General features: G+C 40.6%; 6 protein-coding genes and 1 non-coding gene across 14 annotated transcripts; 4 read left to right on the top strand and 3 right to left on the bottom strand.

The window, feature by feature from the left end:
• Positions 1-20304: 20304 nt before the first annotated feature.
• LOC134627177 (keratin, type II cytoskeletal 8-like) lies at positions 20305-24293 on the bottom strand. The gene is made up of 9 exons (XM_063473119.1): positions 23934-24293; positions 22416-22624; positions 22257-22317; positions 22060-22155; positions 21787-21951; positions 21553-21678; positions 21243-21463; positions 21101-21153; positions 20305-20993 (listed from the first exon to the last, which is right to left on the bottom strand). The coding sequence occupies exons 1-9, from the start codon at positions 24255-24257 to the stop codon at positions 20902-20904; spliced, it is 1347 nt and encodes a 448-aa protein (XP_063329189.1). The 5' UTR covers positions 24258-24293; the 3' UTR covers positions 20305-20901.
• A 15687-nt stretch (positions 24294-39980) lies between these two features.
• On the bottom strand, positions 39981-45373 carry LOC134627952 (keratin, type II cytoskeletal 8-like). The gene is made up of 9 exons (XM_063474458.1): positions 44863-45373; positions 43395-43603; positions 42764-42824; positions 42525-42620; positions 42257-42421; positions 41689-41814; positions 41329-41549; positions 41188-41228; positions 39981-40958 (listed from the first exon to the last, which is right to left on the bottom strand). The coding sequence occupies exons 1-9, from the start codon at positions 45313-45315 to the stop codon at positions 40648-40650; spliced, it is 1683 nt and encodes a 560-aa protein (XP_063330528.1). The 5' UTR covers positions 45316-45373; the 3' UTR covers positions 39981-40647.
• An 8307-nt stretch (positions 45374-53680) lies between these two features.
• On the top strand, positions 53681-57313 carry LOC134627953 (keratin, type I cytoskeletal 18-like). Of its 2 annotated transcripts, none has more exons than XR_010093936.1 (7): positions 53681-54210; positions 55457-55539; positions 55630-55786; positions 55879-56043; positions 56130-56255; positions 56466-56755; positions 57039-57313. XR_010093936.1 is itself a non-coding variant. In XM_063474459.1 (7 exons), exons 1-7 carry the CDS (start codon positions 53770-53772, stop codon positions 57076-57078), a joined length of 1233 nt encoding a protein of 410 aa, XP_063330529.1. In that variant the 5' UTR covers positions 53682-53769; the 3' UTR covers positions 57079-57313. The 2 variants fall into 2 exon arrangements, 1 of the variants encoding a protein (XP_063330529.1); XM_063474459.1 differs by having other exon boundaries at positions 53682-54210; positions 56466-56686.
• A 937-nt stretch (positions 57314-58250) lies between these two features.
• Positions 58251-68581, top strand: eif4ba (eukaryotic translation initiation factor 4Ba). Of its 2 annotated transcripts, XM_063474456.1 has the most exons (15): positions 58251-58296; positions 60048-60188; positions 61318-61523; positions 61989-62105; positions 62223-62277; positions 62405-62551; positions 62965-63087; positions 63244-63501; positions 63624-63885; positions 65679-65767; positions 65861-66122; positions 66271-66308; positions 67392-67521; positions 67922-67994; positions 68083-68581. In XM_063474456.1, the coding sequence occupies exons 1-15, from the start codon at positions 58284-58286 to the stop codon at positions 68158-68160; spliced, it is 1992 nt and encodes a 663-aa protein (XP_063330526.1). In that variant the 5' UTR covers positions 58251-58283; the 3' UTR covers positions 68161-68581. The 2 variants fall into 2 exon arrangements, with proteins under 2 accessions (XP_063330526.1, XP_063330527.1); XM_063474457.1 differs by lacking the exon at positions 67392-67521.
• Positions 68582-73227: 4646 nt separating this feature from the next.
• On the top strand, positions 73228-102257 carry LOC134627949 (tensin-2-like). Of its 6 annotated transcripts, none has more exons than XM_063474451.1 (27): positions 73228-73705; positions 81731-81836; positions 81931-81968; positions 90325-90357; positions 90466-90515; positions 90679-90862; positions 90982-91032; positions 91208-91330; positions 91430-91494; positions 91743-91826; positions 91946-92058; positions 92224-92284; positions 92634-92709; positions 93157-93286; positions 95099-95164; positions 95447-95563; positions 96245-97633; positions 97747-97897; positions 98010-98845; positions 98982-99113; positions 100140-100232; positions 100427-100504; positions 100618-100695; positions 100787-100955; positions 101126-101194; positions 101469-101498; positions 101687-102257. In XM_063474451.1, exons 1-27 carry the CDS (start codon positions 73583-73585, stop codon positions 101829-101831), a joined length of 4590 nt encoding a protein of 1529 aa, XP_063330521.1. In that variant the 5' UTR covers positions 73228-73582; the 3' UTR covers positions 101832-102257. The 6 variants fall into 6 exon arrangements, with proteins under 6 accessions (XP_063330521.1, XP_063330520.1, XP_063330522.1 ...); XM_063474450.1 differs by having other exon boundaries at positions 73229-73705; positions 97995-98845; XM_063474452.1 differs by lacking the exon at positions 101469-101498 and having other exon boundaries at positions 73229-73705; positions 97995-98845.
• A 944-nt stretch (positions 102258-103201) lies between these two features.
• trnaq-uug (transfer RNA glutamine (anticodon UUG)) lies at positions 103202-103273 on the bottom strand. Its single transcript has one exon. It is a non-coding gene; the product is annotated as a tRNA-Gln (tRNA).
• Positions 103274-108844: 5571 nt separating this feature from the next.
• On the top strand, positions 108845-140906 carry LOC134627948 (vitamin D3 receptor B). Its single transcript, XM_063474449.1, has 10 exons — positions 108845-109338; positions 109627-109700; positions 124579-124726; positions 127005-127135; positions 128605-128801; positions 129026-129125; positions 129807-129987; positions 133008-133159; positions 133749-133865; positions 134181-140906. The coding sequence occupies exons 3-10, from the start codon at positions 124581-124583 to the stop codon at positions 134432-134434; spliced, it is 1278 nt and encodes a 425-aa protein (XP_063330519.1). The 5' UTR covers positions 108845-109338; positions 109627-109700; positions 124579-124580; the 3' UTR covers positions 134435-140906.
• The last annotated feature ends 2048 nt before the right edge of the window (positions 140907-142954 follow it).

Here is a 142954-nt window from a genome sequence, read left to right as displayed (position 1 = left end):
TAAGGTGCTCTATTGGATTAAGATCTGCTGACTGTGGGGGACATTTGAGTGCAAAGAACACAAGGTCATGTTCAAGAAACCAGTTTAAGATGATTTGAACTTTGTAACATGACATGCATACCAAGCACGATGGATTCACATTGAAAAGAATTGCAACTGGGTGGTTGTTTGCAAATGTGGACTTCATATATCAAACATGACTAATTTATATTTCTCATCTAAACATAATTTAGTTTTGCACTTTTCACGTATTCTTCAAGGATGTTCAGTCTATTAGAATTCAGTCATTTCAACGTTAGTTATGATGAAGTAAAAGAAAGTGGTCATGTTTTCTTCTGAAGCTCCGCCCCCTGGAAAGATATTTTGGAGGGAAAATCAGTTCATCGTCCTCGATTTTGTCTCTCAATTAAGACATTTCAGTTAATATAGTACAGTATAGTATATAGTAATATATTGTGAGATTTTTGGAATATGTGTCATTATAACTATTTAATGTAAAATTAACATGAGATAATTATAAAACTGCTTGAATGAAAAACAACAACATAGGAAATTAACTACTTTTGACTGTTCCCTTGTAACAGGATATCACCAGCAGATTTTTACATATGATGTCCTTTTGTTCCTTTTTTTACCTGATCTAACATGATTTCTAAACATGAAAACATAAAAATCCTTTGTGACCTTTTCATCTTGAATCAATGGCTTTGCATTAAAAATAGTAACTTGTAATGTTAATCATACTCTTATTGCATATGAATCCTGTAGATGTTGTTTGTTTTAAAAAAAAAATGTCTATAGTTAGTCTACTGTTTTGTGATGACTAGCAACTTTAACACAATACACAGTGTAGAAGGCAAAGCTCAGCTCTGCCCTGGACATATGAACAATGGGGCTTATATGGAGCAACTCTCTAGAGATGGCAGCTAAGACTGAGCATTTCCAGCCTTCAGCCACTGTGATTTTTAAAAAGTTTGAAAGTGTCTCCTTGTGCACTAGGATTTCTGCCTGCACATTTTTACTGCTTTTAAATAAAAAAACATTTAAAAAGCAGTGATGGTGGGGTCTCTGTGAGCAGGCTGTAAATTTAGAATGGATAACTTTCTGCATCTGCCTCACCCAGCGAGTGAATCATTTTGAGACAAAATCAACTGCATATAATTAATGTATGAGTTAACTTATTTTCTAGTATCGTCATTGGCCCAGTGTCATTTGTAATATTTTGTAGTTGAGCTAAGTGACTTTGCGAGAAACTCATAGTCTTGTAGTACTCTGAAAATGCACAGTTGTTGCCTCTTTGTCATAAAACCAACAGCGAAATGTGTTAACCTAATCAAAGAGAGTGTGAAACCTGAATTTGCACAGCAGCTGCAGCAAATGAAGGAAAAAACAACATTCCTACATGGAAACTAACATGATTTATACTATCACCATCAATCAAATCTCCAAATGATTTCATTACCTATTTTTAGATAGAAAAGAAGGATAATTGACAGTCTTGTGATATGATTGCAGAATAATAGGCCAAAACTACTGGCATCTCGCAATTTGAATTTAATTAAACTTAAAGTAGACATTTTTGCCATGCTTGCTAATGCACCATTTTTATGTGAGACTGGGTTTAAAAAATGGACTTGCAAAGTGGTGTTTTATGTGGAGAGAATGGTGGGGAAGCAGTTACTTTGGATAACTGCAAAATTTGCACAGTTTCACATTTCTCTTCCCACATTGTGGAGATTAACCTTGTTGCTACTTAAAGAGATCCTGAAAAGCTTGCCAACAGACATCCACAGGAACCAGCTATTTTATAGTGGTTACGTTTTTTATCCTTGAGAGATTTTTCATATTAAATGCAACTTTTTTTTAACTTTCAGTTTTGGTGCAAAATGGTGGGTTGACACAGATTAAATGAGCCCAGAATCACATTAAGCAGAGGTAGTACCACTAAAAGTATGTTTATCAATCCCAGTATGTGGAACATTTGCTTAAGTGACCTATTGCCTAAAGGCAAACAGTCACATCTGTGGTATAAGTGTCAAAGTATGGGTAAAATACCAGACTTTCTCAAGTATAAGTAGTGTGAGAGTGTGATTAAAATGGAGAGCGTGCCTCACCGTGACACAGAATACAATTCTGAGATGTTTCAAAAACCCTAATCACTCGGTTGCAATGGGAAGCACATTCCTGCACAGTTGTGGCCATGAACAACACGGATTAGAGGCTGAGGATCAGAGTGTGACGCCTCAATTGGAATACAGTCTGTCTGTCTGCATACCAAACAGCTAATTTTGTGGCCTGTGCTCCAGTGAATTCTCTCGCATAAAGACTTCAGTCACAGACTGACCCATAGACATTGTAATCGCTGCTAATGTCAGAGTTCGGCTCTTAACGGGAGAAACCAGCTGGGAATGGTTTCACGGACTAAACCGTAATCAGTACCCCACTGTCTCAGCAACGAGAGAGAGACAAAATGTCATAAGGAGCACTGTCATATCGTGCAATAAGTTTCATCAAAGTATTTACTTTACTGTCTTGTCATAGTCCATCCACTTTTGCTGCAGTGTTTCATCAATAATAACCGGTGTCATGGTCATGGTTTTAAAAAGTATTGTATTATAAAATTACAAATTTCTTGTTACTTTTCTTAAAAGTAATGCAGTATGTAACATAATTACTCACCATAGAAAGTAATTTTTTACTCTTTACATTACTTTCATGTTTTTCCATAAAATGACCTAAAATGTACCGTCTTATAATTACCTATAGCCATAAGCATTTACATATAACCACAGTACCAACAATGCAAAGATGAAAACCAGCCTAAAGACAGCCTTTGTTGCCTGTTAGGCTGAGGTTAACATGCACTCAGCATTAACATCATTCTGAATGCTTGGCTAGCTTTGGATTAGTATGCATCTGTGCAGATACTTGCAAAGGGCTGAAGTTCTGTTAACAGTATAATGCCATTACTTCTATTCAGGTTGCAGATTGCAGTTGGGTTCTTGTCCTTTTGTGGCACAAAAATAAAGTAAATCCTCCTACACCAACCAATATAAGCTGAATGTAGTGTGAGTAAACAGGAAGAAAATAACTTTTTTTTTCTAAACGCCCAGTGTGCAGATAATTGTAGAATCCTTGCAATGCAAATACTGACATTATTGTAACTGTAATGTAATTATGAAAATAGTACAAAAACCTGTATTGTGATTAATGTTTATGTCTCTAATTGTTTCAGTAGATTTATTTTAATGGAGAAAAACAGAATATCAACTAACAGCGCGGTGAAGTCGTCTGTACCCTTAGCAGAAAACCCCCAAAACATAATGTTTCCACCTCTGTGTTTGACTGTGGGGATGGTGTTCTTTGGGTCATGCTCAGGATTTCTCTTCCTCCAAACATGGTAGGCTGGGTTGATGGCAAAGAGCTTGTTTTAAGTTTTATGTAACCATAGCACAAGGTCTTGCATGGAGCTCCAGACAAAGGGTGATTGATAGTCATTTTATATTTCTTTCATTTATGAATAATCACACCAACAGTTGTCACTTTTTCATTGAGTGTCTTGCTGATGGTCTTGTTGCTCATTCCAGCCTTGCGCAGGTCTGCAGTCTTGTCTTTGACGTCCTTTGACAGCTCTTTGATGTTGCACGTGGTGGTGGAGAAACTGGAATGGAAGAAACCAGAATTCTGGCTCTGTTGTAGGGGATCAAACACTTATTTCACTTAGTGACATGCAAATCAATTTCTAACTTTTATGTCTTGTGTTTTTCTGAATTTCTCTCTCTCTATTGAAATGAAACAACCATAAAAATTAGAAACTGTTCATTTCTTTTTAAGTGAGGAAATTCAGCTGGGATCAAATAATTAATTCTGCACACTGCAGGTATAAATACAGAATGTAGTGTGGCTGATTATTTAATTTCTGAAACTGTAAATAACATGATTAATTAAATGTTTATTTTATTAAACTGTTAATGCTACTTTTACATTTTCCAACCCAATTAGTGCTTCTGAGATATTAGGCTCAGACTATATTTATTTAGCTTCATAACCTATACATAAAAGCAAGACTTGTTTACATGCAAGTGCAAATTCCAAACATAACTTACCAGGCATAAACTCAGCAGAGCTGAAAATCTCTAACAGGCAGTCAGCAATCCATCAGCAGTCCTCCGATCTGCTCATTTGAGATAAAAGAAGTCAGGCCAGCTCCTCGGGGATATAGGGAGCGCCAACACCTTCTACCTCTCAATTCCACAGCATGTAATTCCCGTTAGTGCACCTCAGAAAACCTCAGCAGGGAAGAACCTAATGTATGAAAGCAAACTAAAATCAGCATAACTTGTCTGACTCTTTTTTTAAAAATATATCAAGCTTGAATGTGAAGAGAGAAACCATAAACAAGCAGCGCCTTTACCTGATATACATAATCTATTGAGCAGTCATATGATGTAGGTTTAATGCAACATTTACAACTAAAGACAAATCTGACTTTTGTCATTGTTATATTTGACTTAACCTGACTAACCTCTTTCATACATAATAGTGATTGACATTCCTATTTACATACAAATCATATGTATTGCATTAACACAGTATATACAATAAAGCACAAATAACACACAATAACGGTTTTAGTGTGAATCAAATTTAACCTGCGTATTGATTGATTTTGGACAATAAAAATATTATTTCTGTAGTACTTTAGCTTCTAACATACAGGTGTCAGCCTAAAGTATATCCTCTTTGATTACAGTGCTTAATTACATTTTAATGGTAGATGAGTTGTTTTTGACATAGACTAATGCTGACTTCTACATCATGCTGCCCAAAGCTGGCATTTACAGTTACGACAACTAACTTCGCAGCAGTCAAATTAGCTGCAGAATTTAGAAAGTCTGTTTAGGATGTAACAGTCTGTGTCCTCTATCTGCACCATCTTATTCGAACCTGGCAAGATGGTGACAGGGCTTTCTTTCATTTGCAAGTGGAGCCAACAAGATCCGCCAGAGAGGCGTATCCCTTTCATCCCTTTAATCAAGCATTTTTAATGTTTATGAGTCCAGGCTCACAGTACTTGTTGTCTTTCGATTTCTAGTGCACTTAACCTTGAATGGAAACAATGAAGGAAAAAAAGGGGGAGGAAGTAAAGAAAAGAAAAATGGTAACCTTACAAGAAAAATATATATAGGGGAAAAAGTTAACGGGGTTGTTACATGTAAAAGAAATGTGAAAAATTATTTTGTTTTTGTTTTCAAGAAACCATACTGCCTCAGTTTGCAAAGATGGATCATCACACCATAGATGCCACTGTAATAAGAAACTACTTGTAATATTACTCTTGAATTATTATATATGATGAATATCTGGAAATCTTGCATTGAATTGGGCCTGTACAAGAGAAAAAACATGTTTCAGGTGACTGATGATGACCGATTTTTGTGCAGGTGGCATTTTCTGTTTAGAAACCGTCTCTGACATTATAAGGATCCAACCTCTCAAAGTGAAGCCTTGTGATTCCTTTTAGATTTATATAAAGTAGACAGAAATAAAGTGATTTACTCCATTGGTTTTTTTTTCTGTTTACAAGTAATGAGGACAGTCCACAGTTTTAGTGAAAATGAGATAAAAAAAACAAAAAAACAACTCTCCACTCATCTCTCGACTTTTAATACATGAAAAGTGCGTAGATGCACTGGCACGATGTAAATTTGGGTAGATGAAGTGAGTCAACTGTGATTTTTTTTTCCCTACAAAGCATCAAAAGAACTCTCTCGCTCTCCCCAGAATTCAAAATTATCTACTTTGCATTTTCAGATGAACTCGTGGCCGCTTACAGCTGAAGAGCGAACAAATTAGAAGAGCATCATTCAAATTACATCTAATTGGCAGCCCAGTCAACTCCTCGATGAAAATCCAATACCAGATCTCATTCGGCTGCATTCTCTCCATTTCAGACAGCAAATGAAGTAGCCTCAACAAGATGTGATAAAACTCATACATTTTAACAAGTCCTCTCAGGCTCCCTCTCCCCTCGACTGGTCTCTTCTCAGATCCATCGCCTGTCCAGCCCCATCAAGCGGTGAACGGCCAGAAACTGTGGGGTTAATCAGTGTCACTAATGGAGGCTGAGCTGCCTGGAGACATGGCCATTACAAGTGGAAGAAGAGATCATGGCATATAGGATTGTACAGTCAGGAGGAATTTAAATCAGGAATTCTTCACAGTTGTCGGAGCGGGGAAAGCAAATTTAATTGTGCGCTGGACAACTTCCTCTACAGAGGACAAAATGAGAAAGATGTGTACAAACTGGCTGAAAATAATTTGAAATCCTCTACATGTGCCTTTAAGTGCCATATTAGGAGGTTTTTACTGAATGTATTCACAGAAGTGAAAAATTCTTAAAATTTTATTAATCTTACAATCGGAATCAGGCTAATTACCCTGGGAATTTGCTTTGGGGTGGTGGGGAATAACAATCACAGCACAATGCAGACCGATCCTACCAGCCATCTGTGGCGCCCTCTTGGAGTATATCCATTTGTTTCAGTCGCTTGTCCAACACTGGGCGAGAGGCCAGCTTGAACTCTTTGCTTATAGCGGACAAGCCTGCTATACACTGACAGGCATACCTAGCGTCACCTTTAACCCTCACTAATTAACAGGTTTGACTTGATTGGATTAATTTGTAAACAAAGAGAGAAACAGGAGAATTTGTGTGTCTGGAGGGGAGCAGGGTTGTTCCTGTAGACTAAGCTAAGAGAACTGAGTGAACAGTAGGACAATGGAGAGATGCTATATCTCCCAGTATCCAGCTATAAGTATACTAAAAAGAACATTTTGTTAAAAGCATGCAACTTTAAATACATTTTAAATTATTCCTTTAATTCAACGTAAACCAGAAAGCCTGAAAAAGTGCAGCACATGCCTTTACATTTGTATTCAAGGACAGAGCTATTAGCAGGGGCAATTATAATGATGTCTTTTTCAGTTAAAGGGCTGTTTATAAGAAAAACTACAGCATATGCTTTGTATTCTCTAGTTGGATCCCATTAATAAGACAACGAAACACCTATCGCAGAGCCATTTGTGGGATCCTGAGCGAGCTCTCTGGTTTCAGATTAAAAAGTGGCAGGGCTTGGAAGCAGTAAAGCGTTGGTTGACTGTGTGCAGCTGTGGTGTAACATTAATCTAAATCAGTCAGGGCCACATTACCTTTACCCTGGCTGACTGGGATAATTAGTTTAGACAGAAAAAAGTGATTCAGAACACAAACCTCACCTTCAGCGGGGTTTTCGGCTGAATTCAAAACACTTGGGCCGTTAATATCACGACCGCCTAATCGATAATATTTGTCATATATTATTTTCACTCAGTTCAAGCTTGATCAGAGGCTCTTGTGTTCGACCCCAGGGAGTGCGAGTAAGTGAGTGGGTGAGCGTGGTTTAATTAGGATTCCTCTAAGCTGTCAGATGCAGCGAATGCTCGCCTGTGATATTGGCATGAGGACTAATTAAAATGACTTGACCCATGAAAAAGATATGTGCCTCATCAATAAGGCGGAAGAAAGACTGTGTAGGGAGTGAGGTGAGCAGATTGGTCTCCTGACAAGATGGATCAAATTATTTGTCAGGACATTTCAGCATAATGTAGGAGCCTGGGAACATATAAGACCACATATGTGCATTATCCTATGTGCTCTAAGAGCTTGAAAAAGCCATACAGCAGCCACGTGGATGGTCGTGAGTGGTTTTTTTCTATTGTTTTTATTCTCTGTTGACTAAACATGAGTGCTGTGAGGCAGTAAGCTGCAGAGGTCTGTGCTTATTGTAAGAAAAATCCGTAATGCAGTGATGGCTGATTATATGATTCTTTTATTTTATTTAATAGCATCTTATTTTAATAGCAGAACAGCAAAGTGATTGTTGGCTTAGAGAGTCTTGCTGTGAAGCCATTTATCTAAAGCGTTTTCCCCAGAAAGCAAATTTTACCAAAACGGATTCAAGAGTGCTCACTGCCCACTTTTGTTCCGCCTGATCCTAATCCAACCCAAACTACCGACATCCTGAAGTGGTGAGACATTATTCATGAGTAAATTTCCTCCAGTCTTAATAACCAGTTTGAGATTGTCTTTTCCCACTTATCTGTTAGCACATTCTTCATGGATAATCACCAAGCTTAATATAACTCTTTATTTTTTTCGGCTTGGGTCGCTTGATCAGTTGTGACAAATCCTGTTCTGTAGTAAGGTGCAAAGGTATGTTGTTTCTCTTCAGTTGTCACTTCTGAACTGCTGAGTCTAAAGGAGAGTATTACATTTTTCTTTTTTTTTTCTGTTGGCATTAGAAGCACACTGTATATGTGATGAGACAAACGAGGGAAGGATTAGACTGGGAAACTGAAGAACACTGCGTACTCAAACAGTAATGAATTGTCAGTTTCAAGGTGGATTCTACTTAAAGCATTCTCTGCTTTTTACTTTTAATAGATAACATGTTGTAATCAATAAGACCTGAAATTAGGAAAAGCATTTGCTAAGACTGTAGGTCAAAGGAACTGGCAACTGGAATCGTTGCCCTCTGCTGGACATTGAGAGAAAAGAACAACTCCATGTTACTTTTACTTTCTGGTCTAAAATCTACATTTTTAACTTACACTCTGTGCTATTAAATCAGGCATCTCCTCATCAAAGTTTGGGTCAGTGGTACAGATGAGAGCAAAGAGAGCGGCTGGTGTTTTTCAGGGGGAATTCGCCAATGAGTTTGACAAACAGATGCTTGCATACAAATGTACAATAGCTCATTTCACTAGCTGGGCCCACGTCCTCATTTTAGGTTTGACAGCGTTTTAGTAGGTAAAAATGAATGCTTTGACATGAATTGAGCTTGGTCTGGGGAAGGCGTCAGAGGGGACTGGAGATGGCTCCCGGGCCTGGCAGATCCTTATGCACTAAATAGAAATGAAGAAGTTAAAGAATTGAGAACAAGGAGGCAGGGAGGGTGGGGCACGTAAACGAGAATGAACAGCTTGCAGAACTGGGGGAACCTATGTAGATGACAACCAGAAGGAGCGTGTTTGGAGGTGTGGTCCTGCTCCTGAAATTCCGATACATAATCTCCAATATATTAGCTGCTTACCTGGTAAACCAGGTATAGGGACATTACTTGAACCATCTTTAGCAGCAATAACTTAACTGAACTATTCACTTTCTCTATGACTTTATCACTCTCTCACATCATCGTGGAGGAATTTTTGGCCTACTCTCCATTAAAACATCACTTGAGTTCATTCAGGTTTTCAGGAATTCATTAATACGAGGTCTAGCCTACTGCAACAACTTGATTCCTTTTTTTGTTTCAGAGATTCTGTTGTAGATTTGCTGGAGGGCTTGGGGTCATTGTCCTGTTGGTGAACCAGATCCTTTTGCAGCAAAACAAGACCAAACCATCAGCCCTTTAACACCGTGCTTGACAACTGGTGTGAGGTGTTTGTGCTGATATGCTGTGCTTGCTTTTCACAAAATATGGTGCACTGCATTATGGCCAAACATCTCCACTTTGGTCTTCCTGTCGATAGGATGTTATTCCTGACATCTTATAAACTTTGCAAACCTAAGCTCTGCTGTCATTTCCCTTGTTTTTCAGTCTTTTTTTTCTGCTGTCATCATCTTTAAACATTTAAAATGCTAACAGAAGCCTGTGAAGTCTGAGATGTAGCTACTGGGTTTTTTGCTGTTTTCCTGAGCATTGCACGGTTTGACCTTGGGGTGAATTTGCTTTGCTGTTTGCTGTTGGGAAGAAACCACCAACTGCCAATACTTGTGCTTTTCTAGAGGTGCTCATATTTGCTGTTGATCAGTTCATTCCAACGTGATGTCCTGTAAAACCTTTATTTTTCACATGACTTTATTAAACACTGTTCAACTGTTTTTCAGAATATCTTCATTTTAAAACAAGTGCTTCTATTAAAACATCTGCTCACTTATGTAAACTACACATGGAAATATATGTAATTAAATTCTCTTTTTAAATGTGTTTAAAAAAAAATGCTTTGAATGTGATAGCTTCAGTATAGCTTCACTACTGGAAATATATGTTAACAAAAAGAAAAGACTAAAACAGACTATGAAGTGCCTTGCCAGTGGATTGCACTGTGTGGGCTTCATTTTACACAGCTGCTATCTTTCAGCTGAGTTTAATTTTGTTGCTGAACATCTATTTCTGTTTTTGATTTTCTAAACAACTCGACTGAACTCAAGTGCACTCTCTCACACACATACACTCACAGAAGAACTGAGGAGAAAGGGCAATTATTTTTATACCTTTCATGGACCACAGACCTCCAAGAAAGTTGGCCAAAGGCTGGTGAACTCCTGGTGGACTGGGACTGTCTGTATGACTGATGTTCTGTGGCTGGAGGAGAACAAATGGATTTTCTATATTTGTAGCTGATCACAAAGCGGCATTCAGTTCTCTCAGTCACAGCAGATTGCTGCAGCTTGCTGCATCTCATCCGACTGTAAAGAAGAGCGAGCTGATGGGGAAGCTCAGCCATGTGTTTTTTGGGGGAGTTTTTTTTGCATATGCTTTGTTTAAACATAAGCCGCTAGCACCAAGTCTTTAATAACAGTGTTTGCAGTTTCTTATGATAACCATTGGAGGTTAGTTTCACAGATACAGCTTGAGCTATGTTTGGTTTGCTTCTTTTGGACAAAGGTGAAAGATCAGAGTTGTAAATAAAAGGAAATGCATATTCAGAAGTAACTTTTAGAACCTGCAGCTGTGCACAGACTTTGATGGTGAAATATGTGTCTATAATCCATGACTAGCACAAAAGTGGCACAAAATGTATGTAGTTTTATGGTTTCTAAGAGTGGTAGTCCAACACCTGTCCAGTAGATGTCATCAGTGACTTCTTGATCTCTGTAGATCACCTGACTGACCTCGTGATGTCACCTGAGTTGAGGTGATATTTCTCCTTGCTGTAGATTTTGTTTGTGTCTGTTATTTCTTGTCTTTATGGCCCGTGACCTATAACTATCATTTTGGGCTTCGAGGGTATCACAGCAATACTTGGTGAAAGTTACTATACTTGATTTTAGTCTTTGAAACTTCTCAAAAAGACAGTTTGAATTGTCAAGTTTTAAACTGTGCGTGGATGACATTGCACGTCCGATCCTCCCATCCCCCTCCTCTGTTTTCTCCAAACGGAGGCAATCATTTCCCCCGATAGGTACCAACGCGTCGACCTGTCACTGCCTCTTTACGGTCCCCTCCACTGCTGGCACCTCCCTGCCAGTGACACACTATCATTTTCCCCTCCAGCAGTTTTCAATTTAGATTGTTAAAACCAGCATGTTCTTTATAGACGGCGAGGAAGTAAATCTTAAAAGCTGCTGTGAAAGCACAGTGACAGTGTTTTCTGTAAAGCTTTTCAGTTTGACCCAGGGTCATGAGCCAGGCTGATCTGATAGGGGCTGACATCCCATTAGTCTTGCATAACCTCAATAACACCACACAATTTAATCTGGTTTTCTCGTTTTCTCTTGCTCGATTTGTCTTCAGCAATAACCTACGCTTTTTCAAAGAAAACACGCAAAGTTGATCAGCGCGACGTCTCTGTAGTCCCCCCCCCCCCCCCCCGTGCAGTTAAAAAGGGCGTAGATGTAAGCGCCATAAGTTTTATTAAATAGATTACATACTTTAAAATCTACAAAGACACTTCTATATAACTCACTTTTTGGATAGATGAAATTCTTGAAATATCCTCCCCTGTGTTTGTCAGTGTTGTAGGTGTGTATGAAGTGATGACCAGAGGAGCTTTTTTTTTCCTTTTACTGCCATAAAAAACTCTCAGGGAAGGGAAAATGAAAACACAGAACAATTACCTAACTTCCACTATAGGATATCTATTACCCGATAAGGCCGCCGCTCATTTATCTCCCTTAAACACCCCATGAGGCGTTGGCAGGTGGGCGAGCAGGGAGGTTGTAGTGTGAAGATCAGACACGGGGATGAAGTGGACAGAGCGCGATCGCCAGGATGGCTAAATGATCATTGGGACTGTTTTTATCTGCACATACCAGGAGAAATCCTCCATCACCACGACAGACAGGACTCACCTGGGGCATAGCTGTGAAATGGTTTCCTCCATTTCAGCAAGCGTGTACACTGAGCAGAACTCATTTCGTTGTTCATTGTGAGTTAAATATAACTCAGAAGTTTGGTTCTCTTGACCTAATTCCAATAATGAAATTAGGTCAAGAGAAACCTTTTTTGACAGATCTGTTAAGCACCTTAGAAAAACAATACAACTGCAGAATGTGCTTAAGCAACCTCTTTGAGAAGCATCTAAAGTGCACAGGTGTATTTGTCCTGTTCCCTTTATTGTTCACACTGCATGTGGCTCCAGATAAATTTGATCTTACTTAAGTCAGATATGGGGTTAAAAAATTATACTAAAACTAGAAAGTTTGAAATAATTTCCTCCATGCAGGAAAACATACTGTATCCTTTCCCTGCTTTCGCAAATCGGCCAGATTGTTCTGTAATGCCTCTGTAATGCACTATGTCCTTAAGCCTAGATAGAGATTTCCTTGCTATAGATTGCAAAGTTAAAGACACCAATCAACATTAGCAAGCCCATTGATTTGTCTGATAATGAGTCTTATATCCTGTCTCCACAGAGCCCAAAGGACTATCAGATCAATACTGCATTTAAAAACTTTTCCGTTGTCAGTGCTCATGAAAACATACATACAACTTTAAGGCTGAAACGTTATCACATTCTCAGTTAATGCTTACAGTTTGCTGCTGTAGATATGCGATTTATGCACACAAAACGTGGGACAGATTAATAGATGTCAGGCTTTGAACTTGTTCTGGTTTCATTAATTGGTTACACATGAAAGCTTTGCTGATACTTCATAGATGACATGTTGTGATTTCATTAACGTGGTCCTGATCGAAAATGTATATAAAATGGTAAAAAAAAAAAAAAAAGTAATAAGAGTGTGATCATTCAAGAAAGAGCGAGTAAGACAGAAAGAAACAAATAAAAAAAATTTGCTAAAGTTAATCATTTTGCAGCTGAAAAAAAGTTCTGATCAGTCACTGAAGTGTGTGCGAACTGGCCACATACAATCCTCCCAGTCACTATAAAGCCGTTTGCCTGGTAGTCCTCCTTGGGTCCTCATACTCGGGGGCCTCTGGATGTCTGGGGCCTGGATCTCCTCCATACCTGCTTCATGCCCTGGGGGACAGGGCTATGGCTCCCCACACTCCCTAGCAGATCATTACATGGAGAAACCTTTTGAATACAAGCGTGCTGATCCACACAGGTGTGCACACGGGTGTGCATACGAGTGTTCACAGACACATACTACACCTTTCTTGGCTGCTACCTCAAAGCACATTGTGCGCTGTCAATCTTGCGTACTGCACAATAACATGTAATATTTAGTATCTACTGTTATCTACTGTTAGCTAGTTTATTGTGATGGTGTTGTATTTATTATGTTGCTCTTTTTTGTTTGCTTTCTCTTCTGTTTTTTTTATCTCCATACAGGTGATCCAGGTATTTTGTTTGTTTTTCTTTTTTTTTCTTCCCCCCTTTCTCACCATCTCTTCTCCCCTCTATTTTTCTTTCTCTCCCTCGCTTTCTTTCATTCTTTCTCCCTGTCCTATCCCCCAGTCATGTCTGTCCCGTCTGTAACAACTGAAAATAAAATAAAATAAATACATAATTATAATAAAGGTCAATCAAATGGACCAATATGGCAAGGCCAATTGGTAAAGTTATTCCGCTTGGCATCTTTCTTGGCATTCAGACAACAATTCTGATGGCTAAAGATCCAAACGGGACAGGCAAAAAAAAAAAAAAAGCCGTTTGCCAATATCCGTTGTAGTGGAAGCAGCAGAGAAGCTCTTATCTGAACATCTTTGCTTGTGAGAGGTAAAACAAATAAATTTGTCTTGATCACTAAGCACATAGGAGTTCTGCTGCATAGAGTGCTGAGGAGTGTTGAGGTATTATGTGTGTAGTTTTAGGATGTTTACTATTTTATTTTATATTAGCCTCAAGTGGAAAGCTTCCCCACATGCAGTCTTGTTCAATTAGACTATCAACTAACTTTTCCCTTCTTCCCCAAGAAAAGAGCATCTAGTAAATCATAAAATAAAATGAAGACTCGCACTAACTTATCAGCAAAGTATAAACTCTCTTTTATGAAACTACCTACATGCTGAAACCTGGATGGACGCATGAAACAGCACACAAGGTAACCTTATGGTAACCTTGTGGTTATGAGTTCTATTCAAATTATATTGCTTTTCACGTTTACTACTGTAATCCAGGAAATAAAGCCACAGGACATAATTTATGGAAAGACCATAAAGGGATTTTTATTCTCTGACTAGTTAATAAATAAGAGAGGAGCATTAAAGTTGCTTGAGATATAACAGAGCACCTGCTTCCAATAATCTCACCAAAGCTATGAGCACTTCAAACAAATTTTCTTCCCTTTTTGGTCTAACAAGAACAAATCAAATTCAGTGGAACTCAACAATTCACTCTACTTAAAGCAGAAAATTTGTGCTTTTTCAGTTTATAAAGAATCATTTCTCAGCAAGCCAGAAAAACGAGATTAACTCTCAGCTCACTTTAATCAAAGATAGAAATCTATAAATAAATAAGTGGATAGAAAGCAGTAGTAATGGTAGTGCTCTCGATTTAACAGCAGTTTAACAAAGAACAGTATTTTTAGTAAATGCTTATCTTTTTGGGATTAAAACAATTAAGTACTTTCCCCCCTCCCCATTCACATTACATATAAGTATGTTACGCCTCACAACTTCAGTTTTCAGCCAGGCTAGGCTCAGAGGTCCTTTGAGCAAATGGTACCATGTTCACAATCTTATTTTATGAAGTGCTAAACGGTACACTGTGATTGGGTTTCCTATAATACAATAAACAAAAATACTGGAGAAAATAAGAATTTGGAAATAATGTTGGCACTAAATAGATTGTATATTTTCGAAGACTTATGACAACCCATACCAACACAAACAAAGACACGCACATCATGAGGAAATATCCTGGGAGTTCGTCCATTCATTTTCTTCTGCTTGCCCAGTACACCTGAGCAAGTGTCTCACAGGGCAGAGAGACAACCATTTACACCTACGGCCAACTGCTGGATTCAAAGCCAGGACCTTCTTGCTATGAGGTGACAGTGCTACTGCAACTACTCCACCAGTGTCCCGTCATTTTTGGAGGTCTAAGCTATTTTATTGGGTAAGTGAAAACAAGATTCTAGTGGTGCTATAAGATTGACCAGGAACCAGGATATAATGCGCATTTCATGGCAGTCCATTTCACATTAGTAGTTAGCAACCTCATTATGGACTATGGACTCATCCTCTGGGGATCGGGGGATGTTTTAAAGTTTTTATTCAATAGTTTTTAAGGTTTTCTGGATTTCTTCAATTGTTGCATGAATTTGGGAGGCCAACAAAAAAGATTTCTTTGTCTTTAAGTTTTTTGTAATCAGTATTTTAAGCTGTGCTGTTTTAACCTCTTAAGCCCCAAGCCTAACTGATCTCCTGCCTTTTGCCCCCGTATCAGGGGGCGTTGGGGCTTAAGAGGTTAATGTAGTATTGTTTTACTGCTGCTGCCCAAAGCCAGCATCACAAGCACGTGCCCCCAATGACTCTCCACTCAGTTCAATCAGTCGTTTATGCCCTATCATTATTTATTTTATTTTTTTCCGGCGTGACAGCTGAAAGGGCACCGAAAGAGTGGAGGCTCAGGTGAGTGCAGGTCTTATCTATACCCTCCAGCTGTGTCCCAGTTCCCCATCACTGCCTCTGGTAACAGGAATTTAGTTCAGAGTTTAAAATTAGTCCAGGCATCTATCATTTCCCACAGGCTGAATAGGTTGGTGTAGGTGCCCTGGCACAGGTAATCTGTCTCCACACATCAGTCTGTCCCGCCTCACAGCACCATCACTCAAACACGGTGCCTTGTCACTGACGACAGAGCCAGTGCCTGCAGAGAAGTGAAATATTGCTGTAGGATACATAAGCAAACATTCAGGCAATTGCTTCAATGCATGTTCTGTGGCGAGCGTCAAAAGAAAAGAGGAAGCATCACTTTGTATCCAATGAAACGGAACTGAAAAGACGCTATGAATTAGTTATCACTGTTTAAGATATCCCCATGACCCTGATCTGGATAAGCGGTCAGGAAAATGGACAGATGATCGTTTAATAACTACAATTAAGAACTAATCAAAAATATCTGATTGTGTTACATATTTTACAGCTTAACACCCAAAATGTACATGCAAATTTTACAAAAGAATCACGAAAAAGGAAAAAAAAATCCTTAAGAGTGTCTTCTTACTGAGGCCAAAGCTGCAAGAACAGAGCTGACATCACTATAAATCTAACCCTATTTAAGAGCTGGAGTGTCTGAACACTGGAAAGAAGCTACAACAGATCAGCTGGAGGGCACAAAGCAGCTGCGCTAACACAAGACAGCCTATCTCTCACCTGCTGTGGACTGTCTGGGTTAATATAGTGTGACATTACACACGCACCTCATTTTGTTGTACCAGTACAGACTGGAATAACACAGCTGAGGTCCAACATTTGTAAACATTGCTCAAAAGCATTTTTTTTCTCTTTCTTCTCCTTTAAAGATTTTTTTTTAACTTTGAACTTCATTCAATCTGCATGTTTACAATTACTCCATGCTTCTTACTGTGGCTGTGAAACCTTGACTTTCACTTGCTTACCTGTTACAGCAGATTATAGCTGTAAATATTTCCCCTTTTGTCAGATATATTCTGTTTTTGAGGGGTTTTTGTCTGTTAACGCTGATGGGACAGGAAACGGAGTCATCTTTAGAAAATGTTGCAGGAGGTGTGACGCCAAAACAGTCGGGATTCTCCGATTAGATGATTCGAAACAGAATCAAATGCAGTGGCTGAAGAAGGTCAATCTAGCAAATGTGGATTTGCATCCACATCCTTACTTCAGTCCTGCATTCAGGATTGAGTCAAATTCAGTCCTGAGTGCAGGACCAAATTTGGAAGAAACACACATTCCCACACTCCCACACTTACACATTGTCCCCCCATTACCACCTGACAGAGACACTAAGTGATCTGACCCGTGCTCACTCCACATGCAGCGCACAGCTTATTGGTGTTTCCAGTCGCGGCTGCTGATATTCACCAGCACTGGCAGAGGTGTTAGGGTTTGTGGAAGGTGTAATGTTTATCGATCGTGGTGCAGGACTTGGGTTAAGGGTCCAGTCAGTCTTGGCTATCACTCCGGAGGATTTCTTTCAATGCTGTCTAAGAGCTTGCACACCCCACCCACCCACTTTTAATCAATAGCTCATTAGTGTGTTTCTTCACACAGCAGTAAGGGCAAAGAAAACAAAGGTCATCTTCTATGATAGATCTGACTCCTAATGAAATTTGCTTCATTTTGAATGAGATCTTGTGCTCTCAGGTCTGTTGTGTGCTGTCTGAATATAAAAGCTCATACATGCCTTGTAAGATTTCTAAATAATTAGTCTTCACACCCAGTTAGCATAAATAAGTAAAAAGTTCAAACTTGTAATGTTCATAAGCATGCATTCACACACAAAGGTTTATTAATAATCACTTACATCAAGCAGTTGGGATCTTTTGTCCTCAGGCAAAATCATTTTTCTAACTTCATAATTAGATGTAATTACAGAAATGATGTGTAACTCCCCCCCCCTTTTTTTATTACTCTAATAAAATATATGACTGCCTTATACCAGGGAATTTGCTAATGCTGTAAACAGTAGCTGATCTTTATACTCTGATCACTGGTTGACCTTTGTGTCAAATAATTTTATATAGGTGCGTGAATGTTTTTTTTAAGTGGCTTAATAGTGTAGTTGTTCACAAATTCACCTAACAAGAAAAACGTCCCGGCTGAATCCTGGGAGAAGTCACAAATCCTTCAGGGTTGCATCAGGAAGAGTAAAGGGAGAAGCTAAAAGTAGCATCGTCTATGTATTTCAAAAGTATTACTTATAAATACAATTGATGCCATGTTACAAATCAGCTTTAACTGCTATAATCCAAAGGCAGCAGGTTCAGCGGGTTCTTGTAAACAAACATATTTATTCTCAGTTTCCTTGAATTAATGAAGACTCAACTTCTAAACTGAAGATTTATCAAACCCAGAGTGTAACAAAAATGAAAAAAGTAGGAACTTATTATAATACTGAACAAATCCTGTTTAAAATCAATATAATAATATTTAACAATGTGAGCTTTTAAATATGAATTTGTTCACCTAGCACTAAATATGTTTTAAAATGGCGTTTATTATCAGATAATTGTGTTTTACTACAAATATGTCATAGTAAGTACTGCATAGACAATTCTTTTTTCCCCAGTGTCTTTTGATTTATTCTCTAAACCACACTGCAGGTTTACTGCAGCCACACTTGTCTGAGGCCGCAGGTGTTAGCGCCACGTGTACTTGTAGACACCATAGTGCTAATTCAAGCATTCGTCATCATTTTAATTCTTCTGCTTTTGTTCAAGATCACTATTATTGTCCTGATTATCTATATATGTATAAAAAAGAATAGCCTAGTTAATTAGAGGGGCTGGTGCATTTTTTTGTTTCGTTTGTGCTCCTGCAAGGTTGTCTCTCCTTTAAACGGGGGCACAGTACCTGTTTTCTGTCCCATCCCTGCTGACACAGAGAAATTGTTACGTGTGAAACAATAAGACCACTGATCCTTTTCAAGGACAAGCTGCTCATAGACTCTACAGTCTCTCCAGGGAGGTTAATGACCGGTGCCTTTCCATCCTTGCCCCTCTTGTGTTTTCATGCTCAACATTACAGGAGTAGTTGTTCTCATTTGCCAATGAATGTTCATTACTGAGGCTGTCTTAATTGCCCAAATAGACATATACTGGATAATAACAGTGCTGCACAGCAGGAAACACCGTGCCACTGACAAGCAGGTATGCAAGCTGTGCAAGTATTAACGTGTTTGAGCCAAAACTGTTGGTTTGTCCTCGGGATAAATGTAGCATTTATAATTGTAGGAAGTGTAATTTCCTTCTGTCCACCTCAGGGTGAAAAGACAACTCCCTCACAACTGTTTCAGCTGTGATGTAACTGGTTTAACGTGAAAACACGAGTGAATACAGCAATTGGCGTGTGTCTAGCATAATTATGTTGAGTCGATCTGACGCTAATTCCTCTGGGATTAAAGTCAATAAATTGTACGATCACTGCCAGAAGTTTTGTGCTCCAGGTGAAGCTAATAAAAGGGATTTTTCTTGTTAACCTGCCAATGTAGACTTTAATTGCGGGAGGCACATTTAAAAATACACCTTTGTGTGTGCAGAGAATAGCGCACTTAAAAATAACTCGGCATGTTTTGTTGTTGGTTTTTGAGCTCACACAATATGAAGGTCAAGGCGTAAAATCCTGCAAGCAGTTGTTCTGCAACATGTGTTGAATATAAATACTGTATGTTGACACAGTGTTCGGATTTCATGGTGAATGGAGGGTAGACTGTAGTACTTGTGTTTCTTCTTTCCTACTCTTTTGTCCACCTCTTTGTGGTGAGTGTTATTGCTCTAATCTGAAGCAGGGAGGCGTGTTGGTTTTCACAAGAAAGAGCCTGTGGTCTATGGTTAAGTCATTCACAATATGAAAAACAGAGACATAGATTTGCGGCATTACTTATTTATTGCCATCATAGAAATGCCATTGTATGCCTAACCCTTAGCTACGGAGCCTTCCACTTCCTATTTTCTATGTTTGTGTCATATGATTGCAGATGCAGTAATTTCCCAACCGAAACCTCCCACGCTACGTCTCTGTTATCTCTACTGCTCATGTTACACAGATATTCTCTTTTGCTGACACAGTGGTCTGCCAAAGTGATTGTTGGATTAAAAAGGTCAGATTTTTTGACCTTTTTACAGCTGTTGTGTGATCACTCTCAGTGATAACGTAATAAACCTCTGAAACATGAATTATGACTTTGATATTTGGAGACCACACATAGTGAATGCTTCCTGGTTGACTTCAAAGTCTAAAACTGTGGCAGCACTGCCCCCATGTGAAATCTCAGCAAAGAAATCTTCCTGTTTAAAAAACCAAAAAAAAACTTCCTCAGCTTGAAGTAGTCAGGAATAATTTCATTTACAACAACAATAACAAGAGTAAGAGGCAACCTTTTTTTTTAATCTCAGATTTATTTAATTTGGATTTATTCGATGTTGTTTGCAGCAACACTCAGTCGTGTCGCTTTACAAAATAAATCTGGTTTCAAAGTAGTTTTAGTCTGAAGGCAAAACTAAGCAGAGAAAAAAATGAACAGAACAGTAAAAAACCAACAAAAAAACCAACAAAAAAAAGAGCGAGACGATAACCAATCAGTTCAAAGTTTAACTGTAAACATGTAAAGACACAAATTTCAAACTCCTGTATTTTTTCCAGTGATCAGATCTGGTCAGTGACTTGCTCTTCTTCCTGACACGATTTTAAAGGTCTTTCCTTGCCTAGTTTTTAGCACTCCATTTTTTATTTATTTATTTTTCTCAGGAAGTCAGTGCAGAAAGAAAAGAAATGATCCCTCGCTAACTGACCTGGCCCTTGTGTGTTAAAGGCTAAGATTCCCTTCAGAAACTCCTGCTACAATGTTGTTGAACAGAACAAAGTCAAGAGTTTCCGTGTTAGGAATCACAGATTTTTGGGGCATATTCAGCACTCTGGTTGAACATGTTTAACAGCATTGAATAGCACCATGAAAAAGCTAGAGATTTAGAGTAAGTTCAAGAGTTTCTGAAGGGAAAGGGGGACGGCTCTCCTTTTTCGCAAGACTTCAGTAGAATCTTCTGCTGCTGCTGACAGATGACACTGTAGACTTGGTGATGGTACCACCGCTACCATAACCACCGTAGGAATTGGACAGTCCTGGAGAAGAAAGCAAAGCATGAATGTAAAGTGATGATCCATCCTGTCTATGTCATCTATTAGCTTACGTTTTATACATGATTTTTTTTTTTTTATGAAAAACTTACCACCACTGCTCTGCTGCACATGGATGGTTGCACTGGCGCCTCCGCTGGCCAGTCTAATGGTTTAATAATAGAGAGTTAGTGTTTAATTTAGATATGAGTCTAATGCATGGGCCACGAAACTAAACAATTCAGTTTATCTCACCTGGATTCCTCTCCTTCCAGCAGTTTCCTGTAGGTGGCAATTTCAATATCCAGGGCGAGCTTGACGTTCATGAGCTCCTGGTATTCGCGCACCTGGCGGGCCATGTCCTGCTTGGCTTTCTGCAGAGCATCCTCCAGGTCCTTGATGCGGAGCTTTGCGTCTTTCACTGCCAGCTCACCGCGCTCCTCGGCTTCTGCAATCTGAGCCTCGAGGTTGGCCCTCTGTGGAGAATCATGTCACGCATTATTTAATAGTTGCCAATCTTTTTACACTATAAGGTGTACTCAGAGAAAAAGGCCTTGAAATATACCTGTCCCTTGACAGCCTCGATCTCATTCTGAAGACGGGCAATCATACGGTTCAGCTCAGCGATCTCAGCCTTGGTTGTGCGCAGGTCATCACCATACTGTCCAGCAGAGGTCTGCATTTCCTCATACTATTATGAAAAAATACAAGGTGCATTAGAAACATAATCCAGAGAGTAGACCTTTGGTAGTGTGTATTAAAAGCAGAGAGGGGATGATCATCAGCTTTGCTCCCTCACCTTCTGTTTGTACCAGCTCTCAGCTTCAGCCCTGCTGCGGTTAGCAATGTCCTCATACTGAGCACGCACTTCAGCCACAATAGCATCCATGTCAAGGTTACGACTGTTGTCCATCTCCACAATGACAGAGGTGTCCTTGATCTGGCTCTGCAGCTCACGAAGCTCCTACAGAACAAATTGTTTTTGGAAAACAGTTAAGTTAAAAACAATTATTATGGTGCAAAAAGAGAAATCACAATAAGTTGGTTAAATGAGACATTAGAAACTACATACAGCCTCATAGATAGCCCTGAGGAAGTTGATTTCATCCTGAAGAGCATCAACCTTTGCCTCCAGCTCCACCTTGTTCATGTAGGCAGCATCAACATCCTGGAAATGAGATCACATACAAAAAAAAATGGTCTCTTTTACCACATCAAAAGTCACACATTTTTTAAAAAACTTAAAGGGTCATCTTGACATTTTCCCACCTTCTTCAGGAGCACAAACTCATTCTCTGCTGCTGCACGCTTGTTGATTTCATCTTCGTACCTGTTGGAACACAATGCAATACATCAGCACCTCTCCGTTTTTTATGTCTGCTCTTTAGAGGAGGTGCTGGTCAGTATATGTGTCATGTAAACACTTACTTATTCTTGAAGTCTTCAACCAAGCCCTGCATGTTCCTCAGCTCTGACTCCAGCTTGACCTTCTCATTACCCAGCCCATCGAGCTGCCTGCGGAGGTTGGCAATGTAAGCCTCAAACATGCCGTCGATGTTGGAGCGGGTGGTGGTCTGTTGCTGCAGGAGGCTCCATTTGGTCTCCAGCATCTTGTTCTGCTGCTCCAGAAAACGCACCTGGAAAACAGCACAAAATTTAAGACAAAAGATCAGATGCTCATCATTTTCATGTGTTTTTAACGTTGAATCATATATGAATGTGGCTTGAGGTCTGTTTGGTGGTTTGGTTCTTTTAATTTTTAAAGAAGGGTATAATGTGCAGCACTTTTGTTATCAGATATAAAGATTGCACAACTTTACTGAGTGAGCAGCTAGACATCTATTTGACTTGCCACGCCCCAGTCACAACAGCTGTGACTCGTGAAGGCAGTTCTTCAAATGTACACTAAAAGTGTTAAAGTAAACTTTTAGGCCTTTTTATTTTGGAACACGTATCTTTTTATCTTTTCTTTTTTCTTTAAATAATGCAGAATATTCCATCCAGATGTTTCACCAACGTATACGTGGCCTTGAGGATTTCTCTTATTGGGTCTGCTATTTGGCTATGAGTCATCCTACGTGCATTGTTGAGCTATGAAAGCCACACTGGCTATCCAGCCATAAAAACTGGGTGTGGCAGTTAAACCACAGAAGACAAAGAATTGCAGCACTTGTTGTTTTGTGCGTCCGAGTGTCAAGGTATACCATTTACAGTTTCACACAAAGAAACCCATGACCCATAGTTCCCATCAGTGCAGACAGTATGACTGTAACATCTATATGAAGTAAAGGCTGATTTGCAGCTCTGTCCTCGTGTTGCCTATAACAACCAGGTGATAAGTGCAATGTGCAAATTGCAGACTTTGGACTATGCAGACAGAGTGCAGATAATTCCCTGTTCCCTGTGCTCGTCTGCCAAGTGAGGAATAGGCGAGTCGCTGCATTGTAATCGCCACCCATGTTTAGACAGTGGGTAGATAGGCTTGGACGGGGCTATAAGCCAGCTGTTATTCAGGGCAGATTTTAATTGGAGCTGCTAGTTTAAAATCAATTCTGTCATGACCTCTGACAGAATTGAGGTTTTCAAATGCTTCTCTAATCGCAAAGGCTGTAAGACACAGGTGAATACACCACCCAGATAAGAGTCACAACTGCCTTTCTATGTTAGTTCTGCTAATGTCAAGAGCATATTTGCATTTTGAGTGTGGTACTCGTCTGAAAACAGATTGCCATTAGTGTGCTAGACAATTCACTTACTTTAAACTTTCTAGTCCTTTTTGCTTTCATTCACATATCCAAGATGAAAACTTTTAGCTATTCACTTGTAGCAGAAGCAAGAGATAAATCTGGCCCAAGAGGCATGCAAGTTCTCTGTACCACAATAATGAGGCCTGCAGTAAATTGCACATAGAACAGGCAGTCAGACAGCGAGATCAGAGGAACAAACCTTGTCAATGAAGGAGGCGAAGCGGTTGTTGAGTGTCTTGATCTGCTCCTTCTCCTGGGTGCGGACAGCCTGGATGGTGGGGTCAATCTCCAGGTTCAGAGGAGCCAGCAGGCTCTGGTTGACTTGGACAGCAGTGATTGGTGGTCCAAGTAGTGGTTGGCTAGAAAGGCCATAACTGCTTGATGCACTTATGCTAGGAGTAAAACCAGAACCAACACCACCATATGTGGTTCTCTTGATGGAGTAGGAGCTTGAGGTGGGAACCGACCTCCTGCTGCTGCTGCTGTAGCTCACTACTGATGCTGCCTTCCTGGGTTGATACATTTTCAACTTGTTGAGCAGAAGCAAACTGACGCTGAGAAGTCTTCAAAAGGAGAGCCAAGTCCCTCTGAGTGTCTGACAGCACACTCTCGCTGCTTTTATGGCTGTACAAGCTGGTGGGAGGATCTTCACCTGTCCTCTGAGTTTGGCTTTCAAGCCTTCCCTCCACCTCAGCTTACACGCTTCTTGCTCTCAATGACAGGAGTGGCCAGTCCTGTAAAACAGGTAGGGAGGGATTGTCAGGGAGATAAGCCTGGACACACCCTGCAACAGGACAAGGGAGAAGCAGCAAAGAAGTAACGCAGAGCCAAGTGAAGTGGAATAAAAAAAAACAAAACAAAGAAAACCTTTTATGTATTCTCCATGTTTATTATTGCATCCACTGAAGCAAAAGATAAAAATTAGAATCACAGTCAAAATATATCACAAAATACATAAACTTATACACTACCAACACACAAGTAGTCTTGATATGTACATTCTTTCATATAAACTAGCTTCATCCTCTCTTATCAAAGCATGCACATATATTCCAACCACTGACAAACAAATCACCAAAGTAATACTAAGCTTAACTCAAATTATGACTCTTTGCCTCATTAGTGCACTCATTATGTACTGTCTACTGTCTGTTTAGCAGATACAATCAGGTTAATATATTTAAGTGTGACATGTGTCATGCTGCACATACCATACTTTTCCTTTGCTAAATTTATATGGCAATATCTTACATACCATAACAGTTACTGATTAGTTCTTAGTAACACCTTAACATAAAGCACTGGATCAGACCATACAATGGTCCAAAAGTAGTAAAAAAAACAAAACAAAACAAAAAAAACAACCCATCATTATATATTAATTAGATGAAGCTGGCTCCACCCTAACTGCTGTTTAAGTTGTGTAAGCTTTTCACTTCTGACATTATAACAAAATGCATCAATAAATAACCAAAATTTGGATGGTGCTTGTAGGGTCGTAGGTGCTATTTTATCACTAGTATTCACTTCGTGTGTATTGTCCTCTCTGATCAAAACTACGATTAAATCATTCGAAGTCAAGATCAGTTTTAGGAAGCACAAGAAAGTGACTAAAATTCTCATGAAGACTGAAATCTTTTCAGCAGTAATGACATTCATGAAACACTCATTAGAGAATATAGGCCAGAATATGTAGCTGAGATGTGCACCAGCGGTTTGACTACTGTCCCTGGCATCAAGGTAGCATCGGAAGCATTGCCAAACAAATCATTTCCCAACCAATCATCCTAACAGCATTATAAGAACCTGGTATTTGGCAAGTTTGTATTTCCATATTCACCTAATTATAACAGGCTAAATTCATGAGCAGTTGAATGTACCAGTGCCCATTCTAGTATAACAGATCTACCACCGCAGCCATACATGGTCTGGTACGTGGACTCGAATAATATTACCATCTATGATTGCCATTTGTAAAGACACAAATGGCCTAGCTTAATGTTGCTAGTTTTCTAGAGAGAAATGTTTGCATCTAAAAGAATAGCGTGCTGTTAGCATTGCTGTTAGCATTGTGGTAGCATGCTGCGGTAGATAGCAGTCTGCAGAGTACAGTATAGTTATAGCTATAGCAAAATAAGTGTCCTTAAAACAAGTTTTAAAAATATACTGCATATACTTCACTTCATGCAAATGCAAATGAGACATCTGCATCACAACAGAAACAATAAGAATCCAACATGAAATTGCACTCACTTCAAGCAATCTTTTCCTGTAGTTACAATTAAAAGTGCATGTATCACATTGTGCATCTAGTTAAATACACGTTTGCATTGGACTTGTTTGCTTTTACACTGTTTTGCATTTTGAATACTGATTCTAGACATCTTAACTCATCTGTGTTATCAGTATTTACGCGAACCTGAGAGATTCAAGCATGGATTACTGCAAAGAAAGGAATAAACTTCAAGAATAAAGTATTATTAAGTCAAATGCCCTAGGCAGAGTTAAACATAAGTGCTGCCAGAACATTGTTGTATAAAATAATGCTTTACGCTTATAGTTTGTTCTCCCTTGTTCGACTGAAAATAATCTGCTCCATGAATCAGTGATGTGCATTCAAGATTGAGTGGTTGTTTTTTGTGCTTACTTGACCGCACCCACCGCTCCCATACTTAAACACTGACACACTAGTTTCTCACCTCTGTACCTTTGTGGGAGAGGTCTGCATTCTTTTTCATTCTTCCCCAACTTTTCACATGCTCATGCCTTTAATTTCTACCGTGGTGTGGAATTTACTCTAAAAGCTCAACTAGCTGCTGCCCAGCTGTGATTCTGAGAAAATGTATGTTCCACTCTTGTATCTCGCTGAATTCAAACAGTTGCATTACAGTCAGTTAGAGACTCGGGATTATGTTACCTGCATAAACAGATCAGTTTCAGCGCTGTCTCTAATGCTGTGCGGTATTTTCACAGCAGTTCTCAGCGTGCAAACTTGAGTGCCAATAAGTCAACCCACGCAGTAGGAATCACCAAACAGGGTGGGGCCCTGGTACCTGGTCCAAACAATTGTTTCATTGAGATATTTGATAAACAGGAATTAGGAGTGGTGCAGTTCCAGTTGAAAAACAAAGACAAAAATAAAAAATTCAAATAAAATCTTGGTAAATGTAAAAAGCAGCAAAGTGATCACGACAGATCACTATCGCTATACGTTTTGTCTGTCCTTGTTTGAACTGTCATCAGCCATGACTATGTCACAATTAAAAAGGTCAAAACCCAAAACACTGAAGTCAGGCTTCCTGTAAAGATGTATAAAGCCTTTAAATGAGTTAAAATGTGGCAGTGTTATTTCTTTGGAGCTGTCTAGCATATTAAAAAGAAATTCAAATAAATACTGGTCACTGCATCATCATTTTATCTTCTGTAAGACAAAACAAACAGTGGGTGGGTCACAAACATCTCTAAAAGCACAGAAGAACTTAATGTATCAGTGCATCAGACTACAGAAAGTTGTTATATAGTGAAGAAAGTCGCATGATTATACTGTATGTCTGATCGTGAACCTCTCACAAAAAGCCAATCTTCAAGAACTGTGACCAACTCTTTATATGTGTCCAGGCTCCACAGTGTTTACTCTAAAAACCTATCTCCACCCACTCTGAATGGCTTTCTCGTGCCTGTCTTACATACTTGTGAAGGAAGAAACTGTATCAGAGCATAGCTCAGTAATTATGGGAGTTCAGTAACAGCGCCATTCCAGCTGCACACCTGACTGGCAGAGCATGGGATAGGCTGCAAGTTTTGGTTGAATAAAGGTCTCAAAACATTTAAAAAGTGCCATTGTGAAGTGATATAATTTTATATCTCAAAAACAAAAAAGCTACTGCACATAGTGTAACCTAGTTTCTGGAATTCCCTTTTGTACCACTGTAGTATGTGTGACCAGGGTGTGGACAGTTTTACACTGTGAAGGTGTGGTTTGGTAGGCTATGCCTCTTCATACTGACTTTTTCAATAAGGAAACGAATGGAGTGAATGAAAGCTATGTCCAATCTGTGAATGCAGTGCACGTTTGAGATGAGTATCTAACTAGTACTGTAAGTTGCATTGCTGTATCTCATTTAAGGCAACACATTTTACTCTTTCTCTCAACATACTAACAAAACTGAACATTTATGTTCAGGCTGGGGGAGTTGATTTCAGATGTTGTTCCCACCTCACCACATTGAAACATTTTATTAGGATCACCTGGTGGCACATGTTAACTAATAGATACCCTGCTGCATGGTTAGGACAACAACTAAATCCATAAAGCAGCATTTTGGCAGATGAGCGGGCATAAAAATCTGATACTGAGTATTGCTACTTCCTAGTCTTACTGGATACAACAACATGTTCATTTTCTACATTATGATCCCTTTTTTAAGTCAAATATATTAAAAAATGGAAAAATAGCATATGTTTCAGGTTGTAATTGAAAATCTGCTAAGCATGCAACCTTCTGTGTTTGTTAGTCACGTCCAGTTTAAAGAAAAGTGTGGTAGTAAAAGTGAAGCACAAAACAAGGAACTCCACTTCTGAAGAGCCGAAACGTTACCTGCATTTTTTTTTCTTGTCAATGTGATCTAAACTTTCCATTGTTGTTTTGAAGCTTAGCCTCTGGCCTTGCCTCTAGCTGCAGAAAACCTGCTGAGCAGCTATGCCTTCCATCTTTTGAGGTACGCTTGCATCTTGTTAGTTTGAACTCAGTTGCTTTCTTAACGTACTTAACAAAGTGCATTCTCTTTCGTTAAGCTGGAATGGACGCTCATAATTATTTCGGCGCTCCTGTTAATAATTAAAACAATTACTGCTCCTTTTACTTACAGTTATCTAACCATGTTTATCAGATCACTATATCTGTCCACTGTGGGTGAGTTAGTCATCTTCGTGTCTGATGTGACTTTGGGTGGAGCACATTCCTGTCAAAATAAGCAGGTTGTGAAAGTCTGATTAATCAGTCTAATCTTTGCGAATTCTTGAGTCTGTGACCAAGGGAACAGTTGAGCAACAGTTTCACCAGTTATAAAACTATTTTGAGTTTTTCAGAGAGGTGATACCAAATTCTTCGTATGGTGGTTTTTAATAGTAAAAACCACCATGCATGACATCCGTCCACAAAAAAACTAATTATAATTATGCATGCCCTTGTGTCTTATTTACATTCTTTACACAGATATCAACCTTTACATTACGTTTAATGTGCCTGCATACCTACATATTTTACATACAGATGTGCATTTAAACCACTGGGTACAGAAATATCAGCAAGCTGCATCGACCTTTGATGTTAAGTAGACTTACAACAAATATAGAATTAACTGTGTGTTAGTGTTAGAGCCCAGGGTTCGGGGGGTCCAGAGAAACTTGGCCGATACACCTGAAGTCAAACAAAGTCACCACCCATGCTGGGAGAGCATCATCATGAAAGATTTGTTGTGCATAAGCAAACCAGGAAGTTACACAGAGCTGTCTAAGAAGCATTTAGTAGCCTGGTAAATACTTGCATTTCTAGCATTGTGTTAAAATGTGATACAAATGCATACCTAGCAAAGCATTAATGTGGATATTCATTTCATAGTAAATATTGGTACTCATGAATAATTCAACCTCTTGATTACTGTGAAATGCAAAGAAATTCATTAAGACACTGCCACAAGTTGATCTGTTGAACTAATATTTGCACCACTCTGTATATTAGCATACTGTTAAAGTATGCTCATATAAACAGCTAATTTGTGATGTTCTCTCCTCTATCTGCAACTGAATTAATAAAGGTCTGTCTCTCTCACTTCTATACCAACAGATATACACACTTGTCTGATCACTTTAATCCAGATCTGAAACAGGGTCACGTTTCTTCATTTGTGACTTCAGTGTCTTTGTACAGCACCACAATTACTCTATGTTAAGCACATTTCTTTCCGTGTTATAGAATTGCACACATTTTCTGTCCTGTCCTCTGCAATGTTCATTTGTATTCTCGCTAGAACATTATCAAAGCCTTCTGTATTAAGTGGACTTTACAATCACATGTAAACTATTGACTAAACATGAAAGTAATAGTGGACATAAAAGAGAGAAGCCAAAACCTTTGGACACATCAATGGCCCCCTTTGTGCTTGCTTTGGCTTAAATTTGTGGGTGTGTTCTTTAGGAGGGAGTGATGTCGCCCTGGATTTTACTCTTAGGCCTCAGAATTTCACCACCTGCAAATTAAAAAAAAAAAAAATCAAGGTGCACACCCTTACAACACAGCACAAGCCACAAGTCATGCATTGAAATATCTTGTAGATGCCAAACCAGGAGAATGTGGTTAAACTGGGACACATTTATAAAGGTTAACGCAACAAAGCGATGCTAACATGCTAAGCTGCATTGCAGAGCTGCTGCTGTTCACAAAGTTCTCACAGTCACAATGTTGACAGTTTGTTGGCATGCTAACACACACTCAGACATACCCACGCAGTTCAGTAAGACATCACCAAGAGATATTGCTTTACAGTTTTGGACTTTAACATTTTAACTTGTAGTGTACACACATGCACGCACACAGAAACACACAGAGACGTGCTCAAAAACCGCCTTACTACTGTTGTAGGCATGCATGGGAACTCTGGCACAAACGGCAGCCTAATTCGATGACTCACCCTTTGTCACACCGGGAAGAAAGTTGTCTAGCCAAATGAAAGCCTAGCAACCAGCTCATTTGCTTGTGGGCATTTGAAAACACCTGCTTTTGCATGATGTCACAGACAGTACCTGCGCTGTCTGTTTTCTCATTTCTGTTCTATTTTCTTTATGTTGTTTCAACAGTTGTGCCACAACTGAACAGCATCAGTTCTGTCTGAGGTGATGAACAAATATAAACTGTACGCGCGTCTATGTGTGTCTTTCTGTCTCTCTGTGGGTGTGTGGGTTTGTGTGTGACAGATCAAATTTCAAAGCAAGCCGCTACAAAATCCAACTGACTTTTGTGATCGCCCACACTTTTAAACTCTTTCAAGCTTTCAGTTTGCCTACTAGGCCTACCAACTATTGGTATTCCCAGCAGCCTTAGCAGTTGTTTTGCTGCTGTTTTGCAAATCTTAATATGCTAAGAGGTTTAACAAATATAACGAATTTGTCATATATTTAACCGTTATATTAACCCTCAGCATGTTTGGATTTTCATAGTGCATGCCAGTACTATTTATCTCACAGCAGTGCTGCATGTAACTACAGCCTGACAGGCCTGCACACCTGGCTGGCCTGACCCTTCTGCTTGCTTAGACTGAGCATTCGAACAATGCCTCTCCCATTTATCAGAGTTAAGACAGTCACAGTGGGGTTGCAGCCAGCTCTGGTTGAATGTCCGGAAATCAGAAAAGGTTGAGCCTGACTCAGCCTTTGGCATTGCATGCAACAGTGCCACTGTGTGATTTTGTTTTCCATTATTTTGCTTTGCACATGGGTCATTCCATCTCAAATCATTCCGTTTTTGGAACACGTTCTGCTCGACCAGCAATAATTTGCCTAAAAATATGCTGCAGTCCAAAGTTTGGACATATAAAATGATTGATGTGAAATGATATCAAATACTTTTTCAAGGTATATATCTGAGATAATGTTTGAATATGAATATCTCAAAAACTATTGAAGGTAAAAGCCTCATATTTTTTGCTACAATTTTTTTTACCATCAAAACAAATCAGTGTCTCACTCAATTCCCAAATATCAGGCCTAGCTCCTTGCAAGATCCATTGTTAAATCAGGGTTATATTAGGTTTCAATTCTCCGTCATATTTTAATCTTTAGATAACTATTAGCCACTCTAGTATGCAACTCAGCTGAACCAGCTGTGTGAGGGTTTAGTAGCACCTAGCACTGGTGGATAACATTTCCTAAAACCAGGCCTTTCCAAGCATGCAGGAAGAAATCACTTAACCATAGGAAAACATTTTTCACCAGTGTTTTGTTTATATGCGCCATGTGGGTGCTTCATATTGGACTATTGTAGAAAGGAAAAGGCCCCCATGTAGCTATTAAGTGCTGGGCGGCCACACAGAAAACTTGCAGAAGCAGGTTTGTCTATTTTGCCTGCAGCAAGCACATTCTGAGGACACCACCCACCCGATCGGAGGTGGTTCAGCACCGTTAGTGTCCTCTCAGTGACTCAATTCAGCACGTTATACAAGGCAAGCACCGACCTCAGCCTCCTTATCAATCATTACCTTGAATAGAGAGCAACAGAATTTGCTCTTCATATACACTGAAACCTACAGGTTAACTCAAGTGTGTGGCTGTGCAGGAAATCCACAGTCAAACACACGCAGTCAAAGGGTGACACCTCACTCTCCTCTCACAGAGTAAACTGTGCTAGCCTTCCCTATTCATAGAGAATTAGAACCATCATGACATCATGATTTGTGGCTGAATATGTTGGACTAATAATGACTTTATTTGCAAGAATTTACTGTTTATTATTTTCATACCGTGTGTGTACAACATTGAGCATGTTGGGGGTTAAGCAGGTGAAATGAACAGGAATATCCTTTAATAGCCATATATAGTAAAACTAACTCATGAGTGTATTTCCTGTCATCACACAAACAACATTCTTTCACCATAACTCATGCTGTGTGATGTGTTGCCGTCTACTGTTATTATTACTGTATTGCCTAGCAACCACTTTCTCATCATTGCTTACACGTCGCCTCTATAATGTCTGTTGCGTAGCTTGTGGTGTGTGTTTGTATGTGTGTGCCTGCACTCACACACATACACACTTGGGCGTATGTGTGAGGGCCTGGAATAAGAAAATTGTAGCATTCAAACAGAAGCCTGCTTGGCATATACCCGCAGAGTTGCCTGTTTGAACAAGTAAAAGAGAAGCGAGGAGATACCATCAAACCTCCCAGCACTTTTAGCCTCATACCCTGTGAACGCCAGCTTTGATAGTTGTAAATTATTAACTTGTGCTCATAAAAGATACTCTGCCAACAGGATGCCTGTAGTTTGCTGATTATCAGCACTTAAATGAGACTAACGCTAAACCTATGGCCTTACTTCACATAATAACAAGCAAATGTGAAAACCCATGCTGAAATATAGTTCAATAAATCTGCCAAAACAAATATAATGCAGTCTTTTGGGTAGCGATGATGAAAGACAAGACATTTTAATGGGGTTTTTCATAAGAAACTATATTACTTACTCCAAACTTGCAAATAAAGAAAGATGAAAGGCCATGAGGTTACCCCATCTACAGGAAGATCATTTCAGGGAATTATAATCATATATGGTTTCAAAACATGAATTTTTCAAACAAGCATTTTGGGCTCAGTAGAGGGAGATTGAATTTAAGAAACCGTGTGTCTGTGTGGGTCATCTCTGAGTACTCCGGCTACCGCCCACAGACCAAAGACCTGCACGGGATTAGGTTTACCGGTGATCCTTAATTGGCCTTAGGAGTGGCCTTGTGAGTGTGAATGGTTGTCTGTCTCTCCGTAATAGCCCTGTGACAGACTGGTGACCTTTGTATGGTGTACCCCGCCTCTCAGCATATGATAACTGGGATTGGGCATCCAATGTGAAATTCTTGTAAATCAAATGTGCGCCACTACCCGCTGTGGCGACGGAGCAGCTGAAATTAGCATTCTTTCTTTTATGCAACACCAGGAAACTTTCATTTGACACACCCGTGCATACTTTGGAGTGAAAGTTATGTGTGAGACCCAGACACAGATTAACCCAAAGAGAAATACTTCTGCTTCTCTATCAGAGGACATCAGTGATTAAGGGTGGAGGGGAGGCCCACACCTTAATTATCTCACCATGAGTGATTTACAGACAGATCAGAATGTGAACATGCAGGACAGCTCTTTATGCATGAGCTACCTTGAATAAGTCAGTAGGCGTAATTACCTTGATTTTAATATGACTGACCTGCATCTAAGGGACAACCTTTTAACATTATCGCCTGTCATTCCTATGCACCATTTCTGTCAACACAAAATAAAACTTTGCTAACTAAACACATGCTCCTACAAAGAGAGGTTTAGAAAAACAACCAGTGACAACCAAAACCATACAATTTAATCTGCATGCAAATAAGCAAAGAATATTTGGCCTTTTGTTGTTGTTTTGTGGAGTCATTACTAGCACAGAACAAACAGAAAACCAGTCTGTGCTGTTATCACCAGTAGTAAAAGTTTAACTGTGGAAAAATCTTCCTGAGATTCCTCCATCTCATAGCTCCACACCCAATCCTAACTGGTGGTTGCCTTCAGGGAGAGATGCTCAGTTCTGTCAATACATGGTTCGGACCAAACTGGTTCCATCTGACAAGTTGGTCCTCCTGTCAGTTGCCCCAGAGTTATGCAGCAGTTTAACCAAAGTGTCCTTTCCCTCCTGCCTTCAACAGATGCCCCGCAGGGAGTGAACAACTTTTCGATCAGTGGAAAATGACAGCTGACAGCCTTGTTAAACCAGGTAACTTTTCTGACATGTCAGTAAACCAAACATAAGAGTGCTTTGGATGGCTGAGAGGGGTGCAACAGTGAAGGTGTGAATGACATATTGTGCTTGCTAAAATTACTTTTACTAGGCACTGGCCCAATTAAGCTGATTATACACCTGTCATTTCAGAACGGAGAAAGTTTCTTTTGGTTAATTAATAAGGATAAAATCTCTGCGACAGGCTGGCGCGTTGTCCAGTGTGTACCCCGCCTCTAGACCTGCGGTAGTTGGAATAGGATCCTGAATTGGACAAGCAGAAGAGGATGGATGTAAAAGTGTTGTAACAAATGCAAATTTACAATTAAGGTGATTTTCCATTCATCCATCCATTGTCTTCAACTTACCCAGTTTAGGTTCGCAAGAATGGGCTTGATCCTATCTCAGCTTACACTGAGAGAAGGGTTGGGTACACCGCGGACAGGTCATCATCCTGTGTCACTTAGGGGTGACACAGAGAGACAGACAAGCTTTCACACTCACAATCACACCTATGTTCAATTTAGAACTGGAAAGAAGCCATTCAAGCTCCAAAAAAGGTGAGGGCCTGAGCCAGGATCAAATCAGTGCAATGAAATTTCTTGTGGTACCTGCAAGAAATTGTCAAAATGCAATGTGATTGTCCTGCATCATGACCTGAAGAAATAATATCTTCAGAAAGCAGTACCTGCTGCAGGTGCGTGCCTCAGTTTAACAAAAGAAAAGAGGCACACCTCTAGCAGGCATCCAGAACATTCACCCTTGCTGTGGATCCTCTATCTGTCAGTCACCTCCGCCCCAAGACTGCAGAGGCATTAAGACCTGTTGCTCAAGCTGAATAGCAGGTCTTTTTTATAGTAAAGAAACACATCTGAAACGTTTTGTATCAGAACTTGTACAGACAAATTCTGGATGAGACTAATTGATGTAGCGATTACCCAAATTGCCGCTAGTGTGGTTTTAGAGCACCAAGACTACTAAATCTGCCTATTCACGCCACTAAATCATAAAAACACTGGAAAGACATGATGCAAGTCATCGTGTTTCATTGCGGGCAGTTGTTATAACTTGATCCGTCACCACTTCAGGCTAGATTTTCAATTTGTAATGATGTCATCACGCACAATAAGTCGATTATCTTCTGAAAGCAATGCCAAAGTTTATGTCAGACATTTGAACAAGTCTGGGAAGAAAAAAAAAACGTTTTCTTGCATGAGCTAATGATGTGACTCATTGCTACTTTAGTAATCTATTTTTTTAGTAGGCTTATGCATGCCCTGTGTTTTTGTGTTGGGTTGGCTACGTGATACAAAAGTTACTTGAGGTGCATTACAAGCTGGGCATGTTGAATGAAAATTCACTGCAGTGTCATGCTAATTAGATTAAAGCAAGTATTAGATTGCTGTTTATACTGTTTAAAGATCTCTTAATGTAATGATACAGGTTTAAGAGCACAGTGTTACAGGGTTTGCATGCATGCAGGTGGGTGACACGGAGAAAGCATTTATTATTTCATGTCATTCAGGCGTGAACACGTTTACTCTCAAAGGAATTCAGCTGTTGGACAAGGGTGCATTCTATAGATTACATAACATAAACATAGAATTAGCAACTGTGAGTATAAGACATGCTCTAACCCCCTAAGCTATCAGTGACTCACACAGCCAAACACAGCAACTGCCAAGCTTCTTTCATATTTCTTGTCACTATAGCCTCTCCCCACCCCTCACAGCACGGGTGTAGGTTTCGCTTAAGCATTGGGAGGGAATACAAGCGGGTGGAGTCTGCCTCATTTTGTGATGGAAATTGTCACGGTCCTGGGTCGGTTCGACCCAGCATTTTGTGTTTCTTATGTTTTGGTTTCGTTTTGCATTAGTTCTTCTCTGGGGATGCTGTTTTGATATTAATTACGTTCTGTTTCGTTAGCTGTCTGATGATGATGATGATGGTGATTATCATTGTTTGAGTTCTGTGTTATATATATTCTGCCTTAGTCTGTGTCTTTGCCTGTATATGATGTCACCCCGTCTGTTTATGAATCTGTTTAGTTCAGCGTCCTGTCTGGTTCCCCGTGTCTGAGTTTCCTGTTTTATTGTGAAGGTCGGTGTCTTATGTGAGTGTGCTCAGTTTACGTTTCCCCTGTCCCGTCTGCTCTGAGTTCTCCCAGCTGTGTTGCCCTCCTGTTTCTCATCCCCTGATTACCGGTGTGTGTATTTAAGCCCTGTGTGTTCTCCTGCCTGTTGCCGGTTCGTCTGTGTTACTCCGTGTCAGTCTGCGTTACTGTGTTCCTCGGTGTCCTGTTTCTCGTCTGCGTCTCTCTGCCTCTCACCCCGTTCGTATGTTCTCAGGTTTGTCATTTAGCTTTCCCAGTTTAGGTCTTTAGTTTTGTCTTCTCTCTTGCCTGTTTTGCCACCTCACCTCTGTGTAAATAAAACTTCACTAGCATTTCATCTCCTGCTTGCATCTTGGGTCCTCTTTCCTCCAACACCACACGGCTCGCCTCGGCAGCCGTGACAGAAATGTCTCTATGCAAAGAAAAGCACCTAGGTGACTTCAGAATGCATATTTGAATATGTTTAATTGAGTCTCTCAATCATCCTAAATTGTTACCATATTAGGCTGATAATATATAATATAAGTCTTCTTAATTTCAGGTAATTATTCTCAACAAACACACACACACACACAGGCATGACTTAATATTCTATTTTTGCTTTGCTCTATGACACGCTAACAGTCTGTCTGATGACAGGCAACTTTTGTGCCATTTTCTCACAAAGCAACTTCCTTGAATGCCAGTGTGTCACTGGTTCATAAATGAATTATTCAGTTATTTTCTAAATGACTGCAACATGTCATTATAATTTAAAGTTCTCTCTCCCAGACTCTCTGTTTTGTCCTGTCTGCCCAGGCCTTCTTCTTCTTTTCTCTTTCCATCAACCCAACCGGGCGTGATGGATGACTGCCTCTCCCTGATCCTGCTTCTGTTTGAGGTTTCTTCCTCTTAAAAGGGAGTTTTTCCTTCTCAGTGTCACAAAGTGCATGCTCATAGGCAGTCATGTGATCTTTGGATCTTTCTCACAGATACTGCAGAGTCTTTACCTTACAGTATGAAGTGCTATGTGAATTGGCACTACAATCACTTAGCAAATACCGAGTCTCAAAACTTAGATGAGTTTCAGCAAGAATAAAGTGTCCTCAGATACATTCACTGACTACTTTTTTAGGTACACTTTGCTCATACTGGACCATTCACTCTTGAAATCCTTATGTGTAAATAGTTGTGTGGGAAAATCCCAGTAGATCTACAGTTTCTGAAAAGCCATTTTTCTACATATGCCCTTGATTTGTTTTATGGTTTTATAGAGCTGAGGTGTTAAATGCATGAGTCTTAAATATTGCGGGGGCATGTTCAGTGCATCCATCCTGAATTCTACACCTCACACCTGTACCTTACGGTATTTCTAGTAAATGAGTGCTTTTTGTTACGGTAAGTATTTGTTTAGACATGAAAAATTCTGTGCTTGTCACTCTGACAAAGTCTTTCTTCACAGGCCTGAAAAGGGTGCTGGGGCAGATATGACACAATGGGGCAGTGTCAGTGCTTTTCAACACAGCGACCTGCGGCTTAGTCAGCTTTTCCTGTTTCAACAAGAATGATGCACACCAGTCCAGCAGTACTGCTGCAAGGAGTCTGTTATTCACAGCGTACTTGCAATGTAGTACAATGAATCCTCAGGGCAGATGACACAGCCGATTGAATGAATGTTGCAACATCACATTGAATTAATGAATTAAATTGCATCAAGGACCTGAGGTTATGGATACAGTAGCTGGTCTACCGCTTCTAGGACAGATGGGCCAACAAACGATGCAGCGCCATGCTGTTCTCGGTGTCACAGCAGAGTATTGCTATAGCAAAAAACATTCAGAGCAGATGATTGCACAAGGCAATAAAATCATCACCCACTGGTTTAAGTTTCAGTAAGTACTTATAAAAAGACCAAGTATAAAATAATAAAGAACAGGCTGCTGGGTTAATAAGCATGAATAGATCATAAAAGAAACTGGATACTACAGCGCATATACACCAGACAATGTACTTGTGACCTATTCCTGGTTGGGTCTGAATTACTGAGGCCATTGGGGATACAGGACTGTCGGGGTCTGATCTACAATGGCGGACAGGTTAAGTTACTTTGCTTAGATTTTTCTTTCTTTTTAGCATTTTGCTATGTCAAGTTTAATGTTTAATGTTTTAAGGCTGTATTTCACAAAGACATTGAAAGCAGCTACAGCACTAAATATTCTGTACCAGCACCCGCTGACACCCTTGAGAAAGAAACTGCTCCCACCAGAGGTAAAGTCCACAAAATGGTGTGTTTTCATTTTCCAACTATGTTTTTTTTGCACATAACAACCAGCACTGTGTTTAATTTAACTGAGCTTGGATTTTGTTGCATTTTGACTGAGCTAGCTGCTTCCCATTGTTTCCAGGCTTAGTGCTAAGCTACACTAACTGCAGGTTGTAGTTAATGTGCAGGAAGGCATGGATGGTATCATGTGTTCTTATCTAACTCTCTACTAGGAAAGCAAATGAAAGTGCCCAGCTATCTTTGTAGTTTCAACTGAGTGAAAAGGTAAAAGTACATTTCTCATACTCATCCTTTCAAAGTGAAACCTGATGCAGTTGTGTTGACTAAATTCAGTTTGAGCAAAGCTGGGCATGTTAATTTCAGGGAGGATATTTAAAGCATGATAAGCCTGAGTTTATAGCTACTACTTTCATTTCAGCTCTGCTGTTACTATGCTGTTATAAACACTGACTGTTTTTCCCAATCAGGCTTTCAAAACCTGAACATGCTCTAGTCTGTCCCTGTGTCTGGCTGCAGTACATTAAGTGTCGTGAACAGTGGGTGGGATTGTGGTATTTGCAAAGTTTTCTGTCTATAGCCTCATGAGAGGCTCTATGGCCTTGGGTGGGGCACCACCACCCATAATTCATGTTCAAACCTGTTCCTAGATGGGCTCAAAAGGCCTCTTAGGGAACAATGGACTGTAAGAGAAACCCTTCCTGTCCTCAGATATGTTACATGTGTTCCTTCCAAGCACTTGCAGATTCTCAACACTGTCAGCTTTAGTATGAAATGTATGTTTTAGGGATTTGGTTTTTTTTTAGTTTGCTTGTTTGATGTTTGTTTTTTGTTTGTTTTTTTTATTTTTTAGGATATGTGTTGGATTTCTTTGTTTTGGTCACACTTTATGTGAGCTTTTAGTTGGTGTTAAGAGACAATATGACAGTTGCAGATATTTTTGAGGAAGGCCTAACGTTCAGTTCATTTTGTGAAAGAGAAACTCTTGAAATAGGGTGAACAAGGCAGGCTGGGACTTGCCAGGTATTCCAGGGAAAGGTTTGTGTGGATTATCATCCTTTCTCATGTTAGATGTCGAAAGTGTGCTTTATCAAAAGCGGTACTTGTTTGTGTTGGAGAAAGCAACTGTTAGCAGCCGGAAAAAGCAAGATAGCAATTCCCTTGAGGTGATTTCCAGTGCTTTGTAACGACTGTTCTGTGCATCTTTAAGGCGTTTCTATTCGTTTTCTGAAGGCGTGGCATTCACTTTCTTATCAGGCTAACAAACTACAGAAAAATTAACAGTGTCAGTGAATTTCAGCACAAACACAACACAAGCACATCATGTAGATTTCTGTTTGAACATTTATTATTGTGCAAACAGGACTCAGAAAGTAGAAGTCACAAGAACTCGTGTGGCTGCTCTTCATCACATTTAAGAGTTTAACTACAACAGGTTTGTCACTCCCTGCTCAGCATATAATGGCCTTCTTTTAAAAGTTGTGAATTACAGGTTGGTGTGATGGCAGTGCCTCCTGTTGGTTGAAGACACCGGGTGAAAACACAAGTAATACTGCCACCTTCTGGCTTAAAAGGTGTGGTGCAGTCATTGTTTTAACTATTTAGCCCTCAAAAGTCTACTAGGAGTAGGCCTTGAAGCTATTTTCTTAACTGGGAGCTTTCCCTTTATTTCAGGGTTGCTTATAGAACAAACTCAAACTATTCAAACGGTCGTCAAACCACAGCTTTACCTTTAATATATATTGTGATGTCAACACTTGTCATAGGATATGGGGGGGTCATCAAATATCATCTTTAAGGGGAAAAGAGTTAAAGTCTGGCACTGCTTCAGGTGACAGTAGAGAATTTTAGAGAGTTTTTGGATATTTAAGCTCAATAAGCACCGCCGTGTTAAAGATATCTGAAGGAAAGATGTGTTTACACTTCTTCACACATTTTTTGGGTGAAAGTTGGATAATGAAAAAGAATGTGCTTTTTCTTAATCTTCAACAACAAATCATGAATTTCTCAAAACATGATGGAAAATCACTCTTTGGGTGCAGCTTCGGCCTCCACGTGCTCCGGCTCCTTCTTCTCCACAGCCTCTGGTTCCTCGGCTGCTGCTGCTGGCTTCTCCTCCTCCACCTGCTCCTTCTCCTCCTCCTTCTTCTCTTCCTTCTCTTTTTTCTCCTCGGTCTTCATCACCACTGTCTCCGTCTTGGTGACTGTGGTGCTCTTCACTGCCGTTCCCTCGACTGCTGACGTAGACCCACTGCTTGCTTTGACTTTATCAAAGGAACTGCTGACGTAGGATGGGATGTAGGAACTCTCCAGACCATAGGCATTGTAGTTCACACCTACAAATTCAGAGGAAGAAGTGAGTGATTAACATTGACACATACTAATGTATCAGAGAGTTGATATTATGAGATTCTAACAATATAAACTGTATCCTCAGATATGATATCTAGATAGCATGGCTTCAGTCATGGCAAGGTTATGGGCTTGTCTGACCAGTAAAATGCTCTATATAGCAACAATTAACAAAGCAGAACTAGCAATAGTTGCACACAAGTATGAACTCACAAGTCTGCTTGGACACAGTGGTCTGAATTCCAGCTGCCAACCTTTGGGAAGAAAGAAATAATAAATAAAAGACAAGAACAAGTAAAAGCATGAGTATATTGCTATGTAAAATGTAGGAGAGCATAGGTGCTCTTAGATTACCTGTTCTCCTCTCCTTCCAACAGTTTCCTGTATGTAGCAATCTCAATGTCCAGAGCCAGCTTAACATTCATAAGTTCCTGGTATTGGCGGACTTGCAGTGCCATATCCTGTTTGGCTCTCTGAAGAGCTTCTTCCAACTCTCTGATGCGGAGTTTGGCATCTTTCACCGCCAGTTCGCCGCGTTCCTCAGCCTCTGCGATCTGAGCTTCCAAACTGCTTCGCTAAAAGTGGGAGAAGCCAAGCAGAGCGAGGCATTGAATTCAATGGTCTTCATAAGGCCGGCAATGCAGTTTGAATTATTACCTTAATGTCAAAACATCAAATCATTCAAATGAACAAAAGAAAATCTCTGTCCCTCACCTGAGCTTTAACCATGTCGATTTCAGACTGGAGCCTCACTATCCTGCGGTTCATGTCAGCAATCTCAGCCCTGGTTGACTTGAGGTCTTCTCCATATCTACCCGCTGACTGCTCCATCTCTGCGTACTGTCATGAAAAGAGACAGATCATAGTGATACTTTAAAACACAAAGTGATACTGCTGGCAGGTTTTTTGCACAATTAATTTGACATGGGGATCAGGAAATCATGTTGCAGCACTCCAACATACAGTTTGCAATCTCCAGATCTATATTGGCTTTCTGCTCTTTGACTTATTGTATATGAAACTTTTCAGTATGTTGCAATAAACGTAAAGGAGAATAGCATAAGATAGAATACCAGGAGACAATAGAGGTCAGAAAAGTCAGAAAAGAGAAGGCATCCCACACCATCTGCCACAAGTAAAACTCTTGTACCATGCAGAGATTTCGAGTTCATGCTCTTCAGTTTTAAATGTTCATGAACATTAATTAAGTTTAATGGACTGTCCTCACAGATGATGATCTATTAATTGTGGGCTTTGGTTTCCCATAGCTTTGTGGTCCCACCTTGGTCTGATACCATGACTCAGCCTCCTCTCTGCTCCTTTTGGCAATGTCTTCATATTGGGCACGCACTTCAGCGATAATTGCGTCCATGTCAAGATTACGGCTGTTGTCCATCTCCACCACAACAGACGTGTCCTTTATCTGGCTCTGCAACTCATTAATTTCCTATGCAGGACAAAAAAGAGGGGAAAAAATACAACTTTGCTGATACCTCCTGTAGAAACATTTTTTATTAGGCTGGAAGTGAAAAATGAAATGAGGTAATTACTGCATCGTAGAGCTGCTTCAAGAATTCAATCTCATCTGAAAGTCCATCCAGTTTGGCCTCGAGTTCCACTTTCATCATGTATGCCGCATCTGTATCCTTTATTGGAAAAAAGACAGCACTGAGAACATACATTGTTCATTACAGTCAAAGTTTAAAATGAGGGCATTATTTTTCCTCACTGAGCATGAAGGCTAATTGTAGTTTCAAGATCAAGCATTTACTAGAAAGTCTGCACAGACCTTCTTTAATAAGACGAAGTTGTTCTCACACTCGTTGCGCTTGTTGATCTCGTCCTCATACCTGCAGAAAAGGAGAATTATTTTAGTCTGTATATAAAGAAAAACAGGCAGTGTGCCATCATCATGGTGGGAAAGATGCTTTATCAGAAGTGATAGCTCCATAAGTTAATATGGAAATGGTTCCATAAGTTACCATCTTTGTCTAATATGTGAAAAATCCCAGAGTCTGCCAGGGCAAACATGCAGATCTGTGTGCTGTGGCAACCCCTTCTGAATAAAGGAGCAGCTGTTTAAATCATAAGCTATTCTAGTAAGAAAACCTCCGTGAATACATGTGGTGCTGACAGTGAATATTAACTGTGAATATTCAGGGTTATTGTTATTTTAGCTCCACCACACTGCAAATGATTATTTTTATCTTCTTATCCGCTCTATCTTGTTGAAACTTTGGGTTCCTGACAGGAAGTTAAAAATAGCTGTGCGGGTGTCGTAAGAGCCAAACTGCACAACTCTAGGAAAACTGGAAATAGAGTATCGTTGGCAGTTTAAGACTTTCCCAAATCTCGGACAAATAAAGCATGCCTTATGCTAGAGTGCAAGATTAAGATTGAAAAATCTCAACTCCACCCACTTGGTTTTAAAGTCCTCCACCAGGCCCGTTACGTTATGCAGGTCAGACTCCAGTTTGACTTTTTCGTGACCCAAGTTGTCCAGCTGCTTGCGCAGGTTGGCAATGTAGGCCTCGAACATAGCATCCATGTTTGAGTGAGATATGGTCTGCTCATGCAGAAGTTTCCATTTGGTCTCAAGCATTTTGTTTTGCTGTTCAAGGAAGCGTACCTGAAGATTGAAAGGTGGATGAATGCTTAATAAAAAAAGGAAGGAAACATGTAATGGGCAGAAACAAGTGGGTGTATGTGATGACTGAAGCTATGACTTGGTGGACAAAAAACAATGGGGAAGTTACACAAATATCAAAACCTTTCCATAGAAAACAATAAATAATGGAATTGTTGGTCATTTGGATATGTGGTGGATAGGGTGGGTGTGACTGAAGAGTTTTGTTTGAATCCAAAACATAGAGAGATTAACTGAAAGGAAAAAATGAGTAACCAGACTTCTCTGGCCTCCAGCGGCTTCTATCTGTCACAGCAAATACTCCAATCTCAAGTTTAACCCACTGTGTCGCGTTTCAACACGAAGTGGCACTGTTTCTCACTTGTCACACAGCTTGACCCTTTTACAGCTCTTTCATTAAGCGTCATGACCTTGGGTGGGGTCCCTGCTACCACTCAGCAAACACAGGAGAGGCAGACTGCTGTTTGTGGGTGTGCCATATCACACCAGCGCGCAGAGGAGTGGACGAGTGAGCTTTGTTTTACAAGCAGGAGAATTAGCCTCAGCGTGATTGATTTTTATATCAACTTTTGTCCCACCCTGATCTCCTGAAAGCTTTGTGAACCTCGAGGGTCTGTTTATGGGTTTCAGCGACAGATAACGAAAGAATCTGGTAGGTCTCTGGTGGTGAAAATTCATGTCATGAAAATAATTCGGTAAATGAGATTTTCCAAACGGGATTCTGTTCGGTAGACACCTGACACTTCGCTCTCTACTTTCACAACCACTTGTTTTGCAGAATATTGCTCGTATCGGGAATGCACTCCTTCGAGCAAAATTCCTCTGCTCTTCATCCCACTCCTGTACTCTGTATCCAGGTTGATCCTTTTATCTGAGCTCTATGATCTCGCCTGAGAGTGAAAACACTGGAAGCAGGAAAGCCATTAAGCAAACCAGGCAATATTCCCAGCAGACTGTATAGATGGCACATTGTTATGAAGTTTTGACAGGGAATGTCTTAAGGATGATCTCTTCTGTGAAATCAAACTTCTTTCATCTTTCACTTATTTTGGCTTGTAGCGTATCTCTGCAGTTTGTCTGTGCTGTTCTGCTACTGTCGTCACATTCAGTTTCACCCCAGCACTCCTGTCACTTATAGAAGTATGGATTGTTTGCTGTTGGTGTTTTGCAGTTTGTATGTGCTTTTCTGCAGCATGACTTTCAAACACAAGATTTCACATTTCATTACAACCTCGACTGACCTTGTCGATGAAGGAAGCAAAGCGGTTGTTCAGGGTCTTGATCTGCTCCTTCTCTTCAGTACGGATTGCCTGGATGGTGGGGTCGATCTCCAGGTTCAAGGGTGCCAACAGGCTCTTGTTCACTGTCACTGCTGTGATGGGGGCCACAAATTCATTGGCCATGCCACCTGCTACACCTCCACCAAAGCCTGAATATCCAAACTCTACGCCACCTAATCTTTGTCCGGATCCCCCAGCGGCAAACCCACCGACCGTCTTAAAGCCCCCAACACCCACAGCTGCACCACTGCTGCCCACTCCTGCATATGAGCTACGGACAGCATAGCTCTGCCTGGCACTCCCCACACCATGACCTCCATAGCCAGAGAAGGAGCGGCTGCTGAAGCCCTGCGTTGGGCTTCTGGGTGAGGACACGGTGGAGTAGGCGGTGGTCTTCACAGCTCTGACAGACATGGTGTAGGAGGAAGTCTGTAGCACTGAGGTTTTGTGAGAGGAGAGACTGCTGAGAGGAGAGTCAGGCAGACAGACCCACCCTGGTCCTGTGTACTATTTATCAGAGTAGGGGAGGAACCCTGCTGAGGTGCGATTGGCTGGTGTCCTCAGTAGGGGAGTGAAGGATAAGGGGGGAGAAAGAGCAAGAGGGGGAGAGATGAGGGAATGTCAGGGGAGAAAATTGCATCACGTTACAGTTTTACAGCACATTAAAAGCACAAGAATTACGTAATATCAGAATGCCTTTTTTATATATAAAAAAAAGTTTCCAGAGCTTCTGAAAGTAGAAGCTCTGGAAACCTGGAAAACAACCTTTGTGAAGTTGCATTTTCCATGCTTCATAGTTACAGTTGCATTAAAATTATTTTGCAACCAAGTTTACTTCACATGCTTTAGTCACACCTTGGACACATACGATCTACATCCTCATTGTATTTTACACATACTTATACACACACAGCAAACACTGGGTATAAGGAACATGTACACCACTTTATGAGCTTCCCTTCTACTTTATAACACCTCTGACAGGCTGTGATATATGGCAAAGTAAACTGTGCTTGGACAGTATGATACCGTCTCCTAGCTGGTGGGCAGTGACTGTGTAAACCCAGCAAAACAACTGCAGATTTAAAACATTGAATATGTTCCACCACTTTTTTGTCTTTGTATTTTTTGAGATATGTCTTTTAACATTTTTTACCAAATGTTTTGTTACCTGTTGGACCAGATTTGTGCAAATGTGCAGCTTGCACAAAGAAACTATGTAATGGGCGGGGTGTTTCATTATCAGCAATAATTGCCACCGATCTATGCTATGTACACACACACATTGATAAACATTCCTTCTATATCAGCAGGTGAAGCTCAAACACAGTTTGAGCTTCACCTGCTGATATACACACATCCATCAACTCCATCAAGTCACGTTGTGGAAATCTTCATTGATTTATCACTTGGCAGATTTATGACTCACGATCTTTTCAGGGCAATTCAATGGCTGTTGCCTAATTTAACCAGAATAACCCAACGTCTTCCCTTTACCAACATTTTTAGCAAACGTCTGTTCTTTGTTTTTCAGGTTTTATCTGTCAGGGAGGGAAAAAAGACCACCTATTTATGAGCTCACGGAAGGAGAGAAATCCCATGGTACACTGCCATGTGCGAAATAAATGTGAACAGGCACAAGGGGGTACATCTTATGGAAAGTACAACCTGAAAAAAAGACTTGTAGGCTGATCAAAAAATGTGTGTTTCACTTGGCTAATCTCAAATGGTGACGCGGTACTTCACAATGGAGCACTTGTGCTAAAGTTGGAGACAACCATATATGTACAAGTCAATGCCTTTTTGCTGTTTCACTAACTCAGCCTCTCTGACGAGCACTAGCTCATGAACAGAGCTGCACTTTGTGCTAATTTTATTTTTTAACACATGATTAGAGCTAGTTGTCTCATCTCTCCTGATAATTCCTTTTTTTCTGTGTGAGAAAAGTGAAAAGGTTAATTTCAGAAGTTAATCCCCCAACGCTCCTCTGAGGCTGGTGATGTTATGGTTTGTGTGAAGCTGCTAGATGACACATCAGGACAGGAATGTGCTGAGAAAGATCCACATACATGCTACAAGCCAGTGAGGAGGGGTGCTGAGAAGACAAGCTGGTGGGGTATATGAGAAGGCAATTAGCAGCAATAAGAAACAAAGCTATTTCACAACCACTGACTCTCACTGAGAAGTTCATTTTGGACAGGGTGGGATGCACAGCTAGTTAACTTACAGTTATATGAGCAGTTATCAATGACTCATTCTTTTTACAGAACAATATGCTCATTATTATTATAAAACCCAACAATATACATACACTTGGGGTATTAATTGTTTGATTGCCTGCTGAATTTGTAAGTTTGCTCACATACAAAGAAATAAATGGTCTCTAATTTTTATGGTAGTTTCATTTTTTTAATGGAGAGAAATGGAATATCAACTAAAATTACAGAGAAAAACAAATTACCTAGAAGTTATAAATAGATTTGCATGTCATGTAGCAAAATAAGTATTTAAACCCCAAGTAATACATGACTTAGTACTTGGTGGAGAAACCCTTGTTGGCGAGCACAGTGGTAAGACATTTTTTGTAAATGCACACATCTCAGAGGGATTTTGGTCCAGTCCTCTCTACAGAAACTCTCAACATCTTTTAGGTTTCTTGGCTGCTGCTTGGCAACTCAATGCTTCAGTTCCCGCCACAGATTTTCTATTGGACTAAAGTCTTGAGACTGGCTAGGCCACTCCATGACCTTAATGTGCTTCTTCTTTTTAGCACTGACAGTATGTTTTAGGTCCCTGTCTTGCTGGAAGACCCCTCCATGGCCCATCTTCAGAACTCCTGAAGGAAGGTTCTTATCCAAGATTTTATGGTAGATGGACCCGTCAATCGGCCCCACAGTGCAGTGATCTCATCCTGTACCCTTAGCAGAAAAACAGCCCCAAACCATAATGTTTCCACCTTCATGACTTAACTGTAAGATCGATGTTCTTTGGATCATACCCAGCATTTCTCTTCCTCCAAACACGACGGGTCAAGTTGACTCCAAAGAGATTTGGTTTCATCTCACAGAACTTTCTCCCAAGCCTTCTCTGAATCACTTAAATGTTCATTAACAAACGTTGTCATAACTTATTGAGACCTTTGCAGACAATCAACCAGTAAGTTTCAAATCTGTAAATAAATTGCCACAGACTTGTAGATCCCTAACTGCTCCACCCGGGTCGGGTTTTGGCTTTCTACAGGAATCTCTCCAGAAGTTGGCCCAGAAGGCGCAGAGACAGAACTCATTTATCAAGAACTTAGACGGTCAGCAAGAAAAAACAAAAGGACTGCCTTCACAGAGATATAAAGACTCAGATTTATAGACTTGGGTCTATAGTTGTGTTGCTGGGGCCGGAGTGATTACTGGCCTTCTCCTTACAGGGTGGTGGGTCTTGAAGGACAACCTCTGATCCCTGTTAAAGTGGTCGACATGTAAAGTGTAACTGAGTTGTGGCATAGCTGGCTCTGGCCTTGGACTGTGTGTTTTATCCTTTTGCAAGTGGGACACTGGACTTGACTATTCCTTCATTTTTTGCTCATTGTACTAATACATATTGTCTTTTAGAATTTTATTGGTTGTCATCTTTTTCCCACGGCTGAGATGGTTGGTCAGACCTTGAAACTGATTGTGTGTGTTACAGGGGAATCTACAAGATTTTAATCTGTAACGGTGTAGTGTGTTACCAATAGTGTTCTTGGTGACTGTAGTCCCAACTGCCTTCAGATCACTAACAAGCTCATCTCTTGTAGTTTTGGGCCGATCTGCCACCTTTCTCATGAGGCATCTAACTATAGCGACTGATGGTCATTGTATATTTCTTCCATTTATGAATAATCACAATTGCTGATGGTTTTAGTGCCCATGCAGCCTTATACAGCTCTAAAATCTTCTCCCTGACATCCTTTAAGGGCTCTTTGGTCTTTCCTGTGGTGGTACCGTTTGGAATAGAAAAAACTACTTCTGAGGACAACTTTACACACATAATGAATTCAGCTCAGGAGTATCTGTGATTGATTAATTGCAATTTGAGTGCCATATGGGAACATAGCCAATATAAGGGAGCCAGAATTCTGGCTGAATTGTAGGGGATCAAATACTTATTTCAGTCAATAACATGCAAATCAATTTATAACTGTTATATAATGTGTTTTGTTTTGTTTTTAATTGTTCATATTCTGTCTCTCCCCATTAAAATTAAACTACAATAAAAATGACAGACGGATCATTTCTTTACAAGTGAGAAAAGTTACAAATTCAGCAAGTGGTCCAATTATTTCCCCCGTTGTGTAGCTATCATTTGACAGGTATATGATAAAAGATTAAAATGCAGATACTTATAAATGGCATAAAAAGCAGACATGCAAAAATATTCATTACAGTAAGAATTGGCCTTGCTGTTATTTTTTTTCTTCTTTGGTCTTAAAAGTTGGACTTTGCTGTGTTTAGAGGAGCTTGCCAAGCCTTGAAAGCAATCAAAAGTATGTGCTATAAAACTCTTTTCCTGCTTCACCCTTGAATGCCTGTTCAAACAAAAAACACCCACATACAGTGATGAAATACACATTTACGCGCTTGGTAAGAGGTATATAAACTCAATGGACATAAACTCACTAAAGGCAGAGGACCACCCCTTCTTCCGCTGCAGTAGGTTTGTTTGCTTTGAGACTTGTGCCCCCTTGTGGTTGGACCACAGAGGTAGATTCAGTAAAGTGAATCCATTTCCATGTATAAAGCGAGTCATTTATTTGTTGGTATTGTGAAAACGTCTACATTGTGAATCTTAATTTACAGGAGGTGCATAGTAAAAGATATTAAACTGAAAAATTATAGTGTGAGTTACTTTAAAACTGAGAAATAGGGCATGGACTTTGGTAGAGAATAAACTCGCACATTTCCTCAAATACGTTTTGAAACACAATGAATAAAATCGTGAAATTAACACTGAAACAGATATTTTTTTAAATCAGTTATATTGCTGAACTCTGCAATGAACCTAAGCTAATTTGTCTCCTTGTGCACAGAGGCATGTAGGTGACTCTCCAGTGCATCAGCTCGAACTCGTAGCTCAGGCTCATTTTAGGTCTTCCTGTGAAATGTCTTTGTGCCAGAAATGAAAATGACATCTCACAGAGAAAATGTCTCTTAGGCGACACAATTCAATAACCTCTGCTGTGTGAGCTTTCTTGTCTACCAATGGTCCATAGGACCCATTAACCCAGAAGATAAATGTGTTTGTACAATTCTACTGACAATATCCAGTGTGACCGCCTCTATTCTTTAACGCAGGCTGAACTCTCTCAGGCAGCTTTCTTATCATTTCTTTAAGTAGTTTTCTTTGGATGCTTGCTTGCTTTTGTTCCGTTCTCTCTCGACATGATCCCACACTGCTTCAGTAATGTCGAGGTCCGAGCTCTGTGGAGAGGACATGACTTTCAGGCACCGATTATCTGCTGTAGATAGTTTTTACGTCACAGGCAACACTAAGGACACACTGCACACAGTGTTAAGATATGCCACGTTTTCAGCTAATAGCTCTTTGGGAATTACCTCATTGATCCAGAGATACCATTTTATGCCTTTCAAAATGTGTTATCTTTGACATTTTTCATAGAATCACGTAAATAAATGAGAACATATTTTGTGACAGGCTGCTAGAGTTGGATGTCTCGAGACCGGTCTTGGTCTTCACTTGGTCTTGTCTTGGTCTCGCTTTCTCGGTCTTGCTGTCTCAGATCGACATAGTGGTCGGGATATTAGGAGTCAACAGTATCCATGACACAACGTATAATAATACGATAATGTGTCATGCGCAAAAGCATCAGCTCTAAGAGCCGTGCTTAGAGAGTGCTTTGTAGTGAATCAGAAGAGTCGACTCCCATTGAGCGAGAGCCGGCTCCTCACTTAATTTCCTTTCGCTGCTCAGCTCTCACACAGTGGCTCAGCTATGCTCCAATCCCTCCATATTGTGGCCAATCACATGCGAGGATATAGGATAATATCATTATGTGAAAAACAGAGAGGGTGAGAGACATGACAGTCAAGTGGAGCGTGCGTCTGTCCTCTCAGTAAGTGAGTGAGACAGTAGACAGCGGTGAGGAGGGCTGTGCGAAAGCAAAAACACATAAATATGCCTGACACTTGGTCAGGCATAATGATCTTGGTCTTTGCTCGTCTAGACTTTGTCTTGGTCTTGACTCGGTCTGTCTTGGTCTTGGTCTTGTCTTGGTCTTGTCTTGGTCTTGGTTTAGCTGGTCTTGACTACAAGTCTACAGGCTGCTAGAGACAAAGTGCCTAAAGACTTAAAATGGACTCTCTGCTAAGTTCATATCTTCAGTTAGGTACCTTTTTTATACTTGAATGATTCATAGGTCAGTGTTGAGTGGCTTAATATACAAAAATGCTCTAAAAATAGTCAGCTGCAAGGAATGGACTAAAAGTATAACAGCTGCTAATCTCCAAAGAAAAACTGAAAGACCTTAAGAAAAAAAAAGTCTGGCTCCTGGGAAGCAAAACATAAAGAAGTCAGGGTTGGCTCACAACTTTTACACAGTACTGTATGTACAAATTTAAACAAGGTCCCTTCTTTGGTATCTTTGAGCATCTTGGATGAGTCAGTGAAAGAATGACAAAAAAGAGGAAGGGAGGATGCAGAAATGTGAGTCACTTAGAGTGTATCACACTCACATGCATGTCAGCACTGTTTCGTGTATGTGTGACGCGACCACAGATACAATATGCATGATAATAAATATGCAAATGCATCTATGCAAATGTAGATTTTGGATTTTGTATACATCTAGGAGCATACAGTTTACGCTGGAAAGAAAGGAAACTGAAGAGAAAGAAGGAGGGAAGTAAAATTAATTCAAGGCTGCAGCAGGCTGAGCATGGCAGTATTCTGACAGTTAGCCAAGATTTGTAAAAGAACAGAAACTTCTGCAGTGGTTTCCAGACTCCTGCTGTGTGTTACTATGACTCACAGTCTCCATTCTCTCCAGTATCCCCTTATTTTCCTTTTATTATCTTTGGTTTAAAAAGAAATCTTAGTGGTGTGAGCCGGGATTTAAAGATAAGAGTCTTGATTGAATCTAGGATGTTTTCTGCAATTTAGAGATTAAGCTGTCTTATATAAACCTGTAGCTCAAGTTTATTTCTCTGTTTGTCACTGCAAGGTTTGGGACTTACTGGCCTGGGGAAAAGGTTGCCAACACACATTCAAACAAACGAGACGGCGGCCACAAAGTCATGAGGTATGAGTCATGCTGATTTAATTCATCGTTCCTCTAATCTGCCTCTGCTGCAGTGCATTCTTTGCTTTTTCTTTGCAATTTTGCCACTCTGCAGTACAAGCTCTTCTCTTCTTACTGAGTGTTACTAAATGAAATTAGTAAAGACATACACAGTAATAGGGTGGGAATGAGACACGGTGAAAGCTGATCAAGCTTGGAGGCGAAGGGAGGAACAGAAAAGAAAGAATGAGGTTGTAAGGGGGCGCAGGAGGTTGTTTGAGTCTTTGGAATTTCCCCCTATGGGTGCTTCATTATCCAGGTCTCTAAGGGCTCAGAGAGGAAAACCCTCTCTGGCCACAACTTTAGGTTCACTTAAGCCCTTCCAAGGTCATGCTGGAGCACTAAATACTGCAACTGGATTTAAGAAAATTAAAGGTTTTTGTGTTTGAGAGTCTATCACAGGGTTTTACTCCAGTGTATATATCAGTCCTCTATATGTGTATGTTCTACTTCATTTATTCACCTTTATCGTGTTGCAAACACGTTTTTAGGACAGCTACAAGGAGCACTGCAGTATTCTGTTTTACTTTCTTTGAGGTTCTCAAAGGATAAGAGAAAAAGTGCAATGTCCAGAGGCACAAAATAAGATAAGACTTCAAAGATAATTGTTCAGAATCCTCAATAGAAATTGATTTGTGCAGATAATTGCCTATACTGTGACAGTTGAATGAGGGCAGCTTTTATTTCCTTTTGATTGTATTTTGACCCGGGTATCAGCTAACCTTTGTTTTTCATCTCTTGCAGAGCCTTTAGATCCAGCTGAAGCTTGGGTGTCACAGGTATTCCTAGCACTATGTCAGATTTCTTTGTTCATCATTGTTCATCCTACTCAGTGTGCTGGAATTTGATCACAGTCTTGGCTGAGTCTGTTAGTAAATCAGATGGCATCACTTCTGGTGTGGTTTTTCTAATTCTGCTTAATCTGATCGAGACATTTCTTTAACGCCATGTTTTAGCTGTAGCTGTTTCATACTGTATTCAGTTCAGTTAAGATAGGAAGGCTGGCACAGTCTGTTTATTTTGGGCCTGGCTGACCACAGACTTGCAAGTATGCAGCAAGTACTAGGCATTATTCCTTTCTTGGGTAAACCAAAAGTATTTAGTTGCATACTCACCATATTTTACCCTTTAATATTTGCTTTTAATTCTCGCTAGAAACATATGCTTGTCCATTGCTGCTTTCTGTTATTTGTTGTGTGCGTTGGTTTATGTGGTCTCTGTAGTTCCGTTATCTGCTCAGAAGGCTATTGCATGTTTACACCATAAAATATGTTGAACACATTTCCTTGGAGACAGAAAAACATTGTGGGTTAAAAAGGAAGCATATGAGAGAGTGAGTGAGTGAGTGAAACAGGAAACAAAGACTGGGGTGATGTTGAAGTGGGCAGGGTCTGAGAGACCAGCTTTCATTGGGGGAGAGAGGCAGGAGTATAAGTTCCCCACTTCCCACTGCCGGCGTCACTTTCTAGACCAGCCAGCAGTGAGTCTCCACATCTCATTTTTCACTTCATCCTCTGCCGTGTCTAAACTTCTCCAACATGACCACAAGATCTAGTCGGATGTCTTTCACCCGCTCTGCCCCAGTGTACCGTGCTGCCAGCATTTATGCTGGTGCTGGTGGACAGGATGTTCGCATCTCCTCTGCTTCTGCATCTTCCCTGCGTTCTGGTATTCCACTTAGACCTTCAACCTCCTTTAAGCTGAGCAGTGGATTGAGTGGAGGCATGGGCGCCAGTTACGGTGGTGCCAGCGCATCCGTGACAGCCAGCGGTGGCTCCGGTGCTTCGATCCTGGGCAACGAGAAGGGAGCCATGCAGAACCTGAATGATCGCCTGGCCAATTACCTGGAGACGGTGAGGACCCTGGAAAAGGCCAACAAGGAACTGGAGCTGAAGATCATGGAGGCCCTGGAGAAAGGAGGGCCTGACATGAGAGACTACAGCAAGTATGAGCCCATCATAGACGACTTACGCAGACAGGTAAGAACTGAGAACAAATGAAAATGTTAGAAAAGTGAAAAGGTGTTTGATAAGACACAATGAGAAAGATACTTTAGAAATAGTTTAGCTGGGCTAAAATTTGAGAATCAATGAGTGCATGTGACAGCACTCAACACTGCATATTTCCAGCAAGAAGGTTTTAACATAATCTTTATTTAAAGATCACCTGTGTTTGAAAATGAAGCTGGAGAATGCTTTTACTGAGACCAGCAGTGTTTCCTTTGTAAGTTATCAAATTTCTTTAAAGAGAACGACGGGTGTGGCAGCTCAACTGTAGCCAGTCCCCTCCCCCATAAAACTCTCAACTGGCCCCAACTTCCTCTGATGAATCACCAACACAAGGGTATCATCACGAGAGACGGACTGAGAAGCTCTCAGAAAACCAGCAGACAAAAGCATTTCCAAATGGTTCTGCTTGTTAGATGTGGATTCTACAAGCATGCATAGTGTAGGAGGCGCTCAATGGGAAACAGATGTGTGGCACTCGTACATACAAAGCGATCTCATAGTGCCAGAGTGAGTGTGCACACACACACGCACAGATAGATGCGTGTCAGTGCAGTGGTTGTATAACAATCAGCAGAGTCAAATGTCACATTCTTCTCCAGAGTCCCGCTTTTCTGCATCACATAATGACACATTTATGGTGGTTTTTTTGTTTTTTACTCTTTTTTTTTTACCACACTAAAGTATTTCCCCTTCCCCTCTGTGACAGGAAACAAGAAGAAATCATAGACTCACTGCCACAGTCACGATAAAGAATTTTCCCCTCTGTGCACGCATAGATGCGATCAGTGATACATACAGAGACAGACAGACAGAGACATGTGCAGTTGGGTGGACAGAAGAAAAACTTTCTCTCTATGATTTATTGAGACAGGATACATGTTGCTCTGGCAACGCTAAAACAAACCAGATTCTGTTTTGGCACAGGAACACCCTCTCTTCCTGTTCTTCAGTTTATGGTTCTTCTTTTATGACTACAGGTTACTATGGATTCAATCATGCTGCGGTCGGTTTTTGCAGTTTGACTTTTTGAGTATCCGTGGTTACATAAGGCAAGTCGGGCCTACAAAAAATGCTGTGTCAAAGCACATAATTATTAGAACAGGCTACTGAATTGTGCACGGGTTAAGCAGCTCTGTTCTTTCTAAACAGCAGAATCAAGTAAAATGAAAATAATAAAATAATAATTTTTTAAACAATGTTTTATTTTCCTGTCCAGATCTTCGATAAAATAATGGATAACGCTCGTTTAGTGCTTCAGATTGACAACGCCCGCCTCGCTGCCGACGACTTCAAAGTCAAGTATGTGATCATCTCGTCTTTGCATGTGGAGTCATTCTTACACTCTGTGATTGTGTCTCTCATACACTGTGTGTCTGCTCATTCCCACAGATCTGAGAATGAGATGGCGATCCGCCTGTCCGTGGAGGCCGACATTGGCGGGCTGAAGAAAGTCCTCGACGAAACGAACATGAGCAGGCTCAACATCGAGAACGAGATTGAAGCCGTGAAGGAGGAGCTTCTATTCCTAAAGAAGAACCATGAGAACGTGAGCTTGCGGTTCATCAGATTGATAATAACATATAGAGTAACACATTTGTTGTTTTCTTCATTTCTTTTCTCATTCTGCTGATCCAACAGGAAGTGATGGAGCTGAGGAGTCAGATCTCACAGTCAGGTGTGCAGGTGGATGTAGACGCTCCCAAAGGTCAGGACCTGTCCCAGATCATGGAGGACATGAGAGCCAACTACGAGAAGATTGCATTGAAAAACGCAGAGGACCTCAAACGGTGGCATGAAAATCAGGTACAGTAGACATCAAGAAGTTTGATCTTCAAAAGACACGCTGAGCCACTGTGTTTCTGACCATCTTCCTTTCGTGTCCCCGGCAGATTGCAGATGTGCAGGTGCAGGTATCACAGAACACAGAAGCTCTCCAGGGGGCCCAAATGGAGAAGAGCGACTTATTACGACAGATACAGACTCTGGAAATTGAACTTGCATCTCAACAGAGCTTAGTAAGCATTTTTACCGATTCTAATTATGAACATGAAATTATCAAATCCTTTCTAAGTTTATGACCCTATTCCATAATGCATTCTTTATATCTTTTTACTACAAAATTGGCACAGTTGAATACCATGACCACTGCATCCACTCTTAGTTAGCAAAGCATATATTTCCTCATCTTTTCTTATACTTACAGCTTTTATTTCTCCTTTTATTAGAAAGCCTCTTTAGAAGACACCCTGCGCAACACAGAGCTACGTAACAACATGGAAATGGAGAAGTATAACGCCCTCATTATCCGGCTGGAGGAGGAGCTGGCTGGCTTACGCACGAACATACAGCAGCAGACCCAAGAGTACGAGGCGCTGCTCAACATGAAGATGAAACTTGAGGGCGAGATCAGCACTTACAAGACTCTGCTGGATGGTGGAGACTTCAAGTAAGAGCTATAAAGATGTGGTGGAAGAAAAAAAATGCAGGTCAAGGCAAGATGATGGTGATGGTGGAGGTGAATATGAAAATCAATTGATAGCATGAGTTGCATGGCCAAAAATAACTACACCATTATGCAAGGTAATCCCAGAAAGTTTATTCTGTTTATCTAGATGTAGTGTTTTCTGAAAACGCCACATCTAGATGAGCGGAATCAACTTTCTGGGATTTCCTTACCTGGATGATTGAGCATGCATCAAGGCATTATGCGAGGCAGAAATCTCAGCTCTTTATGGTCTCAAGGCCAGTTTAATGTGAATATTCTGGAAGTCAAAATGTTTCATTTGTGTTTTGCACAGGCTCCAGGATGCACTGGACGAGCTGGAGGCCGCAGACTAATTTGGAACAAAGGATTGGGAGTCATCGCAACAATGGAAGCAATCTGCCCACACCCATTAATTATGAGTGGGGTGGGTGGAGGAGTTTTGACATTTTTTGCACTATCACCACATGTCAAGTGAACCCTGATTTAAGCAGTTTTTAATAAAGGCATTATTCCACCACAGTGAAACATGGATCACTGCCTGATCTGACGACAAAATGAAAACCAATAAAACCACTTCTTAAACCTGAATTCACAGTTTTTGTCTGGTTCTCACTTTTAGTATTAATAGATAATAAAGTTCATGTTTTTTGGTAGGTAAAGGCATTTACTAAATTAAATAATAATAATAATAATAATAATAATAATAAAATAACTGATCATTACTGTTGGTGAAACCAACAATTTATAAAAATACCCACAAATTTGCTTGACTACATTGCTATCTTATTCAGGGAAATTGTTATCTGTGTTATCATTTGCTGCATCTCAAAATATTATGATGAAATAAAAGCCATGATCCATCCATATGAGCCACGATCCATCCATTCTTTTCCGCTTATCCCATTCAGAGAAAAGGCCATAATTTGTAACGTGAATCTTAAAAATGCAACATGATAAGTGGCCACTAGGGGGGAGAAGTAGTCCAAAATGAGCCACCTAGGTGGCTGCATAAGAATTTGCCTTACTACTTATATGCACCAAGGAGTGGCTATAACCTTGGATGATATAATCATAAAACCAGCATAATATAACTAATAGCTGGCAGTTATTAAAACCTGTACATAAGATGCAAGCCATCATGAAGAGCTGATATAAAGTTAACCACTTTAACCAAAAAAATGCTACTTGAACGGTTTTTATTATTATGTTTTAGGGTAAAAAACGAAAACCAGCAAAGTTCTGTAAATTCTGGGACACGGGTCAGTACTTAATGGCTTATTACCACTAATTCATTAGAATTTTAAGCAAAAAAAATCAGAAAAGGTGGATTGAAATTGCTATAAGATTAAAATAAATACACAGCTGGGAAAGCTGCAGCCAGTTCGGTGACAAATACGACAAATATTGAGCAGAGCACGGAGCAGCGGTGCAGCTGAGCAGATGTGGGTCAGTAAGTAAACAAGGGAGGAGGCAAGGGTCTCGTGGACGACGATGCGCGCTCCCGATAATAAACCTCTGACGCCTTCATCCGGGAACTACTACGAACTCGCTCTCCAACATGGCGGCGTCAGGTGAGGTTTATGTGGGTGAGCGATCCGGGTTGGTTCGGGGGAGAATTTAAGAGGATTTTACTTCAATGCAACTTAACACATGAAGTTTGATGGTTGTTTTTTCTTCGCTTTATCGCTCCGCGTCGTTGTCTCGCGTGTATAAAAGGGGTTCCAGGTTGTTTTAGGCTCGGTAAAGACGATACTGCCAGACACAGGCGAATGAACGGAGCAACGACTAGCATAAATGTGAACGCTGTAACCTCCCGAGAACTTGTAGCATTTACCTCTGGGCACGGTTACTGCGGCTGCTGAAGTCCGCTTTTGACTTTAAGCGTTGTTGTGCGCAGTGGAGGTGGTTGACAGGCTGTGAAATGTTCGGAACTGCGTGCAGAGCTGGCACATTGTATGACCGTAGCGGTTTTCGCCGTGGCGCTCAGAGCAAGATAAGCGCCGGGCGCAAGCGCGATGTGTGGAGGAGGGGTCGGGCCGAGGAGTCCGGGCTGCCCGAGGAGTCTCCCCACGTGTGCAAGCGTGGCTGCCTGGTGTCGGTGTTTGATGAAATGGGGCAGCTGAGCCTGTTTGGGCCGCATTCTAAACACTTCCCTAGCTCCTTCTCAACTTTAAGCTATCTTTTTTTCCCCAGCCGGCCAAGTCCTGCGCGATTGATGGCGCACTTGGATCGTGGCGCTGCGACGCGAGCTAGGCCGTAAAACCTAGCCAGCTAAGCAGGGATACTTCCCCCGTCAGCAGTCCTTTGCTGACTAAGCCCGCATAGCCGCCAAGACAAAAGCGATCAGTGTATACGACAAGCTAAAGATCCGTATAGTTACCCTAACAGTTTGACCGCGGGGGTTGTAGTTTTAGAAGAAGACAGCCCCGCTGAAACTTGATGTTACGCAGCTCTTAGCTCACCAATGTCACATAAGTGAGGATCGCTGAGCAGGCTACCACAGCCAATATTTTGCTTGCTGGTTTTGCAAAGTACAAGCGGTTATAGCCATTTTGATCAAACCTGACGGCCGTAAACAACAACTTAGTGTAATATTCTGGACCAGAGCTGTAAACAGTCTTTGTTGGTCTCTGCGTTTGTGTAGGTTTTGAAATAATGTGTGCAAAAGAATGTCCTGACAGCTGGGATTTTCACAATAAAGCTCCCAGCCAGCTTTCTCACCCCCTATTTTTTGTTTTTGTTTTTCCAAGTCAAAACCTGCATCACGAACTGTGTGCGAGCCCCCCTCCCCATCCCCCTTGGGGGCTGGTAACTGCTGGCACTGGGACACACTGTCAAGAATATTCTGTGGTCTGTGCATGATTCAGTCAGTCAAACCTCAAAAACGTGTTGCAGACACGCAGTAAGGTTGTTTTGAAATCGTTATGGTTCTCACCTGACTTGGAGCTAAACAGCCTTTTCTGGTCTGTTGCACAGTGACGGTTGGACAGGCTGACCACTCCCCATTCGTGTGTGTGCAGTTTTGGTTTTTTGTAGTAAAAGAAGTATTTGTTATCACACGCACACTGGGGCCCACTCTTATCTTGCTTGGTTGTACATAATCTCACTACTAAACCTTAAAAATAGTGTCACTATTTTAACAGCAGCTCTCATTTGAGGCAAAAACATTAGTTGTTTTTTTTTTTAAACTGATGAGATGCTGCAGTTTCTGGTAGTTTAGTCTGCAGCTATTCCATGTTACTTTGTTTGTAAGGGACTTCCATAGAGAGACGTCCACAATGGGCAAGGTAACCATTACTTACTCTTGTGTTCTTCCCTACAGCTAAGAAGAAGAATAAGAAGGGGAAGACCCTCACTTTGACTGACTTTCTTGCGGAGGACAGTGGAGGCAGCAGCGTCGCCCCCAGCTATCCGACCAAGACCACAAGCTGGGCGGATGAGACTGATGACCTGGACGGAGATGGTGAGCACACACTGAAATGCACACAGGGATCAGAATATCTTAGCAGCATTTCATAACAGTAGGTGAACTAAAAAACAGCCTGCATTATGTTTCTTGGTAACGACTGTTTAGCTCTACCTTTTCCCCTTAACTGCAAAATCAAAACCTCTGAATTGAAGGCTGCAGTGTTTGTCTGAGCTATTTGCATTTGAAGAAGCAAGCTGCTGGCGTAATTTTGTGGTAACAAAATGGTCAGTGTAAGTCAGGTTAGCTATGCAATCAGTAGGCAGAGATATCCATTTAATTTCATAGGTGTTGATTCAGTCACATGTTTTAAAGGAGATTATGTATGACAAGCCAGTCTCAGTGGAAATGCCCTGAAAGCAATTACTGTAGTAAAATCGGTGTGCTCGCTCTCTCTCTTGTTCAGAAGATCTTTTAGATTCGTCGGGAGAATTGAAGAATGTGGTCAAACTGGCGATTCTAGTAACACATGTAGTCGAACATGTGGCAGGATGTGAAATGTGCTGCAGAGTGTTTAAATGAAAATGAGCTGGGTGAGATATGAATAGATATGATATGCAGATATAAATGTCTTGTAATACGAGGGTGATAACACTAATCCAAGCTGGGGTAGTTACATGAGGCATGTATTTTACTTATAAGAAAGTATTAATTAACATATTTACCAAGTCAAAGTTTGGTTTTTATGCAGCGTCAGTGGCAATGCCCTGTTTGTTTGTATGTTAATTGTTCCAGCTTCTATGTTCAGACTAGGCTATCTACACCACACCTGAGTGTGTGTGACCCTTAAACTCCAGTTTGTGTGACAAATGTGATTGCTGCACGCCATATGGGGGGTGTTTGTTTAGAAAGAGAGAAGCTGAGATGATGAGACAAACTGATGCATAGTCGAGTCTGGATCATTAAGGGGAATGCGAACGCAGGCCAGTTTGCGCAAGCACTATAGCAGGCAATGTTTGCATTATGTAAAACAGTGATCTCTATGCAATGAGCTCTCTTGTTTTCTCACAGGTAACCCTAGTATAGGTAGCTTTTTTTTCTTTTTTTTTTAAAGTCAAAGCATTTCATGAATTTAGGAAGCTCAAATATTAGCTTTTATTTGAAGATTCCTCCAATGTCTCTGCAGTCTCGACTTCCTGGCACACGGAGGAGGACACGTACAGGGCACCACCCATCGACCGCTCCATTCTGCCCACAGCGCCTCGCTCAGCTCGCGAGCCCAATATTGACCGGGCCAGGCTCCCCCGCAGCCCGCCATACACCGCCTTCCTGGGAAACCTGCCCTATGATGTCACTGAGGACTCAATCAAAGACTTCTTCCGCGGCTTGGCAGTAGGTTTAGCAAGAATACACACAGCCATCACTCATTATTGTATATAACGGCCAAGGCAAATAACATTTAGGATGCCAGCAGTTCTGTGTGTGTTGGTTTTGCTGTTTTTAGTTACATTTCAGGTTCCCAGATCATCACTTTGAAGTTACACGTGTGGCTAATTTCTGAAGTTTCAGTCCACATCTACGTGGGGCTGTCCACACAGTGGAACACAACAGCAAGATTGAATTTGCATTTTAAAAAAGAACAGGATGCAGAGGTTCACTTTGTTATTTAGTTTGTTTTCACACTTGTTCCTCAACGTGTCACATCAAAGACACAAAGTTTTTGTTGTTGTTTTTTTTTTCTCTCTGTTGTTATTTTGCATTTTGAAAACTTGGGTAGTGTGTTTCTGTTGTCATGAGTGTAATTAGAGCGTTATGTTATTAATTAATGTGTTTCACTTTAACTGTCTCTGTGTCCAGATCAGTGCAGTGCGTCTGCCTCGAGAGCCCAGTAACCCAGAGAGGCTGAAAGGCTTTGGTTATGCTGAATTTGACGACGTAGAATCCCTGCTCAGGGCTCTCAGCCTCAGCGAGGAAGTAAGAGAACCTGAAGTTGGAAAAGACACAATTAAACAGTCTGAGACTTTCACCAAAGTGCAGGAAAGATCAGTAAATAATAGTTGTAACAAACGACTTCTTTGCTCATGCCAACAGAACCTGGGCAACCGCCGGATTCGTGTGGATATTGCAGACCAGTCAAATGATAAAGGTACACTCTTATTCCTGGACATTTTGAAACGCTCATCTCTGTCTCTGCAGTCACGCGCCGCTCCATTGTCCTCGTTGAAGTGTTCGATAATTTAACACAGCGTCTCCTCTCCTTCTTCACATCTCAGAAAGAGACAGCGGACCTATGGGTGGTCGAGACCGAGGTGGGCGAATGGCTGACATGGGTCCTGACAAGACAGACAGTGACTGGAGAGCTCGACCAAGTGCGGATGCTGATGATGGACCTCCTAGGAGAGATGATGCCTTTGGAGACAGTGAGTCTAATATGCTTCTGCTGGAGCTTTATCATGATAGCATAAGATTGCCTCTAAAGACAAAAATATACCTAAATAAACAAACAGAATGCTTTAAGACTATTTTTTTCCCATTTCAGTTACACAAATTGAAGCATGAAAGTTTAATTTCTGAGTATATTGACTGAACTAATTAATTAAAACAAGTCCATTAAGTGGCTTCTTTTGCACTATGGAGAATTTTGTAAAACTTAGCCTTAGCTTTATGTCACAGCCCTGGTTTTCAGCTTTCAAACTGAGTAAGCAGGTGTTATTATTTTTTTTTTAATTTCTTTGTCTTTAATTTTGAGTTGTTTATATAAAATACATGTGTGGTAACACCATCCAATCAGCCGTTCAGTGTGTCACGTCCCATTACTTTCGGCCTAATGCAGGATCACGTGACCGTTACGAGTCTGATCGTCACAGAGATGGCCAGCGGTGGGACAGTGATCGTAATGAAGGAGGTCGTTACCGGGATCGCTATGACAACAGGGACCGCAGAAACAATGATGGAGGTTTGTTTGTATAAGTTCTGTAAACTGCTTCTTAAGCACAAGATCCAGATTACTTTAACATTCTGATCCCAAATAAATCTTTATTTTTTTGTGGTTGTATTTAGTGTTTACAGCGTTCTGTTTTTACGTTTCTTTTTTGGTCTGCTGTATGTGTAGGTTATGACTCTCGTAGTGGAGGAGGTCGTCGTAACTTTGGTAGTGGTTTCCGCCGTGATTATGATGACAGTCAGGGTAGCAATGATCGCTACGGGGACCGGGATCGTTACGGAGATCGAGATCGTTACGGGGACCGGGATCGCTATGGGGACAGGGAGCGTTACGGAGACCGGGATCGTTATGGAGATCGAGATCGTTACGGAGAACGGGATCGTTACGGGGACCGTGAAGACCGGCACGACAGGCGTGAAGAGAGAGGTGAGATTTCATTGTATAAATCCTATCCTTTGTCAATATTCTTAATTTAAAACAATTTTCAGGAAAAATCTTGTTAAGTTGTGCGTTTGTGACGTATGTACTTTCATCTTTTCCAACCCCAGCTCCTCAGCAAAGACCCAAGTTGAACCTGAAGCCTCGTAGTGTACCTAAAGAGGAGGAAAGCGCCGGCAGTGGTGGCACTTCACCTGCTGCCACTTCAAGCTCAAGCAGCAGGGCCTCGTCCATCTTTGGCGGAGCAAAACCCGTTGACACAGCAGCAAAGGAGAGGGAGGTGGAGGAGAGGCTGAAGAAGGAGGAAGAGAGACTGCAGAGGCAGCTGGAGGAGGACAAAGGCAGGGGACCGGACAGAAAGATGAGGGACAGGTGAGCGGGGAGGCTGATGAGTAATGTTTGAATGTAGCAGTATTGTACATTTATTACACCATTAAATTTTCTGCCTTTTTTTTCTCAAGCACAAGTAAATTAGACCTCATGCAGAAATGAGAGAGAGCCTTTTTTATTTTCAAATGTTAATGATTAAGTGTTTAATGTTGACGCATCCTGTGGAGACTTGTACAGCTTGTACAAGCTCTTTGCAGCCAGAGTCTCTGTTAAATGGACTGATGCTCAAAGTGCTTTTCTGCTGCTTTATCCCAAGCCTCATTCACACACATTCATACAAGTGCTTTCTTTAACTTAACATTCACACTGATGCACTGGGAGCACTTTAGGGTACAGTACCTTGGAGGAGCCAGGCATAGACCATCGATCCTTGCAATTAGTAGAGCCACAGCCGTCGTCGCCGTTGCATTCGAATGCTTCACTTCTGTTCTTGCATCCATCCATCCATCCATTTTCTTCCACTTATCCGGGGCTGGATCGAGAAGCCCAGACCTCCCTCTGCCCAGCAACCTCCTCTAACTTGTCCGGGGGAAGACCCAAGCGTTCCCAGGCCAGCTGAGAGATATAATCTCTCCAGCGTGTCCTGGGTCTGCCCCGGGGCCTCCTCCCGGTGTGACATGCCCAGAACACCTCGCCCAGGAGGCATCCTTGTCAGATGCCTGAACCGCCTCAACTGGCTTCTTTCGATGTGGAGGAGCAGCAGCTCTACCCTATCTCTAAGGGAGAGGCCAGCCACCCTTCAGAGGAAGCGCATTTCCGCCGCTTGTATCCGCAATCTTGTTCTTTCAGTCACTACCCACAGCTCGTGACCATAGGTGAGGGTAGGGACGTAAATTGACCGGTAAATTGAGAGCTTCGCTTTTACACTCAGCTCTCTCTTCACCACAACAGACCGGTACAACGTCCACATCACTGCAGCCGCCGCACCAATCCATCTGTCGATCTCCCGCCCCCTTCTCCGTCACTCGTGAATAAGTTCTTGCAGTTCAGTTTAATTTCTGAGATGTTTATAAGATCTGCCTGCAACTTGATGGACACTCAAAAGCCTCATCTTGTGATTCTTGAAGAGTTCATGGTAGATTTCTGAGATGTTCTTTGGTGTCACGTTGGTCTTGATTTGACTGCTTGACATTTACATCCAGAATTTTCAGATGTTTGTCTTGACATGTTTGTCTGTGTAATCAGTAAGTTAAGGCCTAACAAGTTGCTCAAGTTTTTACATATAATAGTAGCAGTTCCAAATATTTGCATGTTACACTTTTTAAAATCTCCTCGAAGGTAAATACAGCAACTGGTATTTTTAATATCTGTTTGCAGCAGGGTTTGTGTTCACGATTGTCCACTGCAAAAATCTGCTAATCATGTCATTTGCATAGAGCAGAACTGTGAGGGCTGAACTCTTGCTTTTGCTTTACGATTGGTCGGGTCATCACATTGCACTCAAAACAGTCCGTCTCAGATGCCCCACAGTATCTGCAAAAACTCAAACTTGCTTGCTTGGCTTTTTCCGTGTTTTTAGCCTGCTTTGCTTAAACCCTGTTACCCCATTTGCAGTTCACAATCAGCCAAAACATGTCTTAAATTTTGTTTAGATTTAGTGTTGCAGTGTTTCAACTGTCCTTCCCCTCATGTGGTGTGAGCACTTTGTTGGAGTAGCTACACTGAAACAAAGTGCTTAAAATAGTGGTTTGGGTTTCAGACATCAGTGGTTTGATTTGCATAATGTACCCAAAGGTCTAAAGGAAAGAAAATAAAGATTTCCTTTTTGCTTTTAGGGACCCGAGCTGGCGCAACGAGGAATCTCATACTGAGCGATCCCGCACAGGAAGCGAGTCTTCACAGCAAGGAAGCACTTCTGGAAGAGGTGGGATGTTTCTTCACTTGCTTCCTTTCTTCTTCTCGATCTCTCCTTCGTCTTTGTCCTACTTGGGACTGAAATACTGCCTTCTCCCTCTAGGGTCACGGTGTCGAGATAGCGAGCGCTCCGGTGAGAATGAGGTATTCAGCGGGGTAGAAGGTGGCTCCACTTCCCCTGGGTCCTCATCCCGGCCCCCCTCCACCAGCTCTTCTAAAGAGCCATTGAAGGTGATGCCTGCACCTCCTCCCAAGGAGAATGCATGGGCCAAGAGAAGTGCAGCCAGCACAGGCTCTAATGAGGGCGATGGTCGAGCTCCGATCTCCCCGGTCTCCCCAGGCGGTTCAGCTCCTCCCAAGTTCAGGTGAGCACTCACTGAATGAAGCCTGCAATGTTTAAATTCTGCTCTTGAATGAATGAATGAGTAGATTGTAGTAGATTGAGTAATTGATACTCTGAATTCCCTACAGCCTTAATATACTTTGCCTTGATTGTTCCTCCTTTCCTTTTAGCTCCTCAAGTTCTGCAGATGAAAGAGGATCTGGAAAGGGTAAGTGCTAAACACAGTGGGATTTCCCCCTCTCCGAAAACAAGTTACCAGGGTGTCTCCATCGATTACCTAATGAAGAAATCTTAAAAAAGCACAATCTGACTGAAGAAGTGAAGCAGAAACAGTATATTGCATGTCTTAATTGAATACAGTGAGTAATCCATCTCATTCCATGCTGGAAAAGTAAACATACTTTGTCACAAACTTGCATTTGGTTAGGTATTCCAGTCAACGAGGTGATATTAGGAGTTGTGTTTTGAGTTTTCTGTCCCCTTTGACTTCTTGTCTGGCTCTTCTCGACATCATCAGTGTATGGTGCACTTAATCAGCTTCAGCTGTATTTGCCCATCTGTGCTCTGAGCAACAAAAAAAAGCACAAAAAAACAGCTGAAGCATTTGCACGTGCTTATAGAGTACATCTTGTAAGTATTGGCGCCTGAAAGGTGATGACAGAGTGATTTTTCAAATCCTTGAGTGGTCCAGGAAAAAGCTGGGAACTTCTTTTTTTGTTTGTTTGTTTGTTTTCAGTTCTTTCTGTAGACTGTGAAAAGCACAAGATTCTCAGAAAAAGGAAGTGGAATAGTTCAGGACTTCATTTGTTGTCGTACAAATGCTGTGTTCATGCATTTAGCAGATTTCCTTAGAAAGTGTTTCATCGATTCGCTTGCTCACTTACCATATGTGGTGTGCAGCTTCTATCTGTGCTTTCCACACTTACTAGAAATCGTGCTGAACGCATTTGTCAAAGAGTCTTGCTAGGAGCGGGTCCTGCTCAGAACGTGCATGCCGAAACACTACAAGAACAATAATATCTTCATGGCTGTGGTGCCACAAGGTGGCTCTCACTATTTTCTAAAGTTTTGGAACCTTTTGGCACATTTTGGAAGCCGCCATCAGATTTCTAAGAGGCCCGTTCTTGTAGTGGGGGCAGTTGTGCACCTCTCATTTGGCCCTATATCAGTGACTAACACATTTTGAATCCAACCAAAGTAGCTGTTTATGCTGCAGTGCGTTGAGAGTGTAGTCTACTGTACACCGTCCACCAAGCCCCCCTTGACTCAACTGTCTGGCTTCTTCTTTAAGATGAGAACAAGGCTGATGGTGTGCGTCGGGACCGGGGGCCCCCACGAGCACGAGGGGGGCCTGCAGGGCCTGGAGCTGGGCGGGGGCGAGGAGAGGGGCCCAACAGAGACCGAAGGAAGGAGGCAGACAGGTTAGCAACTGCAAAGTTCTTAATGAGACAGGGAGGATATTCTTCAGGCATCTGTGCTCGGGTTACACAACTGATGGTGCTTTGTGGTTTGTTTTTTATTTTTTATTTATTTATTTTTTCTTTTTGTGGGTCACTGGGAAGACAGGGTTTCCTGGTGTGCACATGGATGCTTTATCTGTGCTACACCAAATCATCATGATCCCCATATTGTAGCACAAGAAATAATTCATGTCAGAACTAAATGAATCAGAACTGAAATTTCTGAAATGGCTGTTAATCTTCAGAAGATGAAAATGAGCAGATTCCTCTTTATTTATTTTCACCTGTGGCCATTAAAGGTTTCGCAACAAGTTTTTTAGTGCAGATACTTCCTAACGTCAGCATTCACTCTGACCTTTAGAAAGGACAACAGAAGAGACCGAGACTCCAGACCACCCCCAGAGCCAAAGAAATACGAAGAGACCCCAACCCCCGTAAGTCCTGTAGCTCAGCCACATCAAAATCTGTGCAAAGTTGCACTGTGCTGTCAAAGTACTGATTATTTTTCTTATTTTGTTGCAGAAGTTCAGCTCAGCCAGTAAGTACGCCGCTTTGCTAATGGATGGCGACCAAGGAGAAGACGCAGATGACGCCGATTAGAGGGAAAACAACGAGATAAGGAGAAGGCGACGAATGCAAGAAGAAAAAAATAATAATCTCACATAGCGTATGGGAAAAAAAAATCTCCTCACATGGATTTGGCTCCTGGGAAGGGAGGGGGAATCATCACCCCCTCTCTGTTTTCCTCCTACAAACCTGTCCTTTAATTTCAAACCATTCACCCATCCATCCTCCCCCTGCTCCACCTTCAGGACTCTTCAGGTTCTAAAGAATAGTCACATACTGGACTTGTTTTAAATGGAAAAGAGGAATACATGACACATGAAAACATGATGGATAAGATTGAATTAATTGTAATAAATAAATGGAAAAAGTGGGGAAAAATGATTTTTCTATGTTTGTGGATCACAGGCGCATCTAATGACTGAAGATGGAGCTTATAAACGTGTTTTGGTTTTTTTTTCTCTCTCCTTTATTGACTTTTTAGAAATGCAAAACATCATTACAAGCCCTTCTGTATACGTTATTAAATGATTTGATGTTATAGAGTATTTTAAAAAATATACAAGTGTACTGCTGAAATTTGAAAATCCTGTCTTCCAGTACTCATTATCAAGAACATTGAGACAAAACCTGCTAATTTAAACATTTTCCAATCATGTGATTCAACATTCAACAAATAAGCTGGTCAATGGTGTTAACAAAAGGATTCCCCAACATATTTTTGCAGGATTTGTATTTTCACAGTTGCAGGGAAGGATAGAAGAAAGAAAAAAAGCCACCACACAATTTTACCTTGAGAATCAATTAAGTGCCATTATTACAATCCCCATCATTGTACAGATGTCCCTCTATTTCTATACCTTAGAATTAGACCAGTTAAATGCTCATGGTACTCCAGTATCGGTCACATTAACAGATCCTCTAAAGCTGTGTAAATCATTCATTGCCCCTGAAGTAAGGAGTACAAATCTATGGAGAAAGGGTGGATTTGCTTGGGGGGGGGGGGTGTTCATGAGGTTATATGAACCTGTCTTCCAATTTGTAATAAATTGGGGTCATCATGTGAAATCAAATAGTATGGTTATTAAAGTTCTAATGTGGGAAAATGCAACTCCTCCCTGCTGCCTTTTGTTATGCTGAGTGGGCAGCACATACTCTCGTGACACCTACAGGATTTACCATCACCCGTGAAAACACGGTTGTCTATATGCAGAGTTGCTTCATCCAACTTTCTGCTCTCCCGGTGTGGTCTGTGAGGCATAAGATTTCCTCAGTGTTTCTTCAGACTCAGGCCCCCTGCTGAGGCCCCGGCTCCTGGTGGCAGCTGGTTAGGATCCTGCTGAGCTTTACACCCACCCACCCCCCTCCACACACAGGAGGTGCGCATTTTAATGCAAGAAGGGATTTCTCAGACTCTTCAAAGCAAACCATTCTTTGCAGCGGATATCAGAAAGAATACTGATTGACACCAAGGGTGTGTGTTTAGGCACGTGCAAATTATGTCTTTTAAATATTTATGAGGCAAAAATAGTGGCCATGATGTGGCAATGCCAAAGCTGGGAAGCAGACATGGAAAACAAGGCAGGCGTTTGTGTGCGCGCATGAACACACTCCACATTACTTCATGGTGGTGGTGTTTGGATAAAAGACCAAAAAAAATATTTTAAAGCCTAGATAAGAAAGACAATTACAGAGAAAAAATCCTGGGTTCGAATCCGGACGTCCTCCCTGTGACTGTGTGGGTTCTCTCCAGGTACTCCGGCTTTCTCCCACAGTCCCAAGAGATGCTTATCAGATTAAATAGTGAGATGTGAACATTTGTGTGAAAGCTATGTGACCGATCAACAGCCCCCACCAATGACAGCTGGGATAGGCTCACAGCATTGGACAGACTGATTTACATTGTTTTACATTTGAAAACTGTAGTGAGAAGAGTCATTTTCCTCTTTAATGGTCATCCATGGATTCAGGTTTCACATACAAAATGCGACTTCTAAAATATTAAACACTGATTTCAGTCAATCATCATTCACAGTTATGAAGTGCTTAACAGTGCACCAGCTGCAACATGAGATTAATGCTTAAGCATGCATCCTTCAGAGCAAGGGTGAAGAAATATGATGCAATTTGGCCCTTGAAGTTAGTTTTTTTTTGTTTGTTGTTGAGTGCAATGTTAAAATAAATTGTTTAAAAAGCAAAAAATGATTTAATATGAGGGCAATATGAGCAGAGAGCACAAACATGTTGAGGGATTGTCTGTGTTAGTTCAGTGAGATAGTTACTTGTAAAGAAAACATTTTTCACTCGCAGTCAAAAACTAATGTACACTTACACTTAGTCTGCATTTTTATTTTGTTAAATACGAACAAAATGATAGCAGAAGTGCCGCCACGTGTCTGGCCAAAAAGAGAGGACTAATGTGTCTATTTGGTAGCTCAATGAAAGGCTTCAGTTAGTTAAGAGTGAGGAAAAAAATTGCCTTCACGTTTGTAGTTTTGTCCTGTTGTACAATATTTGTAATTTAAAAAAACAAACAAAACTCTACATTTTCAGAAATATTTGCGGGTGTTTTCTTGTTTGTTTGTTTTGTACTACTTGAACACTAAAGTGGCCCTCCAATGAGATGACAGTGCCAGCAGTGGCCCACAGCTCATTTAAGTTTGAGACCCCTGATTTAGATCAAACACTTTTTGCAATAGTGTTATTTTAATTGTCTCTCAGCCATAAAAGGCTGATGGGGTATTGTCGTCACCCCACCGGGACATCCAAATTTGTGAATGTGACAACTTGAGAACTACTAAAAATCTCGGACGAGTTTGAATATCAGTGTCCTCGACCTCAAGGTCAAAGGTCATGTTTTCTGAAAATCTTGTAAACACATGAAGAAAGATGATACCATAGGTGCATCAACTGGGAGAGTGAGGGGTAGCATATTATTTATATAAACTGCAGTGCTGTTTCTTTTACTTGGGTAAAGATCTGAGTGCCCTTTCATTGTGGTACTCTGTTTCAGTGAAAACAGTTTTAACATGAACATTGGGGAAAACAATGTTTTTTACAATAACCTGTCCTGTTGAGCAGTTTTACTGAGCAGAATCATGGTCTGAGTGCTTTGTTGTGCTGAGATGGGGAAGACAGAATATCAACCAGAAATTAAAATGTTTTAAATTTATTTACATGTCACTGAGTGAAATATATGTGAGTGAAATTTAAATGACCATCAGACACCCTTGATCTGGAGCTCTGTGCATGATCTTAGCTCATGGAGATGATCATGAGGAAAATGGTGGATCAGTCCAAAACTTTGAACTTGATCTGAAGGCAGCTGGGACCACAGTCACCACTGGTAACACTCTACATCAGGGGTCCCCAATCCCAGTCCACGACGGCCGGTGTCCCTGCAGGTTTTAGATCTCACCCTGGGTCAACACACCTAAATCAAATGATTAGCTCATTACCAGGCCTCTGGAGAACTTCAAGACAGGTTGAGAAGGTAATTTATCAATTTAAATCAGCTGTGATGGATCAAGGACATATCTAAAACCTGCAGGGACACTGGCCCTTGTGGACTGGGATTGGGGACCCCTGCTCTACATTGTAATGGACTGGAATCTTGGTAAGGTCCCCCTTCTCAAGAAGGCAGTTGTACAGGCTCATCTTAAGTTTGCTAATGAGCATCTAAATCATTCAGGAAAGATTCGGGAGAAAGTGCTGTTTCTGTAAAGAGGACTGGACCAAAATCCCTCCTGAGATGTGTGCAAACCTGGTGACCAACTACAAGAAAGATCACACCAACAAGGATTTCTCCACCAAGTACTAAATTATCAAATACTTATTTCACTCAGTGACATGCATCTATTTATAACTTTTGTGTAATGCATTTTTTTCTGGGTTATTGGTTGATATTCAGTATCTCCCCTTTAACATGAAACTACCATAGAAGTCAAAGCATGTTCATTTCTTTGAAAGCGAGCAAACTTACAAATAGGTCAAGTAGGTGATCAAATACTTGTTTCCCCCACTGTATCCACACATAACCAGCCCCCACACCTGTCGCCATGACAGTTAAGAGGATGGCACACACAGGAGGGTCCTCCATACCCTTTTCCACTTCAGACCACAAAATGACAGAGGTTCATGTCCACACATTAAGTTTTCAAAGAAAGCTGCCTTGATTTTATCTGAATTTATAGCATACAGATTTTAACCTCTCATTATCACTGATTTCTTCTCACTGCTGCTGTAGATGCTGATGATTTGATGCCCAATTTAGCTCCCGGCCACGGATTTGTCTCACATTTAAACCAAAGACTGCTTTGTACAGCCTAACCAGGCCCTAGAAATGTGGCTTTAAAAAGAGTTTATTGTTGAAGCTTTTCCCCTCCCAACTGCAAAAACCCCCAGATTGAAGCAGTATTTTGTCTGGGGAGCCCAGTTTGAGGATTACAGTTGTGTGTGTGTGTGTGTGTGTTACAGAAAGAGAGAGAGAAAGAGAGAGCTGTAGTAGGAATTTAACGGGTAGCGGACCACAGATCTAAAATTTAAGCACAGAGTGTGTCATTGTTTTAATTTCAGTGGAGAGAGAGAGCTGCATCCAAGTGAGGAAATAAAGCGAGGTCAGTGATGATGTCATTTGTCCTGTCAAACAGGGTGGTGAAGCTGATTACGTTTTAGGCTACATAAACGCCCATGGGACACGCCGAGATAGAAGACTTTTTCTCTAAACAATGCGGAGAGGGAGAAGAGTGATCAGTGCTATCAAGCCAGCAGTTAAGTTCTCATGAGCAAAGCCACAGAGACCAGAAGGATGACATGTGTGAAAGAGGTTCAAACTAATCACTCTCCCATGAGGAAGAGGAGCGTGAGAGGAGCTGAAGTAAAGCCAAAGCATAAGGGAAGGGCTTGACATCAACAAGCCAAAACAGCTGCCCCCTTCTCCCGCAGAGCAAGGGAGGGAGAGAGAGAGAGACAGGGAAGACTGGAGGGTCTGTAAGTGTAGAGCACAAGACATTTGAGGGTCTGTAAGCTGAAGAGAAGGAGTTATTAGCAAGTGGAAACGGTGGAGGGGGGCGGGAGGGAAGAGAGAGGCGGTGAGTGTATGCTTGCATGTTTTCAGAGTGAAGATAGTCAGAGAGCAAGGGACGCAGGGGGAGTGTAAGGGGATGTGGGTTGAAGGGTAGGTTCTTGGTGACACTTCTCGGAGAGGGAGAAAGAGCGGTTGTAAGAAGAGAAGTCAGGGGGTGGAAAGTTATCTGGGGTGGGTTTCGAGGCAGGGTAAGCCGTCAGAGGCGAAGAGCAGAGGTGTGAGGAGTCGCTGAGAAGGACGGAGGAACATGCTGGAGAACAAGAAGAGAGAAAACATGAAGTGCTGAAAGGGGTGGAAGAGAAGAGGAAATCACTCGCGAGGAGCTGAGGAAATTTAAAGATTAGAGGTGCAAGAGGCGTGTTTGCTGCAAGAATGGGGTGCATTCACAGTACGGGCACTGTGGGGATACAAAAGCACGCACATGACTCAGAAACTGGAGGAATCCCTGTGAAGGCAGACCCTGAGGTACCTCCTGAAATCCTTCAGCTTGCTGAGGTGAGTAACCATCAACACGCTGGTTGTGCACAGTTCCATCCTCAAAGGTGTGCAGTTTGAAGATAAACACAAAGTAAAATCACAGATCATTACAGATCAGCTGTTAAAGTCAGTTTGACACACTCTAGCTCTCACTTTACATCCACAGTGCCCGCTCGATCTGCTTTGCCATTTGACTCAGCAGCAGAGGCTGAACTTTGTTATACACTCATCACATGCTAGATAACAACCAAAGGAATCCAAAGAATTGCCACTACGTTTCCAAATTAGATGAGGCCTGGACTCCAGAGCTGCTCTGTCTCTCTTATGAAATATTCCAGCAGCACATCATAAACAGAAGTGTGCATACCGAGGGGATCAAAGTGTTTGGCATGTTCCTTTTAGACCTCTCTCAGAAGCTTGTGAGCTAAGAAAGCTAATAAACTGTAAACTAAAACCACAGTCATCAACAGTGAACCAAGAAAAAAAAGGGGGGGGGGGCGGGGGGGCTATGCAGAGCAGTGGAAGGGAGGATTCAGGCGATCGCTGTTAAATTATGTTCCTCGGGTATCAAAGGTTCAGGAGGAAGTGGTATAAGTTACTGTCTGGTTTTGACCCACCGCCTGCCTGTCTGCAGCCTCTATTTAGGAACATGTATGGATTTAGGAGCAAGCTACACTTCCACATGCATGAAGCCTCCTGGGAGACTTTATGGAATCTAAAATAAAGGTATGCGCACTGGAATATGTGTGTTCTCACATGTCAGAGTAAATCACATTGTGGCATGCTCTGTGTCAGTGTTAGAAGAGAGCAAAAGAACAAAAAAGGTAAATAGGAAATGAAAAAAGTTGTGCATCTTTAATAAAACACACAGTGAAATGAAGCTGAAAGCTCAGACATCTGTGTGACGAGTGTGTAGTTTCTCTCTGATATTGGAGATATTGCTGGAACAAAAACATTAGATCATTTGTGGCTTCATATCCCTTGCTTGTGTTTTCCTGTGTGTGTGTGTGTCAGAGCATGCCAAATTATGATGACATAGTCCCAGCTGAATGGGTGGACTCGTATGAAGTGGAGAAGAATGAAGTGTGTGAATCTGTACATGCAACTATCAGTGCAGGAGTTTGTTTTTTTTTTTGTTTTGGTGGGGGGGAAGTTTGCGGTTGCTTGTGCTGTCTTTTAGTCTCAGTTTTTTTCCTCTCTTTCACACAAATGAAAATGGGAACTAATTCTCGTTCCTATTTTGAGCATTTTCATAGCTTTTAGAGGTGACAGCCCTCTACTCCTGCAGGTTATAAATACCCAGCCAGAACTTGAGCACACTCCTGGCTCGCCACCTGCTCCCGTCCCTTCCTGAGCGGATTGTATGTCTGTGTGTGAGTGTGTGTGAGAGTTTTGTGACTCCTGGTCTCCAGCATGTCATCACTTGTGAGGTGCCGCTGAAAAAAGAAATGAGGCATTTAGTGCCAAGGAGGTGTGCGTGCGTGTGTGTGTGTCACTGTACTCTGTATTTATTTACAGTGTGCATGCGTGCAGGCGTGTGTACATATGTGGTTGCAGCTGTATATTTTTGCCAATGTGAGGCAGTGGTACAGTGTATATTTCAGAAAACTAAAGCTTTGTATTGAGGCACATGACAGAAAACTCTCACGACACAAAGCGGCATTACAGCTTCATTATAAAAAGCCAGTGTAAAAAAAAACAAAGCCCTAATAAATGCAATTCAGTCCCTTTCTTCATCCACACGTTAGATGTGGAAGTCCTTCGGGCTCTTTGGTCAGTGGAGATGCCTGGAGAATGACACAGACTTTGGCTGCAAAAAACAAATGGGGTGGGGTTCTAATGCTGCAATGCAATACTGCAACACTGCTGATAGTCACGGGAGCCTCTGGAGACTGAATGTCCGCGCAAACAGAGATCCTTCTTACTGGTATCACTGCATATAAAGGGGGTTGGGCATAATCTAACAAACACCTGTGCAGCACAGCGTAGCTTATATCAGTCCTAGTGTTGAAAAAACTCAGTTAAATTCATTAGAAAGCTCAAATTATTCAAACTTTTAAAGCATTCAAAGCATTTAGCAAATAGTGCCAAAAAGTTTGTGTTTACTGTCTGAGTCAAATGAACATGACAAACCATTTGTCAGCATCGCCTCAGCTTTGAACTGTACTGCTTTTATGACAAATGCCTCGACAGTTGTTTGTGCAGTTCCAGCTTAAACTAAACTTCGGCCGTCTTGTTGTGCTCCAGTTATTTGACAGCGTTGTCCTTCTTGTCGCCCTGATGTTTTGAGCGTGGTGTTAAAAATGCTTTCCCGATGTGTAATTTTCTGTCCCTCTCTATGGAACAAAATCCTTTTGTATAGTTATATTCAGAAACACTCTGAACCAGACCCATAATGATGGGCTGCTAGAACAAAATCCAAACAATGTGCAGCAAGAGTTAAGCTTTGCCATCATGGGCTCGGCTGTCAACTTTCAAATCATGTGGAGAAGGTTTGTCGCCCTGAGGCGACACCTCAGTAAGACATGACCTGGGAAAAATTTAAAGATCGAATGACTTTTAGACGAGCAAACAACAATGACGGTGTTGTTGTAACAACTGAACTTCAAAGTTGAAAAGACATGTTCAGTTCACATGAAAATGTTGTTTTTAGCACAAGTTTGAATCCGTACATTTCAGTTTCATGATGATAGCATCTCTCCAAAGCTGTTTAACTTGGCTCGCCTTACTTAATGTTGTTAAGTAAGCTGGAATAGGTGGAAAGGACTGTTCTTTATCCTGAGTTAATTGACAGATAACTACCACTAAATGTGCTCTCTGCTCACATACCAAAAGTACTTTATAAAGGTTATTATTTAACTAGACTGTTCCCTAAGATTCTGATGAAAATGTCAGATGAAAAATGAATGGCTTTAAACGTGTGTGTCAGCTGATTGAGGGATCATTCAGATATTTTAGGAATCGGTGTCTCAGGAAAGCCGTGAGGACCCCACACACCCATGCCCTCACCTCTGTGAACTACTGCCATCTGTCGCACCCACACAACCAGGCTGAACAATAGCTTCCCCCCAGAGCTGTGGCTGCTCGGAACCAGGCCAAGAACACATAAAGACTGGAAATATCCTTCCAATGTAACACACTGTGTTGCTGATCTGTGTATGTCATCAACTATTTATTTTCACACTAGATGTTGTTGCACATGCCACTTTACTCATCCTGCTGAACTGGTGCACAGTATTATTGTGCTACTGTGTAGTTATTGGATACTTTTATAGCTTTAACTTAATCTTCTAAACATCTGTAAGAGCTTCAAACCAAATTTCACTGCACTGCATAATATAAGTATAGCAGTAACAAGAATGTGTTTGCTGGAACAAAAGCAGTACATCCAAACTAATTACATCATCATGATGAAAAAAAATATACAGCTGTCTATGCTTTTCAAATAAATTTAACAGTGAAAACTTCCTCAGTTGGAAAATGTGCTGCACTGCCACAGTGTGTCCACTGGGCAGCAGCCTTGACCCATTCTGATATTTCAGGTTCAACTTTCTGACTTGCTGGCAACAACAGATGGAAAGTGCCACGGGTATAGCGTGGAACTGATATTCTGCTTTAATGCCATATCTCTATAATACAAATGTAATATTCTATATTTGAGTGTTTTTTCTTCAGTGGCAAAGATTTGCAACATCAAAAATCTTTGCCACTAACCCTTTGCCATTTAATTGACCCGAGGCACAAAACAAAGGAAAAATCGATGCAATGTTCGTTAGTCACGTGCCATCTAACTGTGACTTCATTGCAATTGTTGTTTACTTCACTGCTATTAGAGTTTGTACTGTCACCATATGTCATACAAAATATTTTTAAGGTATGTATTACAAATATTACATTGCTTTTATGCCATTGTCTTTTATCCATTCCGTTAATTTATTTTCATATTTATTTAGTTTGCTTTACGTTGAGTGATGATTGTAGCTTTTTTTGCAGTGTCGTAGCCGAGGGAACATTTCTGCAGGCGATCTCAGATTTGTGAGGTGACACATGCATTTGAGTGTACCGCATCTCTTTAGGTTGCATTAGTCCAATTGATTCAATCTCCAATATTCACGAGTTACATAAGAACATTCAAACAGCTGAGATGAGATGATGACGATCCTCTCCCCTCATATGCCCTCAGGTTTATCTTCTATCTTCCTAAATCCCCCCCCCCCCCTATACTCCACACTACCACACACACACAGACCCAGATTCATCGCATTCACTGGATGTTACCGTTTATATGTGCACGTGTCAATAGTCAGATGACTCGGTACTCTGTTCTTTTGTTTATGAGATCAATGCGTACAGCATGATGGTAACGCGGTCCATCAGAGGCAGCAGCCAAATTCATCTCAGAGGGCTTGGTGGCTAGATGGGTTACAAATATTAGACAGCCTGAGAAAATGAGTGCAACAGTGATTTCATTATGGAAGTGATGTCCTTTGTTTGGTGGAGCACACTCTGTAACAGCTTTTCAAACACCTGTAACCCAACATCTGTGTAAATCTACACTCCATACTGTATGAAGCTGCAAACAGTTTCCTTTGCTTCGAAACAAGCTACCCTGACTTTGTCCTACCAACGGACAAAGTCAGTGGTTAGTTCTGGGGCCTCACAGCAAGAGGATCCTAGGCTCAAGTCCAGTTTGTTGGGAGTCTGCATGTTCTCCCAGTGTCGTATGGGATTCCTCTTGCAGTCCAAAGACGTGCTTGGGGATTAGGTTAATTGATTGTCTTTCTTGTGATGTTTAATAATCCTATGATTGAGGGATGACCCCCACAAAACCTGTATTGCATAAGTGGAAGAAAATTGACCACTGGGTTTGAGATTATAGCAACTATTTTTTCTATAGTCATATATGCCCACTCTAATCCACCTACCCACCATCAAATAGCACGCTTAGCTCCCTCTGCTCACATTCATACTGTCAAGCAGGCAAGTAAAACTTTAGCACCCTTCAAAAGAAATATCACAAACTGCTTCACAACAAAAATGCTAAAACGTCTAAACAAAAGGTCACCCAAAAGATGAGTTTTAATCAATAATCAATTTTTATCAATCAATTTTTAGCTGCCTTTTAAAAGAGATCACTGGGTCCACAGCTCTCAGGCTCTCTCAGAGGGGTCGAGTTGTATGTTTGGAGGCCACAGTAGCCAATGCTCCTTCAGTTCTCAGCCTTGTATCCTGCACAGCCAGCAGGCCCTGCTCGCATGACCTCGGGGACAGGTTGGGCATGTATGGATGTAAAAGTTCACTGATGTATTCTGGTTTGTGTCCATGCAGAGCTCTAAAAGTCTAATCCACAACCATATAGTGGACCCAAAAGTTAATGGGGAGCCAGTGTAACTGAATTAGTAACAGTGTGACATGTGAGTACTTAAAAGACTTAGACAGAAGCCTCTGAACAACCTGCAGACGCTCCAAAGAAGCTTCCTTAAGACAAGTGAACAAAGTGAATTAATTACAATAATCGAGACGTGATTAAATAAAGGCATAAAAAACAATCATAACAGTAATGTTCTAACCACCTCTTGGATGTAATCCCATGTTTAGCGAACAAACAGGAGAAGCCTTCGTCTAACGCTTAGTAAGACGGCAAATAAGTGTATTTTCAAGAAAAAAGCATTATTCTAAAGCTCCTGATTATTAACCATGAGGTCATTTAAAATGAGATTAAAATAAATTGCAGTGCTTTAATTTGAGGCTTAAACATTATTGCTTGGCAAACCTTTATTTTCAACTGAAATTGGATTCGAAACACTTGAGTTCAGTAAGCAACTAAATGTCAAATTAAAGAGCATTTGGAATTTTTAATGAAGCAAGTCAGAAACTTTGCAGCTGTTATATGGTGTGCTGCAAAGCTTGGTGTCTGCAAATCAGCTGCGTTTACGTTCGCATTATAAGCAGCCGCACAAAAGCTAAAGGTGAGGCCGCATAAAACATTCAGTTGACATTTCTTGTCATTAAGGATTTAAACGGTGTACACTCCACTTGAGAGGCAAGGCTCCTTTATAAAACATTCCAGTTTAGCGACACTCACAGTTTAAGGCGGTGAGGGAAACGAGGCAAGTCAATAATCATTTGTGAGAGGGACCAAACCGGCGTTCACCTTCCCGAGTTCAAGTCAAACCAAGGCGTCCAAAAAACCAATCCAAATCCAAAAAAATGTCTCAGCTGAGATGTGTTTTTTTTAATTAGATACAGGCATTTAACATGAAGGGAAATTTCAGCATGTAGTGGTACTATGGGATGTTTGTTGTCCTCCACCTCTCCTACACATACCGCACTCTCACACCATCTCCTTCCTGATGTTTCCAGGCCCCTCCTCGTCCTCTGCTCAAGGAAAAATGTAATGGTTTAATTTGCTTCACATGCCGTCAAAAGGTTTTGCTTTGGGAGGGCGTTGCCATAACTCTGTATAAACATTGTCCCATTTCTCGCTGGGACAGTTGAGTATGAGTTTATAAAAAGAAAAATCCATGGATTATGAGTCAGGGAGGTGAAATTATTTGAGTGCATATCTTCACCACAACTGTGTGTGGATGTGCCTTAAAGACATTCAAATTAATCGTTGCTTTCAAATTATCGTTTATATTTGTGCTTAAATCAAGAATAATGCAGTCAATTTTCATCATTCCCACCATATTAAGCAAAATAATGTTTGTTTGTTTTCTGAGAGAGAGTGAACAGTCATACTAAGCCTGTTTATGTCAGATTTGCTGTACCTTTGGCTTTGCATAAAGAAGCTCAAACCCTGGGTTTACACAGCTGCCAGGACTGCCCAGTGTGGTACCACCTTGAAATGTTGACAGGAAACTGAGTCTGTCTTCAAAGAGGAGAAGCCCCAGCTACTTAAGCCAGACTAACAGGGAGACTAAATGTAAGTTAAATATTAGTCTTTTGTTTAGCTGAAAAAAGATTTATCTTCAAAGTCAGTATGTATGTAGGCAACACAGTTCTTTGAGATGATGACAATGCATGTGTGTATTCATAATATTGGTCATAAATTAGTCAGGGAAATGGCCAATAGGAAAAAAGGTTAACCTGACAATGACACTAGAGGTCAAACCAGGGGAACACGAGGATTCAGTCATCGGGGAATATTCGTTTTGAGTTGGTGAAAAGTTGGAGTAGAGGAGTTTAGGGGACATCTCAGTGTTTTTGGTACTTTTTCCATGTTCCTGAACTGCCAGGGGAGGGCACTGCTTTTGGGAATTCCATCACCAAAAGAGGAGTGAGGCAGACTTTGGATACACTTGGGGATACGATGTGTAAAAGTAACATGCACAAGAATGCTGAGAACCCATGTGAATGTTTTACTAGCAGAACTTTAATGTGACAGTCATTGGTATTTGCTTCACCTGACAGTTGTGAAGTTGTGGTTGATCAGTATGGAGACACAGAGAAGCTTAAAACAGTGACCACGGTAAAATAATAAAAAGATTAAAACACTCTTATCCCCTGACAGAATCTGTTAGGTTCTATTCATCTTGCCTGTGACCATACTGCACAGTCGACTAGGAACAGCAGCACGTAAAGCTTTTCATTTTTCAGTCTTAGCCCCCAGACTGAGACAGAATAAGGACAAGTTAAAAGACAAGACAACAGGATGCCTTCAAAGACAACATGATACGACAGCTGATATTAGTGGAGGAAGCTGAACGTACAGCAGATAGGACACCAGTGCTCATGCTGGTGTGTCACTAAACCAGCGCATATCTGTACTGACAGCAGCCACGCAGGGGATAGTGAACATCTAGTGCTTCAGATGGAAGAATGCTAAACTCAAATTGAGAAACTTGGTAAACCTAAGCATGCCCACAATCTACTATTCATGTTATCACGAGGGGATCGATGGTTTCAAGCTGCTTTCATGCACACAGTTACCGCCTCACTAAATGAATGATTTCCACTGAGGATGAGCCTTTATTTCATACTTCATAATATTTCTATGTCTCGTGTGTGGTGATCAGTTTTGATTGTCCTGTGTATCCGCAGCTCTCCAAGTCAGGGAACCATGCCTTCACACTGAAAACACTAAAGAGGAGACGAATGTGTGATGTGTGCAAGCACAACATTGACACCCCTGCGGCTTTCTGCAAGGGTGAGTCCACATCTCAGGGTGGTAGCAGATCTAGATGCAGGTCAGAGCAGCTCGCTGACTCTCAGAGTAAATTATTGCGTCTTTTTGTTTACAGAGTGCAAGGTTACAGTTCACAAGACATGTGAAGCCAAGGTGAGCTATACATTTTCTACCTGCATACCTTAACACATCCTGCCCAGAGCAAACTGTGCACCTTTTTCAAAGGTTTGTCGGGTACCGACGTTAATGTGATGTTAGTCTTAAGTGGAATAAGCCATGTGCACTGACCTAGATGTCTGGTTAAAGAAGGCCTGCCTCCAGAACTGCACTCATCCATGCAGTAACATGGATGGGAGGGTGAGCTCTCAAGCACCCGGAAAGTCTCCGTTGTTTTTCAAAGTGACTCTTAATAAAGTCTGTGGCTTTAGAGGTTATGACTGTATATATGATACATCATTACTCATCATTAGCACTGTGAAAATAGCTCTCGGGGTGATCAATTAGGGGCAATAGGGATCTGTGAGCTGTCAGTGGTCTGAATGCACAGTGAGGGATCAGTGAGGAGGAGCCTAGACGAGAAGCAGCACAGCTCAGGGGATAATGCACGTTGCAAACAAATGCCGTCTGTGTGTCCGTCTACAGATAAGTTGCTGTTTGTTATAAGAAAGCCAAATACAGTGGGTGAACGGGCGATTCTCAACTGGAAAACTGGAAGGCCCTTGTTTGCAAGCAGTCACTTTGTAGTGCTCTCTGAACAAACGCACTCACAAAGCTCATTGAAGCTAGTGCTCACAGCTTCAAACCACATGCTCTGCCGTAAGACAATCTGCATTTGTCTGTCGGTGATTAGAAAGGAAATTGCCCAGTAAACACTTTAAGCTCAGCTGAGTTTCACCACAGCAGCATATGTGCATTAGTAAGTCCTTGTTTAAAAAAAAGCTGCTTATAGACTTTGAGTAAGATGTCCCGACCTTTGCTTATAGAGTCCCCCAAAGAGTGGACTGTTTCATTTAAACTGTGTGAGAGAAGCACTCTCTCCATCCACAGCTCATGTCAAGCCATTGGCAGCAGCAGCTTCTACTCTCATGTGACCCCACTCACATCAGCTCAGTGTCACACGCCACTGAGTGAGTTCATGACCTTGCTGGAGCGGGACTGTTTTGTCTCACTCAGTATCCAGCAGCACAAGTCGTATACATGCACTCAAAAGCAGCACACCTGCCCTCTCAGCGCCACACAGAAGGACCTGTCATATTTATTTCTCTGCTCTTCTCTTCACCAAGGTAACTCGTACACTGTAATGGTGTATGACACGCCTCTACCAGCTGTTGTGCCTTAGTTGCGTGTATTAAAAGAGGATTATTATTTTTGTCATATACATCCCCCCTTCCCCTGTCACCGGGGCAACAGCCAAAAACAATTCTCGGAGGCTGCAGGAGAGCGGGTGCCACGGACGTGAGTGGATATTGTCACACAGGACGATGATCAGTCTGGATAGGAGAAGTCTGAGCGGGTAAATATAGAAAATAACGCGAGTGCCGCAGATGCCTGCGAGTGAGTGATCACAGGGGACGCAAATAAGTGAGAGGCAGCTGGGGAGGCAGTTTTTGTCTGTGTGAGAGTGCGTGTGATCAGTCTCATTTGGGGCTATTCATAAATAAAAAGGAACACTGGTTCAAGGCTTCAGACTGGTGTGCTTCATATACCAATACCCCCCACCCCCCGTATGTTTCTGCTGTTTGTCTTCTTGCTATAGAACATGTTATAGCACCACCTTCTTTTTCACTTCTTTCATTTCTTGCGTCTCACTGTCATCATCTCTTCTAACCTTTAATCTCTGTTAGATTTCTCCTTTTTCTGATGTTTTGTCGTCACAGTTAAAGCATCTCCCACCTTCTCTGTGTCATTTTTTTCTTGTCTCCTTTTCAAATGTTTGATCCTTTCATCAGTGTGATACGGCAGTCACCACTACAGTTATAGTGTGGGGTTTTTTTCCTTATTTTTTATCCTTTGCGCATCGTCTTGTCTTTTCCCATCTCATCAAGTGTATGTCCCCGCTGCTATTTGTCCTCCTGCCTCTTGTCATCACTCTCCCTCGGGGCACCGGAGAGGTCACTGTACATCAGCACCCACTGTCTGCATGTGGCGTATTGATGTACGCGTGCGAGGGAAAGTGCTTGCATGGCTGATGTGCGTCGCTGCCTTCTGTGCGTAAGGCACAGGCAAATCGGGAGGGGAAACGCTATGTTGCATGTGCTGCTGGCACTCTGCAAGTGTATGCAAGAGAGGGAGGGAGGGGGGCAAACTTAGTTGGTGAGGGAGAGTGAGCAGAGAGGGAGGTAGTGTATGGCACTCTACACACAGCGCTGCTCAGAGGCAGAGGGAAAGACTGAAGCTGCTTGTTGTGAGGTAAAAACACGCTCCGCTCTATATTGACTGACTACAGCTTTTTGCTTTAGTTCGCCTGCAGCTGCAGCATCAGTTTCAACTTGTCTAGGTTTTTATTTTCTACCAAGTAACAGCCTTACCATCTTTCTACGGTGTTAGCTCAAACTGTGCGGCATGTGATTGTGCATATTATTCCATTAAAGCCGTAGCCAGAGAGCTCTTGCTTTGCCCAGAAAGAGGATTTTGTTTACTGTGATTAAGGAAAGTGCAGAAATTTAAGCAGAGATTCCTGCTGTGACCTACAAAAATACGCTGATTTTAATTATTTAAACTGGAGAATGGATTCATAAGACTTACTTTTTCATGAGACAGTCGTGCAGGTTAGTAGTTTATGGGCACTGGGCCTAATCTGTGTTTCATTCGTTTATATATAATACATTTTGTGCAAGACTTTTTAAGGGTTTGATTGGATGTATTTGTGTGCATGTGTCTGCTACTATGTCTGTGTATTTTTATTTGCTCGTACTTTATTACTTTTAACTGTATCAATATTAATCCTGTAGATATGATGATGCAGGTTCCAGATTACTGTCTGCTGCTTCAGTGCTGTGCTGTTTGTTATTGTGCATATGCAAAGTCACCATTTAGGACCAAAGGACACCAGAGACAAAGGGACCCAGTCACCTGTCCTGACACCATCTGATGGATCCTAATGCCATGCAGTGAAATACAGATGGTTTTACACTGTCTGCTCATGCACACCAGCTGCTCTCCTAATGTTTCGTGCTGATATATGAAGTGACATAGGGTCATGAGTTTGAAATGATGCGAATTCAGATCAGTTTGCTCAACAGATTATAGGCTGGATTTCCTTTTTTTCTTCTTCTTCAAGCAGATGCTGATTATTAGTCTAGCTCTTGACCAGCTGTCCTGGTTTTCTGAGTCTCTTCTCCTTTCCGTTGTCTTAAGCCGCCCACTTTCTCCTGCACGTCTCACAGCTGGGGCACAAGGTAGACGAGAAGTCAACAGATGTTTAAAGTGGATGCCGTTTATTACAAAATCCCAACAGATTGTTTATCTTTGTAACTCGATTAGGGTGGTGGCTTATCACTGTCACTGTGCTGCTTTTTATAACCATGATGTACTTGTCCACAAATAATTATCACGGTTAATTTCATTTTACTGCTTTACTCGCCTTAGCAACAATAAAGCATCGGCGGGCACAAGGGTGCACACAGATGCACGCTCAAAGCGTTTATATTTACCCTTTGATATTTTTTAATTTCCTGAGAGGCTAAGCCACACCGTAATGCTTTGTTTAATATTCCAGGAATTATACAGCTCCCATTTTCTTAACAGGGTCGTAACAATGTTTTAAAAAAAATGGTGTCAGCTTAGATGATGTCACTGTAATGCGCAGGGGATGCAGATAGAAAGTTTTGATTCAGTTGCTGCTATTTTCCAGTTGCTGAATGTCAAAAGGCATGCGGTGACAATGGGACCAACTCCAAATGTATGTTAGTTATGAGGCAGCCACATGACACATTCTTCAAAATCGACTGCCAGATCTCTTGAAAAAGAGACTTTGTGGGATGATTGACAGACAAATAGACAAAATGAGCCTGTAAGTGTTCTGGGGAACATTTAGTCTAAAATAAGGAGCTCTATTAAAATAGCTCTGAGAAATCTCTCTGCTCTGTGTCAGTGGTCAGGAGGCATGTTCAGCTGTTGACATCTCTCTCCTGGCCAGCGGTCAGTCTCTTTTACTGTCCCTGTTTGCCTCTCCTCTTTCCTCTTCCTGTCTTCCTTTTTTCCTATGTCTACTTTGTGTTCCCTAGACATTTGGTTTTTCACTTTGAGCCCTTATTGCTTTATCCCATGGGGCAGTTTTGTTAGTTAGTTGGTGCTGTGCCTTTGATGCGCGTGATGCTTATCGAGGTGCTCTTTGTCATCTGACGTTGTTTATTCAGGAGGAGTACATGCCTGCATTTCATGGCAGGGATGATTGTGGTCATCCTGCCCCATGGCTTTTTAAGTAGTGAGGCAGAGAGGGGGGATTAGAAGGGGGCGACAGACTCCAGGAGGTAGGAAATAGAGAAACGAGGGATCAGAGATGACAGGATGAAAGGCAGACCGCTAACAAGACAAGAAAGAGAGCGTGTTGCGCTTTCAGGTAAAGCCTCCTGAATCTCTCCAGCCACTAAAAATAAAAGCTCACAGATTTTATTTTAGCTTTCAGCAACTTTGGGCATGTGTGACTTCTTTGTGAGAGTACAGAACATGGAATAAACCTGGTAATTTAGCTTTTTCCACTTTCTGGTTTGAAGGCTTACTCACTTCTCCCTCTCTGGAGCGTGATGTCAGCTCTGAGCTGACTGTCAGATTGAAGCTCGTTCCTTCTACATGGCACGCTGACGCCTGTGTCTCAGACACTCACATTTATCTTCTGCCTTCCCTGCTGTGACAGATCTCTCTGTGTTGAATTTCCTCTCCCAGGAATAATTCAGGATGTGGCAGTGGTCAGATCAGATTCATATTCCAGCTGCAGTTGCTGTGCTGTGGATGGGATTAAAAGGAGGGAAAGTTTAATGTGGATCTAAACAGTGATTAAAAGTCAAGGATTTATTTATTTATTTATTGTTAAGCTACACTGTGAAAGAAAACATTAAAGAGCTTTTCAAAGATAATTTTGGGGGAAATATTTGCTTTCTTGCCAAGAGTTATCACACGTCTGTCTGTCTGAGATGGATTCAGACTGGAAGCAGACAGCAGGAGCTAGAGTTTCACCAATTTTGGTGCTTCCTCATTTTTAGTCTTTCTTGTGAGACAGCTATCAGCTGTAGCGTCCTATCTTATATACACACGAGAGTGGCATCGATATTCACATCTAGCTGCAAGCAAGGAAGCAAACATCTCATAAAGCCCATCTTTTTGTTATCAATTGCTTGCTTTGCTCAGCACTACCATTTCATTTTTTTTTACCAAGATAAACCAAAGAAACTAAATGGATGGATGTTTACCATTTCTCATTGACAAAAAAAATGACGTTTCACCTGATAAATCGATCGGCTAATGAGTTTAGTAACAGTGGTCAAGTCCCTTGAAGCGGGGGGTGGTGTAGGGGGGTCGAGCGCTGTCACTGGCACCTCAGTAATTGCTGACTGATCAACAAGACAAACTGAACCAGATGGCTCCTTTCCCAGTGGCTCCAGCTTACAGTCCACATGCATTAATGAAGACCCTGAGGCTGGCAGAGCTACCAAAGACACGTGTATGCTCTGCGTGTAATTTGTGATTTGTGTGTGTGTTACGTGTGAACCTAGGCCGAGCAGCGCTGACATCCTGTTGCAAATTGCTTCCTGTTGACTCTGATGTCTTTCTCCTGCTGTATTTCTATGTTCTATGCCTCTGGGTTCAAACCCTGGTCTTCTTTGTGTGTGTGTGCATGTTCATGTTTATACATGGGTACACATGCATGTGTTATGTCTGTCTCCCACTGTTCCTTCCAGGAACTGACTACTTTATCCAGTAACAACCTTTATTAAACCTGTTAAGAAAAGAGTTATCCCCTATGGCTGAATCTCTGCGTTCTTTCATTTCCTATTATAAGTTTTATAACTACTTTATGGACTCAGTGACTCTAAAGCGTCCCACGTTTATGCTGTGCTGAATAATAAGTGTTGTTATGCTGGTTGTCTGTCTTTATAGGAGGTACACGATGTTACATAACACGACCTTCTTATAATTTCAGCAGGAGCTAATTTATGAAGCAGCAATTGTGCCCTTTTCCCATTCACTCCCCTTTTTACTCATTCCTCCCTAGGTTGCATGCTCATTTATGTCCCCCTTTTTTCCGGTCACACAGCCCTAATCTTTCTGTGTGTAATACTTGTCACCACTGCAACGTTGCTTGTAATCTGCTTTTTGTGTATTAGAAAATGTGCACCGTGAAATTTGAAAGTTTTATTTTGGGTAGAAATCTCAATTCGACTGTCCTCTTGCCAAAACACTAAACTAATCCAATTTTCCTGGTTTCAAAGCTCTTTTAAAGTGACTTAAAATAAATTGTGTTCTACTTCTCAGAAAACTCACTGACAATAGTGTAGCAGTAGGAATAAGTCAGACTGACAACCTCTCCTCTCCAACAAGATACAGCGCTCAGACGATCTGCTGCTGATGTCTAGTTTTTGATACCATAGACACCTTCAGAGAACTTCAGTGGCTTAATATGTTCTTTGTTATTTGTAGCACGCAAAGAGCCAACAACATATGAGTGCTGGTGATAATGTTTTGGCGCACCAGTGTGTATTATAGTCTCTTACCGAGAAGCTGAATAGCAATCATGATGCAGCTGCTTCAGCTCTTAATTTGGTGATCGTCACATCACAGTGCTGCACTTTACATAACATTTATTGTATCTATTTAAAACCAAGCTGAGCTAACACACACAGCTATAAGGATACACGCACTGAACATGAAAACAGCAAACACATTAGTGAGTCTGTGGAGACATGCTAATGCTAACTAAGCCATCTATTACTAAGTACTCAATAAGAAACACAGCTTGTATTAGTGGCTTACTTTGACAGATGCTGCGTATAAATACATAGAACCTTTTGGTAAAGGACGAGGTTTTTCTTACAAGAAAAGTTCTGGTTTTGTGTACTTAGCTTGATCTATCATGAAGAGCAGGCTCTGGTTGCATGCAGGAATAAAATTTGCATAGAGACACGGATTGCATAGCTAAAATGCAACCCCAAAACCTTTGCCTATCCAAAAATAATCTGCATAAAAATAATCTGCATTCATAAACAGTGATTCCTTGTTGGAAACAGAAATTTGTCTGCTGGCTACAACGCAGGCCATGGAAATAAAAGTTTGCCAGATGCTAACCAGTCAACTGGCCATTGGTCTGCAGACTGATTTTGATAATGACCAGATACTTGGACAGCAGATGGTTACTAAAGAAAATGTTCAAAGCAGCCACAGTCTTAATGTATTGTTATGTCCTCACAGAGCTAGTGAATGTAATCCTGCATGGTCGCAGATTTTCCTGTTTTCCTTTCACTGTGATTGGCATTTGACTAGTTAACCTGTTGCTTGAGGCCTGTCAGCACTTGCCAACACAGCCACAGAGGGCGGCTCAATCTCGTGGGAAAGTTCAAAGGTTGAAACCTGACATGGTGTCACCTGTCAAAGCGCACTACTGGGGCCCTTAGTTGCACTGGATTACTGAATGTTTTTCGTTGTTATCCATTTTTCTTTACCCTCTTACTTTCTATCATTTCAGCCGCATTATAAATTTTTACATTTTATGAGAACCTCCAGATGAGTCAGAAAAGTATCAAATAATCCAGAACAGAGGAAGCTACAGGAACCTGTTAAAGTTTACTGTCATAGCAGTGGCTGTCTTCTGTTCAAATGACCTCGGCTTCCCTCTGTCTCTCTCCATCTGTATACGTGTGTTTGTAGTTTTGGCAGCTTACCTTTGGCTCATCACTACAAGGACTGGATGCCACATGTTGAGTCCCCCTCAAGTCTATCTATCAGCGTTTCTTTCTAAAGAGGCCAAAAGAATGAAAAAGTGAAATCAATCATTTTTATTGAGCACTTCTTAATAGCCTGAGCAGCACGGCTGCTTATTCAGCTGCCTGGTCAGCACAATAAACACCATTTAGCAATGACTAAGAATTGAAAGAACACTTTTTGGCCTCAGACTTTTTGTTGTTTTTGTTTTTTACAATTGTTTACACACATGTACACATGAGCAGCTGTTGAAGTTTGTTTCTAAACATCTACGCTTGTGCGCACCACTGAGTGTATAGATTCTACGTGTGTCATCCATCACTAGTCCATCGTAAGGAACAGCTGCATCTGTTGACCGACAGCTTCTTCCTGAAACCAGCTGCTCTGAGACGGAGGAGAGCGAGAGTGAATTTTACTATCCTCTTCATCAGCTCTCCTCATTCCACAGCGTTCCATCTCCTCATCTGTACTGCTGGAGCTGCACCAAAAGCATTAAACCAAACACATGACTTGGCATGAGCTGACTCCTCCCAATGTATATGTGTGGGTCTGTTAAAGCTGCAAAGCAACAACCACGTGCTTTCTTTCCTTTCAGGTGACTCCCAGCTGCACCTCAACACTAGAAGTGGTAGGTTCTGGGGGGGGGGGGGGGTGTCACACGTTTTTTGTCACAGAGAAATTTTTATGACATGTGACGTGAGTGCAGCACCGAGGTCTTTTTCTGTTTGTCTCGCAGCACACTTCCACTAAATCAACTTCGCAGAAAAAGAGAGGCTCCATACCAAGGTACTGCAAAGCCTGATCAAAAACACAAACACATTCAAACCAAAGAAAAAAAGGCATTTTTGTGCATTTATAACAGACAGACACAGACAACAGCAAAATCTACAGTAAGGACATTAATTATTGCTCTGCCTGAACTAAAAGAATGGATTTTCACAATGTCCAGAAGTAAAAGCGTGGAACAAGTGATGGAGCATGTGATGGAGCGCCACTACGACTTTGACCTCACCTACATCACAGAGAGGATCATCTCAGTCTTCTTCCTGCCAGACCTGGAGGAGCAGCAGTACCGCAGAAACCTACAGGAAGTGGCCTCCATGCTGAAATCCAAGCACCAAGATAAGTTTCTGGTCAGTGTGAAAGGCTGAAACAATAAGAAACATAAAATTAAAAACTGGCATAACAATGTTTAATATTGGTTTCAAGCAATGGCGTTTTGGATTTGTAAATTTCTTCTGCCTTCCCCCAGCTTCTAAATTTATCAGAGAAGAGACATGACATCACCAGACTCTACCCAAAGGTACAGGCACTCACATCTGACACATAACTCAGGCTACTAAGACATCACCGAAATGCATGAGCAATGTATGTGATGTACTGTAGGTACATTTATGCACTGTATATTTAGGGTTAATGAAAATACTTTACAAAGCATAAAACCACTAGTATTTGAAATATCTTCCTCTGCGATGCAGGTGCAGGACTACGCCTGGCCCGATCTTCATGCTCCACCCCTGGACAGGATCTGTGCTGTTTGTAAGGCCATGGAGACGTGGCTAACTTCTGACCCAAACAATGTAGTGGTCCTCCACTGCAAAGTCAGTGTAGTCTGAATACTCATCTGATTCCTTAGCAGTTAAAAAGTTATAACACCAGTAAAACTGATTTGATAATCCCTTTGATTTTTGTTTTGACAGGGGAACAAAGGAAAAACAGGGGTCATTGTGGCAGCCTATATGCACTACAGCAAGATATCAGCAGGGTAATCTGCATTTTTATTATTAGTCTACTATTAGCCTCAATATGCCAGCATATGTAAGGATCTACTGTTTGCACAAATGAGCCCTTGCTTTATGTCCAAAAAAGCCACTAAAACAATCTTTGTGGATTTGTTTAAATCTGTAGATAAAGCCACCAACAGATTTCATGACTTCCTCTTAGCATACACCTCATTAACATCAAGCTCAAGAAATAATGAAAGAATTAATACACTTCTGCCTGTGTTCACAGAGCCGACCAGGCCCTCACCACACTGGCCATGAGGAAGTTCTGTGAAGATAAAGTCTCCTCTTCCCTGCAGCCCTCTCAGAAGAGGTGTCAATCCCCTGCATATCATCCATTTCCTCCCCCCGCCATTAATCTTTTCTTGTTGTGTTGTAGTTATCACCTCAGTCACTGTGTCATCACACCATTTCTTCACCTATCTTTGACAGATACATCTACTACTTTGGTGGTTTGTTGTCAGGTACCATCAAAATGAACAGCAATCCCCTGTTCCTTCACCAAATCCTCATTCCTTCACTACCAAACTTCCAGGCAGGAGGAGGTCAGTTTTATAGGCTGCACTTTTTTTTTAAATGGTAATTTTGAGTGTGAAAGTGGGAACAGTCAGTGTTTTACAATGTTAAGGGGGGGGGGAGAAAACAATAAAGCCTCTGTCTGCAAATTCTTACCCTTTTTATTATCCCTAAACTTATTTCTGTATTTGCAGGTTTTTATCCTTTCCTGAAAATCTACCAGTCTCTTCAACTGGTGTATACCTCAGGAGTCTAGTAAGTAACTGGTCAGCTATATGTGCGTGTGTTTTCAGCTCACCTCCTGCGGGCAGACATCTTTCCTTCCCTCAGTCTCTTTGACACATGTTGACTCTGTCTGTGTTTAGGTGGAGCTGGGACTCTGCTTATGTTAAAGCTTACGCTGTTTGCCAGTGTTTACCCAACTGTGGCATGTTTTGACTTGTTTTATGTATTTTAAGATGGACTGTCCATTTTTTTCTACTCTGTGTGCGTATACCTGTGTGTGTGTGTGTGTGTGTGTGTGTGTGTGTGTGTGTGTGTGTGTGTGTGTGTGTGTGTGTGTGTGTGTGTGTGTGTGTGTGTGTGTGTGTGTGTGTGTGTCTAGTGATCCACAAAGCTCCAGGGCAAGAAAGCTGTGCGTGACTATGGAGCCAGCACTACTATTGAAGGGGGACATTATGGTGAGAAATAGCATTTGATTAACTGTATGTCACTAATTTACAACCTTTCTTTGATTTATATCCTCTCCGTATCCGCAAATACGTACAGTACATCACTGCAATAACTGCAACACTTCTGCGTGTGTTTTTTTAGCTAAATCCTGTAGTCAGAGGATTTTATCCACGCTTAACAAAACGGCTACACAAAACACTTTTTTCCCTCCTGACTCTGATGCACTTTTGTAACTTTACTTTTGAACAGTGCTTGATTATTTTTAAACCACTTAAGCGTTAAATCTTCTGGAGACTGCATGCTCATTTTCTCCCATCAAGAGGATAAAAATATTCAAGTCCTTAGCAACCCAGGAATAAAAGAAGGCATTTTATTTACCTCAGTGTAAGGGGCTGCTATCAATATCTTGAGACTATCGTTGTACACTGCTTTTTTATATGCATCTTTGTCCATAGGTAAAGTGCTACCACTGGCGGAGACGAGCAACAGAAAGAGAGGTGGTCTTTAGAGTCCAGTTCCACACCTGTACTGTTCATGGAGCCCAGCTGTGGTTTGGCAAGAGTGAACTCGACCAAGCCTGCATAGGTATAAAATTACAAACCCAAAGTTTGTCAGTTGTTTGGAGGAGCATGGAATGGCAAGAAAAAAGAGTCAGACAATTGGGCATAGAAACTGATGCTGGTAACTACAGTCAGTTGTTTCAGACAAAGTCACTTTTTCTGTAACTCCCTTTAAGCATTTGTTTTGCAGACATAACAGCAATGTAGAGGTATGTCATCATTCCTTATGTCTACACTGCTCAAAAATGAAAAGAACAGAGTGTTTTTAATCAGAGTATAGCATCAAGTCAGTTAAACTTCTGGAGTATTGATTTGGCCAGTTACATTTCTGGAGACTGGCAGTTACTCTAAGAGAACTGGACAGGGCTGTAGAAGGTGCTTAGCCCATCAGCAGGACCAGTATCTGCTCCTTTCTGCAAAGAGAAACAGGATGAGCACTGGCGTGAATCTCTCTGACCAAACAATCAGAAACAGACTTCATGAGGGTGGCCTGAGGCCCTGACATCCTCTAGTGGCCCTGTGCTCACTGCCTGGCACCTTGGAGCCCCACTGGCATTTGAGATGATGGGAGCAGGTTTACTCTGAGCCCATGTGACAGATGTGAAAAAGCCCGGATAAGCCATGGAGAACTTTAACATTGTTCAAAATGGCCAGTTTGATGGTGGGTCAGTGATGGTCTGGGGAGGCATATCCATCAAGGGACTCACACACTTCTACAGGTTAGGCAACAGCAACCTGACTGCTATTATGTATCGGGATGTTATCCTTAGACCCACTATCAGACCCTAAGCTGGTGCATTGGGTCCTGGGTTCCTCCTGGTGCACGACAATGCCCAGCCTCATACAAACTACTGACTGCAATTTTGAGTTGCTGCAATGGAATGTCTACAAATTGGACTAGCCTGCTGCATCATTATTTTTTTCACTTTGATTTTTGAGGTGTCTTTGACATGGTGATAATTTTCTTCCCATCCAACGATGTGGCATCCTTTCTTTCACATTAACCAGTCATATCAGGACAGATATCCAGATAAACTGGAGCATTAGCCAAACTTTTTCTTCTGTAACTGTTAGTAAAGCTCATGACATAATTACTGTTGAAATGACTTGTGCTCTTTAAAATGTGCACATATAAAGACAATAGCTACAGAGAAATGGTTCTGAAAAGAAGCATTTACTGTCTGTAACTCTATTCCTGTAATTATGTGCATAGCACCCCCAGCAGGCTTACTTGATGTTTACTTGCTGTGTGGGGTTGTAAAACTTTAGTCTGTGGTCATCGTCGCCACCCTTTCTATCCCTTGGCTCCACCCCATCTTGAAGGGGAGAGACTAAATCGCTGCAGCATGGTTGTTTAGACTCTGCCTCACAGCATAAAATACTACGAAAAGGAAACTTTCTGCTGTATAATTCTGTTGCTAACTTGAAATTGTTTACATGGCTGTATTATTCAAGACCCACTTATTCCTCAGACCATTGTTTTGTTTGTCTTCAGAGACAAATAGCAAAGGACAGCGTCAGCTTAGATGAAACAGAAATGGTTTAACGTGGTTCACTAAGCAGCAGTCTAAGGACAGTACCTCTAAGTGCTACATGCTGACTCATGCATAAAATATACAACTAATATTAAATCCACACTTATGCATGAAAGTAAAAAACAAGCTAATTTTAGATAGACTTCTATGATGTGCCGTGCTCTGTTTCCTTTTTTGGCCTATTTATTTCCATTATGCTGAGAGTAAAAACAAGTATCTTTATTTATTTACTTTGTTTTGGTGTCTCTCTGTAGTTACAGTCTGGATATTTTAGTCACTCCTTTATGTTTGCCTTTCTGTAGATGACAGGTTCCCCCCTGATGCTGCAGTGGAGTTTATCTTCGCTAATGGACCAGAAAAAATAAAAGGTAAATATCACTGTTACCTGCATATCTTTGAATCATTTCATGCATTCCTCGCACCCAGTCTCTTCTTTCACATTTTAAATTCAGTTCAACACTTTATGGTTCTATTCTATGGCATGAAACTCCTTGATTTTAGCTTCTGCTATACCAGCAGGCTTAATACAATAGCTATATAAAGTAAATACAATACACATACAGGACGCCACTCATAAATACTAATAAAATCTAATATATTAGTAATGAGCTATGTTTAAATATGTTTCAAATAAAAATTTTGTGTTTGAGGTCAAGAATACCACCAGAATGACACCTCCATCAAAGTGGAATATAACACCTCGGATCCTGTTGTCAGATGGGACTCCTATGAGAATTTCAATCTGCATCATGAAGACAGCATGGAAAGTAAGAAATGCTTTACATATACATCTAAGATCTGTTAAGTCTTCTGGTCAAATTCTGTTAAGTCTTCTGTTTTATTTAATAAAAAATCATCTAGTCCTTACCAGGGCTTAAAATGAGATAAATACAACCTCAGATCAACTGCAGATGCAGTCCAATGAAACACTAAGTACACTCCATGATTCAGTAGCTTGTAGAACCACAATTAGCAGTGATAGTATGCAGTAATCATCTTTGGTATGACTTTATCAGTCTGTCACATAGTTGTGGAGGAATTTTGGCTCACTCTTTTTTACAGCATTGCTTCAGTTCGTTGACGTTTGCAGACATTCATTTATGCACAACTCTCTTAAGCTCTCACCACAGCATTTCAACTGGATTGAGGTTTGGACTAATTTTCCCCTTAATTTCTCTAGAAACAGTAATATACTTATTTTTTGACACACTGTTTCTGCATTTTAGCTCAGCATTGGTCAGATAAACAATGACCCAGTGTAGTATGTCATATTCTGTAGTTCATCTGAGGTTGTATTTACCTATTTTTTAGACCTGCTAATGACCGGATTCTTTTTCTTGTATCCTGAAAGAAACATTAGAATTGAAAGAAGGTGAACTTTCTTCAAATTTTGACTATGAGCTTTAGATAAAGAAGGAGGAATCAGATTTCCATCTTGTTTTTATTAGATATCTTTCATACAAGGGGACCTCTGGATGGAAGTTTATACGCTCAAGTGAGGAAGCGACGTGGACCAGGAGCAACTGCCTCACCAGCATCAACCAATGGCTGCCTCACTACCAGCCCAACAGTGAAGACTCAAACTTCCACCCAATCCAAGACTCTCACCTACACCTCAAATTCCAGCTACTCCTCAGTCCCCTCTGATCACCTGGCTGACACCGCTCTATCTATTAATGAAAGAGATAATATTGACTATCCATTGAGGAGAAGTAATAGGCAAGATGAAACAAAAGAGAAGACAAGAGGAAAAGAAAGGGACAGAGAAACAGCTATATTAGATGATACAGACCCATTGGGTCCTGGAGGGCTGAGGCGAGAGCACTTGTGTTGCGGACAAACAAGTATAAAGTGTGGTGACATGGTGTTGGAGAGGGACAGAGAGCCCTGTCTTCCCAACAGTCACTGTCTTGGACGTTGCAAAAGCATTAAAAATCATCCAAAAAGTCAAACTCTGCCAGTTTTACCATCCAAATCAGTGTCCCCTCATCCTCACTCAGCTCATATGGAGCTCTGTCATCGCCACAGTGCCCATCCTCTACCAGAGTTGCCATGGGAACGTTCAACTCCCCCTCCACCTCTACCTTTTGTCCATAGGCCATGTTACCCTTATTCCACTCGCGATCATGCACACCCACACAGCCACACCCTGCCAGCCTCAAACAGACTCTGCACTGGGGAAGAGTGTCACCTTCTTCATTATTCCAGCCACGTCCCAGGGTCTCATCTATCCAACCAGCCGCAGCCATCAAGCCCTTACAGAGAGATGTTCTTTGGCTCCCCTGCACAGTCCTCTGGTTGTCCCTGGCAAGACTGCTCCTGCAGACGTGAACATCAATCAACCTCAGTTAAAACAATACACTCAGTTTACCCAGACCAATCAGAAACAATACACTGGTCTCAAGGAACAGGTGTACCTCCACAATGGGAAACTGAAAATCCATGGGACATAGCAAGAGAGGCAGAATTTTGGCAGTGCAAATCCAATACGCCTGTATTTCATCTCTACCAACCCTCACTGGACCGAGGTCCAAATCTAGAGCACCCTAGATTTGCCATTGCACCTCACCAGAACTACCCAATCCCCCAGTCACTAATAGATATACGGGATGGAGCCAGCAGTGGATACCACACACCCTTACAGCCACGCCACTCCTGCCCCTGCTCACCTTATCAGTCATCTCCAGCTGAAAGCCATGAGAGCCGAGGTTATGCCTCAGGATATCACTCTGGATCAGCCTCCCCTCTACCTGCTAATAGCCCATCACCTGCAAAAGGAAAGCTGCCCGAAACCCCACTGGGATCCAGAGACCAAATGCACAATGAGCATCGCAAAGGTAGAGGAAAGGACTAAGTGGATGGGTTAACATGCTTTTTTTCCCTTCTTTTATCATCATCACTCTCTTATGTTATACTTTCATCTCATATATTTTAATCTCTCTTATCAAAGTCGAAAAGGCCAAGACAGATGCAGAAGATGAGATATCCCAACATTCAGAAACTAAGTCTGATTCTAATGGACAATCAAGCACCCCTGGACCAGACTCTGACCATGACTACACACTGATTGGTAGCAGCAGCCCCACACACACAGAAGACAGGTGAGTGAAACTTTGCTTTCTGACATCTCACAATTCTGGAAAACACAGCTACATATAAAGATATGAAGAAAATTATCATATGTGGTCTTTTCATTAGTGTAAATGTTGACAGTCCTTCTCAAAGCCAAGACACATCAACACCTCAAGAGTCCAGCGCAAGTAACAAAAATGTGAAACCAACAGAAACACAAACTCAAGGTTCAATCATACCTGTCAACCCCGTGCAAACATCAAGTGAGTCTTCTGAAAGTAGCAGTCCTGATGGTAAGCTTGGAGCAGTCAAGGTAACAGGACATGCACATGGATCTGCTTCAAGCTATGCAACTGTCATTATCACCCCAGTTCAAGTGCAACTCAATGGTTCTGCCCTCCCTAATGATAGCCCATCAGACAGCAGCAGAGGCGTATCCATAAATCCAGCAACTAGTTTAAGTTCTAGCCCTTCCACCACTTCCCCAAATTCTCCTATTGGTTCCCCGGAGCTACAGTCTTCTCCTCTGCACTCCTCATCTGCTACAGACACAGCAGGACAAAGCTTGACTCCAGATAGAGACAGCTCAGCTGACACCAAACCACCTTCACCTGTTCCTGATGGATACCATACACCAAACTTTCCCTCAGCATCCTATTACTACTCATTACTAAATGTCCCCCACGTTCCATACACTGGGTACACTGCAGTCACTATCCCCGCCATCCAGCCACCACTCCCAGAGAAGAAACGCTTTTCCACAACAGCAGGATCCCTAAATGGACACAACTCTCTAATTCGGGCTTCCTCAGCTCCTTCCCCCACACATCATGTTACTTTCTCCCCTGCTGTTGGAGAGCAGAGGAGGGGGTCTGCACAGCACAGCTGCCGGGAGGAGCCAGACATCAGGGTCAATGCTAAGTTTGTCCAGGACAGCTCCAAGTACTGGTACAAACCAGGCATCACCAGAGACCAAGGTGAGAGCTTTAATGAAACATGAATTGGTAGTATCAGGAACACTTAATACATCAGGATGGTTCGTATTTAACTCGTATTATGGTCAGTGTGTCTATTTTGGGTCATTACATCATAGCTCTAATGTTTCTACCATAGCCATAGCTGTGTTGAAGGACAAGGAACCAGGAAGTTTCCTCATCAGAGATAGCAATTCCTTCCAGGGTGCCTATGGCCTGGCCCTCAAGGTGGCTACCCCTCCTCCTAATGCCAACTTCTCTGGGAGCAAAGGTATCTATCATAAGTTTAGCTTGTTGATAATGCCTCAGTCACACAGGCTTAGAGACTGGTTGGCGACCCCCAGGCAACCTCTCACTAGTGAACCGGTGTATTGCCCAACCATTTGACAAGCAGTTCCTGGAGGTTGCTGGCTGCTGCTGGGTAAAATTTGTTGCTGCAGCTAAAACCTCTTTGTTAGCAGCAATCTGCTAGTAACCAAGGCAATAACCACAAAGAATAATGTTTGCTGCAAACAGTAGTTGCAGCATGGAAGGTATCAACTTGTCTGCAATCACTCACTGACTACTCAACAAGAGACAGTAAAACTTGAATTAGTGCAACGCAAACTGGAAACAGAGAACCTTTGCATTCAAAGTAAAATTGTGCCTTACCACTGCAACCCATACATTTCAGAAAGCACAATGTTTACTCTGAAGGCTGACAGTTTATGTGTCTGGTTTGCATATGGTTTGCAGCAAGCAGTTGGCAAGTGTTTGCATACATTTCAGCGTCTTCCATGCAAACTACAGATGTCTGGACGTTTTCAGTACAGCACTGATATATAGTTAAACTGTTGGTAAAAATAAATAAATAAATAAATCAGATCCTTGGTGAAGTTACAAAAGTTGAGAGGTGCATAATCAGCCGAAATGACCACTTGCGCCAAAGAATGTATGGCACTTTTGCTATGCAGTGTTGTTTGTGAGGTTGAAAACGGCTGGTATAAAGGGCCCATAAAGCATGCAAACTGGAACACAGAAAGAAAGAAAGAAAGAAATGAAATGGACATTTACCAAAGCATCTAAAGACACACTGATGGCTGCATTTTGAAAAACGCCAAATAAATTATTTTGTAATGGTGATACTGTGTGTTAATGTATTAAAATGGTTCATGGTGAACATAATAAATATAATATGGTCAAAATAAAAGATATCAGCTACATTATGCTATATTTTTGTTTATGTTTAGAGAAGAGTTTTGGCAGCAAAACAAGCTCTTTTTCATCCTTCCTTCCTTTTCAATCTCCTGTCTCCCAGGGGATCCTCTGGAACAGCTGGTGAGACACTTCCTGATCGAGTCTGGGCCGCGGGGAGTGAAGATCAAGGGCTGTCAGAATGAGTCCTACTTTGGTTAGTTACACTGTAGATGCAAATGCTGCCATTTATTTCACATTTTCAGTGTTGTGTGAGAAACTTAGCATTTTAATCTACAATCATACAGTTTTTGAATATTTACTACATTCCAAGTCCTCAATTTTCTGTGTTTTAATCCCTTCTAATCTGTCACATTTGCAATCTTCTTACCTTTTTTTTTTTTGTCTTAGGATGTTTATCCGCCTTGGTGTACCAGCATTCAATTACTCCCATCTCTTTGCCATGTCCTCTTCACATCCCAGAAAAAGGTATTAATTGTTTAATTAGATTTAAAACTAAATCTATTATGGGAGAACATTTAAATGCTCCTCTATGAATAGGAGGCATTTTACAGCCTTAAATATAATTCATCATGTTTCAGATCTGGTTGGGGAGCTTCAGGAAATGCAGAGTGCAACAAATACCAGCACTGCAGCTGAGCTCCTCAAACAAGGAGCAGGTACTTCTCAAGCTCCATATTTTCACAACGTTGACCTGTAAGAATAATATTAATAATAATAATAATCTTTGTCATTTCCCTAATGAACCAGCGTGCAACGTCCTCTACCTGAACTCTGTGGAAACAGAGTCGTTAACTGGGCCCGAAGCAGTTTCTAAGGCAACGAAGTTCACTTTGTCTCTGAATCCACGCCCAGTGGCAACCATGGTCCACTTCAAAGTGTCCTCTCAGGGTATCACACTAACCGACAGCAAAAGAAGGTACTTATGAATCACTACAATGTTACATATTAGGAAGAGCGTCAGTTTCATTTAATGAGCATTATTCGTAAATTTTGTGGTATTTGTTATTGTATTAAACAATCATAGGAAGTATTAAGTCTTTCTTTCATGCCAGACAAAGGCTCTTTATGTTATGTATGTTTACACAGGCTATTTTTTAGGAGACACTACCCAATCAACAGTGTCACCTTTAGCAGTCTTGATCCTCATGATCAGAGGTGGGTCGCTGATAAACTAAAACCAGTTTTATCCATGTTAATAAAAAACTACCCTTGTTTCTATGTCACTGTTGATTATCTTTAGTAAAGGTGGGAACAGACGTGTGTTTGTCGCTGCTGTAATGACTTATATTTTTCTAATATAAGTTCTCTTTGTGAGTTGCATATTGGCTTTTTTAATGTGAGAAATGGATGTATATTGCTACTCTTTGGCCTAGTAAAACAGTCTGTGTGTCCTTGTCACTTTGTCTCTATTTGTGTACCCGTGCTTCAGGTGGACTAATTCTGATAGCACGTCAAGCAAGTAAGTGCTTGTGTGGCAGTGTTTTTCCCTTATCAGTGACATTACCAGCTGGCACTATGTGCTTCTTTGCATGGCAATTGATCACCATTGGATTTGCTACTTGCTTTTAGAAAGAAAACTGACTTTCCGTCAGTGTTAAATGGGGTTTGCTTTTTCTTTTGACCTCTTGTGTCTGCCTTCTGGTGCAGGATGTTTGGCTTTGTGGCGAGACGGACAGGCACTGCTACAGAGAACGTGTGTCACCTGTTTGCAGAGATGGACCCCGAGCAACCAGCTGTAGCAATCGTCAACTTTATCAACAAAGTCATGCTGGGACCACAGCTACGGAGATGAGAAAAATTGAGAATTTTTTGGAAAAAAAACCCCTCTCTGGACTGTTATGGATCTGGGGAAGACATTAAAGTGGTTTTTGACATATTTTCTCATGAAGTGTGTGTATATACCATTTTTGTTTGCGTTTATACAATTTGCATCACTGTGCTTGGCTGTATGACTGTTTTTATAAGAGAATCTAATTCTGACAAATCACTGCTCTGTAGGTCAAAGTATTATTTAGAGGAATAGCCAAAGATTGACCTAAACTTGGTGATATTTGCTGAATAAGACTGAAAAAGAGATTTAATTTGTTTTGTGTTTGTATCTTTTATTTTTATTATTGTTATTAAAATCATTTATTTGTTATCATTTTTCAAACTGTTCACATGATGAACAAACTTTTGAAACTGCATGAGCAAGCATCCATGTTATTTTCCTAACATTTTCCATACATCAGTATCAAAAGCTGAAGAAAAAGGGTTCAGAATGTGGCAGGAAGTAAGAGTCATGTGTTAAAGGGTAAACTGGCATAGTTGCACTTATGAAACGCTGGAAAGAGTAAAGCAAGTGAATTCATGAAAGTGTGTATTCTGATGATCTAAGGCAAAGGTGTGGCTGCAGTTTAACTCACTCATTACATATAAATGTGAAACATTATCAGTTTTGTCCTCACAGCATGAATACTAATAAAGGTCTAACTACAATAGAGCATTATGTTAACCAGAATTTAAAATGCAGACTATCTAGCAAAAAAATTTGTAATGTAAAATTTAATCTTAAAATAGATTTTAACAAATATGCAGTAAGTTAAGAGGTCATAAGCATTACATGAATATGAACAACTTTTCTTATGTTGGTAATATCATAATAAAAGCGCATAGAGAAGTTTTTAGTTAATAATCACTTCATGAGTGAACTGTTTCACTTAAAACCAAAGACTATTGTGATATTTTGAACTGTTGCTTTTTCTTTTTTGAAATATATTTTTCATTTTGCTATTTGTGTTTTTTCTGTACACTGAAACAGTATCTAGGTGACTTCAGCACAATTATTATTTTTCATATTGGATTTTTATGTAAAAGAAGTAATATATTTTAGGTGTCTGAGGTGGTGAAAAGAATAATGTATGTCATATTTGACAAGAACATTAAAGCAAGTGTTCTGAAACCAAGTAGTGTCTTCATAATTAAAGTTATAAGTTACGCACATCTTGAGACAATTTCAGTTTAAAGGATCATCTTCTCTGTGTTAATTACAAAGAACAGGTGATAGTTTAGTTATGACGTCTAATTGCAAACATCTGGCTGCCGGTTTGATTTGGTACATGTCAGCCTTTGAACGCATAATTTAGGCACGACAGGAATCACAACGCATCGATTAAAAGGATGAGGTCCCACCGAGATTTGAACTCGGATCGCTGGATTCAAAGTCCAGAGTGCTAACCATTACACCATGGGACCGGTTACGTTAACGCTGCGCATATACGGCTTCAAGTACACGTATATATGTTTCACCGTACTCTCCTCCAATTTAAGCACTGATAATAATTACGATGTTAACCTGTCGTTTAGGATTAAGCACATTAGTTCTCCGGTTATATCTTGCCTAACGTTGGGCTTTTCGCTGCAACTACCTGGTGTTCGGACACTGCTGGTTACACACATATATACGTATATATAAAGCTAACCAAGCTAACAATCATAGCTTCAGAGACTTGACCGTGTCGGAATAAGAAACAAAAGCTAATTCGTTATATTCGAAGCATCAATGTAAAGATGAAAACTGTCCACCACGTCTGCCTAACCGACACGTTTGATAAAATCAATACAATCCTGTATCGTACGGGATAATTACTTTAGAATCTAGCTACTCGTTATCCGATACGACTTGACAAAATAAAAGCGTCGTTTTCAAAATAAAGGTTCCAAATTTCATTAGCGCTAAGTGTGGATTCAGTTAAATTTATAAACTAATATACCGTGCAGCTTTATGCATGTTAAAAGTGAAGCTTTATTTTTAACCAATAGCATTATAGGTGAGAAATATTACATACATTTGAAATTGTTAATCCAAGAAAATAAGTCGCAAGCCATCAAGTCAAATCGAAACTAGAAGCGCCATGGACATAGTGTACTGAGGTAAGGGTTTGTGTAATAAACATAACGACACAGAAACTACATTAGGTGTTCCAGGGTACTTAATAACCGCACACCTATGTATTTATCAAGCCCAGTTGTTTAGCAGGTTCTGTGTCCAATATTCAAATTTTAAATCACCTGAAAGGGTTGAGAGCCATAAGTTGCTTATGCTTGTGTATTTTTTTCCGTTCGTTTCTTTGAAACAACAAAGGCTTTTCTTTGTTATGATTGCTGGAATAAGCTCAACTACTGCATAAAAGTGCATTTTTCTGGCAGGCACGCAGGGATTTATGGCTGAATAGCTCTATGCTATTCTGAAGCAATCTAACCCTGTGGGCTTTAGTACTGTTGCATTGTTATATCACAGGGACCCATGTGTGACGAGTAGACATGTCCTTCCTGATTCTTCCAGAAGAGGGAACTAGAGGAACTTTAATAAGCAACTGGATCTCCACATTGCTGCTCCTGGCGAGGTTCTGAAGGGAAAACAGTACAAGTCGAGGTTTAGGATTTCTCTTTAAGATTTTTTTGTGAATAAAAACATGCTTGGTCTCGCCGCACCCTTATAGTCAAGAAGCGGATCATGTAACAACTCACGTAACTGTCTTCAATGTGTGTTTGCGTGTGCGTGGCTTATAAAGTCCAGGAACAGCTTCCATGTCCTAATGCCCAACCCCGAGTAATTATTTTAAAAAATACATTTATAAAATACATTTAAAAAAATGAAGATGACAAAGGAATTTATAAAGTGAGAGAGTGAATGCAGACTAAAGATCACTAAAGTCTAAGTCACATATAATAAGAACTGCATTTGTTTTGTTGACTTCAACAGACCATACAAATAAAGGTACATTAAAATTAGTATATAGTAGTACAGGTACTGAAGGTGGAATGGGCAAAGGCGATATTCAGTTACTGATGGTTATACTGTTCTGAACCTGCTAGCTCTGCAAATTAAATTCTAGCAGCAATTTAAATTAAAAAAAAAAGAAGAAGGAAGAAGAAGAAGAAAGCTAAGTTGAGAACTGGGTTGTTTTTGGTCCTGTCCAACTTTATTGCTCTCCTTCACGCATCTCCTGTGGTAAATGTCCTAGAGGGATGGACATTTATTGCAGCTGAAAAACAGTGCTGTTTACATCACCTGCTGTATAGTTTTACAGTTCAGCATGGCGCAGCCTGGACACCATGCAGTGATGCAGCTGCTGCAGTTACTCTCATTCAAGCAGATTCAAAGGTTCTGAGGATGTTCAGAGCCATGTTGAATTTGATGTTTACATTACTCAGTAATACTGAGCCAAAGGAACCGAAAAGTGCTGACTCCACGTCACACATATTGATCATGTTGTTTCCTCCTTGTCCTTGCTGCTTCCTGAATCCCAGCATCATGCCTTTCATCTTCCCCTGTCACCATATTAAGGGGCTCTTCTTTCCTGGCAATGGCCGCATTTACTTCCACTCTCGTCACTTGAAACCATATCACAAGAAATATGTGGATGGATTTACATCTCTACATAAAAATGTATTTTTTTTTTCATAACACGACTATATTTTTATCCAAAACTGTCAGATTTATGTTTGTGATTTCTGCATCCAGATATGTGTTTTGTGGTTTTTTTTTTCTCAAAAACTAGACTGTTGCTGAAGTGCAGAAATATTTAGACTTTTTTCTTCTTCAGTGAGAACTGTGGCGGCTGTTCTTTCTCAGACCGCTAAACATGAGGCTCTGCCACAGATATGTGTGATCACTGAGAACTGCCGTAGGTGTTAGCATGCACTGCTGAGAACAACAGTGGAGGAAGTGCCCATTTTCACCACCAGTAGCCTGCCTGTCACCAAGTATAGGATTCACTTGCACATAATGGTGCTCAGACACGGTCCCCTGTGGATGAGGGGAATTATAATGAATGCTTTGTTGTAATCAACAATCTTCTCACTTACAGTTTGTTGCTTTTCTCTCTGAGAGACAGTGCATTGTGGGGTTAAAGTGCTGGCACCCTCAGCTGATCTGCTGCTTGTCTAAAGTGCCGACCGTCTACACTGCCTGGGGGAAGTGAGCCCATGAGGGCTCTGACCAGCAGCCCGAGGCATGCGATGATGACAGATGTAAGTGGAACAGGGTGGCAGTGCCTCAAGCAGGATATCCTGAGTTTCATAGGCATAACATGGATGCATGCTGCATTGCACAGCAGGACATCTACTAGCTGATCAACACGTGATTTCACAATCTAGCTCCAAAAGCTCTCAGGTACTTTACATGATCTGGTGGACCCAAGGCCACTCTTGATCACTCTGGATAATTGAGTACTGTTAGATATACTATTTCTTCTTCTTCTCAAAAGACATGTAGAATGTGTTTGTTTGGGAGAAAGGCAGACACATTTGGCATTGCTGGGCTTTCCTTGGAGGCTCTGCAATTGCTGTCAGACCTCTGAGCCTGTCCCTCAAACGTCCTCTGTAATTTATTAATTTTCCACTTTCAGTGCATCAGCACTATTTTGAACAATAGATTTGCAGTTGCTCTGTAAAGTTTGTCACTTCAGCAAATTATTTTACTTGTGGCTATAATTAAAATATCATAATGCATTATAATACACAAAGTGCACATAAAGCCCCATTGCAGTTTGGCTGTGTGATCAGCTGGTGTCCTGGCATAATAGCCAAAAGTGAAATCGAGCTGTCCTTAGAGCATATTTCAGTTTAAGCTCTGTTACTATGAAAGTTATTTATGTGTCTGCACTAGTGCCACGAAAACTATTCCCATAGTTTTAGTGGGTCAGTGTTTCTGATTTATTATTTCCACTCTCCTGGTTTCCAAACAGCAAGCCAGCTCACGGAGAAGGGCCGGAGCATTTGAGGACACAAAATGGCTGGGCCAGGATACATGTCTGACATGGGTGCTGTGGAGCCAAATAAACCCCTTGCAGCAGAATGGCTTGATCCAGTGCTGGTGCCAGACTTGGAAACAGCCCAAGCCACAGGACAAGGATCAACTCTCCATGAGCATTAACCTAACACCCACACACTTTACTACCAGTTACTGCACATGAATCAACACCTAATAAGCTTATGACACATATCTAAGGTGCTGGCGGGCTCTGGATATGCTAGTTCTGCGGTGCAGATAGAAAACCTGGCACAAAAACATCTGTAGTCGACAATGAACTCTGCACATACCTTTGGGTTTTATGGTTCAAGTCAAATTATTTAGTGGTCTGTGCCTAATCCTTGCCAAACAGGGGGTACCAAATGTAAAAACCCTCAGACAAGGAATGGACCAGAATATTTAGGGAATGGTTGTTGCAAAAAAATTCTTGCTGTTTTAGAGCCAAAGCTATACTCGCAGGGGATTTAGAAAACAGAACAGCAGTGCACAATATACTGTGGCTCGAGCACTGTTAGATCAATGCAGAGATAATTGGAAGGCTTGTGAGGCAGCAAAGTACGTGATACAATCTGATGAACAGAGGTGGCTATGCAACATGTCCATGTACTTTGTAAGATAGGCCTATATATGTGTGTGTGTGTGTGTGTGTGTGTGTGTGTGTGTGTGTGTGTGTGTGTGTGTGTGTGTGTGTGTGTGCCTGTATTATCATTTCAAGGTAGCACAAACAAGTAATATATAAAATGGTAAAGCTCATGTACAATATATCCTAAAGCGGTATTATTTTTTACAGTAAAACACAGGCCTTGTAAAACGGCAAAAATTACACTTCACGACTTGAACAGGAGCTTACAAAATATCATATTCAAAGCCGCACTGAGATCGACATTCTTTTTGCAGTTGGCACAGATCTACTGCTTGTTTTTACAATTAGTTGGAAAAGGATACTTGGGACCGGATAGGCCGCCTCTCTTTTTCCCTCTCCCCTCCACATCTAAGACCTTTATGGTGTTTACATTACAGACACACCTCTGACCTTCACTCAGGCCCCCCACCGCTGGCCCTAATACCACACACACACACACCACCATTTTAACTACATCCCAGACATTATTTACGCACAAAGCCGGTTTCCGAAGAAACGTCATTCAAATTAAGACAAAATAAACAAATGAATGCAAAATAAATAAATGCACCAGAGCACAAGATACTGACCGTATTTTGCTTGTGAAAGCGTGTAGTGGAGGTGTGTAATCGTCTGGGGGTTTTTTTGTTTGGTTTTTTTTTTTTGTTGTTTTTTTTTTAGCACACTCGGCCACCGCTGGTGTATTGTAAATGTATGGCAACATCGCCATGCAGCGACGTTGCGTCTCCAGCCTACCAGCGTACTGCAGAGTAGACACACCCCTCCGATACGCACGCCTCATTGCACACATCTGCGAAGTGTCAAAAAAAATCGCGAGGTTAAATTCATAAAATAAAAGATTTAGAGCCAGACTGATCTCTTGTTATTGTTTCAGATGTGTGTTATTGTTTGCGAGGGTGTTGTGGCAATATTTACGTTTTTAATCAATATTGTTCATATTGCACGTAGCTGCAAACAAAGACATTCCTGTGTAGGTGAAAAAAACACGGCCCGGGAGAGGCGATTTTCCTACTATTGGGACGACATACCGTGTCTAATGTTAGCACGGTAATCCCCACACCGGGTCTCCGTTGAATCAGAGATCACAGACAAACGGTGTCGCTTTAAACCTCACGCGGTCAAAGTTGTTTACCTCTTCGTTACCTTTGACGTCACGACACACCCCTGTTTGAGGGGGACGGAACTCCGAGTTATTGGCACCGGAGCCGACCGAACAGATTAGAGCTTGAGAGACGCGTGGCCAACCACAACGGAGGAGACACATCAAGCCCAAGCGTGATTGGTTGCCGTAGGGGCTGGGGGGGAAATCCCTCTTTCCCGTAGAGGTCCTAGGGAGGGGGCGGTGCATAACAAAAAAAGAAAAAAAAGTAATGGCCATCTATTTGGGTCCTGAAGAAGGAGGGATAGCCTAAATCTCGTCGGAGTATCGTCGCTGTTATTGCGTTATTATCATTTTGGCACGTGCATTTGCCTGTTGAGTGATACCCAGTTGCGTGTTAACCGTTTCCCCCGCGGCTCGTTCGTTGCGCTCGGCTGCAGAACGGTTAATGGGCTGGCTGAACTTGGTGCCGCGTTTTAGGGTTAAAGCAGCCAAGCTAGCCACGCTAACGTTAGCTACTACCGCGGCTGCTGTGTGAGCCAACGTCTGGAAGGGCGTACGAGTTGAACGTTTTCTCCCCGAAGTCTCCACACGTTTCTGAGTTTGGTGTCGCGCGCTCGTCTTCCCTTTCTAAGCTAACCTGCCTCTCGTCAACATGGAGGGGACATACTTTGCAAGAGCATGAAGACGACGACTACGACGAACGACGACTAAAGAGGATTAAAAACAACTCGGTCTTGATGGGGAAAAGTTGAGCTGAGGTATGAAACTCGCACACACAGGAGGAATGTTAAGGTCGAGAGTTGAGTTGTTGTGATTTCAGTCGCTCGAGACTTTAGAAGAAACTGATTTAGCGCAGTTTCACTCTGTGGCTCTATCACGGTGTTTGTTCCCGCACTCAACGCTATATGATTACCCCGGAGTATGTACGTTGCTGTTGAAAATAGTTCAGCGTTACATAAACAAGAGTAACTGCAGGTCAGGTACCGTTGGAAAAGGGCCACTCAGTGACTTGCGTCTTGCACTTTTTTTGCTTTTCTGTTAAACAGGATTAAGAACTTGGGATAAATTGAAGAAGGGTTTCACGTCTTACCTATTGTGCAAGGACATGCTAAAGCGTCAGGTGAGACTTTTCTTTCTCTTTTGTTTTTTAAATCATACTTTGCAATGTGCAATAGTATATTGGTACACTAAGAAATTATGCAACTTTGTTCATACGCAAATTTTCCCATAGTGTCTAGATGTTTTTTAAAACTTGGACCCGAGTGATTATAAATTAATTACCCCATGACAAGTTAAATTAATTTTCAGTGAAAGCGTCAGTAGTTTTAAAATTTTGGAAAGTCGTATATTCAAATTTTAAAAAGTTACCTAAATCAGTCACAGTCCCAAAACTAAGGTGTGTTTATATGCAAAAGTGAATATCAGGGTTACTTAAAATTTATTGTTATATGTCCCCATAAAAACTTTTACAGAGTGAAAATATTAATATTAAATTGCTGCTTGCTTATTCACCTTTAATAACAAAGTGATATCAGCTGACATTTTATTGGCTCAATAAGAACATGATAAGATACTGAGAAGCTGCAGTGACTTGATGTACTTGGTGTACAATTCAGCTTTCCTGTCACGTAGCTTACAGCTATAGTTTTCCTGTGCTACTACAGTTATGTGAGCATGGGAGCAGAATCCCTTTCACTGTAACACAACACAACACATACTGCTTTCTGCTTGGCTGGAATTATTTATACTACTACACCTTAAGCACTCACATTAATAGTAATGGGGAATGGAGCCATTTAAGAATAATGACACCATTAATTAACACAAGCCTCCTGTCTCTTTCAAGTCTGAAATTTTAACAACCTGCTGCTCACAGGTTGCCTACCCCTGTTCTTCATTTAACTAACTTATGGGTCCAGGTAAAACTAATAGCAAGGGGTATATATACTGCTTGTTTTCCCAGTGGGCTCACAGCTATCCATTTTTGATGAAAAAATGGGAGATACACACTTGTTCACTTTATTACATATAGCTGTAAATTCTATTCCAGGCCAATACACCAGCTCTTAGACATTTACAAAGTTTCAGTTTTTGTAAATTTTGTCCAAGGTGATGATTCTACTTTATTATGTTTATTATGATGCCAGGTCTCTCTTGGAAATAAGTTTTTAATCTCAGTGAAATTTTAACCTGGATAAATAAGATAAGATAAGATAAGATAAGATAACCTTTATTAGTCCCACACGTGGGAAATTTGTTTTGTCACAGCAGGAAGTGGACAGTGCAAAAGTTATGAAGCTAAAATAAAGGACTAATAAAATAATTATAGAAATCGGGGTGGATTTTATTTCCACAATATGTATGACTTCAATAGTAAACCTAAAATAGAAACTGTCAGCCTTTTGATGTCAACAGAAACTCAGAAGGTTGTAAAATTAGTGTTTTTGGATTAGACTGGATTTCTATTGAGTCTCTAATAAAGCAACCTGTTAATGTATCAGCGTACACAACTCGCATTGTGAAATAAATGGTCTGTCTCTTTCTAGTGTCTTAACTAACATATGATTAATGATGTTCTGAATTCAAACAACTTGGAAATTTACTCAAGAACCGGTATTATTTGGGTCAGGGCCTGAACTCAACCTAAATCAAGACAAACTAGGCTCGGTGACGTAAATCATTTTTGTTGTAGGACTGAGCACAGACGGTTCGTGGGAAGCTACGAAAAGGGCCTGGTTTGTGTCATTATTTACAGTAACAGGTAGCAGGTTGTTTATGGAGGGGTATGCTGTGCTGATAGCACAACCCATTAGGTCTCCTACATACTGAAATACCCCAGCCCCCTCCTCTGTTTCATGACTACGGTAATTGGTTGCTTCCTCTTACATGTGACCCTATAGAAAGAGAGAAGCTGCTGTGCTTGGCTGTAAAGACCCACTTATATGTACCTCTGCGCATGCACGCTTTTTGACACTTATGTTCTGTTGCCTGTAAGACTAATGAAGTGTTAAGTTCCCACTAATGTCTTTGGGTCCTCTTTTACATCTTGTGGTTGATGCTTTCTAGGCCAGAAGCATCACACAGGTAACATGATGTATATGGAGCATGTCATGCTGAAATGATTTCTTCCTGGAAAGCAAACCGTGTCATTGTTTTTAACTGGGGCAGTTTGCGTGTAGTGTTTTTTTTTCCACCCTGTTTATTTTAGTATATAAATAGGTAAAGTACAAAATTTTAATGGTATTGTACATTTCTTCACCTCTCAAAATCTGACTTCTTTATAGAAATACAAACAGTGAATTCTTTAAGTTTATGTTTTTTAATAGGACTTTTTCCTGAATGAGAGAGAGCATTTTATGGTGGTTATATAACCTGACATGTCGGCTAAGTGTTTTTGCATCCACCTCACCCACATGTCTGTAGTGTGTCCGGTTCTGTCCAGTTGGATTTTCTGCGTGTGCGACTCCGTATGCTAGAGAATGTGCATTTTTCTGTCAAATTCAACATAGACATAAACAAGACTTTTGGTGTGTGTTTGAGTGGGCCTCTCCTTGCCTCGTCTCTTTCCCCTCCAGAGTCCAGCAAGGGGCCCAGCATAAGGGGGGCAGCCTGCCGTCACTGCAGCTCTCTCTCGCTCTCTTGCTCTCGCTCTCTCTCTCTCCCCCGTTGCTGGCCAGCAGAGGGGCCTGGGTGTTGGGGGAGCGTGAGGTGGGGAGGGGGTTACAGAGACCATAGGGCTGGACACGGGACATGGGACCCCCCACCCTTTCCAACCCCAGTTTAGCCCATCCTGTGTGGGGCACAGGTCACCTTGTCATGTGCTATTACTGCGGCTGTAACATGCTCCCTGCGATTGTAGGAAAAGAGCATGAGATCGTCCCATGGAGGCTGCAGGAGGAAGAATGAGAGAGAGGCAAAGTGAAGAGACAGGACTGGACTAGTCTGCTCAGCCGGTTGTTTAGCTGCATTACAGACTCTGTTTGTCTGCTTTGTTGTTGTTGTTAGGTCTATGTTGTCCGTTTTTTGTTTTGTTTTTTCTATTGTTTTCTCTACACAGTTTCCTGCATTTATTTATTCATTTTTTTCCCAACTTAAAAGTTTTTAACAATATATATATATATATATATATATATATATATATATATATATATATATATATATATATATATATATATATATATATATATATATATATATAAGCCAGTCATATCTCAATTGAACATTTTCCCCTCACTAATCCCAGATTGTGTTATTTTCAGACCCACCTTCCTTGTTCCTTCAGTTTCCTTTTTTCATCGTTCCCCCCCCCCCCCCCCCCCCCCCCCCCCCCCCAAATGGTATTGTTGGCTTTACTCTATATACCTTTCTAAGCATGAGCCACAAAGCTGTGTATTTCCATTGTAGAACAGTCCTCTGTAGCCAGGGTCATTCCAGATCTAGTTTGTTTGATGTGTTAAGTACTCGTAGTGAGCCAGCCTGAAGTATGCAGTAAAACCCATCGCCTATATTTTCTCCCTTTTCTCTCTAACTCCCTCAAAAACTCATCTTTGTCGTCCCCCCCCCCCCATTGGTTTCTCTTTAACTGTCTGGGTTTTTTTTCCCTTTAAGAAAAACTTTTGGCAGAAGAGAACAATTTCAGATTCATTTGTGGGATTGCGTCATGTGATGTAGATGGAGCATGCACATTGGACTGTGGTGCAGGTCCTCCTTCTCTAGCTTACACCCTCACACGCTCCATAGCAATCTCTCTCTTTCTTCCAGTACTGTTATAGGTCTGGATGTGATTCTGACTCTGACTCTTATGTGTTGGGATGTGGTCTGTAAGTTCATTGCTGACATTCTTGGGACGTGATGCCAGAGATTTTTATTTCCCGCTTTCCCCTCTCTCTTCTGTATATCTGGGTGCACTTAAAATGATCCCTTCTTGAAAACGCTGTCTGGGTCCTCCCTGTTACTCGCTTTGTTATATCCTGCCCTGTCCTCAATCACGGTTCATTTCAGCGTCCAGGCTCTAATGGCACCACTTAATTAGGTTTGTTAGATGGTGGGCGTGGGTTGAGGGTGTGTTTTATAATCACTTGATATTGACTGAGATGAAAGTTAATCTAACATCTGGGCTGTGTTCCAAATCTTTTTCACAGCTGAAGTCTCATTTATTTTTCTTCTGTAAGTAACAAGGGCACCTGACAATGAAAACCAATGACCACTTTCCTGTTTGGTAATCACATACTTGTGATGCAGCTGGAAATTCAATGGCAAGAAGAACAGAGGGAAATAAGTTATCTTATGAGTGATTTTGGACTCTTGCCATGGTCCACATTGGCACTTATCCCTGTATGAATATTTCACAGCAGCTCACACTCCCTGTAGATCCAGTAAGTGTAGCAGAAATACACAGTTACAGATACCTAGAATCACACAGGGGTACACAAAGTGGTGCATTACTATATTAATAATCCTTCATGTTTATTGTGTTACTGCATGTCATATACTAGCTCTTAAGATGTCTGCTCTCTGTGTTCCTCAGATTAACACCATCTGTATTCAAGACATAATTTTTGCATTGATTGACATCAAATGTCAACCTGTTAGAAGGTGCAGTTATAGAGGTGGCCATTTGGGACACAAGGATGTGTGTGGTGCAAACACTTTGCACTAATAAATGTGATGTGGTTGTTGCCATTTTCTGAAGAAATTATGCAGACTTTGGTGGGATATTCCTCCAAGTCCTCAGAGTTAAAATCCTGCCAGGTGTTCATTAATTAACATTTAATTAAATGATTTTTCATTTGTTAAGGCAAATAAGGATACTCTGTTTTATTGCAAGATGTGATTCATTTTTTAAAATTAATTTATTTTATTTTTTTCGGGCACATTGATGCTAATTCAGACCAGACCACTCACAGTTCTAGACCATTTATCTTAAGAATTGATGAGCTGCTCAATTGCGAAGCATTAAGCATTTTGCAGACAGTGCTGGTCTAACCTGGGACCAGTTATAGCATCAGTCTCTGGATTATGAGAAACATGCGTGTCATTTCAGCCATAATGTGAATAAATCAAAGGAGGAAAAGATGAGTCATTGCTCCACTGCATGCTAAGTAGCACTTGTTCTCCCTCAGCTGGTCTTTTGGGTTAAAAGACGGGGAACCTCCCTAGCCTCTCATCCAAAATTGGGGTAATGTCTTTATTTTGCAGCTTTCACCACCCAGTTAAAATGACATGCTAGAGTCAGTTTGTGGTACTGCGCATAATTACTGCGGGCCTCTTCTCTTGCTCATCCTCCACTGCCACTGTATGTCTGACCTCCGAGCTCCAGTCTTTCAGTACATTTTGCTTTTGCCTTTTTTTTGTAATTTCATTTAATTTCAAGCAATTATTTCTAAAATGAGAGTTATGCAGTTGTGGAGAGAACAGTGCCAACGGTGCAAAAGAAGCTGCTTATACGCTTTATAATCAATTTGTTTCTCGGTTTCTATCTCTGTATTAAGGAATTGATTAAAAGTTTTTGTTTTTCATATTTTGAATATTTTTGGCTGTTGGATTGTTAGCAAAGACTTGAGGCCCTTGGGATATATATTTTTATGAATTTCTAGGAGGTTTAATAATGAAGCAACATATAGTCAGATATACCAGTTAATAGCTGCCCTAGTTAATATATTATCCCTAACCGATCAGTAGACAAACTTAGTCATCAGTGTGTGTATGCATACAACAACAGATAATAGCCAAATGAGCTCCTTGATTTTAAAATGAGAGTAAAGCAGGACCAGCAGAAATAAATCATACTCTAAATGTGATTCCAACACGAATAGAAAATTGCTTTTTCCCCCCTGATCCTTCTCAAGATGAGGGCCTGTCAAAGATGAGACATGTATTTATATTTAGCCAGTAGTTGAAGTGGCTTATGACTGTGTGTATTTTTAGTCAGCCTTTTAAATGACAAAAACAGGCTGTTTGCGTTGATCGCCGTCTTTGGGACAGTGCTGTGTGCCCGCTCCTCATAGTATTTATTTCTTCCTCATTTCCAAAACAGCAAGCAGGGTACAGTGGGCCATTGTGAGACACAGAGTCACATTGACAAAGAGGTCACCCCTCCTCTACTTGCTGTATATGTCTTTATCTCTTATTGCTCCAATACCCCCACATCTCCTTTCACTCTCTGGCCTGCTTCTCGTCTGCATCCTTCTTGTCCATCGAAACTCACTGCTCGCTTCTGTGGGATGGCATTTCCTCTTTATGAGTGCAAACAGCCATTCACAGGGAAATAGATGGGAACTCATCTAAATGATCCTTGTAGTTAGGTGTAACTGAGACATAAAGAAAGGGAAAAGATTTGTATCCTGTGATGTTCCCAACACCAAGATTAAATGAAGATTATGGAATCCAGCGGAAATTGTGCTACAACAAAAACGTTTGATGTTACACTGTTAAACCCATATTTTTGTACTTATGACTAAGTAGTGGTTTAGCAAAGGGCAAAGCTATGAATTTGTGCATGTACACTGCAACTATTGCTTTGGAGACAGACCACATTCAATAAACAACCCAGGCAGCATAAGAGATTCAAAGTATTTTAAATAAACCAGTGGAGGTGTCTAGATGAGCATGTCAGACTATAGTTTTCTTTTTCTTTTAGCTGATGTAAACTTATCCCTGTTTGTACTAGTCATACGGCTGAGATGGGTGACCTTAATTGCCATCAGTACCACATAATTTCACACAGAATATGTACAGCCTTCTGTGTCATTTACTGACTGTCCTTGTTTTACCTCCTCATGTTCTTTTTATATTTAGAGCTTTTGCCACAAATATACAATACATTTCAAATTCATAGTAACTCCCTCTTTCTCAAGCCCTGCTTCATTTGATTTGCCAAGATGGCAGTCCTGATGCAAATCATAACATGAAATTATGTTGTCTTGTGCTTATTCTATGCACAATTGCTTAGCTGTTCTTTAAAAGGGAGTGAATTGTAAGTAAACTTGTAGGAGGATAAAAGCAGCCTTAAAATTAAGATAAAATTAATCTCTTTTTTTCCCCCTTAACATGTCTTCTTCTTTTCTGCCCTGGAAATTAAAAGAAAAGGATGAACATCAACTGCACCAGATCAAAAAAGAATAATAATGGCTTCTTTAAGATGGTAAACTGTGAAGGAGGATGTAGCCAGCATGACATCACCCACTGGTTTGTGGACTCTAATGTTGAAGCCTAAGGCTGAGCACTGTGGCTCTTGCCTTGTGTTTTGAAACCAGACATCACAAGCAAGGGGATGATGTTGGGGTTTTTTTTGTTGTTGTTGTTTGTTACATTTTTTTGTCTTTTTTCAGGCTAAATAGAACCATAATTTATAAAATGAAAAACAGCTTGTGTTCAGTAAAATTTGAAACAAATGATTATGACTATACACTCATTAGTATCATAAATCAAATGAGCATTTGGGTAATTTTTCTCAGATCTCTATTCAGTTGGCACTTCTGAAATGGCTTCATTGGCTGTGTCCATCGTTTATATACAGTAGGATAGTCTTTTTCCTTCTTCCTGCTAAGATAACAGCAGAGGCAACATGGTGATGTTTTTGAATAATCGTGCAGCCATGTCATGGTTGATTAGATGCACCTTGTATGGAAAAAAGGTAAAAGCATTGCTAGACCGCCCCCGTCTCCAAAAGCACAACACTCTGCTCTGTGCATAATAACAGTGAAACAAGTAACACATTGACTTTCAGTTTATTCTAGTTCTTATGAACCCTTCGTCTATTGCAAGATATTCCCACCTAGTAACAAAAACAAGTATGCTAGAAAACACCAGTGTTGGGTAAGTTACTTTAAATTAGTAACTTAGTTATATTACTAGTTACTTCTCTAAAAAAGTAACTCAGTTACTTCAAGTTACTCGTTACTTTCAAAGTAACTAGTTACTAGAGAAAGTAATTTTGGTTTTACTCAGAATTCTCTTGTTAATGTGTTGCTTCCGTAACTGGATACCCAGCAAGATTGCCAGTCTTCTAGCTTGCTTACTTGCCACAAGTGCACTGTGCCACCTACCAATAGAAAGGAAAAAATAATGTGCACATTTCCACGAGAGAAATCCCACGCCTGGACCGTCGTTGACCGCCGCCATGATTCTAGCCTGCTTTTTACATCCAACACAAAAACTGCAGTCGTGGTGCTTTTGATTGTACTCAGAACTTGGAAATTCTGCCTTCTGAATAGGAAGATGTAGGTAACACCAGACTGCAGATGAGCTGCATACAGAGCTGGACTGGGACAAAAAAATCGTCCCGGGCATTTTGACTAGAGACCGGCCCACCATTATAGGAAAAATCATAAAGCCTTTGAATGAAAACAAACACTGTTGTGACAGTGATGTACACTGTTCTGATGGTATATATGTATCAACCTATCAATTGTTTGTTGTAAGACTCAGATAATTATTTTTTTTAAAAGCGAGACATTTTAAATGAGAATAATAAAGAAAAGTATTTCTTTGTGCCCCCCTTTCCCTGTTAATGCCCTACCTGGCCCCCTGGCAACACTTTGCTAGACCCGCCCCTGCACAGTTACCAGCTGTCAGCTACATAGAAAAGGATGCTGGTGTTATTTGTCTCTCAGAAACAGCTCATAACTTCCCTTCAACTCATTCATGTCACCTAAAAGGTAAACCTGTTTCTCCATCACCTGTTCAGCTCTGATGATTCAGTAAGGACATCTCCTGGTTTCATCTTCATGTTTCCCTCTCACCAGATAACCAAACTGATATCATGACCAGCAGCTTTACAGCTGTGGCTCCAGCAAACATCAGCTGATACTAGAAATTAATATTAAATAAATTCTAACAACAGCTGATCAAGCTTAAACGTGCTGCTGTTGTTTAACGCGACATCCACCGGTTTCCTCTTTCTGGCGCAAAGTGGGCAATAAATAAACGAGAGAAAAGCCGATCAGCTGATCATTGATCAGTTTCGTGATTGAAGTAGAAACGGGAGAGAATGAGAGAAGAAGAGGCAGCTGTGCAGCTCCAGCTTTGTGTCTTTTTCATTGTAGCTGAAGTCCGGGACAAACTGTGTTCCTTTTCACCTCAGTACGAAACGCGTAATATTTTCTCTGAATACCAGACGATTCTGTTTTTTAGGGGACGGTTGGCAACTCTAATAATTAACCGTATGAACAAAATAAAGTTCAACGTCAGTAACATAGCACCCACCCAGCTGTATAGAAACTCCGTCATGCTAGCTAGCACGCAGTACGAAAATGTCAACATACCGAAAATAAACTCCACCTAAACTTGGTTTATATCTGACTCCGATAGACTGCAGGTCATAACTTCTTACCTGAAGTTCAGTTCACCTGACACGCGGACCGGCGGCCGCTTCGGGTCTCTCCTCTTGCCTCCCTTTTCCTTCATCCACCTGCTGGCTTCTACCACTTGCTAATGTTACTGAATCTGTGGAAGCTCAGCGATATCCACCACACGAAGTAACGAATAACGAGCCTATCTAAATCCCAGTAACGAGTAACGCGTTCCTGGTTTTGGCATAATAACTAGTTACCGTGCTCGTTACTACAATAATAACGTAGTTACTGTAACGCGTTACTTAATAACGCGTTAGTCCCAACACTGGAAAACACGAAGTTAAAATATAAGGATTTGAAAAATCTGACTTGGTTCTTTTGCAGTGCAAACTGGGCCTTGAATCCATTGTCAACTGCACACCTGTAAAGTTGTGTATCTGCATCTTTCAAGGCTGTGATAGTATTGCTTTGAAAAAAAAATTGTCCTCCAGAAGATGGACCTTGAGGTGATCATTTTGCCATGATGACAAACAGACTTATTCTGAATGGTAAATGGCCTGTATTTATATAGCGCTTTACTAGTCCCTAAGGACCCCAAAGCGCTTTACATATCCAGTCATTCACCCATTCACGCACACATTCACACACTGGTGATGGCAAGCTACATTGTAGCCACAGCCACCCTGGGGCGCACTGACAGAGGCGAGGCTGCCGGACACTGGCGCCACCGGGCCCTCTGACCACCACCAGTAGGCAACGGGTGAAGTGTCTTGCCCAAGGACACAACGACCGAGACTGTCGGAGCCGGGGCTCGAACCGGCAACCTTCCGATTACAAGGCGAACTCCCAACTCTTGAGCCACGATTCCCCTGAAGGGGAAAACAATACCATCTACGCTGTTGCAGCATGTAATTGTGAAAACCTACATCACCTACACTGCAAGGTGAATGGTCAGATGGTAAACTTTACTGTTTAACACCGACAGCCATACAGATATTTATATCAGAACATGTGGGTCGTGTCCAGTAGTCTCAGTCATGACCAGTAACCGGCCTGTCAGTCTCATGTATGACCAATTATCGTCTGGTCAGTTTCATGTGCAAATGCATTAACAGCCACACAATGTGTCGTTATCCTGAAGTTCTTCACTGTGACTGTAGGTACTGCAAAGTAAATCACAAGGGACCACCACAAAAAATGTGCATAACAAGAGATCTAATCAGAATCTTTAATTACCTTCATCCAGTTTAACATGGACATTTTAACAAAGCCAACAAAGGGGACAGTGGCTAAAGCTCTCCAGACCTCTGAGCCAGCCACAAGTCGGCAGCCTCAGTATGAGCGAAGAATCAAAGCAGTTTCAAGGTTAATTATGGAAAAAAGGACCAATGACCCGTGTTCTGTTGAATTTATAAACACCCTGGAAAATTATGTAAGCACCTGACATTTGTTTTGTTTTGTATAAATCTGTTACACTCACTGTTTGGTAAGATATAATATGTCAGGAAAAAAAGATGGGTGCACATCAACCCATTTTTCCTTTATCAATACCTAGCAGACAATTTTATTTTCAGTTGTTTCAGCGAGAAGATCCTATTACTTACTGCCATGTGGGGTAAATTACAGTTCAATTTAAAGTTCAATCATTCATTTTATTACAAAAATAATATTTTGCGTTGAGGCAAAGAAGAAAATCTGAGTCAGCAAAAATCGGTATCAGCAGTTTATAATCACTTTCTCTTTTATAGACATATTTTTTTCTTTATTACAGATCTTGTGGCATGTTATATTTTATTGGCTTGAAATCTATCACAGGTTCTCCAGTAGTCATTTGAGAGTTGCTCCAAAATCAAGTCAGTCTCTGTAGACTACCATCAGAAAATGAAAAAAGACAAAAGCAGTGTGATAACAGGCTGCTAGGGAATCGGTTTTAGATAGCTGATTTCCACTGTCATAACAACTGTAGTGTGGTCGTTTTGACTAATAAGTGTCCCGACACAGGCAACGTTCTTCCCTTCTCTAGATAAAGTTGCTGAACTGTACCTCACAACCATGTTTGTGCTGTTGCTACCTTTTGGAGCATTAATAATGGACTTAGGTACCACATTTTATGTCTTGCTGTGTATACATATAATGTAGGACAAGCACATTCTAGCCTTTGTATTATTCTTCTACTTGGGACTAGAAGAATTAAGTATGCCTGTGCATTTCACCTGTTCAGTTTGTGGGTACAACTTGCTAAATGAGTTAGCACTTCATTCTGATGTTTAAATATTGTAATTTCTGGCTCTCAAGAATATTGAGGAAACCAAAAAGTTAACTTTACAGCCTTTCACAAAAAAATGGCTAATGTCATAGTACAGAGTTATATCTTGTAATGTCCATAATGTCTTCTTTTACCCTTTGCCTCAACTCTGTAAGCAAATCAGTGTTATACTTTATACCACTGTAACACACAGGGTAGAATACTATTTTGCATGATTACCACAGTGACAGATTTGATTGATGGCAAACGGCATACACACAATATGTATATCATTCAAGAGTGAGACGTTCAGTAGAAGCCCGAAGCTACAAAACTTGCCGCCTGGCTTTGCGTGCCCAATACTGGAATGACTACAGATCTGGTCTAATAACCTGATGCATTATTTAGAGCTCTCTCAATTCTACTGTGCATTTAGTGTAATGGCCTGTCAAGCCTGAATGCAATCACAGAAGGCTGACTTCAGTGATCATTTGATGATATAGTGAAGCAAATGGGCATTTTGGTTCACAGTGAGTAATGAGTGTGAATGTGTACTGGGAGTAGTTTTCCTGTGTTCAGTAGAACTTGTTTTATGTTTTGTGTGTGTTTTCTTTTTTTCTGTAAAGGTCTTTTCTCATTTATACCGGTCATAATTGCGTAATATTACATTACATGACAGCACTCACAGCTTTGTGGTTCTTATACTAGACCCGTGAAAAGGATTATTATAAATTTTAATCAGCCATAGCATTGCTTTTTTCTGCTGAATCATGGAGTATTCTTGGTTTTGATAATGTATCACGTTTCCAAATACCAGCAGGACTTCTAAAGGCTTTTCTTTTTTTCCCCTCCTTTTTTTTATGACTGTATGTGAGAAAGATCAGCACCACGAGACCCCCCCAGGGACATTGCATTGCCTGGATGTGATTTCTTTGTTTAGGAGTTAGTCCTTCCATCTACTGGCACTGCAAAACTACCAGAGGATATAACTTTTATAACACATGCCTATGAGAATTTTAGGGGAAAAAATTGCAACTACATAAGGTTAACCCAGGATGCATAAATGTATGTGATATACGCATCTGTGGGTTTGTTTGGTTTGCTTTGGAAACAACCTCTTCAAATGTGTTTTGGGTCATTCTGGTGTTTGCAAACAAAGTCCGGAATCCTGGCCAGCAAGGGTAGTGCTCATTATTTTGGATACATGGAGCCCCAGTGCTTGAAATGTAAAACCTATGTTCATTTATATTTTCATCATCTGGATATCAAGCATAGCCATGTAATAAATAACCTGGGGGCACTGTCACATAGACATGAAATTTGTTAATGTTTGGTCATATGATTGATGATTAGCGCAGCTTTATAGGCCAACATTCTCTGAAGGACCTTTGAGACAACTTGTGTACTTTGCACTCAGAAAGAAAGGGATGTGAGAAAGGGGAGGTGGGAAAAGAAACACAAGCTATGCACTGAGACGACAGAGAACAACAAGAGTTTTAGGCACACCCTGCCTAGTCTGTCACTATAGACTAGTTGGAATAACAAAACAGGGTCGCCACAGTATTCGTAGGAGCTTTTTCACAGCCAGTGTTGTGTGATGGTATATACTCTCCAGCTTTCACACAAAACTACTCCATTTTAGTCTAGGTATTAGTCTAGGTAGTCTAGGTCTAGGGGAACAACTAAGCTGTAGTGCCTTTTCACTGTGCAATACTTTTTGTTAATAACCAACAGTGCAATAGACTTCAATACTTGAAATGTGCAATTCCCTTGTATTCTTATTCCTATTTATTCTATTTATCCCTTTTGTATACTCTTTATTTATATATGTCTCTGTATTTATATATGTGTATATATGGTATTCTTCTTCTGTCGGTGCTGTGCTATTTGGAAACCGAATTTCCCAGAGGAACCCACCCGAGGGATTAATAAAGTTTTATCTTATCTTGTCTTATAACTTTTTTCTTATGTAGGATGCGAAACATTGCTCAGTTTTCTTTATATCACCTCGCTGGGGCTCACTGTTTCAGAAGCGAGGCTGAAAAGTCTGAAAAGTTGTCTGTTGTCCGCCTGTGGTCTGTTGTTTATCAGACGTTTGTGTGACCATCTGCTGAATTGGCTAAACAAATATTTGTAGACAAGTCTTACTGTACCATAGCACATATTCCTGGTTAAGGCATGTGGTCTCTGTTGAAGCTACTGTAGAAGCTTGATGCGTGCAAACAACAAGGGCAATGACTAGACCCTCTGTTTTATTCTGCTTTTGACCTTTTGTTGTAATGAAGACTAAACGTCCTTAATGAAATTGGACCAGGAGCAGACCTTAATTTAACAAAACACCATTAATATTCACAGTTGAACTAACAGAAAAGCAACAAAAGTTGCTGAGACTTTTGGGCTGAATATTGTTTCTTAATTACCTGTGAATGATGAAGAACTCCGTCAAACTTTTTTATTATTCAGGTATGTCAGTGGCTGTTTTTCTTTTCTTTTCTCTAGGGTTTTTTTTTTTTTTTGAGAAAAAGGGTTACTGGTTTACTTACCCTCCCTTTCCTTCACATACTTCAATCATTTTATCTCACTTTCATTGTAGAGTGCAAGCAAAGAAAGAAATAAGAAAGAAGCTTTGTGAAAAAGACAGTCATCTCTTGTTCATGAGGATTCTAGCCTTGTGGTGACATGTATTTTTTTCTTCTCCTCAGACTCAAATTACGGAGATTCAGCATTTCGAAGTTTAACAAGGTTTTTTTTGTTTGTTTTTTTTATTTTCGATTCATATGTCTTCATTTTTTCCCCTTGGACAAAGAAAATAGAATTAATTTTCCCTGCAGAGAGTAGAATGAGGTGTTGCAGTCCTAAAAAAAAAAAAGGGCCAAAGTTTAAATTAAAAAAAAAAGTGTTTCACTTTTTACAGTCAAATAATTGAGAGACAATTACAAATCCGACAATAGAACTTTATTTTTATTATCCGTGTTCTCAAATATGTAGTGTTGTGCGTTAAAATTAAATTAAATTATTAAGTACTATAAACTGTAATCAAGGTTTATCTATGTAGGACTTTGGAAATGCACATAAATAATGGAATTTAAAGCCATGCAGAAATTACAAGTTGAAAGCAATGCAAGAATTAAAGAATAAAAGTGCACAAAATGTAAAAGCAGATTCTGTATCTGAAATTCAACAGTCCCTTTAAACTGCTACATCTTTAGCTGACTTTTGAAGAAATTCTCTCATTGGGCAGATCTTACAGATCCAGGTTGAGAATTCCACAGATTAGGTGCTTCAGCCTAGGGGGTCGATATTTCTTTTCTTTTTTTTCTTTTTTTTTTCTTGTGTGTGTGTGTGTGTGTGTGTGTGTGTGTGTGTGTGTGTTAATTGTTGCATACAGTTTCTACAGTGTTGTTTACTGTGTCTTTTTGTTTCCCCTTTTCCTCCTTTGATTTCATCTCTCTTTTTAGTGATGGAGCCCACGGTTGTGAGTACGTCCACTGTGGCCCCTGATGAGTTCGATAGGAATGTGCCACGAATCTGTGGTGTTTGTGGCGACAAAGCCACTGGCTTCCACTTCAACGCCATGACCTGTGAGGGCTGCAAGGGCTTTTTCAGGTACAAAAATTGACGGTTTTAATTCTCGCCTGTGCAGACATAATGTTTGTGTGGCCAGCAGAAGGAAAAAAAAGAAAAATATAAATATAAAATATTGGAAAATATTGCATGTTGACCAAGTTACTGACACACGTACACACTGACATAAAGTCACAAGTTGCATATATAATGGCTACTCACATGCTTATATTATGATATATATATATTATGATATAAAGTATAGTCGCTGCCCACAGCTTCTCACACACGCACACCAGCTGACAGCATTCGTGTTCACACTAATGCTCGGCAGCAGGCCGAGAATACAAACGAGCCCATTCCTGTATTTAATGTCTTGGTTGCTCCTTGCTCATTGATACAGACATGAGTTTCCAATTTATCCAAAGACGAAATTGGAGCAAGTCATGATTTTGTGCCGGGCTTGTGTGTGTGTTTGATGTGTCCGTGCAGTTGCGCCTGTTTCTCTCGGCAGTGTTGATATATATAACGGGAGGGGAGGGGAAAAAAAAAAGACGGATGTTTAATAATCTCCTTCCTCGGCTCGCTGATGGCCCTTGTTTGAACTTTCACGCAGCACGTGTTTTTGCTCACATCTGTGTATACATTTTCATACATAAATGTCCATTACTGAGTAAATCATTGTGCCTTGCATCACCGTTTGGCAGGACAAATTTTTGACCCGTAGATTGCCTTTGACTTACTTTTAGTCAGTCTCAGACTTGAAGGTCAAAAATATTTATCTGGGTCTGATGGCCTAGATAAAGTATGTTGAGCAAGCAATAGTCAGTTTATATATAGTGCTAACTGTTGATTTTCTAAGTAGTCAGTAATAAGAAGCATGTGAGGCTACCAGGTGGAGGAGGTCGATGACGGTGTGTAACTAGACACAGTATATACAGAACTTTTACATTAATTCAGAAATAAAATATAAAATGTTTAATATAAAATCTAAAATTTCTTGCACTCATTTATACACTAAATGGCCATTTTATTAGGCATGCCTATAAAATCTAATGCAGTCAAGTGCAACAAGTCTGCCATCCAGAGGTTATATTAGATTTTCTCGACAGGATCATAAAAATTGTAAGGATTTTTTTTTTTCTTAAATGACCTGTACAGCAGCATTACAGCTGATAATAACTAATAACGGGAAAGAGTATGGATTTGTAAAGCCTTGGAGAAAAAAGATGAACAGAAATACTAACTGCAGTTACTTTCCATGTTAATGTCCCAAGAAGCTATTTATTTATTTATTTATCTGCAGTTAAAGCAGAGACGCTTAAACACCGCAGTCAATATGTCTTAACAGGCAGATATGAAGTATGTGAACTGAGGTGATTGCTCAAGAATAATCAGTGTATCAAGACAGGCATTCGTTTTTTTCCCCATTTGATGTTTTTTTGTTTGTTTGTTTGTTTTTAATTAATTGTTATGTTATTCTAAAAGCTTAATACTTCTTCTGTTATCAAGCTGAAGACTGATATTACCAGCACCCTTTGATTATAATCCGAGGAACCTTTCTCTCAGGGAAATGATAAGAAGTCAACAAAGATCTTGGAATTTGGGATTTTCCGAATCCTGCAGATTCTCACTTGACTGACAGGAAATTGTATTGCACGTGCCCCTTCTGCACTAAAGAGAAGCGGCACCTGTGACCCCCGTAGTGGTCATGGGTATATTCTGCCATGCATGTTTAATATTATGTTGTAAAAGAAACAGACCACCGATGCTATTCTTAACAGTGTTGTAAATCATTTATTGTTTCAGTAGACCCTGCATCAGTGTTCTAACCTGGCAAAATGACAGATGTCAGTTTTTTCCCAACATCCAGTTACCACAACCTGTGCTGCTGTAATTTATTTATCAAGCTTCTCCATTTTGTTTTTGTTGGAGATGATTCCGCTGTCTTCTAGTGTTATTATTCAGGTCATTACATTTAATCAATATGCCCTTCCACCTTCTTAAATACAGCTGTTTTTAAATTGCACAAAGACGGTAACCTGTTTAGTCAGCATTTTTACTATTCGGTATCTTTTATTTATTTATGTAAAAGAAATCAAATCAAATCTCTCAAAATAATTTGTCAAAAAGTTTCCACATTCCCTTAGCAGTTGAATTCAGCCAAACACTTTTAAGGTTCTTCTTCTCTTTCTCTTTAAAAATAAATAAATAAATAAATGTTGTATTAATTTAATTCTTTGATTTTTATTTTTGTGCGCTAACAGACTTCATTATGTTTGTATTTTAATATACTGTGTAATGTGTACAATGTATTTAGGCGCAGTATGAAGCGCAAGGCCACCTTCACATGTCCCTTTAACGGCAGTTGCACCATCACCAAGGACAACAGGCGCCACTGCCAGGCATGCCGCCTCAAACGGTGTGTGGACATTGGCATGATGAAAGAGTGTAAGTATGACAGGTCACCCATTTGTCTTCAGTTACTGCCCCAACCCGCATATGTAGGTGGATTCAGGTTGGGTTCAGATTGCAGTTCTAATAAACCAGGTTATTAATTATTGAAGTCAAATCATTTCTATTTAAATGGCACATAAAATACAAAAACAGCAAAAGTTGACCTAAAATGCTTTCCAATTGAGTTATTAACATTTAAAAAAGATACATAGAAAACATAAAAACCACAAAAAGAAAACAAAATAATTAAGATTAAAAGCATAAATTACTATAATTATATAAATAAATAAATAAAACTTCTCTTATAAAAAAAATCAGTTTTTTTCTTCTTTCTTGAAATAACTGCATAGCACATGGGCTTGAAAATGAAGCCACAAGCCTTTGTTCCCTGGATGCCGGATCTCGCACCAATCCAGGATATAATGTTGGAATCCCGGACCGCCCAAGACCAACTTCCTACTTTGAAAAATGTACACATTGTGTACAGATTTGTGTGTTAGATACATTAAAGCATTCTTGTTTCTTTTTATTGAATTCACAGTAAAATGTACACATGTGGTGTTTGCTACCATGGGGGCTTGCTGTCCCGCTTGTAAACATTATGTAATGTTTGGTCTGAGGTCAAGTATCTCTGGGTCTTTGCTCCTTTAGTGTTTACATATTTCATTTGAACTAACAGTTCCTCCTCACATTGTGTACAGTAAGTATACTCCATGTGAAGTTTAAACACCTAATGTACCGTCTAGCCAGGGTTCTTCTTTCCACACACTGTTGTTTGTTTTTATAGTCTGTAAATAGCAGATACGTGTTTTCTTCTCTTCTGCTAATATCCGGATATTGTCCAAGTCTCTCCCTGCCAACCAAATGTCCCACTCCCTCCTCCAATAAGAAAAAAAAAGTTTCTTGTAGCGGCAACAACACTTCACTTTATTGCATGTGAACAGGAGCCAGTGTCATTGCTGTTGCTGTTAAAAGTAAAAAAAAAAAAAAAACCAGCAGCATGTTGTTGAGAGCCAGTTCTCTCTCTGCCTCTCTCTCTGTTTCTGTGAGCTAATTCAGTGGCTAGAACAACAAGGAGCGGACAGAACAAAGACAATGCATTCAGTTGTTCAGTGCAGCAGGGGTCTCCATATGGACCCATCCCCGGCCTTTCTCTTCCTCCAGAGAACAACAACCACCCTTTACCCAGCACAACATTGACATAGCTGTCAACACAATGTAGCACACAAATCCAGACTGAAAAGCTTTAAAAGTGGTGTACCTTAGAACTTCTGTTACTATAACTTTTTATACATTTCTTCATTTTTCCCAGTTTTACCCCAGATATTTCCTATTCTTTCTTTGCATTAATGTTGTCTTTGTATATGTGTTTGAGCTTAACTGTCATGCAAAGAATTTATTTGTGCACTTTTTTTCTCTTTTGCTGACAATTCTCACACTTTCTCTCGATCTTCCCCATCCAGTCATTCTGACAGATGAGGAAGTGCAGAGGAAGAAGGACCTGATTCAGCGGAGGAAGGATGAGGAGGCACAGCGCGAAGCGGAGAAAGAGGCACGGCGACCCAGACTCACCGAAGAACAGAGTCAGATCATTGCCACGCTGGTGGAGGCTCACCATAAAACATATGACGACTCCTATTCTGACTTCGGCCGATTTAGGGTTTGTGTCTTCATCAAGTCAACATCATCCAGTCAAACATAGTTCACCTTATTTTACCATAATGGTTTTAAATTGATTATTGATTAATGAAACCCTAACCCAGTTTACATAAAAGTTTGGATTATTTTACAGCAGAAAAATAGCTTACTTTTAGATCGAATGCTTGTCTATTTTTTAATTTTTACTGCGTGAAACCTTTACATGTGCCCTTTCCTCATGTCTAGCCCCCTGTGCGTGAGGGCCCAGTGACACGAAGCGCTAGCAGAGCTGCCTCTCTCCACTCCCTGTCTGATGCCTCCTCTGATTCTTTCAGTCACTCTCCAGGTAAAATTCACATACTGTGAAGACTTCGCTGGCAATCAGGTGAAAGCAGTGTCTTGCCAAAAACGAGAAAAAGGCTACAATTATAAGATATTAAAGCAGAAATTACTTGCAGTCAGAAAACCACCTTTTTTCCCCTCTTTCTGGTAGACAGGTTTTGGGAAAATTACTAAGAGTGAACACCTGACTTGGAAAAGGATTTCATTTTCATTTTCCAGTTCAGTTATTTTCACGTTAACTTATATAATCTGCTTTACTGGGAATTCAGTGGAAATCGTGTGAATTACCTGCACTCCTCAGACACCTGGCTTCTCAGTTCATTACTGCATATGTCAGTAATGGTGTGAGCACAGCAAGGGTCACGTGCCTTAGCACCGGCACACAGCAGAGACGGATAGCTCAAAACAACCACAGCAAGCTCTGAAGCTTCCTATGTTCTCTGAGTTGCACTCAGAGGATATTTAGCGCACTTCTGCTTAGCTTAAAGTGGTAAAGCTTCAGATGATCCTTTTCACCAACAAGCCCTCTCTGTTTTCACAACTGCTTTATCTCTGAGTGAATAGTCACACTGAAATGGTGTGAAATTGTTGCATGCTGTCATGTGACCACTTTACTCTTCTTGCTTCATGTTTGATCTCTTTTTTTTTTCCCCTCTCTCTGCTCTCTGTGTTATGATCACTGCAGAGTCAGTTGACACCAAAATGACTTTCAACAACCTGCTGATGATGTACCAGGATCAGGGCAGCAGTCCTGACTCCAGTGAAGAAGAAGGCTCCAGCTTTTCTATGCTGCCCCACCTGGCTGACCTGGTCTCCTATAGTATTCAGAAGGTCATCGGCTTTGCCAAGATGATTCCCGGTTTCAGGTACATGCGTGCACTCTGACTGATGTCAGTCAAAAGAATCAAGAGTGTTTTCTGATTAATCTGACTCCAAGGCCTTTAGTGCAGCCATAAAATGTTCTTAGTAATTATAAAACGATGTTAAAATGTCAAGAAAAGACTAATTAAATTACAATAATTACTAAATAACATTACAACAATTGACATCTGACCAATTTTGTTTTTAGGTTGCTGATTCTTTTTTCATTTATTCATCTGTGTGTCTCATGGCAGACAGTAAAGTCACTGACAGGAAGAAAAGAGATTTAAAAATGTTCTTGATTTTTTTTGAGCAGTTTGGTATCCTTCACATACCAAACTGTATGTGAAGCAGTTTGGTCACATACCAAACTGCTAGGTATGCGTCTGTGTGTGTGGCTCTCATTAGAATAGTAAAGCATATGCAGCTCTAGAAAAATCTAATCCTTTATTTGAGCCATTTGTATGTATTAATGCTATTTCTTAAATTTGTAAACTCAGTAACATATTGTATTATTTAAATAGTTTAGTCTGTTACTGTCTTCGAGGAACTGTAACCCACATAATTTCCTTAGGGATTAATAAAGTATTCGGATTCTGATTCTGATTGCTTAAATGTGCTTTTGCGATCTCTCTTTAGGTATTCTGTATTTGCTTGTCTCAGTGACACTTTACCTAAATTGGTGTTGAGGACTTTGTACACGTACTTGTTTTTTTTTCTGCCTGATTTGTTGTTGTGGCATAGTGATGGCTTTGGGCCAAAGGCCATAGATTACACAGATTGCGTACTGTACTCTGTCTGCTTACTTGAGTAAACGAAATCCAGTTTCACAAAAACAATTTTAAAAGAATTTTATTACAGTGGAAATGATTTTCTTTTGACTATGAGTGAAATCTCTTTGAGGAGTAGCAAACACAGTATCGAGGACAAGCCTACATCCAAGCTTATCAGTTTCTTTTATCTATGCTGGCATGTTTTTTTTCTGGCAGTTCTCATTGCAAAACAGTAATGTCAAACACATAGCAGCGGAGCTTTTACACAGCTGAGTCACATGCAGGCAGGCATATTTTCTTTTCTACTCTTTTCTACTTGTTTGGACTAAGATAGTAAAATGGTTGTTGAACCTGAAAACCTGTGTGGGTGTGCTATTATGATCAGGAATCAGTAAGGGAGTCATTATAGAGTCAGATCTATGAGCAATCTTCATTTTTATGTACATTTTAAAACAATTATTTTCATGTTTCCATAACTACGGATTTTCAGTCCAGATATCAGCATAGAGTTAATGAATAGTTATTTATTTATAAAATAATTAACATAACCAAAACAGGATTTGTGAGATGCACACAAAGTTAACAGACTGTGATAGTTTTTTTTTTTTTTTTGGTGGTTTCTACAGTAATCTGTACAGGATCAGAGGGACCTTTTAATAAAGACGCATATCACTAAGTTTTGCATCATGTCTTATTCCATTGACACAGATTGAACTAGTTGCCTTCTACAAGGATACTACTTCAAAACTATACAAAAAAATATTTGGAGAGGGATAGAACAGTAAAATGGTAATCTGTCTTTAATGGGGCAGCCATTTGAACCTTTAAAGGTGCTTTACTGATTACTGAAGTTCACACATGGGTGCCAAAAATCTTCAAGAATGTGCTAGACTGTGCAACAAAAAGGAAACCAAAATTTAAAAGGCAAATTTCACTTCACTTTTTTTAAATTAGTAAAAGTCTGAGCTAATAAAACTGCTAAATTTGCCAACTTACCTACCTATATACTATATATGTTACCTATGATGTTACCTATGGATGCTGCCCCCTTCTGCAGTCCTGTAAATAGCAAATGTATTTTCATGATTTCTTCAGTCCCTAGTGCAGAATAGATAAATAACTTATTGATTATACCATCCTTAGTATTAAATCCTGGACTCATTTCATACCAGGTTATGTTGGGCACCCCCAGGAAAGACTGATTTATTTTATTTTTATTTTTTTCTTTCTAAACACATAGAATAAATTACATGTCTACAAAGACAAATTTATAATGGCTGACCAGGGTCCCACCTTCCGCACATGAAACTCTCTCCTTGTGTTTACATTGACAAATCCACAGTGTTTCGTGGGGTCAAGGCTAATACGAGTCAGGGCCCGTATTTCCTGGAAGTTGTCATTCCTCCCAGCAACTTGCCTCGGACCTTTGGAATGTTTGTCCACTTATGATTAATCCTTTAAAAAAAACAGTCCATACCTTCCCTAAAGGGTGTCAGGTTTAGCTCTTGTCTCTTACTAGTGGGATTTAAAAACATTTTAAAACATCATGCTTTTATTCTAGCAGTTTCACAATATATGATATGTTATTGATATTATTACTACTCTTTATTATTATTATTATTATTATTATTTCAGCTGTTGTGGTCCTTTGTATAGGCTTACAATGGCCCATTCTTCAGTCAGGAGTTTACAAAATCTAAAGCCGTTAATTGGCACCAAAACTAAAACACTAAACTAAAAACCTACAACATAAATTAAATTAAATAAAGCCACAACCAAAACAGTAATTTAGTTAGCAGAAATGGTGGCATGGCCAATTTAACTGTAGAAAATACCCACACCCTCCTCAAGAAAAAAAAGCCTCTGTTTCTCACTCCCACTGTTGTTTTATATTAAAGGCAAAAACACCAAAAATAAGCCCTGTTGTCAAAGCAGGCAAAGAAGGTGAAGAAGGAGAGCGATAGAAACTGTAAGTAAAACCAGAATAAACCTGGGTTGAATATGTATCCAATGGAGAAAGCTCCGTGACCAAGAGGGTTCACATGCAGTATTTAATTTGCATATTTCTACTAAATTGCTAAGTAAAACCTGCCTCTTAATTAACATAATACAATTGAGTGATTTAAACAGTAAGGTGATCTGGTGCAACAGCAGTACTGGATCTTCAGGTCATCTGTTGCCATTTTTAGGATTATTACTTTTAATCGTTTAAATAAGCATCCAAACGTAATGGATGATTTGTTTCCCTGTAGAGAGCTGACTGCAGAGGACCAGATTGCTCTGCTCAAGTCCAGTGCCATTGAGGTGATCATGCTGCGTTCAAATCAAAGCTTCAACCTGGAAGACATGTCCTGGAGCTGTGGTGGACCTGACTTTAAATATCAGATCAGTGACGTCACCAAAGGTCAGTCCAAACATCAGTCTAAATGCTGCCATTTTTACTGCTGTAAGGACAAAAGAAAGACCGTGTTGAGATCTCCCTACTGGTGTTTTATGAATTTTAGTTTTTTTTTTCCCCCACCTTATTTTTGAAGAAAACATGTGCATATTTACTTAATAACATTTGTACTTTTCTGTTAAGGAGATGACCACACTATAATGTGGGAGTGCAGATAAGGTTATTGGCAGTGACCTGTGTATACACCCTCAGGCAAAAGTCGCTAATCCAATCTGCTATTTCTGCAAAATCAGTCAAACATATCCACAGAAATACTAGGGATGGCTTTCATTTGTTATATGTAATTGTGTGTCTTCTCATTTACATGCAAAATTTAGCTTTGCTGTTTCTTATTAGTCTGTACAACGAGCCTAATTCAACTTTGGTAATTAGACAATTGTGCGAGCCAGAAATTGCCGGTTTTTAGTGTAAACAAAGCTGAGAATGAAAATGAAAATGAAGTCTTAACAAGAATTGGTTACATTTCTTTGATCGCCTTTTTTCACTGAAATGAGTTGTAGGTTACACATTTTAATGGCATGTTTCTCTTCTGCAGCGGGACACACTCTGGAGCTGTTGGAGCCGCTGGTAAAGTTCCAGGTGGGACTGAAGAAGCTCAACCTGCACGAGGAGGAGCACGTGCTGCTGATGGCCATCTGTCTGCTTTCTCCAGGTAGTGTAGGTGTGGAGAAAGGACTGTAGAAGGAATGATTTGAGTGTAGAAGTGTATCTTCTCGCAACAGAAAATATTTGAAACATTGTTGCCAACTTTGCTATTATTTGTGCATATGTCCACTTGATTATATAAAAGTGACAAGCAGCACAAAGCTTTTAAACGAATTATGACTGGATCCTCTGCTTGTTCTTCAGTATGCTAGTTCACAATAAACACAAATGATATAATCCTTTCTGACAGTTAGATTTCAAAAGCTATTTTCTGTTCCCTAACATCAAGCCACTGAGTCTCTTCCCCCCTCCCTCATTGCAGACCGCCCAGGTGTGCAGGATCATGCACGGATCGAAGCCCTGCAAGACCGACTGTCGGAGACTCTGCAAGCCTACATCAGGCTTCACCACCCGGGAGGGAGGCTGCTCTACGCCAAGATGATCCAAAAGCTGGCCGACCTGCGAAGTCTTAACGAGGAGCACTCCAAACAGTACCGCTCACTGTCCTTTCAGCCGGAGCACAGCATGCAGCTCACTCCACTGGTGCTGGAGGTGTTTGGCAGTGAAGTCTCCTAGAAGCAATCTGCGAACCTCAGTTGGTCGGGGAGGAAGCTGGCGGCAAGACCCCAGTAGGTAGAGAAAAACAGAGAGAGGGGAGCTGAGAATGTCCTGGTTGGACTAGATGCAGGTGTGGTGTATGAAGCAAATGAAAAAGAGAAAGTAAATTGTGTGTGTTTGTGTGTGCGTGTCTGCGCACGTGAGTGCGAGTGCGACTGCATGTGTGTATGGATTCCCATATAAAGAAGTCTGTCTTGGTGTAGAGGCCAAGATTGTGCAGGAGAGCAAGCAGATATGAAGAGATAGAGTAAACAAGGGAATTTCAGATAGTACAAATGAAACTATACATATGACTTCTGGCTATATACAGTGTTTTTGTCTGTATTTAAATCAACAAACAGCTGCTTCAAATGCCTGGACATTATGTGTGTGTACCTGTGGTGCACACACCAACACAACAAACATACTCAGTTATTCATTTAGCCATTCAGTTAAGCTACCTCTTGGTTTTACTGGGGTTGTTTTTATATTTACATCACCAATGTGAAACTTTTACTCAGAACAATTTAGATACAGTACGCATTACATTTCAGTTTACCGGTGCAAACGCAGTGCCTGCACATTACTTTGAATTTTTTGATGATTTTCAGAAATCATGTATTTTTATTTGTTTGTTTTTGGGTTTGTTTGGGTTTTTTGTTTTTTTAATCTGCTTCTCTCCAAGGCAGCATATGTATATGACTTTGTGTACAAATCAAACACATGCCTTTCACCTTTCACCAAAGGTATGGTCAACTACTTTCTCAAAAAGCTTCCAGTACCTAAAAATAACCTTGCTGCTCCTTGGCTCGCTTCACTCATGCAGCCGCTCGGCAAGTTGTCTGACTAGCCTCACAGCCTATGAAGGAAAATGTTATATTATTATAGGTTTATACAGCAGAGTACAGAGCTTAGACTGTAATTTAGTGAGGTTCTGATAGGACCTTAGGGTGCCTGGTTTTGAGGTGAGAATTAGCCACTAAATGTATTAGCTACTTTTACACTGCTAACTGTCAATCAAACCAAGCCAACCTTATGGCTTGTTGCTCTCTTTTGAAATTGTTTTCCATTATTCTCCTCTCTTGTTTAATTGTTGTTATTTTTTCCCGTGTAAATAGAGAATTGCTATCAAATGTATCCTAAGCACTGTTATACCACCTTTTACTCAAGCCTATGTATTGATATACAGTATCTATGTTATCACAGATTTTAAAGGGCTAAAATGCCAAATCTAACTGGAATAGTAAATTGATGGCAAAGCAAAGGGCCTGCCTTGTTAATATATAGCTGCATAGCATACTCAGAATTGGCATAGCTACGGATATAATTGCAATAGATATTTTTGTTGTTGTTTTTTATATGTCACTTCACCTTAAAAACAATTCCATGAATTGTTCCTCCTCAGTATACAGTGAGCTCAGTGGATGGAGAGCTTGGGAAGCTGTTTCAGACCTCCACAGATATCACACCCCTTTCGTTTCTGACTGGGAAGCGGATTTTCTAGAATGTCCAGGGGCCTGGTTGTGGTGGTGTTGCTGCGCACGTCCTCCACCCGGGCCCTCCTGTTTGATGATGTATGCTGCGCAGCCCTCTAGTGGCTGCATTGTGTAAATACCAGGTATATATAAATAATGTCTGCCGCTGTACATAGGGCTACATAGATTCTTTTGTTTTGTTTTTTTCCTCAAAAATATATATGCAAACACAACTGACTTTTTGTTTCTGACCCATAAGCACCATGTTCTCCAACACTATGCTCTTTGTTTTGTCTTTGATCTTTGTTTTTCTTGTCTTTGTTCCTTTTTGGGGGGGGTATTTAGGAATGGCTTAAACAGGGAACTGCTTGTATATTTGACACACTCAAATGATTCTTTGTTTAGTGGTGGACTGATGTGAATATCCAAGGTTCATTCTCAGAAAAAAAAAAGGACAACCTAAACAAACCGTGCTGCTCTCAACTATAAGCCATGTAGATTACTAAGCTAGCTATACACCTGGTACATTACAGTACATCAAAATGATGACTCCAGAACCTTGGACATTCTCATTGTGCCATCTGCTGAATTTATATGCTATTTATCTGTGGCTTTTGGAACATGAACTTGTATATGATAAGAACTTGTATGCCTTCTCTCTGCTGTCAGTCATCTTTGGCTTATGCTTCATCAGACAGCATTTAATGGCTTATAAACCAAACTGCCAAGAGACTTTAAACGCTTCGGTTTACAGGCCAGTAATATATGGCTTGCTGCATGTGGGATTATGGTAAAATTATACAAGACAACATATCTTTTACATCAAGACAATTCCCTAAAGTAAAGTCGATTTCCTGCCAAGTGCTCATGATTTCACTAGAGGCAGTGTTGCTTAAAGGAAGTCATTTGCAGAATTAAATATAAAAGTTTATATTTTCTTTTTCTTTGTCCTGTATTTGCTGTGTGACAAAAGAAATCTTTTAAAGAGTTCCTGCGATTGACCGTCCGGTCCACATTTGTCACACACAGATTTTCCTTCATCTCAGTAGACTAGGGTTACTCTGTGAGGAAGATGGCGAGTTTTTCTCACAACTGCTTTGTGAGAAGTTGTGACAGGTGTCGCTTTGATCTGTTTTTAAACAGTTTAAAGTCCATTCAACATCACTGTGGCTTTATTCCAACTCTCTGCAGTCACTGTGAAACGCCACAAGCTGACAGCCGGGGCTCGACGCTTAGATAATCCGCATATCACAAACCGTTTGATCGCTTTTTTCAATGTTCCTGTAGTCACATAATAGGCTTGATTTATTTTGTATTATCTTTAAATTTTGCCCTCTTTCTAGAAATCATCGAGATATATATAATATATAATATAATATACTAACAGAAAAATCCACACGTCCCACAAATTACCCTGCTGTGATTGATCTTTAAAGAGTTGAAGCTCGGTTGTCGTTAGGCAGTACCATTTGTATGTATAGTATGTCAGTTTGATGAGGGGTGTGATGTGCTTGGTTACTGAATACTGACTTTTGACTTCTTTTATTTTTTGGAAAAGTCTCCATGTTGATTTTATTTCGAAATACATACTCCTGTATGTAGATATGGCTTTGAATTTGTTCTGTTTCCTTTTTTTGAGATAGAGGTTGCAGTGTTGACTTGTGTATGTTTAAATACAGTAGGAGGTTTGATGAATATGTAAGTGCCACGGGGAGAGTTCCCTCCACACACGAACAGGGTAAAAAGAGGAGTTGAGTTTGGGGATTTGAAAACCGAACAGGAAAACTCTCGTGGATGTATAAAACGAGCAGTTAGTATTTGTGTAGTGATAGGGTTTCTGTCGTAAAAAGAATCCCCCCCCCCTTTTTTTTTTAACATACCGAATGTCTGATTGCTGATTTTTTTTTTTTCTTTCTCTTTCCCAACACGGTATACAGCTCATAAATAAAGTTAAATTTGAATGTGGTTCATTCCCAGAGATTCCTGTTTGGTTTCATCATGATAGGCTGCTCAGAATCTGTTCAGTTTTGGGTTTTTTTAATTCTACATTGTAGTTGTTCTAATACTGGAACTTGTAATCTATACATCAGTGGAAATCCGACCTCAAAATAGATGGAGCCATCTTTGTTGAGATTTCCGTAAGATCTGCAACGTAACACAGTAACAATGCCTGCAATATACAGCTCATGGTACACTATCACCAGCAAGCTTTACAGTTTATCATATTCATAGATGTTGTAGGAGGTGTGTGTGTGTGTGTGTGTGTGTGTGTGTGTGTGTGTGTGTGTGTGCGTGTGTGTGCATGCGTGAGTAACTGTTGCCATTACAAATCCTGTCTGAAAACATGTATGAAAGCATTCACAGAGGACTGTTGGCCATCTCCCATGCAAATGATTTTAAGTCTTTATTTTGTATTCTTTCTGCTCCTCCCTTTAGGACAGGGATTGTAATGGAATCAACTTAATGTAGTTCTTACAAAAAAGAGGAGTGTCCACAATGGATGTACACCATAATCTACCTAAAAAGAAAACCTACCTCTTTTAGCTCAGATTTTGCTTTAGCATTAAGCATTTGCCTCTGTTTTTACTTTTATAATATTTGTATTCATGTTGGTATTTATTGCTGTCTAATGAGTCATACTTCAATGATTACCTCAGAGATATCTCACAGATTTGGGAGAGTCCAGCTAAAGAATTCATTCTTTTTTTTTTCTGTTTGGTCTTTATTCTCAGACTTGGCAAAGGCATTTTTGTTTTTTTTGTTTGTTTGGGGGGTTTTTTACGCACAAAAATACCAGGAGTGTTTTTTAAAAATAGTGCCTGCACTCTTACCATCGGGGCTCTGGCTAGGATGAGGCTGCATTTACTTTCATTCTTCTCTGCTTCTTTAGCTTGGTAGTTTGTTTGTTTGTTTCGGGGTTGTTGGTTTTTTTGTTGTTTTCTTTTCTTCCATTGCTTTCAGAAACACGTACAGTTTATCTTGCTGCAGTGTTGCAGACAAGTGTCTCTACAGGCATTAAAGGGACCATTTACTCAAAAATGAAATGCGCATGTTTTTCCTCTGGCTTGTAGCTATTTATCAGTCTAGATCAGGGATGTCGAACTTATTTTACACCGTGGGCCACATACAGCCCACTTTGATCATTAGGTGGGCTGGACCAGTGAAAGTAACCTATCTGTCAGTGTAAAGACATTTAAGTAAACATTTAATCTTTGAAAGGCTTAATACAAGAAAAAGCAGTGCAATTTCAACACTACATCTGTTTTCTGCACGATAACTGTGGAAAATTACAGAAAGCTAAATTACAGAAAGGTAGCTCCTTGCCCAGACTGACCTGTATTTGTAATGTTTGTTTCGTTTTTTGTTTGTATGTTTGTTTGTTTTTGACATGGACTGACCTTAGGAAAAAAACTGTAATTTCCTTAGTACATAAAGGAAAGAGGATGGCAATGGGGGAGGTCTTTATAAGTAGGAAAAGCTGTTAAAATGTATGAAAATACAAAGAGTTCCAAATCTGTGCGCTCCATCACATTTTTCAAAGCCTTCAAGTGGGCCAGATTGGAGTCTTTGCCAGGTCAGTTCTGGCCCATATGTCTTATGTTTGACACCCTTAGCTCTAGACTGATTTGATGTAAGTTTTGGAGAGAATAGCTGTGTTTCTGTTGAATTTAATGTGTCTTTAGTGGCAGAGTTATGGGGTTATATGACAAATCCACAAACCTTGTGAGCAGATTCATTTAGGAACAATTTTTTTTGTATTTCACATTTATACCACTGCAGGCGAGAGGGGTGTAGATACGTACACGTAATTTGGGGTGAATTGTCCCTTTCGAGAGAAGGACTTTTCAGAGTGAATGCAACTTTAAAGAAGTGGCAGTAGGAGAAATGAGAGGTGCGTTTGTGCTCCCCTTGGTACTGTTAGCATGTCCTATGCTGTGTAGTGCGTCATCATGACCTTGGCCCTGTGGTTTGTCCCATCGCGTCCGCCGTACCCTCTCCGCGTCATCACCTCTCCTTCTGTCGTGCACCTTCGTCATTCCTGATGCTTTTCAGTCAAACAGGGGAATTGGGAGTGGCGAAATCCTCAGTGTCCATGCAATGCTGCTTTTATCTTGAGCATCACCAAGTTGTGCAACACTGACGCTACCTGATGCTGGCATCGTCCAAAGTGTCGGCCCCCAGCGGCGCGACAAGCCTCATTAGAAGATGGTGTCTTTGGAAATGCAGCTTGGAGTTGCTTTTTTTGGGGTGGGGGGGTATTCCATTCAGACCCGAGTATCATATTTAAGGAGCAACTGCTCACTTTTGGTGATTTCAAACCAACTTTTCTTTTCTCTCTAATTCTCGCTCTGTCTCTTTATTCCTTCTTTTTATTTGCTTTCATGTCAAACTGCTTCAGGTATACACTGAATAAAATTAGAGAGTTTTTATTGATCAGTCAATACAGAGGAACAGTGACGCTGTGGTCACATCAACCCTGAGCTGTGTGCCATAACATGACCCTTTTCATGCAGGGGAGGGTGTTAACAAAGCTGGCTTCAGATGTTCCCCGGCTTAATTTGAGCGGGAAGGTTGTCCAAGTGTGCGATTGGCTTCTTAATTGGTACTCTGACAGCAACGTGTACTGATGATTAATTTTTTTTTTTTTTTAAATAAGGAATCAGTTTGAATTTGGTATTGAATCCTTTCCCTGCATTGTGAACCCAAATCCATGCCATGTTGAATTTCAATGCCTGAACCAACGAAAGCACTTAATCTAATGTTTGTAACACATGTATACTGATCAAGCTACTAGCCATAAACTGCCTCTGTAGGTCAGCATCATATGGCTCCAATTATCAAAGTCACCTAAATTCTAATGTAATTGCAATTTATCTTTTGTCTCAGATCTTCTTTTTCTATTATAAATTGGTGTTTATGTAATGTTATTTTTGTCTGATGTTTTGCAAATCAAAAATAAAAGGTTGTACATAGCAGTAGGCCTCTGTGTGATTTGTTTTTAATGTCTTAACAGTTTATTTATTTGGTAGCTTTTGATTAAAGTTTCCTTTTTCTTTTCTTTCAGGTGCCATTAAAGAAAATAATGTTATAGGAAATTAATTTCTATAATTTAAACGGCGCTCAGAGCTAATTGAAGAAATTCATTATGAAATGATGCTTTGTCCATGTAATGGTGATGCATTTTAAACTTGTTTTATTTTGGTATAACGAAGTAAGAGAAAGGGTTCAGCTCTCACTAGACCTCTGCATGTGTGCAGCTATTACTACTTATTCAAACTAAAATTATGTTATTTGTTATCTGTAATGTATAAATGCATTTCATATAAAAGTAAACCCTCCTTGCGGTATGAGGTTTTATCTATCAGGATATAATAAAAGTCTTAAAACTCGGGAAATACAGCCTTAGATGAACTACAACATGACTTAATACCCAGCTTCATTATTTTATTAACAAAAAAATCACCCAAAATGCAGAAGCAGTGAGTGAAAATGTAAGTATAGACTTGCTGGTTCCTTGAAAATGAAAGGGGTAAGTAGCAGCCAGGTGCTGATCAATCAAACTTGATTGATGATCAGCAAGTATGAACACACATAGTGTTGACTGACCAAAGTTTTGACAGTTTGCTGGTCTGGAGCAATCCATCTGATTGTGTTAAAGTCAAGAAGGAAAAACATGATCTTGATGCTGCACATTGATCTGGGAAGAGTTATAAGGCCATTTCGAAACAAAGTCCATCATTCTGCAGTAAGAAAGATTATTCACAAGCCCAAAACATTCAAGACAGTTGCCAGTTTTTCCCAGGAGTGGACATCCCAGTTAATTCACCCCAAGATCAGAGGTCACACTTATGGGGCAATGTTCTTTGGACAGATGAGACCAAAGTAAATATATGATGTGTTTGGTTTGCTGCAAACACCTCATACCAACTGTAAAGCACGGTGGACCATGCAGTCATGAAACCGACCGTGGACTCTTCTGTATAACAAAGTATTCTAGAGTCCATTGTGAGGCCATCTGTCCAACAGCTAAAGCTTTTCCCAAAATGACTACAGCAGAATGGCTGTAGATGTGCTGCAATGTCCCAGTCAAAGTCTGCTGTGGTGGGACCTTAACAGTGAACTCAATGAACTGAAGAAAAGGTGTGAAGAAGAGTGGACTAAAATTGCTCCACAAGTATGTGAGAGACTGATAAAGTCATACAGTTATTACTGCTAATGGTGGTTCTACAACCCATTATATCAACTTAGTTTCTCACACAGCTTCTTTGTTTTTGTTCAGTAATTAACAGCACAGTGTAATATATCATGTACTGTTCATGTATTGCATGTACAGTATGTATTGCCATTCGCAGGCTATTGATTCCCCGTGTCCTGCTGAAGTAACAAAATTAGCAGCTTTCCAAACAAAAGTTGTTTTGTTGTTGTTGTTGTTGTTTTTTAAATAATTCTCTCTTTTCCTAACAGTGTTGGACTGTCAGCATTGCTGTTTAGTTATGGTTGGCTATACAAAAGGAAGTGACCTGTTTCCCCCCCTTATTAACCTTCCTGCTGGAAAACGGGGTCTTTGATGAGTCACACACAGAATTCTTCTGGCACCTGCACAAATGGACCACAGTTCCCTTTCAATACTATTGTTACCACTTTAATAATGTTACACTGCTGCATACAGAACGCTTCACAGTAAGATTAAACATACACGCTAAGAAAATCACAAGAATGAACTAACAGGAGAACCAAAGTATTTATATGTAGATTTTCCTGCACATTGTTCCAAATCACAACTAGTGAATTAAGTGTGAACAAAGATACATTATATTAATATTCAATATAGTAACATACACTCACTGGTCACTTTATTAGGTACACCTGTTCAACTGCTCATTAACTGAAATATCTAATCTGCCACACGTGTTTAGGAACATGGACATGATTGAGATGACCTGCTGAAGTTCAAACCGAGCATCTAAACGGAGACGAAACGTGATTTAAGTGATTTTGAATGTGTCAGGGTTATTGGAGCCAG

The sequence above is a fragment of the Pelmatolapia mariae genome, linkage group LG5 (assembly GCF_036321145.2).
Source record: "Pelmatolapia mariae isolate MD_Pm_ZW linkage group LG5, Pm_UMD_F_2, whole genome shotgun sequence".
Lineage (NCBI taxonomy): Eukaryota > Metazoa > Chordata > Actinopteri > Cichliformes > Cichlidae > Pelmatolapia > Pelmatolapia mariae.
Note: the sequence above shows the minus strand (reverse complement) of the source record. Positions and strands in the feature narration are given on the sequence as shown.

What these genes read in the sequence shown, in the direction of transcription:
- LOC134627177 (XM_063473119.1), bottom strand. Translation starts at nt 24,257, where the DNA reads ATGTATCAACCCAGGAAGGCAGCATCAGTAGTGAGCTACAGCAGCAGC. An exon ending in TCAGGGCTATCTATGAGGCT is followed by an intron (nt 21,952 to 22,059) that starts GTATGTAGTTTC and finishes TTTGTTCTGTAG; the next exon opens with GAGCTTCGTGAGCTGCAGAG. An exon ending in TGTGCAGCAGAGCAGTGGTG is followed by an intron (nt 20,994 to 21,100) that starts GTAAGTTTTTCA and finishes TTTCTTCTCCAG; the next exon opens with GACTGTCCAATTCCTACGGT.
- LOC134627952 (XM_063474458.1), bottom strand. Translation starts at nt 45,315, where the DNA reads ATGTCTGTCAGAGCTGTGAAGACCACCGCCTACTCCACCGTGTCCTCA. An exon ending in TTGCTTCCTTCATCGACAAG is followed by an intron (nt 43,604 to 44,862) that starts GTCAGTCGAGGT and finishes TTCAATCTTCAG; the next exon opens with GTACGCTTCCTTGAACAGCA. An exon ending in TCGACATGGTTAAAGCTCAG is followed by an intron (nt 41,550 to 41,688) that starts GTGAGGGACAGA and finishes TCCCACTTTTAG; the next exon opens with CGAAGCAGTTTGGAAGCTCA.
- LOC134627953 (XM_063474459.1), top strand. Translation starts at nt 53,770, where the DNA reads ATGACCACAAGATCTAGTCGGATGTCTTTCACCCGCTCTGCCCCAGTG. An exon ending in GCCGACGACTTCAAAGTCAA is followed by an intron (nt 55,540 to 55,629) that starts GTATGTGATCAT and finishes TCATTCCCACAG; the next exon opens with ATCTGAGAATGAGATGGCGA. An exon ending in CTGGATGGTGGAGACTTCAA is followed by an intron (nt 56,687 to 57,038) that starts GTAAGAGCTATA and finishes TGTTTTGCACAG; the next exon opens with GCTCCAGGATGCACTGGACG.
- eif4ba (XM_063474456.1), top strand. An exon ending in AGGAAGCACTTCTGGAAGAG is followed by an intron (nt 65,768 to 65,860) that starts GTGGGATGTTTC and finishes TTCTCCCTCTAG; the next exon opens with GGTCACGGTGTCGAGATAGC. An exon ending in TCAGCTCCTCCCAAGTTCAG is followed by an intron (nt 66,123 to 66,270) that starts GTGAGCACTCAC and finishes CTTTCCTTTTAG; the next exon opens with CTCCTCAAGTTCTGCAGATG.
- LOC134627949 (XM_063474450.1), top strand. Translation starts at nt 73,583, where the DNA reads ATGGGGTGCATTCACAGTACGGGCACTGTGGGGATACAAAAGCACGCA. An exon ending in TATTGAAGGGGGACATTATG is followed by an intron (nt 92,710 to 93,156) that starts GTGAGAAATAGC and finishes CTTTGTCCATAG; the next exon opens with GTAAAGTGCTACCACTGGCG. An exon ending in TCTTCACATCCCAGAAAAAG is followed by an intron (nt 100,505 to 100,617) that starts GTATTAATTGTT and finishes ATCATGTTTCAG; the next exon opens with ATCTGGTTGGGGAGCTTCAG.
- LOC134627948 (XM_063474449.1), top strand. Translation starts at nt 124,581, where the DNA reads ATGGAGCCCACGGTTGTGAGTACGTCCACTGTGGCCCCTGATGAGTTC. An exon ending in CTGACTTCGGCCGATTTAGG is followed by an intron (nt 128,802 to 129,025) that starts GTTTGTGTCTTC and finishes CCTCATGTCTAG; the next exon opens with CCCCCTGTGCGTGAGGGCCC. An exon ending in CATCTGTCTGCTTTCTCCAG is followed by an intron (nt 133,866 to 134,180) that starts GTAGTGTAGGTG and finishes CCCTCATTGCAG; the next exon opens with ACCGCCCAGGTGTGCAGGAT.